General features: G+C 43.6%; 1 protein-coding gene across 2 annotated transcripts; it reads right to left on the bottom strand.

The window, feature by feature from the left end:
* Nucleotides 1-27710: 27710 nt before the first annotated feature.
* NFYC (nuclear transcription factor Y subunit gamma) lies at nucleotides 27711-107251 on the bottom strand. Of its 2 annotated transcripts, none has more exons than XM_088462743.1 (10): nucleotides 107092-107251; nucleotides 85550-85659; nucleotides 63213-63284; nucleotides 56748-56861; nucleotides 54789-54884; nucleotides 48989-49162; nucleotides 48563-48721; nucleotides 41713-41817; nucleotides 28744-28803; nucleotides 27711-28655 (listed from the first exon to the last, which is right to left on the bottom strand). In XM_088462743.1, exons 2-10 carry the CDS (start codon nucleotides 85649-85651, stop codon nucleotides 28536-28538), a joined length of 1002 nt encoding a protein of 333 aa, XP_088318869.1. In that variant the 5' UTR covers nucleotides 85652-85659; nucleotides 107092-107251; the 3' UTR covers nucleotides 27711-28535. The 2 variants fall into 2 exon arrangements, with proteins under 2 accessions (XP_088318869.1, XP_088318879.1); XM_088462753.1 differs by lacking the exon at nucleotides 107092-107251 and adding an exon at nucleotides 96002-96196.
* Between the last annotated feature and the right edge of the window lie 36928 nt (nucleotides 107252-144179).

Genomic DNA, 144179 nt, shown 5'->3' with positions numbered 1-144179 from the left:
CCGGAGACCTTCTTCAGGAAATAGCAGCAGAACAACATGCAAACCAAGCAAAGAAGATAATGAGTACCATCACCAGGAGCTGACTTATATACCCCCATCAATAAACCCAGGGTCTGCCCAGAGCAATAAAGCATTATGGGCCAGAAACGAACCAGAAAATAATAGTCCACAATAAAACAAAGATATATGTAAAGTGAAGCCACAACATATTTAATGCAGGAACTACTACATATTGCAAGTAGAGCAAAAACTGCTGGCACAAAATCATTACTGTTGCCAAACCCCAGCCACAGACATCTTTGCGAAAGAGTCAAAGGGTGCCCACGAGTGTTGTGTGTGTGCCTGATATTTCTAACATTGTAATCCTAGAGAAGCCTCCTTTCACCATTTCTGAACACTCTACAAATGTGAGGATGAGTAGTAGTAAAATTAATGATGATGACATATAAATTGAGGATGCTACTGAAAGTGCAAAAGGAAGAGGGAAATCATGTAAAACAAAAACAAGCAGTCCAGCATCAGTTACCAGCAGCATGGATAGATCCCATTAGATGCAATTACCACCTCCAACACCTTCTTCATCAACCCCCTCATTAATGATTGGGGTTAGTCTTGCACCCAATTTGCAAAGGCAAACTGTGGCCTGAACATTTTTGGCATTCAGCAACCACATGTAAAAGATTGCAGTGGCTGCAACAACAGTATAATTTGCCATGCCACCAACTGAGGTAGAATTCCACCCTTTATATGCTTCAGCGACTGGAGGAACAACAAGTCATTTGGTACATATCAAGCCATGAAATAGGGGGAGTGGGCATGTGACCTTAGTCCAGCACAGTGGAGAATACTCTCAATTTTATGTAAGCTACTGAAACCATTTGAAATTGTAACGAATGAAGTGAGTTTAGACACTGCCAGGTCATACCCTTATTTAAACTAGAAAAGCAGTTAGAGAAGCTGTAGGAGGAGATGAAACAAAGCAATTTAGCTAAATATGTTGGACATGTTGATCAAGTTCTTTATTATCTTCACCAGGACCAAAGGGTTTGCAACATATGCAATTGGATCCATACATTTTATTATCCATGCTTGATCTTAGGTTTAAGTTGTATTGTAATGTATTTCCTTCCAGCTGACACAGAACTTAAGAGATGTAAGTAGCTCCTTGCGAGCAAGTTGGCAGCTCAAGTGGCACATGACATGACTTCTCTTGCTTTAGTTTCTCCTGCAAAGGTTGCTGCCAGGAAAAACCTGACCTTTTTCAAGAGACCCACTGGTGGTGATGAGGAGTCAACTTAGTGCACCAGAGTGAAACATTATAACATCAGGTCAGAATTAAAAGGATTCCCACATATATTGTCATCTCTACTGTGACTCAAGCTGATACAATAGGCATCAATGGAATGGTGAAGGATTATTTGAATGATTATGTACAAACTAGCATGTCACGCAGTCCCTTTGAATATTGGGAGGAAAAAAAGCAATTTTTGTGCTAAACAAATACGAAGAGGTTTCAGAGTCAGCAATGTACCCACCATCGACTGCAATAATCCATTTTTTTGCAGCCAATGGTGTAGTGTGCTTAATGAATGCTCCCTTGATCTTATATTATTGGTGGTTGAAGAGGTGGGCCTTGAATTGAAAAAGACTTGAATTGATGACTTGTAATGATATAGCACAATTAATGACAAATCTGATAATTGGTTTGAAAAACTAAGTGGGTAAGTTGACAATTATAAAAAAAAAAAAGAATTGGTTGTCTTTAAGAGAAAACAGTTGGCCATTGTGAATAGTGACTACAGGAACCACATGGTTTTATAGATTGCTAACGGTAAATTCTAACACAAGTAGAGCACGGAAGCCATGTAAACCCCCACGACATAGACCAACCTTTTCCACTGATACTGTCACATCTGTATCGACTTCTGATTTGGATTATACTGAATCAGAGGTGAATTGGGAACTGAAAGTGGCCTTCTGTAGGCTGGGTCCAACAAAAAATGAAGATGGAGTAATATATCCATTAGACCTATCCACAAACAATACAGAGATCATCAATAGGACTGCCATACAGTACAGGGATCGTCCCAGTGACTGTTATACAGTATATTGAGCATCACAGTGGCTGTTGCCTACAATCAAGTTTGTAATCTCTTTAGGAAGTATATAACAGACACTTGCCTTATTTAAGATTCAATGTTCAAGCATGATTGATCAAGTTAATATATTGTGGTTTTCTTGCTCTCAGACCAATTGCTACTGTGAGTATCTATTACCTAACTCCGAGACTGCAGTAGTGTTGAATGAATTATGTGCAAGTAGTGTATTTTAAATAGACCCAGTTATCACTCTGGTTGCATTATGATTGCAGTCACCAATCTTTAGTCATTCATTGGTACGCTAGCACAGTACCACACTGAGCACCTATATGGCCATTACAGGATGTCATAGTGCACTTATTCTCAGGCACACTAGTTAGTGCTGTTCCACTATAGGATGTTAGCTATGGGCTGTTATGGATATTAATTTGTCCCTGTATTGTGACCATGGATGATATGACAATGAGCGGTGAGAAGCTGGCAATTCAATTAGTGATATGCGGGGGTCTGGGTTAAATAGCTATCCATCCCCTTTTCGCTACTAAACAGCTCTAGACAGGGCTATATTCTGGAAAAATAGGTTCAGGAACTGTGGGTGGAGCTATAGAAAAACAATATATATATGTAGTATTTAGAAAATAAGGCATTCAAAAGGGACTTTAAAATAAAATTGATACATTTTGGCCCAGGACATTATGTCATAATTCATGAGAAGTTCAGGAGCAAAGTTCCTGCTGATAAATAGCACTGGCTCTGGATGATGCAAATGGATGCTGATGTGTGACTCAATAAATCTGGATGGCCCCAAGTTCGCACCGTCTCCCTGCACAGCCAATTTAAAAAAACAAACAAATGAAGGGATAAAAAAAAATCCACACCAGGTCATCCGTCCACTGGGAAAACTCCTGGTGAGGCCTATGGCCAATCTGTGCTTGCCCTCAAACCCCCTACTGAGCTCTGCCTGCAACCCCCTCGATAAACTCTGTCCAAGGTATAATTCCATCCTCACTCATAAATACTCTGCTAGTTGCCTCTGTGTTCTGCTAATTTATGGGTTTTCTTTTTTCATAGCCTCCTCCCATGCATGGTTGCAGAACTTCTTCCATACATCTCTATATGGTACTCATTTAACCCGCCCTATTAACCTTTAAAATCTGAAATTTTCCCCGTGGACTCGTTTCTGTGAAGAAATCTATCCTTCCGCTTCTCAATCGCTGTTCTTCCATTAATTGTCTTACAGAAGCCATTTACACTTTCCCCACCAGCAGCTACAATTGTTATTTATTAAGTGTTTTCCCACATTTGTGATTGTAAGCTCGATTACCTTCTGTCCCATGTAATTATATGGATTTTATTTCTAGGACAATTTACAGCACTCTTTAATAGGTTATTGCTTTGTAAAGAGGCAATAAAAATGCTTCTAAAATTCGTATTTATTTAATATGATTGTAGTTGCTGTTATCCTAAATTCATATGTAACATGAGTATGCCTGAATAACTTGCAACATTTTGGGGGAATTCAATTAACCATGAGGTTAAACAATGCACTAATTACCAGAGGCAGGATTTGGCCTCGTAGCCTCAGGAGCTGTGAGGAAAAATCCATGTTAAAATGCAGCTTCTCACGGGGAAACCCATTGATTCCACATTTTACTCGGAATCCATGGGTTAGCGCGCTTTAACTCAGGGCCTGATTCAGCTTGGATCGCAGTTGCTAATATGCACTCTATCGGCCTGATTGTTGCGTACTGCGCATGTGTATGCATCGCAGTACACATGCACAAACTGGCATGTGTACTGCAGAGTGATTGACAGGAAGTGCCATTTGTGGGTGGTGATAGGGGGGTGGGCGGGCGTGCAGTTTCAGGGGCATACATAAATTATCCACTGCGATGCCCTATGCAGCCTGAGGTCTCATAGCATGCGAGGACGTTAGTAATTTCTGAGTGAGGTTAGAGCTTGTGCAAGTGTGCGTGAGGCTGCGATGGTACTCGATTGTACCAATGTTTTCACAGTCTTGCTAAGCAATACATATGAATGCTGAGTAAAGTGGGAGTCCCTGTACTGCGAGGGCATTGTGATGGCAATGTATTAGCAGTGGATTAGCATACTATCGCAGCTGAACTGCGTGCGTAATCGCAGTTGCGAACAGTAGTGAATCAGGCCCTCAGTGTTTACTGCATGGGGAAAAGACTAATTAGTTGAACAACTTTTCCCCACGCAGCGCGATCATTTAGCTGTGAGATTTATACCGCAACTAATCGACTTCCCCCTTTAATGTGCTTGCAGAAAGTTTTTTCTCAAAATACAACAAAACACAGGTTTTAGGGCAGTATAAGATTGTTACTTTAAACACAAACACTTAAACCAATAGACAGCATGTTGCCCTTGGTTAATAAAACAATGAGCAATTACATGTGTTAACGTAAAGCCAGGGGTGTATCTATAATGGGTGCAGGGTGTGCTGTACACACAGGCCCCTGGGTCCAGGGCGGCCAACATCGCACACCCTGCATTCATGAATTAAATACTTACCTCTGCGGAGTCCCGACAGTAGCATCTCTGCACAAATTGCCTGTAAAATGACCGTAGCACCCATTTTACCGGTGTTTTGCGCAGGCGCAGTAGAGAAATAAAAAACCTAAAGAGTGGGCGCTAGATTAGTAGCTACAGATATTAATATCTTACAGTATACAACTGTAGATGCTGCACCCACAATATGGAACTGGAATTCCACCCACAAAATAGAATCAACCAATATAAAAAAATACAGCTGCTGGTTTGAAAATTATTTCAATATTTATTATCATAAAACAATTGATCACAAATATTTTAAAAACATTCAAGCATTACCATGGTAAGCAGATGGAAATATTGACCTAGTAGCAATAAACTACTATATAATATGCATATAAACAAATATACATTTACTCAGAAATAAATGAAGCCATTAGGAAGTGTTAGTAGAAAACAGCAGCAGCATAGCATAAGTTCCAAATATCAGTCACAGTCGGTATTAGTGCACAAATTTGCAATTAAGGCAAGTTAGTAAGCCACAGCAAAAGGAAGTTGGTTTGGAGAATTAATAGTGCTTGAGCATTTTAAAGCCGTTTCCAACAGTGTATCCGTTTTGTGTCCTTTAATATACGGCAATCCTTACCTCTACCCAATCCTGGGGAGGATGGGCCGAGTGCCTGGTCCCTGTATTATGAGCACTCTATATGTCACTGTCTCCACACTAGGTTTCAACAGTCCATTGTAGTTACCTTACAGTCCGGGAATAAGTGTAAGTTCTGCGGCAGAGTAACCTCCGCTACTGTGCGCTAACACTCCTGGCTGTTGGTAGTGTGATGATGGCATGTGGAACGCTGTCCACACGTGGTCCGCTGTATCCGGTTTCAATATTTCGGCTTCCGGTTCTGCGTTCTGCCTGCATCTCACGGGTCAAATTGACGCGTTTCTCCCCTCAATGACGTGCCGGTTTCTTCAGAGAATGACTCACAGACCACTGGAGCCTCATTATATCCCTTGGAGTAAATGCTGATTAGCTATTTGACAACACTACGAAATAGGTAGCTCATTCTACATCTAAGATATTTCTGTCAATTCTCAGATATTATTAAGTTCTATGGTCTCATTTATACCATGTGGTTCTAAGGTAATCAGCCTAAATATCCAATAGTATTCTCTCTTACACAATAAATTGAATCTATATCCTCCTCCGTGATCTTGATTTGTTCAATCATCTTCACTTTTATCTTACTGATATCACCATGTATACATGTCGAAGTATGTCTAGAAACACTATGCATCAAGCTCTTCTTCAAAATATTCCTCCTATGTGTGCTTATGGTACGTCATATGTACTGGTGTCCACACCCACACTCAATAACATAAACTACATATTGGGAATTACAATTCAGAAAATCATCTATAGGAAATTATTCTTTTGAAACCTTTGATTGGAACCCTGCGATTTTAGATAAAACATTTTTGCATGTCATACATTTGTCTCTACTGCATCTGAAAAAGCCTTTTGGCTTTGTAGGTAACCAATTAAAATATCTTCCCTCTGTCTCTATTTGGACCTTTTCTTTGTTTTTATCAAGATCCATACTTCCAATCTTTTTATTTTATTTTTGTACATGCTTGGTGCCAATCTTTGTTTCAGATTTTCTGATTTCCTATAAATAACATTCACTTTATCCCCAAAAAGTGATCCTTGTACAGAATCGACCTTAAGAACAGATGATTATCTTTTTAATAGGGTGGGCATGGGTATTGTAGTGGGTAATAAATGAACAATCTCCCTCCCATCCGTCTCCATATATGTTGGAAGTTCTATTTGATATTTTACTATCCAACAACTCCTTTCTTGGTTTTTTATTTGTATCTACCAGTGCTTTGTCTAAGATATGTATGGGCTAACCCTGTTCAACAAAGTCTTCTATGTACCTGCCATAGAGTACCAGGTTCGCTCCGTAGCTGCCACCCCATATAAGTTCATCCTCAAGAGAGCCCTATTTACGTAGGACGTACCATACGCACACTCAATATGCGTTTTCTTGAACATCGGAGGAATAGTTTGAAGAAGAGATTGATGTAGTGTTTCTAGACATACATCGACATGTATACATGGTGATATCAGTAAGATAAAAGTGAAGGTGATTGAACAGATCAAGGAGGGCTAGATAGATTCAATTTATTGTGTAAGAGAGAATTCTATTGGATAATTAGGCTGATGACCTTAGAACCACATGGTCTAAATGAGACCATAGAACTTAATAATATCTGAGAATTGACAAATATCTTAGATGTAGAATCAGCTATCTATTTCGTAGTGTTTATAATGGCCATTCCGCCCATCCACTTTTCCCTATATCTATGTCTACATTATACTCTCTCTCTCCCCTTTATATATTTTCTTTCTCTCCTCTAAATATTAAGATCAGCTTTTAGCGAGGTCTCTATACATCTGTTGTAATTATGCCTATTTTTTAGAATGTCCAGGATTATTTAGAAAGTGGGAGGACAAGAAAGAGTGGGTCATATTTGTACACATAGATGTATTTGATATTAATTAGGTAGTGATCTCTTCTATTTTTTATCATGTGATAATTGGATTATTGGTTTATACACACAGTTATACTTTTATAGATATGTGGAAAATGTATGTGTATATATATATATATATATGGTTGTGGCAAGATACAATAAAGGAAGTCAGCATTATATCTCCTCAACATCTAGCTATAGTGGGTACTTTTATCTAAATCAATTATGCGATGATGTAATTAAACATTCTCTTTTTAAATAAAGAGACTAAATATGAACATTATCTATATCTCGATCGTTTATCTGTTTTTCTGATTTTTTATGGTCTTAAGTTTAATTTAATTTTGTATAAATGTTTAATATATCATATACGTTTTTGGTTCTGTTAAGGCACTACAGGGTATATTAATATTGTAGTTACAAAAATTTTAATGAGAAAAAATAAATTGATGAATTACAATCTATTCCAAAGGTTTGATTGGAAGATTTGTATATACAGGATTAAATTGAAGTCATATTTTTGATTGAGCATCTGTAGATAGAGTGAAGGAGTTAAAAGTCTGTGTAATTACTCAAATAGCCAATGAGCATTTACTCCAAGGGATATATTAAGAGTTCCAGTGGTCTGTGAGTCATCCTCTGAAGAAACCACCACGTCATTGGGCGGAGAAACGAGTCAGTTGACCCGTGAGACGCAGGTGGAACGCAGGTCCGGAAGCACAGATACAGCGGACATGTGTGGACAGCGTTCCACATGCCATCATCACACTACCAACAGCCAGGAGTGTCAGCGCACAGGAGCGGAGGTTACTCTGCCGCAGAACTTACACTTATTCCCGGACTGTACGGTAACTACAGCGGACTGTTGAAACCTAGTGTGCAGACAGTGACATATAGAGTGCTCATAATACAGGGACCAGGTACTCGGTCCATCCTCCCCAGGATTGGGTAGAGGTAAGGATTGCCGTATATTAAAGGACACAAAACGGATACACTGTTGGAAACTGCTTTAAATTGCTCAAGCACTATTCATTATCCAAACCAACTTCCTTTTGCTACGGCTTACTAACTTGCCAAATTTCTGCACTAATATCGACTATGACTGATATTTGGAACTTATGCTATGCTGCTGCTGTTTTCTACTAACACTTCCTAATGGCTTCATTTATTTCTGGGTAAATGTATATTTGTTTATATGCATATTATGTAGTAGTTTATTGCTACTACATCAATATTCCATCTGCTTACCATGGTAATGCTTAAATGTTTTTAAAATATTTGATCAATTGTTTTATGATAATAAATATTGAAATTATTTTCAAACCAGCATCTGTATGTTTAGTGCTCCCATTTTTTTATCGCAGTAGAGAAATGCCTGCCGTGCCATTTCCCCGGTGACCTGTGCATGCAAAGTAGACTCGTGTGTCCAGAGTCTGCTGCTCTCAGTGCGATGCCGGCTGCCGGATAGAGACGCACGTGCTTATAGCACACAATTATACAAAAATACACTTTACAAATGAAAAGCTTTATTGGATTAAAAAAAACAAAACAAAAAAAAAAACAATGAGCAACATGTACCATGATAGTCTAGAAAACAAAGTTTATTAGCATTAAAATCATAATGACATCTTAAAATGAAATATTCTTTTATTCTTTGTAAAGTACTGCAGAATGTGTGTGCTCTTAAATCACTTCATAAATAATACATTTGGGAAAGCCAGTCTGTTTTGTCATTGTAAGTAATTTGTTTTTCAAACCAGCAGCAAAATGCCTTAAAAATAAAGGGCTTTGTAATAGGTTGTTACTTAGGTGACACCCGGTGCGGCTGGTTTGAGTTTTCTTGCGCGCCGGAGGCGCGTCCATGCTCCGTGAAGCCATGCCCCCTTGAGTGCCAATCTTGGGGGCGTGGCCACATGCCCCGCCCCCCATTCTCGGCACACACAGCCTTTCCCCTACCTACCATGTGGCTGTTCGGTGACACCATCCGACGGGGCGACACCAAAATAACAAAGCAGCTCTGCTATTTTGGTGTCACCCCTTCGGATGGCGTTACCCGGTGTGGCCCGCACCCCCCTAGTGACGCCAGTGTGTGTTGCATTATACATAAAAGTTAACAATATTATTGATATCTTCCAATTACAAATCATATAAGCATTACATGTAGGGACAATGTACTTGGTGCCTTCAATTCTAGGTAGAGAAAACAAGAAGCTAGTAAAAGTAATCTGCAATTGCACCCAACTATTGCACTGCACCAATGCTTATAGTGAGGTTTATACTGAGGTTACTTGGGATGTTACAGCTTTTTAATTTTGTTTGACATTGCATTTCAGTTATGTCATAAAGCATATCCAGGGGGGTTAAAATTGTAAACCCACCAGCATACAATGGAAATGCACCATAACAATACCTTGTGAATGCAGACTATTGTCCAAATTTGTTACCTAATAATCAAAAGATTTTCTGATTATTAATTTTCCTTATCCAGATTTCTCACTTGCATAAATGTAATAAAAGTATAAATGAAAAAGATCTACTACAGGCTCAAATTAGAACTAAAGCATTTGGCTACTTGGCAACTGAGCTACATCATGAAGTAAACTACCATTATTTCTGTCATATACAATTTCCACATTAAGCATGAACAAATTACACACAAAGACATGGGTTGCCCTCTTGTGGTCACCTTTGGAAAGAGAGAACAGGCAATAAAGGACACACATCTTACCTGGTTTTAGACCGTTTGAGCCAGAGCTGCTGTCTTGTGCACCCTAAAAAGGACAGATCAAATTACACAAAGAATTGGGTGTATTCAGGAATGGGAGCAAAGCAAAAAAAAAAAAAAATGGAGCAACTTTGAACCTGAACAAACTTTGTCAAAATGCAAGGAGTGGGAAGACATAATGGCCGATTCCAACGGATCAGAACGACAAAACGTTCAAATCATCAAGTGTGTATGCATTGTGCGCACTCCCGAGGCATCGTCTGTTGCATCTCCAGGTTGCTCCTACATGCAGTTCAATCTGGCAATCGCGTTACCAATTCTCTGAAAATCGTGCTGTGCGTACACAATACCGATGACCAGGCGATATGTTAACATTAACGATCTAACCACCAATCGATGCAAGATATATTGTTCAGTCGTTTGGAAGATTGCACTGTGTACGCACAGGGAGTTAAAGGGAAATCTGGACGACCATCGCATCTTTTGCTGATTGTCTAATATGTACCCAGCTTTAGAGGTTTATTTACGATATGTCCGTTTGTAAAAACCCGACACTTATGTTCGTGTTTATGCCCTATATTTAAAAGGGCAATGCTTTTACTAGCCGAGTCTTTGTAAATCAGGGGTGGGGAACCTTTTTTCTGCCGAGAACCATTTTGATATATATAACATTATTGCGGGCCCGGTGCAGGCCACGACCCCTCCGTGTGACATAACGCTGCGGCGGGGCCACAATCGCCGGTGATCCTGAAGATGCTCCGGAGAGCTGTAAGGGCATCAGTGTAACCGTCTGAAGCATCCTAAGGACGCTCCTGGCGGCACTGCTGCATAGATTCTGGCTGTAGGGTGCCATTCTAGGCAACCTGCTAGCCAGATGAGGCTAGCAGAAAATAGCTCTGACGGCCAGACCAAATGATTCCAGGGGCCTTATATGGACCCCAGGCAGAAGGTTCCCCATCCCTGTTGTAAATAAACCCCTAAATCTCTCTGCACATTTGAAATCTGCTCCAACTGTAGTGCAACATGGTTTTCCCAAGGTGCAAATTTGCTCCTGGTCTTACTTTGCTGACAACTGTGAATCAGCCTCAATTTGTGTAATATGCACTAGCTTGATGTAGACACACAGTTGCAACCAACATTGATAATAAATATAAAGCATAATTTTCCTTATTGAATATACTATCTACAAAGGCTGCCACTACCATTTGGCAAAACTCTATTGTTGCCTAGGGCACCTAAATCACTAAAGAAATCAAATGAAACTCATCCAAAGCTTTTACTCTCCCCACTGCACCACCACGCCAAACATCAGCCGATGATATGATAGAGAAGCGGCCTACAGCTTCTTACATCTGACACTGCTGACCCATGCTTCTTCATGTCAGGTATGTCACAGTCAAGCATCGCACTTCAGTTCGAGAAGGAGAGAATGATACCCACACCTAAGTTAAACAGCGGAGGAGGGGTGCATCACTACAAGGGGAATCATTGCAATGCAGTTCACATTTTATTTATTTTTAAAGTATTTTAAGCAAGTACAATTGTGTTGCTGATGTTCAGATGAAATATAGGCAACCATGCAATAATTGCATATATATTATGTGTATAAAAAAACATGTTGTGCTCACAGTGACACGATTCAAACAAATAGAAGCAGGTAATGCACAATATGGGGCCAATCCTATCTCATTCGAAGGCAATGGCACCGCACCTCACACCCTTCGTGGCCCACTCTGAGCCTGAATTCACTTAATGTTGCTCGGAGCCCTATGGGGCTGTGAGCACTTTTATGCAAATTCGGTCCGCTGTCAAGTACGGCCGTAGTCGCGATGACTCGCATCCGCGAGTACATAGCGTACAATTTTATCGACCCCTCTGTATATTATGTGTATATTGTGTGTAAAACAAAAAGGAAAACAAAACATCTGTATGCTTATTATAGAAAAAGAAAAGCAAAAACATGTATGTTCAATAGGACAATTTATTTTAAATACATTCAGCGTGCATCTCTTACGGAAAAATAAATTAACTGCAACAAGTAAATTTATCCCTTCACTCTTTTTTCCAAGAAAAAAATCTTTTTTTGGATAATGCAATTATCCAAAAGGGGGGGGGTGCCTAACCATAACCTCCTCCTCTAGTGCCTAAACCTAACCCCCCCTTTCCCTAGCCAAACCCTAACCTTCCCCGGGGGGGTGCCTAACCCCAAGTCCCCCCCAGGGATCTCTAAACCTAACCCCCCATCCACCGGGCTTAGTGTTCTACTTGCCCGTCGCGGACAATCGGAATGGCGGGGGTCGGTGTTCCGGCGTTGGGATTAACATGGCATACCCTGCCATCATTTAACGCCACACCAAACAAAGGTAAAACATCATCAGTGTCACTTCTTTTCATGTAACAATGTTTTATTCTTTCCTTTTTGCTGGATCCATCTACTTTCAAGGCAGGTTTTAGATAACTCATGGGAGAAGTCATACTGAGTCGCCCACTACATAATGCATGTCATTTCACATACTGCCGACAGCCACATTGCTAAGCTCCTAATATATAAACCCAACTACTGCACAGCGCTCAGTTTGCTATTGTGTATGCCTATTATATACGTAGATTACAGCCTAATTGGTATATTTAGGAAAATAACATATTAAAAGGGTTACAATAGATAATATAGTTTCCAGCAAAATACTAGTGTGTATAAACAAGATTGGCTAATTTTTTTGGCTAGAAAGAACAATATTTTGGTCGCTCAAACTTCATTGTATAAATCCATCTGGGAAATATAGAGGTCACAAGCAATACTTTCCATAACACTGGTTTGAAAGGGCCTCTGTCTAAATTTGCAGCCACTGGAACTAGCCAGATAAATGACTTAACATATACAGGCTTGATAAGGACCCTATAGGAATAATGTATATCAGTATTTCTCCAATCCAGAGCTCAGGACATGTTTGTCAGGTCACCTTACAGAAATAAAAACCCATGGACTGGATTTCACCCCAAGAAACCAATATAAAGTAATCACGGTTCAAATGCATATGTGTGGAAATACATACTATGTTTACTGTAATTAATTAAATATCTGTGCTACGTGACAGAACAGCGTTATAATTGTCAAACCTATTACTTCAACTGCTCTTGGTCAAATGGCTGTAAAACTGCTACATAAGATATACCAGCACTCTTCTTGCTGTAAATCCAGAGCTGGATGAGGATGTGCAAGAAATAACGGTCTGCTTTCTAGCCTTCCTCCAGGGGGCAGGTTACCTGAAAAAAGCACACGTATTTTGTTTCTGTATTTTATTTAAAGCAACTTGTTTTGCTTATATATTTATGTAAATGTTACTACCAATTTTATTCAATATACATTGTGCAGTTTTGTCATATTAAATTGCATTTAAAATTATCTCATGAATTCACATGAGACGGCTACAATTAGCCAGAACATTGCTTTACAGTAAATTAGATTAAATAAGCTTGTGATTACCATTTTTAGTTAAGTCAGAAGGAATTGTCAGGGAGAATTCCTAAGAGAGTACTTCAACTAAATCTTAATGATAACGGGAATTTGTGGGTGTGAGAAATGTTTGTGCAATTTGTGTAATTTTAGACCGATAAGGTGAATCTAATTTTTACAAGAGGGAATACAGCTAAGGGGGGAATTCAGTCAGCCAAGGGATATGCCCCACAGCTAATGGATCTTGCTGTGCTGGGAAATGCTATTCAATTAAATAGCATTTTCCCAGCGCAGTAAACTAGGGATTCAACACAATGGGTTAACACTAACACATTGATTGTACATGAAGTGCGGAATCAATGTGTTTTCCATGCGCATTAAACCAGAGGGTGCCTTTTCTCACAGATTTTTCCTATCAGCTCCTGCAAGGAAAAATCCTCCCCTGTGGTTTAACGCAGGGGTAAACCATGCAGAGTTCCCCCCTAAGGGCCTGATAAAGAGGTGGTTGCTGCCCCATCCGCTCTAGCATGTTGCCGGAGTCGTGTTTGCAATAAAATGCAAATACTAGTATCAGCCTTCCCCTGGTATAGTAGCCCGTGTCTGATACCCATTTCAGACATACCGAGAATCCCGTGTTATTGCCAGGGCTCATGTATGTCTGAAAGGCACCCTCCCATAACACGCCCATGAAATGGACTCATTTTGCGTTCACTTCAGGCCACCTGCCAGTCACCACCCAGGAACGTCAATCACTTGCCTCCCCATTGCTTATACAAAAAAGCTGTTGCGTTCAGGAAAGACTGTATGTACATGTTTATGTAACGCATGCCTCATGGGGCTCACAACTATTTGCGCATCCGCAGATACAAATAATCACTCAACGACGTGAACATCAGCATTGCGTTTTAATTGCATGCATCCCTGCATCAGGCCCTAATTCACAAAAGCCATATCAATTCTTAATGTTTTGAGGCAGACAGTATAAACAGTTTCTCTCTCCTTTATGTACCTTTTATTTTGCACAAGGTGTGAAACGTTGGCAGCTTATGCATATAGTAACAAATAAAGGATGTGCTTACAGCACAATGCAAGGACAAAGGGTTTCCCATCCCTGGCAAGCTGTAACATCAGTTGATATAAGCTCTCTTGCAGGACAGCCACAGACAAGACAGATGTGTAGAGTGTGGTGTTCCGTGTTCCTGTGCCTGACTTCTTATGTATTTGGATTTGTATCGATCTAGTTCTGCCTCTGATACCTAGTCCCTTCCTAGTCAATTGAGAAATATTGTGCACAAAGCGATACAGGGGCCTATTCATCATGGGAGGGGGGGCATATGGCCCTTCCCATGATGAAATATCCACCTCGCTGCAGGGGAAACTTAACACCCGGGGCAAGTCATCATTGCGACGGTGCGGGGATAGCTGCTCTGAAAAGAATGAATTTTGAGTAATTTGTAGATTTATTGTCATAATGGGTCCAGCTTTGTAAGACTGCCATATATGTCCTGTTACAGTGTTTTAACATCAACCCTCGTGCACATTTGCAAAAGTTCAGCATCCTATGGTTCAGTGCTGCAGACACTTACCCTGGACTGGTAGGTCAATAATGCACTATTTTCCAACAGTAGATTGAAGGTTTAGAAAATCACCAGTTTAGAGGGTCTAAAAAAAAAACTTGAAGATCCAGGAATAGCTTTTAAAGCTGCACATAGCAGATGTGAAAGAATGAGTGACTGATCAACAATCTGCATCATCTGAGGAAACAACCAGACTGGCTGCAGGAAAACCTGTAGTCATTGCGGGTGACAATCTACTTTGGGATTACAAGACCTATCATTTTTTTTGGAAGAATATTTCTCTGAAACGTGTTGCAGGACACCATTGCTGTGACTATGGTCCTATTGTACCTAAACGGGACTGCAAGTAGCAAGGGTAACAGACAATATTCCTAAGATGTTTTGCTAGGTACATATTTAGGTAGAATGCTTGCCCTACATGCCTAAAATCATAGTGTTATTAACTTCTGTTTTAGAAACAATTTTTCTCTAGAATTAGCCGGTCACACACCCAAAGATAATCTTTGCAACCAACTATTTGGTTGGTTGGAATGAAAATCTGGTAATGTATGGTAGCAAATTAAAATGGACAAAAATGGTCATACAGACAAGTTGACTATATGTGTTTGATTGTACCAATTTTGACTGAACATTTTCTGTCCATTTTCCGGAATTTTGGTGTAAAACAATTGTTTGCAATTTGCTCTCATCCATAGTTAGCTGGTTGAAAATAAATCTTTAAGTGTTCAGCTAGCTTTGGGGGAACAATTTGGATGGGAGGGAGCATGGAAAGTGTGTATTCATCTGCACTTGAACCAGCATTGTCCACAACTGTAGCAGAAGGGCTAGGCTCCACAGTATTGATTCAAGAGGAAGAGAGTTGGGTGTGCTGGGTGTCCTGTCACATAGAACCCCAGGTAGAGACTCCGTGATAGAGGTGAGGATCATACGTGTGCAGATACTAACTGCCTCAGACTACCTACTTCATGTGGGGCCTAACCCATAAACCCAGTCCATATTTTAGGCGATATGCTTACCCCACTGTACATCAACAGGGCCACATCCATTTACCTGAAACACCAAGGTACGCCCGCTAGTCCAACTCTTCAACAAGAAGAAAGCTGGATGGTGACTCAGGCGATGAAAAGAATACAGCCCCTTCCATAAAGGCAGATATTGAAAAAGATCTAAAAAGCGATAGCAGAACTGCAGTGTTGGGCTTCTAAATCTGACATGCCAGATATAGGGGTCTATTTACTAAGCAGTGTTAGGAGATCAAGTGAATGGTGATAAGGTACCAGTCAATCAGCTCCTAACTGCCATGTCACAGGCTGTTTCAAAAATGGCATTTAGGAGCTGATTGGCTGGTACCTTATCACCGTTCACTTTATCGCCTAAAACAGCTTAGTAAATAGACCCCATGGGCACTGATGTGGATGTTCTAAAAAGTTAGCCTTTAATATCAGTACATGTTCAAAATTAATAAACAAAGACTTTGACAAAGATGATCAATTACCTCACATCATAATATGCCAACATTCCAGACAGACCAGAGCAGTAGGTACTCTGGCCCTTACAGCTCTATATGCTGCTACTCTTCTCTAATCCCCTTCCAACACAAGATTCCACCTTACCTATTTAATTTATATAAAATGACATTCTTGTTACCCCTAGTTTGAGGACATATGAAGGGCCTACCTAAATTTGGTCACATCTCTGTACCCGATGGTCCTTTATTTTCCCAGCAGTGCCTGAGAGAGCTTTCCTATGATGTACTGTTCAGCCTCATTGTCTACCATGTCCTCAAATCAGATTGTAACTATTCCCACACAATGTGCCACTTTTCTTATGGTTCACACAAGCTGCACAATCCATGCCCCAAATACAAAGCAATCTTCTGTCCTGTGTCAGTACCACCTGAGAACTTCCTCCTCTCTGTATAGCTACAGATGTGTGCCGATACAATGTTGCTGCTGTCACACCAAACAGCCTCTTGGTGTGCCAGGTCCCGTGCAACTCAGCAAGTGCTGAGCTTTTTTTTTTTGCCTGAAAATGCATCTTATTCGCAATGCGAAGCGACTAGGATGCACCAGGAGACTGCACTGATAAATTTGATATGTGACACTTGTATATCCGAGGGCAACAGTCTCAATCAGTATACGTAGTGCTACGATACAGAGGCTGCTGCTGCTTCTTTCCTCTCAAAGTTCCACTTCATTTACTAACAATCGCACAGATATGTAAGTGACAAATATAAAACTAGTCTGTTTCCTGGTGCGTTCTAGTCACATCATATTGAATTTTCACTGAAGATGCTCAGCGCAAGCAGTCTCACATGGGGCTCACTCACACTCCACATGGCGTGAGTGAGGCTCTGTACATTGATCTTTTATCCTTCTGTGTGGCACTTACAGTACTGCATACAAAGTACTTGAAGCAAGTAAACAAAAATCCCACATTATGAGCCCCATCAGTCATATGAGTCATATGAGCCCCATCAGTCATATGCAGTCATGTTTCACGATCCCTTTGTGGACTATGAAACATGAATCTGTATCGAAGGCCCTACCTGTTTCAGGTATCTGCAAGAATATGTACTGCAACCAAAAGTTAAATCTCATTACGCCCTTCAAGTGATGCCATTACTCTGGTACGTGCTTTGTGATGAGACACTTGTAGATAATTAGTCTAACACAGTGGTTCCCCAACTTTCTTGAATCACACTGGCATAGTGTATCAGCATTTTTTCATGGCACCCCTAGGCCAAATATTTCTTCATTTAATAATTTTTCCAGAATTTCTTGGTTTTACGGTGGCGGACAGTATTGCACTTCAATATGTCCACTTAGTTTTGATTGGCAGCCGCCAGCACTGGTTTTACTTATCACACGGACCACAATTTGATTTGATCCTGGACCACCAACCCGTAAGTGCCCCACGGCACCCAGTTGGGGAATCACTTGTCTAAATAATTAAGTACTTAATAGAAGTCTGGTTCACATATAACACGTGTTTAATGTATAAGGATATAAAATCCTATAAACATGGCATCACAACATCAATATATCACAACAGTCAACCACAGTATTACCATTTAAATGAACAGGGTGCAAGGTTAAAAACCCTTTAGATATCAGTGCTTGGTAAAAAAATAATACAAATAAATAAAAAATGAGAAAAAAAACAAAAACAATGTTCATAAAAACTCCACAGACGTGGATTATAGCAGCTGGATAACATACAATTGAAAACAATGCATCAGTTTCTCCAGCTCATGACTTTAAGTGTTGCAAATAATAACCGTCACTAAAAAGTTGCAGATGATAGTAACTTAGTCAATAAAGGTTTATTAGTTACTGCCCGTGTAGTAGTTGGCAAGCTGCTTGCCGTGCACAAACTAAGCAGCGTATATTCGTATTAGCAGCACTTTCAGGGCCGTCGTGACCTCTAATAGTTATGTATGGTCACAAATAGAACTCCTCCAAATGCGGCATGTGTTAAACAAATCTGTGCGGGGTAATGGAATAGAGCGTGCCGGGTCCGTAATGGTCTCCCGTGGGGTGACACTGGATTCAAATTAATCATCTTCCCCAGAACCAAATTAGAAATGCCAAGTTCAAAAGTGAAAGAAAGGAATCACAGAACCCATCTAGATTTCCCTACAAGTATCACCCTCCTAATATACCTCAAGAAACACACACAGCCCCAGACTTATGTTTTACTTATAGAATTTTATAAGGTTTAAAAGAAAATTAAGAGATGAATTCCTGTCAGTTGTGAGAAAAATGGTGTGTATATATGTAGAGCTTGTCTGATGCATGTACAGTAGTGACAGGTCATTATAAAATTGCCCAATTTCTCAAATATGAATGGAGCAGAGGTTCCCAAACGCGGTCCTCAAGGCTCACCAACAGTTCAGGTTTTACACATATCCATGGTTGAGCACAGGTGACTTAATTAGTACGTCAGTCAATTTGATTTAACCACCTGTGCTCTACTATGAATCTCTCTAAAACCTGAACTGTTTGGGAACCTCTGGACTAGAGGATGGAAAGCCTATTGCCTTGCATATATAATATAGGGGATAAGTGAGCGCTGAAAAGTAATTGGTAAGGAAAGAAAATATTCTCATCACCCTGTCACCATGTTTAAAAAAATCCCATTTTATATATAAAAACAGCAAGTTTCATCACTCAGAATTAGATTGTATTCTCTGATTAACTGCATTTACTCCATGAAAGCTGCCAGCGATTGTGGAGTATATAGTTACCCTTTGCCCTAGCAAGTTATGCTCCTCCTGTTCTGCATTCCCACAATGAAATGAGACCTGAAATTTACTTTTTGTATGTGCATCCTATCTTCCTCAATGTGTGTTTTCCTTGACAATTTGTGCAATTTTTTTTAAAAGCTCCACATTTCTTTTTTTTTTTTTTTTTGAGAAATATTTTTATTGAATCGTTTTTTATATTCCATTCCATTTAAAATAGTAACATTACCATAATTGACACAGAAAATAAAATAACATAATCACAGAAAAAACTCTGTGAACTACAATAACATTAGAATTAAGAAAAATATATCACAAAATATATCACAAAAAAAGGAATACATTATATATAGATACAGAAACATATATATAAACATTGAATACAAATATGCAAAAGAATAGGTTATACAGAATAGTAAAAATTAGGAAAAAGAGAAGGGAAGAGGGTGGGGGGGGGGGGGTACCAGTCAATTAGAGAGCAAAATCGCTGAGACAAATTATGTCCAAATAAGACAGAGCTAAATCGTTGTCAGGGGTGGTTCAGCTGAAAAATGTGCGGTCCATGGGGACCATGTTTTAACAAAGTGATCTGGAGTGTCATGTAGGACAGTTGTAATTCGTTCCATTTTATAGGTGTGCCATATGGCGTTAATAGTAGCTAAAACAGAAGGGGGAGTGGATGACTTCCAAAGGGAGGCAATCGTACATTTAGCTGCATTCAATATATGTTTGATTAATTTCAGTTCGGCTCGTGTGGTATTTGGAATAGGCCGAGAAAGGAAGGTATATAAAGGAGTATTTGGGACTTGAATATCAACTACATCCTTAATCAATTTATGTATATCCACCCAATACCTCTGAATACTAGGACAGGACCACCAGGTATGCAGCATGGATCCCACCTGGCCACAGAGCCTCCAGCACAAATTAGGGGAAGAGGGGTAAATAGCATGAAGTCGAGTGGGGACCAGGTACCATCTATAGTAAACTTTGCAGGAGTTTTCCTGTATGCGGACTGAAATAGAGCTCTTTGCAATCTCATTCCTTATATCTGACCATTCCTCAGGTGTTAATATCTCGCCCGCCTCTCTCTCCCAGGCCTCCTCATGGGCTTCTTTTACGGGTTGATTATGTTGGATTAATGATTGATAAATTGTGGAAATAAGACCCTTAGTTGAGTGAGGATGTAGACAGAGTGATTCAAGTGTAGTTTTATCAGCTATTATAGAGGTTTGCGTCTGGGAATGAAAAAAATGGCGTAATTGGAGGTACTGAAAAAAAACGTTATTGGGTAGGGAGAATTGAGATTGCAATTCAACAAATTCCGGGAAAGTCTGCAAGGGAGCTAAATCAAATAAAAATAAGATATCAGATTTAGTCCATTGGCGAAAGGATTTATATTGTGTACCTGGGACAAATTCAGGATTGTTCCATAGAGGGACCATTAAGGGATGAGATGAGCGAATATTATAGAGACGGGAGCATTGGTTCCAAATCGAAATCGTAAATCGAACAGTGGAAAGTATGTTTAGCTTAGGTGATCGTGAGAGGGCAGGGCACCAAAGGAAAGAATAGGGAGAATAAACAGATAATGCTCCGGCTTCGATAGATGTCCAAACTCTCTGGCTAGGCGGAGCGTGCCAGAGAACACACGAGACTAAGTGGGTTGCCCGATAATATTTGATTAGATCAGGAATACCCAGCCCTCCATCACTACGAGGTCTTTGTAACAAGCGCATCTTTACTCTGGGTCGTCTCCCAGCCCATATATAATGTGAGATCTCTACTTGAATATTTTTCAGGATTGTGATTGGAATATGTATCGGGAGAGTCTGCCACATATATAGCAGCCGAGGAAGAATGTTCATTTTAATTGAAGCCATACGTCCTATCCAAGAGATTATATATCTATTCCATGTATGAAGGTCGGACTTAATGGAGGCCAATAGTCTAGGAAAATTGGCTGCGTATAAGGAGGAATACGTCTTAGTTAAATAAACCCCTAAGTATTTTATCTTATCCGTTTGCCAGCGGACAGGGAATGCAGCTTGAAGAATGCGAAGGTCAGCAGGGGGGGTCTGTAAGTCTAAGATCTCCGTCTTATCTGTATTAATTTTAAAATTAGAGAGTGTGCTATATTTATCTATCTCGAAAAAAAGATTTGGGAGGGATGAATGGGGGTCAGTTAAAGTTAGAATCACATCATCAGCGTATAAAGCGATCTTGTGGTCAGTATTGCCAACTCGAATACCAGAGATATTCAAACTCGATCTAATCTTTGAGGCTAGGGGTTCCATCACCAACGCAAATATAAGAGGGGAAAGGGGGCAACCCTGACGGGTGCCGTTATAGATGGAAAAAGGGTCGGAAGAAAGGCCATTAGCTAAAACGGAAGCTGATGGATTATGATATAATGAGAATAATCCATTAAAAAACGCACCGAGAACCCCATGTTAAGCAAAGTTTGCTGAATAAAGGGCCAAGCCACACGGTCGAAGGCTTTCTCAGCATCGAGAGCCACCACCAGGGTCGGGTCTGATCTGCCCTGAGCAATTTGTATTAGATCAATCAGACGTCTCGTATTGTCTGAGGCCTGTCTATTGGAGATAAAGCCCACCTGGTCCGAATGAACTAGGTGGGGTAAAATTGGGGCTAACCGAATGGCTAGGATCTTAGCCAATAACTTCAGGTCTACATTCAGAAGTGAGATTGGTCTATAATTTTTCAACTCCAGGGGGTCTCGATCAGGCTTAGGAATGACAACTATATTGGCCCTGGTGGTGGCCGCATCAAACGATTTACCCTCCAACAAAGAATTAAATAGTAGCTTAAGCATAGGAAGTAGGGTTATAGTAAATTTTCTATAATAGAGAGCGGAAAATCCATCAGGACCAGGGGCAGCTGACCTACGTAGATGCTTTATAGCTGCTATAATCTCCTCATCAGTGATAGGGGCATTAAGTAAGGCAATATGTGATTCAGAGAGTTTAGGTAATTGACAAGATTCCAAATATTGGCGTATTCCATTAAGAGTGTGGGGGGTATTTATATCTACAGGTGGGAGGTTATATAAAGATGAATAGTATTCCCGAAATTGATTAGCCATAGCCTTGGGGTCATGAGTTAGTGAGCCGTTCGAGTCTCTTAAGGAGATAATCCTGTTACGAGTACGTTTGGCTCTTAGTTGGCGGGCCAATAATGTGTCTGCCTTGTTAGATTTCTCATAAAATCTCTGGCGTGTCCACGATAAGGCATTCGCCGCTTTTTTAGAGAGAATCTGAGATAGCTGACCCTTTACAGATAAAATTTTTAGATACGTGCGTTTTTTGGGAAAACGTTGATGGAGCTGCGTGAGGGAGGATAATAAAGATTCCAGTTCATTTATACGCGTGAGTTCCGCCTTTCTCTGAGCAGAAGATAGGCTGATGAAAAAACCTCGCAGTGTGGACTTATGGGCTTCCCAAAGTATTGAGGGGGAGATATCCGGAGTGAGATTAGTGGCGTAAAAATCTTTTAAAGCAGATGTAATTTGTGCTATATGAGCCTGTTTCATTAATAAAGACTCATTTAAGCGCCAACAACGGGTCAAGGGCGTCGGGCTTGTAACCAAAAGCTCCATCTCGATAGCTAAATGATCTGACCAAGGGATAGGTAAGGTCTGTGCCCCCAAGAGCCTTTGGGTGGATGCCCGGTCAACTAAAAAATAATCGATTCGTGTATGAATATTATGTGGCGGGGAATAATGTGTATAACCTCTAGCTGAGGGATAAAGAGTTCTCCATGCGTCATAAAGATCGTTAAGTGACATGTGAGAATGCAGTCGTTTGGTGAGTTTAGCTTGAGTGGAATAGATTGAGACGGGACGAGATCTGTCTAGAATGTGATTTGAGATGGTGTTAAGATCCCCCCCAATTATAATGAGGCCCTGTGGGAGTTGGGATATATGATTGAAGAGGCTAGTAAATAGGGATGCCTGCTGCATTGCCGGGGCATATACCGATGCTAAAACAATCGGTGAGTTACTATACGTCCCTGATATGATGATATACCGGCCCTGATCATCAGATATCACTTTGTCTATATTGATAGGGAAGTCCCTATGTAGCATAATTGCCGTGCCTCTACGCTTAGCTGACATATTCGAATAGTAAACCTGTGAGTATATTTTGCTTGCTAGAGATGGATGAGGGGCTTTAAGATGCGTCTCCTGCAAGAAAACAACATCTGGTCTACGACGATGGAAAAACTGGATGGCCATGGCCCTTTTAGTGGGGGAATTTAACCCGTTGACATTTAACGTAAGAACCTTTAACTTCATGGTGGATATGTATCTAGATAATTCCGTAGTATATGAATTGGACATATTGACTGGTTAGAGATCCAGGGAAAAAAAAGAGGACAGATTAGGGGAGAAAGGAAAGAGATCAGGAACTACCAAGGTAGTAGAAAAGAAAAGACCTTGACCAACACAAAGGACAGGCCTAAATTTGAAAGAGAAGGCATTACAAATACCTTCCCTTTGGCGGGGGGCATGACAAAGAAAGAAAATAAAAAGTAGAAGAACTAAAGATGTATAGTACATGTGTACTAGGACAGTATAGAAGCTGTGACCATTTGTCCAGAGAAAGTGTTAGAGGTAACAGACATAAGGAGAATACTGTAGACATCGTGAGCGAAGAATAACAATAAAAAACATAATAAATGTAGAATCACTGTAGATACGATAGAAGGGTACTCATTAACGTTCCAACTTAGGAAAGGATGGTTCTACTTGAGAACCCGAACCATCCTAAAATTTAGCTAACATAACAGATGAACTATGACATCTTATTAACAACAATAAACATACAGACATTATACTTTCAGAAGAATGAATAACCCGGGATGATACCAATTTAACTAACAGTGACTTCTCCTAAGAAGAAAGCATTTAGAAAACACAAAAATAGGATATTGACACGATGCCAATTTGAAATAAACAACATCAGTTAGGCCTGAGACCATTTGGGGGATGGTACTGAAGGGCTTTGCTGTGGTGAGGCAATTTGTTTACGGATGGATTCAGGAAGATCATCGATAAGACCGAAAGTTTTTAGAAGCTCGTAGCCTTGTGTAGGGGTTTTAACAATATATGTGCCTCCATTCCTTGTGATTTGGAGTTGAAAAGGAAAACCCCATTTATATCGAATAGAATGATTTCGCAATGTTTTGGTTATATTGATAAGGTCCCGGCGTTTCTTAAGAGTAGACGGAGCTAGGTCTTGGAACACTTGAAGTTGATACTCTGAATAGGAGATTGTAGATAAGCCACGGACAGAATGCATGAACCGGTCTTTTGTTTTATAATAATGAAATCTTAAGATAACATCCCTCGGGGGTTGATTCAGAGGGGGTTTCGGCCGCAATGCCCTATGCGCCCTATCCAAGTGGAGCATATCTTTTGATATATCTGGTAGCAAGTGAAAAAAAAGTCCTTCCAAGAAACCAGGAAGAGTATCTGCCGTTATGTCTTCAGGAATGTTGCGGATTCGGATATTGTTCCGTCGGTTCCGGTTCTCTAAGTCCTCCAGGTGATCTTTATACGTATCAAATTCCGAGTGCAGATCAGCAAGCTCTTGCTCCACTACGCTTTGGTACTGACAGACTTCGTCCATCTTCTGTTCCAGAACATCTGTGCGGGAACCAAGATCTGCTAATTCAGTTTTAAATTCTGTGAGCACCGACCTCATTTCTGACTGGATAGTTTTAGTAACAATAGCTATAATGTCTTTAGTTGTCAGAACGGCATCCGCAGAGGTATCTTCCTCAACGTCGGAAACAATGTCTGCAATCGGCGTTTGTCGAGTCAGAGAACCAGATTTTTCCCATGCTCTGAGTATGCTAGGCTTAGGAGCGGCAGAGTTTTTGCGACTTTTTTGTGACATATTGGAATGACAAAAACGGATTATTCAATCAACAAGTGTGCCGAGATTTCCAAAGATGAGGGAGGGGAACATTGGCGAATGCTAGCCGAACAGTGCAATGAATTCTCTGGAGCAATCGCAGGTCACAGCATGATTTATAGAAGAAAAAACATCTGGAGAGTCATGACTAGATAAAAAGAAGAAAGTCGGCTAATGGTATATCCATCTATAAGGCAATATATGAAAGCAGCATTAGATGGCGCTGTAATTCCACCTTGTAGGAGATGAAAATGAGATTCTCCAATAGATTATAATCAGTTAACACTCACTAGATTATAGTAAGTAAAAAAAAAATAAAAATAAAAAAAATAATGAGTGTTATAGATGATTGTAGATTATTGCAGTTATATATATAGATGGATCTATAATTGCAGCTGCATCCGGCTTGTACCATCAGAAACTTAATTAGAAAATGGCTCCCTGCTGAGGGCTGGTAAGTTATGTTCCTTAATTACTTCACAGTCCAGGCAGCTAGTGGGCCGTGGAGCGGAGTATGATGGCAAGAAGAGTAATCTGGGTCAGAAAGGGCAGATTAACATCCTCAGTCAGGCAGATTATAAGAGTGTGTGGATATATACAGCTCTTACCACACACCTCCGGGCGGTGAGTCCCAACGGCGCCGACAGCCGGACAGCAGGCGGCAACAACCTCTCTCCCTCCAGCAGGACAGTCAGGGAGAGTGACAGCAGAGAAGGCAGGGGGGACCACGCTCCCGTATACAGGCGATCAAGCGCCGAAATCTAGCCGCGGCCACACCTCCGGACTTCAGGCCATAAATCGAGGCCCCGGCTTCTGTGAAAGGACCAGGCCGCAATCCGCGGGAGCGTCCAGCGACTCCCCGATTCCGCGACCACGGCACCGGACACGCAGAATAGTCTGAGGGGGTTATTATAGGCAGTGGTGCATCATTTATGGCCCCCTAGAGTGTCACCAGCAGCCGGACAGCAGTATATTCCTCGGGAGCTGCAGGGAAGCCCAGCTTTCTCAAATGGCTGCCAAGCCACGCCCCCCTAAGCTCCACATTTCTAAGACCCTGTTTAGTAAGGAATTAATTTGCTTTTCACATTATGGGCCTCATTTAGAGTCGCAGGTAAATCCAGCTAGAAGGTGCAATTAACAAATCATAGGCAAGAACTTTATATGGAATATCCCACAGCCCAAATAAGCTCGATGTCTTTGCCACCCTCCCCTCACCCTTCTACCTTGCCCAAACCTTCTAGGAGCCTGTACAAAATAAACTCAATGGGACAGAACTGCACCCACCAAAGAGCAGTCACACGATGGCAGGTCAGTGAATTGGAGTCATATAAAGTGCCTATCCACTGTGCCAGGAACTGTAGTAATGTAAAAGCTGCTGGTTATAGACCCATGACTGTCCCAGCGGAATTGGTATGGAATCCCGGCTGCCGCAAGGCCGGCAGTTCGATTCCCGGCAGCGGCAGACCGACAGATCAGCAGGGCCCGGCAGCAGAAGCCCGACCGCTGGAAAACCTGATCGTCCCTAAGGTAAGTATAAACTAACCCAACCCTCCTTAGGGGTGCCTAACCTCCCCCGCTGCCTAAACCTAAGTCCCCAGGGGTGAGGTGCCTAACCCTAACCCCCCCTCCCTTAGCCTCCCGGGGAAGTGCCTAACCCTAAGTCCCCCCCAGGTGCCCTAAACCTAACCCCCCCCCCCGTGGCTGTCCACTCGCGGCGCCCGTCATCCCCTCGATCGGGAGGCCGGGCGACGGTCTTCCGGCGTCGGGTAAATGACAGGCATCTAGATATAGACGCCGGTCATTTATCCCACGCCGGGATAAAGCAGTCGGCTTCCCGACTGCATACGGTCCCAGCTAGTCCATGCAATCTGCCTCTTGGCTAGCCGTGCATTCAGCCACAGCATATGATTGTTTATTAACAATTATGAGTATGGCAGAGTACAACATAGCATCATTTATATTCACTTCCCTGAGCCTTTTCTTTGCTTTCACAAAGGTCTTCCGTTTCTGTAGGTCAAGAGATAAATATAAATATATAAGAATGAAGTGGTTGTCTCACGTAGGCATAAGGTTCACCTTGATTATTGTGCTATGGGAAATAGGCATTTTATTCTATATAAAATATAGCTTCTTTTCTCGAGTGAAAATGCTAAGTGTTGGTATCTTGCTACCCCTGATTTTCTCTTTTTTTTCAATACTCAAAACTTGTTTGGGGGATAACTTAATTTCTGAATATATGTCAGCTGCTTAATACATTTATGATAATATCTTATTTTTTAATTGACAAGAGCAGATAAAATGTAACTCATGTGCTTATATTTCACAGAATTCAGACTCTTGATGATTTGAATAATTAGAACAGGTTCTTGTAAGTGTTCAGGTCAATGGGCAAAAAACAAAACAAAAACACTTTGATTAGGTAAACATTATTTCACATGGGTGTTCCATATTATGTGTAAAAAAAACAAAACACTGTGGCACATACATACATCTACTTGAATAAACGGTTTCACATGCAAGTGTGCATGTTTCTAGATAAAAAAAAAAAAAGTCTATTAGTTCAGCAAATGTGTGACCAAGAGTAAAACCAGCAAAAGAAAACCATAATAGAATTTGTATCTAAAAAGAAACTTTATTGCTGTCTGTGCCGATATTTCACATGCATTTAATGCAGACAAGCACAATACTTTAAGCAAAAAAAAAAACTATAAACAGTTTTCTCTCTTGTTCATATTTATTAATATGGATCTTGGACAAATTGAACAAGAGACATTATTATACTTTGGGAAGCCAAAAGGGTGAAATAATGACTATTCCTTCAACAAAGTATTCAGAGAAAAAAAAACCAATAGGTGGGATCGTGGAAATTAAACAAAATGGGGTTAGGGATGGGGCAAGATTTGAATGCAAAAAAGAGAAGCACAACATTTTAAGTCACAAATATATTTTGTAGAGAAGACAAACTGGTAACTGAACACTTTAGCCCTTGCAGACCCCCAATGACATTTAGAAAGCATTGCACAAATGTGTTTGTTGATTCTACTCTGCTCAGACTCAAGTCTACGTTTAACATTAGTTAAAAATATACCATGAAACCAGTGCAATCGGCCTTTGAAGTGGTTTGGTGCCTGGAAATTATATAAAGACCAAGCACAGGCAATAAAACTAAATGCTGTTCTAGCTGAAAACAAAAAAGAATGGAGGTTCCTCTTCAGGGTACACCTTTTCAGTTTTGATGTGCAGTGTCCATAATCTAAAACCATTGGAGAGTGTTCCAAAGATCCTGTAGGGAGAATTGAGCTTCAACCTCATACTATTTTGAACTAATCATAAATGGTTGTCCCTTTAATACACTGGAGCTGAAAAAAGCACCAGTGCGTGCATATGTTTGAGTGCTCGCGATCTCCCATTGCCCCTTTTATCACATGATCATCTCATCAGTCTCCAGTGACCTGTGTTGCTTGCCCATCAGCTGCTTGACCGCTGGACTGGATGAACAAGGGCTGAGTGAGGTCTTGTCCTGCTGGCATGGTAACTTGCTGGATCTGATATAGTTGCTGGAAAGAGAAGGATTTTTAAGGAAATATTTTTTTCTTTCATTATAAGAGAAAGAGTAGCTGTTAACTGTCCCTGTTAAAATGTTACCTGCCCATCAGTGAACTGACTGAATTGCTGCTGTCCTTGCTGAACATCTGCCTGTGTAATCTGAAAAGAAAAAAAAATAGTACAATTGCAAAACAAAATAATAAGGTCCAGAAATAAAATGTATAAATAATGACTCAGATAAAGCCAGTCCCGGCAAAAGGTGCCTTGACCACAAAGCGAGATGGGGCCACTCTACACCACGTCTCTAGTGGAGGCTCTTTAGCACTACTCTAATGGAGCGTACACACGGTCAGATTTGTCAGATGAACGACTGAACGATTTGAACGATTTTTGACTGCATTAAAATGAATGGAATCGTCCAAGTCTGACTGCAAACCCATCAGATGTCAGATATAGTTATCTGACAAACGGGAACGCGCATCGTTGATCGTCCATCGTTCAGGCATGTCAGATATGAACGATTTTCCTTCAGATATGAACGACTGAACGATTTTTAAATCGTTATCGTTCATATCTGAAGGAAAAATCTGATCGTGTGTATGCACCATAAAAAGGTACATGTACTACTTTTATCTAATATGTACCCAGCTTCTGTATTAATTCAGTTTTGCCTTGCTGAAGGTTTACAAACTGATACAGCTAGCAGCAAATACTTACATAACAGGTTCTCTCATGTGCCATACACTGCTATACGCACATGGCAGAAAGCAGAGGTCACAGCACCTAAGATACTAGTATCTTATTTCCTACTGCATACAAGTAAAACCTTTGTATCAGTGCCTATTTACCTAAGAAAAGCATTTTTGCATCCTATTTAAAGTATTTGAACGTTTAATTTATATGCAGTAAGGCAAAGTGCTATTTTAATTGTGTGCCAATAGCCATTTCTTTAGTTTGCCCTTTGTCGTTCTAATGTTTTTTTTTCTACGTTAATCTTTCTGAAAATACTTCCCACATGTCCATTTAAGTGAACTATACAATGTTTTCATGTGGTTCACACCTTGTATTTTTAAATGTTGTTTGTTTACACTTGTTGTTGTTTTAACTATTGCCTATTATAAATAGAACAATAAAAGTTACATTTATAATACCTAGTGCTCCACTCAGTTCTTGGCCTTCTCCTTTTTAATACTATGGGGGAAATTTAATTATGTGCAATTTGAATCCTGCAAACCACTCTCACAGTGAACAGACACCGCAAATTCCAGTTGCAATCCAATTGCAAACTCCCCTGAACAGGTGAAATGGCAGGAAAAATCTCTCTTAAAAAGGAAAAAAAAAAAGTGTCGGAAAACACAGTGCATAACCTCTAGTACCGTTCCCAATCAATATACATGCACTTGGAGTGGTTTAAATACTATAATTTGGCCAATAAAACATGTCAGTTTTCAGGTGAATATCTCTTTAAAAAGAAAAAAAAACCCTCAATGGGTAAATTATGTGGGACAGGTATGTGGAGGGTGTTTTTATGAATTGCAGAGGGTTAAGCTAAAAGCATTTATTCCGGCATCAACATCTCTATTTTCTGAGCAGAAATAAAATGTAGCAAAGTACAGTAAAACGATCTAGAGTAAAAAAATAAATAAAAAAAAAACGCACTAAAATGCTCCATCTACAAAACTGCACTAAGGTCCATCCATATCACATACGGTTTAGCATTTTTTTTTTTTCTATATACCTGCATAAACAGTTTTAGTTTTTTCATTTTTTTGTATTTGTCAGATGAACTTAAAATCATGAGGTTTATTTTCAAGTTAGTAAAGTGCTTAATAAAATGGAAAAGAAAATACAATAACATATGTTTATGTAATTAAGTGAATACAAAATGTATTATCGTAAAATTCTTGCACATCTTAAATCACGTTTACAGCAAAAACCGGTCCTTCTCAGATAAGAAAACTAGCACTAGGATTCATAGGAACACTAATGTAAAGTGTATTAGAATGAATAAAAAAAATATATGTCTTTACAAAGCAAGACAGAATTATACAGAAGAGAAGTCAGGAGCCAAATTTTGCTTTACAAATGGATTGGATCGCCTATATTACACAAGAACCCAATAGCTGAATAAAGCACAAGTGTGTGTCATCACTTCTGTATTATACAAACCTACTGCAATTTACAGATATTAAAAATCACTTCAGATTTGTGTCACCTGTATGAATGCAGTCCGCCTACAGCTGCAAGCTTCTACATGGCAACAGAAGGTCCTGTGTGACTTCTAGGGGGCGATTCAATTATTTCCCTAGCGGCTCTGACTAATGGGCGCACGATGAAGCAATTCAATTGTTGCGCCATTTGGGTGCGAATAGCCGCCAACAGAATTTCTGCTCGCACCCTCCTGAGATGGACAGCAGAAATGTGAGGTAAGTTGGCACTTTGGGTGCCCAAAGCAATACTGGTTTAGCCATTTTGCGCGTCTAAACCTGGAGCTTTAGATCACGCAGACGTGACACTCGCGCCCACATAACAATTGATTAAATTATTCCCCCCTCGGAGGCATATTCAATTAGCCGCGATAAGCCATTTTCGGCGAAAAAGTTTTTGCCGGTGACGTCATTTCGCCAAGCGATGTGGAAAGTCAATGCATTGGAATAGGCGAAAAAGATTTGCCCATGAAACTAGGCAGAAAAAAATGCAGAAATGGGGTTTTGGGGGTGCAAACTTGCAGAAACCACCCTGCACCCTTGGGACAATGTAAACCAAATGTAAACTGTCAAAAAAAAAAAAAGTTTTAAAAAAAAACTGAACACCCCAAAAAAGTTTTCATTTTTGGGGCAAATAAAACCCCAAAAGTTAGGGACAAACTACAAATCTAGCAAAATAGACTCCAGGGGAGTCCCCACGTATGCCCCAGGTGTTTTTAAGATTGCAGGTACTTGCAGCAGGTGGAAGTTTTTTAAAACTTCACTTTAGCAAGTTTAAAATATGCTAGTACCCATTTTCATGTGCCCAAAATTTGCTGGGACTACTTATTTTCTGCAAAAAACCTGCTAAATGCTATTCTTCACCACTTCTGCAAAGACGCTATTGTTTGTTAGCTGGCCATCCCTTCTTATGGAATCCATATAAGATGAAGAGTGTGTCAGATTTCCTGATGGCACTAGTACGGTCCAAGTAGATCTTCAGAGCACGGACCACATCTGATCACCAGCCGAGAGGTCTGGTGATTGAGAGTCCGAGACCACGATTTCCTCATAAAAGTGGAAACGAGAAACCACCATGGGAAGGAAGCCTGGGCGCGTTCTAAGAACTGCCCTGTCCTGATGAAAGATTAAAAAGGGGGAACAACATGAAAGCACCCCTAAATCTGAAACACTACGGGCAGATGCTATAGCCAGATGAAACAGTCTTCACAGTGAGCAATTTGACATCCACTGATTCCAGGGGTTCGAATGGAGGTACCTGAAGTGCGTGGAGAACCACTGACTAATCCCACGGAGCCACAGGAGGGACAAAGGGAGGTTGTATATGTAGAACACCCTATGGTGTGAACATCCAGTAGAGGAGCAATTCTGCGCTGGAACCAAATGGACAGACCGGAGACGTGCACTTTCAGAGATGCCAAGCGAAGTACAAGATCCAAACCAGCCTGAAAAAAGGCAAAGTATTCTCGAAACCTTAAAAACATGAGGGTCATAGTTTCTAGCAGCACACCACTGGAAATATGTATGCCATATTCGGTGATAAATTCTGTCTGAGGCCGGTTTACGTGCTCTGAGCATGGTCTGGACCACAGAGCTAGAAAATCCCTTAGCCCTTAGTAAGGATATCTCAAGAGCCAAGCCGTTACGAGACAGGCGGGCCAGGTCCAGATATAGACAGGGACCCTGATCCAACAGGTATGGTCGAAGAAGTTGAAGAGGAGCGTCTATGGGGAGACTTTGAAGATCGGAGTACCAATGGCGTCTGGGCCAAGAAGGAGCTACCAACAGGACTGTGCCCCCTTCCTGTTTAAACTTTCTAAGAACCTGAGGAAAAAGGGATATTGGAGGGAAGAGGTAAGCTGGAGGGAAGAGGTACGCCAAATGGAAGGTCCACCTCGCAGATAATGTCCATGAAGGTTCCGTTGGGATCTCTTGTCCTGGCTCCATACACTGGAAGTTTGTGGTTGTGTCTTCAGGCCATGAGGTCCACATCTGGTAGACCCCATTTCTCCACCATGAGTTGAAAGACTTCTGGATGTAGAGACCACTCTCCTGCCTGCACATTGTGACGGCTGAGGAAATCCGCTTCCTAATTGAGAATTCCTGGGATGAACACTGCGGAAATAGCTGGGAGAGGGCATTCGGCCCATGTGAGAATGCGAAACACTTCTGCCATTGCTGTTCGACTTCGAGTGCCTCCTTGGTGATTGAGGTAGGCCACTGCCGTGGTGTTGTCGGACTGTACTTGTACTGGCCTGCCCTGAAGAATATCCTGAGCCAGAGTGAGAGCTCTGTAGAAGGCTTGGAGTTCCAGGACGTTGATTGGTAAGACCTCCTCGGCTGGAGCACAGTGGCCTTGGTAGGAGTGCTGGCCAGTCACTGCGCCCCACCTGCGGAGGCTTGCGTCCATGGTGAGGAGTTCCCAGTCTGAGATCCAAAAGGGGCGTCCCTTGTCCAAGTGGGATGTCTGTAGCCACCAGGCTAGGGACAGGCAAACCTCCGGGGAGAGGCCAATTGTCTGGGATCTGAGCAGATGGGGCAGCCCCTTCCACCTGGAGAGGATCAGGTGTTGTTGGGGCCTGGAGTGAAACTGAGCGAACTTTACCATGTCAAAGGTGGATACCATGGGTCACAGGGTCTGCATTGCAGAGTGAATCAACACTCGGTGACCATGTAGTAGTCTGCGGTTAGGAAGATTCTCTGAACCAGAGTACCCAGGAGGGCTCCAAGATGTACCATTCTTTGAGGTGGTGTCTAGGAAGACTTTTTCCAGTTTATCAGCCAACCGTGCGTTTGTAGAAAGACAATGGTTACCTGTAGATGGCGGTGAAGAATTTCTAGGGAGCTGGCCAACAGCAAGAGATCGTCTAAGTCTGGGAGCAGTCTGATCCCTTGATGACGAAGATAGGCTGCCATAACTGCCATGATCTTTGTAAAGACCCGAGTCGTCGTTGAAAGGCCAAAAGGCGCAGGCTGAGAAACCAGAGATATTGTTGCTGAGAAGGTGCTATAGGTACATTTAGGCAAGCGTCCTGAAGGTCCAGAGACACCATAAAGTCCCCAGGCTCCACAGCAAGGATAACAGAGCGGGTGGTTTCCATTTGAAAGAGTCTTGAGGTTGAGGATAGGCAGATGAGACCAGTTGGGCTTCTGAACCAAGAAAAGGGTAGAATAATAGCCCTTCCCTCAATGTGAGGAGGGGACCAGAATTATTACTCCTGAGAGCAGCAAGGACTGAATGGCCTTTTGGTGCAGCAGGGCCTTGCTTGGGTCTGATGGAGGACCTGTGCAAAAGAACTGCTGTTTGTTCCTAAGCTTGGAGTCCTTAGTTGATGCCTTGGAAAGGACTGACCGTTAGCTTTTCCATGAAGACGAAAGGACCGAAAGGATGAAAGGACCGAAAGGATGACATCCGTGGCTTTATATGCAGAGGGCAGGAATGCAGTCTTGGAAGCTGCCATGGTAGTCACAATTTTGTCTAATTGTGGGCCAAACAGGATATCCCCAGAATAAGGCAGGTACTCTAATCCCTTTTTAGAGTCTGAATCTGCCTTCCATGAGTGGAGCCAAACAATACTGCAGGTTACTACAGAAGTAGCAGATGCCTTGGAAGCTAGGAGAGCTGTACCCATAGCTACCAAATAGGAGGCTGCATCTCTAATGCGAGATATGTAGGACAGCTGTTCCTTTGAAGCATCAGAGGGAAATGTCTTCTAGGGCCTCTGCTCAACTCTCAATGGCTTTTGCCACCCAGAACGTAGCCCTAGCAGGACGAGTAATAGCTCCTGTAACAGTATATAGATTTTAGACAAGCATCCATCCTTCTATCCGTAGTCTCCTTCAAGGAGGTTGCAGTATGGATAGGTAAGCTAGCATTCTGGACCAGACGTGTCACGTGGGAAACCACTGCTGGCGGAACTTCCCATTTAGTGCAATCAGTAGCGGGAAGAGGGTAAAAGGAACTTAAACGTTTAGGAAGCTGAAATCTTTTACTGGGCATATTCCATGCTCCACTCATATGATCAGATAGCTGATCAGAGTGAGGAAACTTTGGTAAAACTATCCTTTGTCGCTTAAATACTGGCTCTTTTGCTTTAGGAGCAGGTTCTGTCTCTTCTATTTGAAGAATAGATTTTACAGCTCTCACTCAAAAGGTATATTAAATTTAGAGGAGGGTTCCTTGTCAGAGTGAGATAGGTCTGCGTCTTCTGCCTCCCCAGATGATAATTCAGAATCTGATAGCTGGGTGGACTGGGAAGATAACACAGCATGCTTAGTAGGTTTACTAGGTAAGGGTCTCTCGTTTTGCAGCATTTGTTGAAAGGCTGTAGAGGTATCAACCAGACTCTGCACCGGGGTAGAAAGTACGTCTACCCATGGGGGAGGCAAAGGAGTTGCAGGGGGTACCTGGTGTGGCCATCCCATAGGGGGAGCTACCACAGGGACTGTTAGGTGGTCCGCAATTTTTGCCAGCTCCTGTGAAAAACTAGCCCAGGGTGGATCCTGAGGAGTGGACACCGGGGCTGATGGGCACGGGGCAGTATAACAAGATGCACAAAGACCATCCTGAATGAGATCCTCTGAAGCTAAGCCTGCTGAGCAGGACTTACAAGACACCAGAGTGGGAGCAGCAGGTTGCTTGTTACTCTTGCCTCTGCCAGACAAAGCTGCAAGAATATTTTAACACAATCGGACACAGTGCAGTGAGCAACACAGATGTACGTGCGATATGGTACAGTGTAGTGCGCAACAGCAATATATAGTATGTGATAGCCCACACAAATATAGTGAAATGTGAGGTACAATGAACCCCCTATCCCTTAGTATGCCAGGGTTATAGTAGAACAAAGGGAAAGGTATAAACTGACAGTAATAGAAAAAAAAAAAACATAGCAGCGCTAGCACAAGTCACATACAAATGCAGAATATACAATATAATTGCAGTGGGCACTAAAATCAACTACACAGACCGGAGTGGCTGGTAGGATATAGTGCTGTATAAACCTGGCCCTTGGGAGAGGTATACAGGGAGACTGGACCCAGCGTTCCTGGAGACCTGACTGCAGAAAATTGCTGCCGTGAATCTCTGAGGGGGTGGAGTGTGAGGGAGGAACAGCTCAGGGAGCAGCAAGACCGCAGTGGAATGGCACCCTGAGCTGGGGGAGGGGCTGCATGGAGAGCACCTTCTCCCCTATGCTGACGTCAACTACCGGCGTCCCCTGGCCTTAAATTGTGTCCTGCGCCAGTGTTTGTATTGCCCTGGTTGTCTAGTGGAATCCAGGATGAACTGGTGTCAACATCAGAGCCTCCGGTCTGTCTCCCTAGACCAGAGGCAAGACTGCGCATTAAACGTGGGTCCCCGCAAGTGGAATCCAAGCCTGCCTTAAGGAAAGCCAACACTCTCGATATTCTAAACTCGTGAGGATCGTACGCTTTAGGGCGACACCACTCAAAAAAGGTATGCCACACCCTGTGGTAAATTGTAGCTGAAGCCGGCTTACGAGCATGTAACATGGTATTGTCCACTGCTCTAGAGAAACCCTTGGACCTCAAGAGGGAAGTCTCAAGAGCCACGCCGTCAAAGATAGCCGACTTAGGTCCGGGTAGAGACGGACCCTGAGACAATAGGTCCGGCCTCTGAGGTAACAGCCAAGGAGTGTTGATGGATAGACACTGGAGATCCGAGTACCAACTCCTTCTGGGCCACCAGCAGGATCTTGCCTCCTTCCTGCCTGAACTTTCGAATTACTCGAGGCAGCAGGGAGAATGGAGGAAACAGGTACGCGAATTGTAAGTTCCATCGTGCCGACAGAGCGTCCACCAGGAGAGCTCCTGCGTCTCTTGTTCGGGATCCGTACGCCCACAGCTTGCGGTTGTGTCTGGAGGCCATGAGGTCTATTTCGGGAAGACCCCACTTGTCCACCAGGAGTTGGAACACCTCCTGGTGAAGAGACCATTCCCCCAGGTGTACATCGTGGCGGCTGAGAAAGTCCGCCTCCCAGTTGAGCACACCCGGAATGAAGACGGACGAAATGGCCGGAAGATTGCCTTCTGCCCAAGTCAGAATGCGGGACTCCTCCCTTAGAGCCGCTTGGCTTCGAGTTCCTCCCTGACGATTTAGGTAAGCCACCGTGGTGGAGTTGTCTGACTGAACCTGCACAGGTTTCCCTAGCAGGAACGGTCTTGCATGCTGCAGCGCCCTAAACACTGCTCGAATTTCCAATATATTAATTGGCAGGTTCGATTCCTCCGATGTCCACCGGCCCTGGAAGACGTGTGGGCCTGTCACAGCGCCCCAGCCCCGAAGGCAGGCATCCGTTGTTAGAAGGACCCAATCCGAAATCCAAAACGGACGTCCCCTGCTGAGACTTTTGTAACCACCACGTCAAAGACAGGCGCACTTCCGGAGTGAGCCTGATCATCTGCGTCTTTATTCGACGGGGATTTCTGTCCCATCTGCACAGGATCAACATTTGTAGAGGCCTGGAATGGAACTGGGCATACTCCACCATGTTGAACGTTGACACCATGGAATCCAGTAACTTCATCGCTGAGAGAAGAGACACTCGGCGACTGCTTAGAACATTGCGTATCTTGGACTGCAACAGGGCTATCTTTTCCTCCGTCAAGAAGATCCTCTGTTGCTGAGAGTCCAACAATGCCCCGAGATGGACCATTCTCTGAGAAGGAATTAGAGAGGACTTCTTCCAATTCACTATCCAGCCGTGAGCCTGCAATACAGATATTGTCAGTTGTAGATGGCTGCAAAGGACTTGTGGCGACCCTGCCAACAACAGAAGGTCGTCCAAGTAAGGTAACAGGCGAACTCCCTGCAACCGTAGGTGTGCCGCCATGACCGCCATTACTTTTGTGAACACCCGAGGAGCCGTGGAAAGGCCGAACGGTAGAGCCTGAAACTGGTAATGGAGGTCCGACACTGTAAATCTGAGGTAACGCTGATGAACCCTGGCAATGGGGATATGCAAGTAAGCATCCGGAATTTCCAGGGACACCATAAAATCCCCAGGCTGCATAGCTAAAACAATAGAACGCAGAGTCTCCATTCGGAACCGAGGGACCCTTAAAAACTTGTTCAGGGACTTGAGTATAGGTCGGTATGATCCATTTGGTTTTTGAACCAGAAAAAGGTTGGAGTAATATCCGGTCCCTCTCAGGGATAACGGAACAGGTTCTATTACTCCCATCTGAAGCATAGAACGCACCGACTCTTGGATCGCTAGAGCCTTCGTTGGATCTGAAGGACGAGCTGTTACAAAGAACTGATGAGGAGGCCTTCTGCGGAAGGAGAGGGCATATCCCTGAGATACCACCTCCCTTACCCAAGTGTCTGTGGTGGTTTTGAACCAACACTGGGCGTATTGCAGAAGTCGGCCTCCCACCTTGGGATCCCCCAAGGGGAGGCCCAACCAGTCAGGCTGAGGGTTTGTCGTCCGGCTTAGCAGCTGGACGTCTGGTACTCCAAACTTGCTTCTTGGTCTTAGCGGTCTTTTTGGGACCTGAAAGTCTCAGAAAAGACTGAACCCTAGGTTTTCCCGGAGGGCGATAGGGCCAAAAGGACGGATTTTTAGACCCAGACGGAGTCGGGGTTGAGGGTAGACATGCAGATCTGGCAGCCGCCAACGTGTCCACTATTTTGTCCAAAGCTGGTCCAAACAGGACCTGCCCATTGTAGGGTAAGCATTCCAAGCCTTTCTTGGATTCAGCGTCCGCCCTCCATGAACGTAACCACAAGGAGCGTCGATCGGCCACAGCCGCCGCAGAAATCCTAGAAGTAAGCAGGCTCAAATCCAAAGCTGCTTCGTTAATGTACGTAGCGGAATCCCGAAGGTTACCCACTAACACAACCTGTTCGCTGGTACCCTCAGAAGCAAATGGTGCTTCCAAAGCGTCCGCCCACCTTTCCATAGCCTGGGCCACCCAGCAGACAGCCATAGCTGGTCTAGATGCTCCTCCAGCAAGGGAATAGATAGACTTTAGGCACACCTCCACTTTACGGTCTGTAGTATCCGTCAGAGAAGACATAGACGGCATAGGCAAAGTTGTGCTCTTTACTAAGCGCGTCACGTGAGAATCCACCTGAGGAGGAGACTCCCATTTAGTGAAGTAATCTTCCGCAAAGGGATATGTACGAGCCAGACGCTTGTGAGGTTGAAATCTTTTTCCTGGAGATTTCCAGGCCTCCTCCATGTGATCAACTAGCTGACCAGATAGAGGGAATACTGCTGCAGCTCCTTTAACCTCTTTAAAATAAGCATGAGTAGGAGCTGCAGGTAAGTTGTCGTCAGTAATTACCATGGCCGCACGGACTGCCCATATGAGGCCTGGAATGTAAATACTAGACTTAGCCTCTGCCCCTACTTGAGGAGTGTCAGTGTCCGAATAATCTACAATTTCACCCTCATCAGACGAGTCGTCATCTTCATCATCCTGAGCGGATGGATATGACAATAACTGTCTCTTAGCAGGTCTAGATTGATCCTGCTGAGAGCCCCGCACCCCAGAATCAGACAAACCTGGGTCAGCCTGATTAAGGACATGTTGCGGGGGGCACTGCATTACTATCGGTCCCGGAACTCCCAGAACAGGAGGCGGGACTACAAACCCCAATTATGGAAACGTAGGAGGGGCTGCAAGCCTTTTTACAAGAACAGTCAGGGCTTATGCAAAACAAGTCCAAGGTGGTTCCTGAGAGGTGCTGGGTACAGCAGAGGTACCAGGGATGGCCAAACATGCAGCACATAACCCATCCTGAAGTACCGCCCCCTCCCCCACACCTGCTTTACATCTGGAGCAGGAAAATAGGAGAGGTGCTCCTCTAACAGAGTCCTCACTGGACATAATGGTATGTGACACTCCTCCCACAAAAATAAATCTTAAACTGTGAGGTAAAATTCCTACCCTGACAGTACTGGCACTGAGAGGGCTGGTCAGGAGGAAGAAATAGGGATAGTAAAATGGCTGACAGGAAAAAAGATCAGACACACAGCGCTAGCATAAAGTCACATACAATGCAGAAAACCCTGCACTAAATGCACTATCACATACACAGACTTACAGCCTGGCAGTGATAGCTACATACGCTGACCTTTACTGGAGGAGAGGTATGTAAGGGGGCACCCCAGGCTCCTCACCCTGTCACCACAGCGTCTGTCACCTAAAATGGCCGCCGGAGGATGAAGGGAGGCGGGCCCGAGGAGGGTCACTGCCTCAGCCCGCCAAAACCCTAATGTAAGGCGCCGACAGCAGTGATGGGGAGAAGCCTCCTGTGCGCTACAGGGAAGGCACCCTCCCCTGGCAGGCCCATTAACCCCCCGGGATGGTGGAGCGTGTTCCGCAATGCTCCAGCCCCGTATCCCTGGTGGTCTAGTGGAGAGCGCATGCATCTGCCTGGCTCCACTATACTGCCGTCCCCAGAGAGCCCCCTGCCCTGGGGACGCCGGACTGTGATTCAGCGGGCGCCTACCACAGATGCACGCTGCTTACCTTAAGCAGCCCCCCGTACATCCGGCCACAGTCCAAGGCCCCCGGGGGTACCGCTAGCTGGAACCCCCAAGAGCCCACCGAGCTCCCCGGATCGCTACCGGTGGTCGGCGCCGGTGTCGGAGCGGTAGCATGGACATCCGCTGGACAGTCCTATGCTACCGCTCTTGAAGATCTTCAGGGGCTGTTATACACAGCCCCCCTCTGCGATGACCAGCTCCCGGCCGGGCACCTACTGAAACTGTGGTGCCTTGGCCTGGGGGGCAGGGTATGGGAGGGGGCCCGGTGCATCCTGGGAGGACATCTTTAACTCTGTGGTGCCCATGGCTGGAGCCAAGCCCTATACCCCCAAGGTATCCCTGTGGATCCCTAAGGACCCTGAGGTAGAAAAAAAAATCATACAAATAAGCTTGGCTGCTTAATAGCAGCCCCACTGTTAAAACGGTGAACCAGCTACTGCCGGACACCAACGAAACGGAGTTGCCCTCAGGCTGTGGGAATGGTATAGGGTGAAGGACCGGAGCATCCTGGGATTGAAAAGCTTTGCTGTTGGTGTCCAGTCCTCCAAGTCCCACCTACACCCCACTGTCTCCCCTGTGGAGCCCTATGGACCCTGAAGAAATTTTAATTTTTAATGAAAATATTCCCACTATGTACAAAGTGAAACTCGCAGTAACAGTAGTAGCGATAAGAGCTCTCCCTGTCCTTTAATTCCGTGTCATTTTGGAGGAGTCTTTTGTAAAAGACTCGTCCATGAAAATATGACACTGCGCATCCTAGCTCTTGCTGCACAGGTTAACACAACTGATTATAATACGCCATTTATATGTTAAAAGGAAACCTCATTGACTATAAGAACATTCATGTGAACTAGTAAATATTTGAATAGCGCATGTGGCAAACCAAACTGATCAGTGGATTAGTCATTTTCACATGTGCATCTATGTTGCTAGAACAGGACAAAACCAAGCTTAGTGAGGGTTTTACTAAGGTCAAACAATCCTCAAACTCAGTAGACCCAAATTTATCACCATCCAGTCCTACTTGGTTTAAAAGAAAAAGGAGAAAAAAATAAAAGAAAGATTAACCTGCGTCACAGTTGACTTAACAGGATGGTGGAGGACTTGTAATGTTAAGTCAGTCCGTCTGTTCTGACTCTCGCTCATTTAAAATGCACCATTTAGCTGAAAGCAAGTCTTGCTTTCATCAACCCAGCACTTATTTTGACCTGTTAATGTGGAGATGGTTACAGTAATAATATATATATATATATATATATATATATATATATATATATATATATATATATATTATATATATATATATATATATATATATATATAAAAAAAAAAAAACATACCTGTTGTGCATTGGCTAAGGTCTGGATCTGTCCTTGCACAACCTGAGTTCCGGACACAGGCTGAGCAAGACGTATGTACTGCAGCTGTCCTGTATTTAGTTGCACCTAAAAGCCAAAAAAATTATACAGTCAGAACCGAAGACTAACCATGGTAACAGAATTCTTCAGCAGGTTGACATGTGTAGGTGAATATATGGGAACCAATGCCCTATTAACCTTTTGACTAGTAAAGATTCCTTTGGCATATCAAACAGCCTCTAGCTCCGGCCTGCAGTTAAAATATTCTTCCAATTCATGATTAGTGGTTTCCTTATTCTCGCCGCTCTCATTAAATATACAGTTTAAGTACTTATAATGATTTAAAAGGTCTAAAATGTTTATTCTGTTTACAAACATTAGGTTAATCTTCTTTGGTGTAATAGTCTATTAGTAATGGAACAATCATGACAAAAGATTCATTACTTTTTGCCAACTGTCCTTAGTAATATTTTATTTGTATTACTATTAAGAAACAATACTATCAATATGATTAGATCATTAATATACTATTATTATTATTACTAAATTTTGCATAGGAGTTAACGCGTCTTTTTTATCGGGACCCCCTGAGAAGGTCAAAAGTTGGGAAAAAATACCTACTTAAAAGGGTAAAAATGTCGAGGCTTGGGTCAGAACCACTGGGACACCCTCCCTAATGATTAATTAGGCACTTAGATGTACTTAATTAGCTTAATTTGTCAAATAATGATGTCATTTTTGGGGGGAAATTCTGCAGTGCAGAATAATAGGTTAAAAGCTGTGGGACAGAAATATGGCGGGTGGGTGCTGTATTGATGGGACAGGTGTTTATTAATATTGCAAGTGGCAGTTACATGTGTTTAACACTTTAAACAGTGATTAAAATTGCCCAAAAATAAATGACAAGTATTTTTAAGCACCCCTTATTCTACTACAGCATTTAGATTGCTGAAAGACTTGCTTTCTATGATTTGTAACTGTTATTTAAAAATGCTTATAACAGACATTTGACAAACTTTAAGAACCAACTAGTTTGCTTTGGGCCACTAACAGACTTCTATACTGTTAGCCTATATTACTTTGCATTTTTTGTGGGGTACAGGCTGATTTCCCCATTTTCACCTATATTCAACGTGTGTAACACTTGCAAGAATTATAGCCCGAATGCTGGAAGACTACTTTTCAAATTGACTTGGGCGTAAAAATGGGAGTGCACACACAGGCGATAAGTGACATTAACAAGCGATAGGTGTGTTAAGTTAACTTAATATTTTATCGCAGCTAATTGAATTACCCCCTTATTATGAAAGCCCAATCCATTACACACTAAGGGGGGGAATTCAATTAGGGCCGTTAACTTAACGGGGGTGAAAAATGTAGGTAGCCTCGGGCTTATCGCCTGAGGCTATTCAATTAGACTCTGAGACCCTTTTTAACAGACATTATCTCAGAGTCTGTGATAAGTTCATGGACCTATGCATTAACTGGGTCTTTACATCAGTTAACTGCAGAGTTATCAGAGATTTCTTTTCAGGTCTCAGATGACATGAGAAGAAAATTTGAAGTGGGGCTAACTGAATACGAGCCGGTGATCAATTAGCACCCGTTCAGTTAACAAGTCTAATTGAATTCCGCTCCAAATATAGAATTAAACTGGATGTTAAAAAAAAAACATATATATGAAAAAACAAGAAAAACAAACAAACACTCAGCTTAAGCAACATAAAACAATAAATTTACTCATCTTGCTATATAAATCACTGTCAGTCATGATTGGGAATTATACTTTATACATTGAAAATTATTTGCTCAATAATCAATACCTAACAGTAAAAACTTCGTACAGTGGTTCAAAACATGGCAACTCCAAACTATATTCTCATACACAAATGTGTCCATATACATCTTAGCTGAAGTCGCACTAAAAAGCCCCTTTCAGCGACTCTGCTAGAGCGGGGCATATTTTGTCACTGAAAATGCATCTAAGTCGCAATGCGATGCGACTAGGATGCACCAGCATACTGTGCCGATTAATTTGAAAGTCAACACTTGTATTACTGTGTGCGATAGTCTCTGAATCTGTATACAAAGTGCTACAGCTTTTTAATTTTAAGTTCCATTGTGGTTTATATACTAACTCAGGTACGCACAATTATACATGCGTCACATATCAAATCAATCAGCAGTCTGCTGTTGCATCCTGGTCGCATTGCAACTTAAGACGCATTTTCTGCAAAAAGACGCCTGCAGCTAGCAGAGCAGCACGGGACCTGGCTGCTCACTCACACCAGGCAAATCGCGCTTGTGTGGCGTACTGAGGATGAAGCCACATCTGTAGAAAAGGAATCAACAAAGAATGAACACATCAAAACAAACTTTACTTAATTGGCATTTTATATACATTTTTTCAACCCAAAATTATTGTTGCACTTCACGCCTAAAATGGTGACACAAATAGGATCTGAGGCCGTAAAATAAAAATCCCAGCATTGGACTTCATGCAAAAGCAAATGTGCATGTCAATGTTGATGGTGTCCCTATTTCCAAGCTACAGAGGACATAAATTTAATTGCTTTTCACAGTCTTCTGTACATAAACCTGTGTTATATTAGGAATACTACTGCTACACAGCGTCACAAAGAACCTGTCGGTAGGAAATGTTATGTCATATGCTGGGACTAGCTTTTATTTTCCTACTGCTATGCTTTAAGAAAAGCTTTAGGCATTGATTCCTTTTTTGTGTACTTCTGTATTACAAATATAAAACATTTGTAGAATGGACTTTGATGCAACTAATACCCCTTTTCCACTGGCCAAAATACCCAGGTTATTGCCCTGTCAACCCAGGTAGTAGCTCAATGGAAAAGGCATCTAGAAAAAAATCCCAGGTATCGAGCAGGGTTTTTAGAGGGTAAAACCCTACTCAGGCTCAGTGGAAACGGGTAACCTGGGTCTTCCGACCAGGGACCCGTTTAGCGCATGGTGATTGGCTGTTATTCGGAAGCGGTCTGTGACAGCTGTCACCGGGGAGTGAGAGATTACAGCCTCCCCGTATAGTCTGGACTGTTCTGGTTTTTACCCCATCCCCGCTTCTCACGGGGAGGCTTTAATCTCTCCCTGCCCGTGTCCCTGGTGTCAGCTGTGACATCACAGCCTTCCGAAAGGACCCCCCCACCCCTCCTGGGAAGGACCCCATCCCCTGGTTGCTGGTCCGCTCCGGTCTGGCGTCCAGGGAAGAGTTGGAGTTTCCGGAGCTTGGTGATGACATCATCTCCAAGCGCCGGCACTACACCCGGATGCAGTGTGAATGGCGTCGACCCGGGAATATCCCGGGTCGGCGCCGCAGTGTAAGTGGGGTAAATCCTGGGTCTGACCCGGCTTGGAACAGTGTTCCAAATCCCATGTCAGTCCCGGGATTTTGGTGGAAAAGGGGTAAAAAGTGAAGTGCCATGACTTTTCATCATTGTGTAAAACTGAGGAAGCAAAGGTTTTGCCTATTGTCTAACTTGGATTAAATTTACATTTAAATACTTTGCATATGTAATTTAGATGTACTACACATTAAAATTTGCAAAGACTGCGTAAAACTGAATAACTTCACAATTCCTACTATTCATCTTTACTTGTATATACTGAATTAAAAAAAATCCCACCATGAACTGAAACAGCAGTCCGTGAATTATCATTAAACCAAACACGCTTATTGCTCATTTACTTACTAGCCATGCTAAGGAGACATGTGTACACTTAACCCCGGGTACACACTGGAGCGATGTCGGCGCGATGTGTCGTTTCCGGCCAAGGCCCTTATTCAATTTGGAGCGAAAAGTCGTTTTCAGGAAAACTTTTACGCCAATTACTTCATTTTCGCCGATTCCACTTATCCCCGTATTCAATCTGTCTGACTTTTCACCGGTGCAAAAAGTTTGCGTCTTGTAACCAGTGGAAACGTTTCGCCAATGAATACTCGGCGAAAAAAAGTGCAGAATTGGGGCTTTGGGGGTGCAAATTTGCGCCAACCACCCTGCACCCTTTTTACACCACCCTTGACACTAACTGCGTCAAAAAACATTAAAAAAAACCCCCACAAAGAACACCTCAAAAAAGCACTTTGAAAAAGTTCAGTGGGGGTACAATTTCTTTTGGGGGTGTCGGGCTGACTTTCCCATTTTTGAGAGGACTTTCCACCTGTTCAAGTTTTGGCGGTTGCCGTTTTCGCGTCCTTTGGAATTGAATACGGCAAAAGCGGCCGCACGCACTGAAAGTGTTTTCTCCAAAGACATGTGATGTAGGCAGAAAGTCCGGCAGCAAGTAGCCCCGTTTGCAGGTAATGAGGGACGGAATGAGGCATCGCTCAGTCGTTCGTTACCTCAGTCTGATGTGTACACAGGATCCCATATGTCGGCCTGTCAGCGTAACACACACTGTATAAGTACGCATATTGGCAAGCAAAATGCAGAGTTCTGCCAGTAAATCAACTATACTGATACCCCTGGCCTTTTATGACACTGTTAAACACTTGAGTTGAAGACCATAATCCAGCTCATTAATTTATGCATTCTATAAGTACAATGTTTTCTTTGAACAAAAAAGAAAAGAAAATGAAGGCTCTTTTTGTGGGGCACTCTTATGTCAAATTGTATATATTAAAATATTACTTTTATTATCGACCTTTAAAACTTAGTTCCTCAAAGGTAAATTGAAGGGTAAGCCCAGTATAAGTGGGGCTACTATCGATCATACGAACATATGACAATAACATATATATATATATTTTATATAGAAGAAATTGTCGAAAATATTTTACAGTGCGGGTTGAGAACAGGAAGTTCTCATGCAGGGTTCACCTCCTTATGTATGTAAGTAAACTTAGTACATACGACTTTATATATGCATGTATCTCGTCACCTCCAATGTGCTATCCAAAATACAACAGTAGTAGGGGTGTTGTGTCTGCTGCATAAAACTCAGAGGTATATATAAAAGAAAACATCCGTATGAATAAACATCAGTAGTGGAGTATTACGCTAGACACAAGCCACACATGCATACAAACATAGCCGTAGTGGTGAAGGTAAGTATCTTGCACTGTAATTTATACACCCTAGTAATATTAATTTAACATATGCTACGAAAGTACCAATGGAAACATATATCCTGACCAATCCAATTATCTGGTAGTGTAGTAATGTTCAGGATAACAAGATAACAATAACAATGTCCACCTATGGTAATTGGTTGGCAGTACTTAGGAGAACATGTCAATCAGTATATATAGTACAGTACTATCCACATTGAGGTAAATTAATTAGATGCTCCTAATATAACAGCCATTTGTCAATCACAGTTTAAATACCTTGTACTGTATAATTAAACATGAGGTGTGATACAGAGTCTATGAACACATGGAATCCCACGCGGGGAAGATACGTTTTACCCTTAGTAGATATGTGAGGAGGTAGTGGAGGTCAGCATATGCACCCGCCGATAGCAATCCATCAATCACCGCTGCAGTGCCATACATTCGGGACTCGCGTTTCGCCTGTTGGGCTTGGTCACCAGCACATGTGATCTAATTAATTTACCGCAATGTGGATAGTACTGTAACAATATATACTGATTGTCATGTTCTTTTAAGTGCTGCCAATGCTATACTTGTAGGTGGACATTGTTATTGTTATCCTGAACATTACTACACTACCAGACAATTGGATTGGTCAGAATATATGTTTCCATTGGTACTTTCGTAGCATATGTTAAATTAATATTACTAGGGTGTATAAATTACAGTGCAAGATACTTACCTTCACCACTATGGCTATATTTGTATGCATATGTGGCTTGTGTCTAGCGTAATACTCCACTACTGATGTTTATTCATACATGTTTTCTTTTATATATACCTCTGAGTTGTACGCAGCTTACACAATACCCCTACTACTGTTGTACTTTGGATAACATATTGGAGGTGCCGAGATACATGCATATATAAAGTTGTATGTACTAAGTTTACTTACATACACAAGGAGGTGAACCCTGCATGAGAACTTCCTGTTCTCAACCCACACGGAAAAATATTTTCACCAATTTCTTCTATATATATATATATTTATCTATCTCTAAGTGTATATATATATATATATATATATATATATATATATACATATATGTGTGTGTTTTGTGTATGTTATTGTCATATGTTCGTATGATCGATAGTAGTCCCACTTATACTGGGCTTACCCTTCAATTTACCTTTGAGGAACTATGTTTTAAAGGTCGATAATAAAAGCTATATTTTAATATATACAGTTTGACATAAGAGTGCCACACAAAAAGAGCCTTCATTTTCTTTTCTTTTTTGTTCAAATTAAACTCTGGCCCTAGGGAGCACCGCCAACTGTGTTATTACGTGTGAGATATTATATCTTGGATTATCACTCATATTTTGGCTTAACTACATGATATTTCAATATCTATTTTTTTTTTTTTTTTTCCTGTGTGGAGTCAAAAACCCCTTCCTCCCTCATACAATGTTTTCTTGTAAACTGTATGTACTGCAATTAAATTAGCCATTCACTCCTCATCCACATTTCCTACTTTTGATTCCGTCGCATTCTATTTTGGAAGCTTGCACTGAAATTGCATTTTTAAATATATATTTTAGCTTTATCTAGGAGTAGAATTTCTGTAAGATTTTAATTTTTTTTTCTTATATAACAGTATTTCAGCCCTTTTAAGAAGTAGTGAAATATGATAGCTTTGTCATGCTTCAAATCACAAGGCAAGTTTACCTATGACAACAATGCAGTCAGTTAGGCTTTGTGGTACGCACCGGAATCTGCTGGATCTCTCCTGTGTTAGTTATTATTTGCTGCATAACCTGCATGGTTTGTCCTGTTCCGCTTTGCCCTTGGTGGTTCTGACCTTGGGGCTGGGCCTGGACAATTTGAACCTGCTGCCCTTCTCCCACTTGCATTGTTACTGGGGCACTCTGCAAAAGAAATACATAAATTGGAGGGTTCGTTTCTTCAACCTGAACAAGTTAAGTTGCTGCTGGGGGCAAGTGAGGCAATACAAGGTCACTGAACAGTCTACATCTTCCATTCATCCGACGTTTACCTCCTTGATGAGCAGCAGTATCAATACCAAGAGTGAACCCAGATTTAGGGATGGAAGTGAATTTAAGCTAAAAAATATTAAAACAAAAACCATATTATCGAAGAATAGTGTAATTGATATAGATCTATATTTGACTGACCTGGCCTTGTTGTGGTTGTGCAATTATAATCTGACCAGGCTGGAGGGTAGTTGTAGAGGATGCGGTCTGCTGACCGGTTGTCTGGCCCTGTACTTGCACAGCTGTAGGTTGCTGAGCCAGTGTAAAGTAGTACTGGACAGGTTCTGCTGGAGTCACTGCTTGCCGGACCTCTTCCTGAAAAGTGTGCAAGTGTAAAAGATGGTTAAAAACAAAGAGGTGGATATCAACACAAAACCCAACAAATCACCAATCTACTTCAGAACTATTAAAAATGAACTAAATTTAATAACTAAGTGGAGTTATATGTAAACATTTCACTTCATTTAACAATGGGCCTGATTCTGAATTGGATGCTGCAGCGCCATGTCTGTTTATTTGGCAGTATTTCTTCTGCCTACTTTAAGCACATACCACTACAAATCCTTCCCTGGTGTACATCCATACATGTCAATGTGCAAGGACTGAGAACTCCACCTTGAACGTCTTTAGATGCTCAAATACAGATGGTGTAACCGACGGTTGCATCTAAATACACACATCGAAAATTGCACCAGCCCCATGCGAGGTGCAGATTGTCTGGAGTATGGCCTAAAATGTCAGTGTTTATGCATCAAAGTTTGTAATCATTGCAGTGAAATGCCCGCGAAGCTCCCACAACACACTCTTAGCCACCTCCCAGGAACACCCAACACATTTTCTAGACATTACCGAGACCGTGTGTCTCAATTGGTACTGCCATGCTGTGTCACACATCAACACTGCATCTGATTCAGGCCCAGTGTGTCATACCCTAGTACACATATTACTTCAACACTCTCCGACAAGTACAACACAATATTATAGTTCAATCTATAACAAGGGGTGATTCAGAGGTGGACACTATGCAGTAGCAATAGAGAGATACACTGCGCTTAGTAAATGCCTATAAATACTGGAATAGATCAAGTGCACTGTAAGGCATGATATACTCATTGTTTACTGAGCATAAATGGACATGATATAAAACATGAGTATAATACAATAATAATCACAATTGTTTCAATATAAAAGATCTGCAGACGCAATAGAACTAAAAAAAGTAACTAAATAAAAATGTGTCTCTCTTAGATGGAAACAAGTATCGGTTTTTACAATCAACAGATTGTCATTTAAAAGACTTGCTCTTATCCAGAGAAAAAAAACAGATAATTCAGAAAAAAGCAACCAGTATTCCGAAATTTGCCTCTGTAAACTGAGTGAGCAATCTGTGCTGGCATCCCAGCACTGATTTAGAGTAGCCTGTAAAACTGTAATTAATTAAAGGAGATGGCTGTGTACACCCTCCAAGGACCGGGTGTTTTTGCACATACAAAGTCAGCCCCATGGAGGTCCATTCTATGAATTACTAGCCCCTAATTTCAGATGCTATTCATGACACGTATGTGGCTGCCAGCTTAGATTGCAGTATGCCTATCAGAGATTTTCAGACACACAAGGGGGTAGATTTCAAAAAGTGCAATAGTAATTAAGGCGAAATAAACACTTGTTTAGCATTAATTACTATTGCCCTTTGAAATCCATCGGCGACTTTGAAAAACTGCGGCTTAGTAAATCTACTCCAGGAATCCAGTTTTCAAGAAAGTTATTGACTCATGAATCATCAATAGCAGACAAATGAAACATTCCTCAGACCACTGCTTATTTGAAAACAGACTAAACACAATTATTGAATGGCAAAAGTAGCTTCCAGACACAGGACTAGAAAAGTTGAAAGTCAAATATGAACTACGAGCTGGCACTAAAGTAAAGCGATTCCTTTTTTTTTTTGTAGATAAGGGCTTGTTGGCAAAGGGTCTCACCAGTGTTTTTCTTTTTTTAAAGTCACTATTAAAAAAAGACCCCCAAATCAACCCTGACAACTTTTATGGTGTAACAAGTGATTGGATATGCACTCTGTAAGTACAATAAACATTTAAAATACATATAGAGCAAACATTTTGCAGTCACCTTGTAAAAGTCTTGAAAAGCAAATTTTTAACCACACGAAAAACATGTTACTTACTGGTAAATTCATCTAACATTGTATAACTAAGGAAAACCTCAAATAATTTAGACTGCTGTTTATACATGTTTGGAGGACAAATGTCAAATCCAGACTAGCCAAGTATTATAACACAATGGGGGGAGGGGAATTCATTTCCTCAACATTAACGCAATGTGTCATTCCAGAACTGCACATTGTGTCTGTTGAGATCACAAGTGCTCCTTTGTATTTGCGATGTACAGGCTACGGTAATTGGCACATGTGCAGCCACGGCATATTTCCAGGGAGTGAATTCTCCCAATGTAACATAGTAATTTTCATTTTTACCGGTTACTTGCTGCTAAACATTTTAAAAATAGGTAAGGTCTAATCTAATGTTAAAAGATAATCTAGCTCACATTGCAGATCTTGGAGTAGCCTGAGGGGGTAAAAAGGCAGGTTCAACGTTGGAATCGGAAATCCATGCTAAGGCAGGTGTTCTCTCACTAGTCTGGGGGTTATTCCATGGCAGAAGGAGTAAACACCCTTCTCCCAGCCATCTCATATTCACAGCTGAGAGTGTAGGATGTTTACAAACCCTGCATCATAGACAAATGAAGTAGTAACCAGTAGCTTTCCAGTCCCTAGCAATTTTGAGAACATACAAAGATTTTAAACTTCCTTTACCTATCAGCCATGGATCCGCACAGCTGGCAGACACCCAATTCTCTAACAATGGTTCCCAGTGTGCCTTTTCTTGCTAATCAGAAATAAGGGAAAAGGTGTAAAGAAAGCTTTGTACTGCTGATTATTACAATCTCACTAAAGCACATTCAAAGCTGCACAAAACATAGCTAGTACTGATCAGTATGAACTGTAAGCTATAAGGATTACAATGGAGACCCTTTTAGAAGCATATATCTAATTGGTGTATAAAAGGTACTTATTCTATTCTTGAGCTACCCTTGTCTTTCCAGTCTCCTGTTCAGGGCTACCCTGGGGAATGTTGTAGTGTTATCCTGCTGACCTTTATCTTGGTTTCCTGCACAGTCCTCTCCTGCCTGGTCATGTTCAGTGATATCCTCTGGACTTTTATATGGTTGCTGATACTTTCCTGTTACGGTTCCTTCCTTCTGTGGCTGTATCTTCTGCCTGTATCTTCTGCAGGCACCATGGAACGACTTATTCAAGGCATTACCAACTTCGGAAAGGAGGGTGGTAGCAGGGGTGGGGATACTGCATGCCAAATTGTCTTACAGGTCAAGATGGGATGTACAGTAGTTGTTAGACCGATGCGCGCGCCCCCCCGCAAAAAAAAACAACAACGAAAATTTGACTAGTTTTGCCGTCAGTTAAGTGGTTAACTAGAACCTCAGTCATTATAATTTAACATCTGTGTTTGTTATTTGGCAATTTCATTTTAAATTTGGTCAGGATACTTTTGTTTATTACCTATATGAGTCTGTTAGTTGCCCCTTTATGGTATTCAGGCATGCCATAGTTGGGGGTTTGGCATACGGTGGGTGTATATTTTTCCTTAGATTAATGCATTGATCCCTTGCGAAGCTGAGTCCCTATTTGTCTTAATGATACCTACTACTGTCCAGGATTCGTTTTGCGTGAGCATGAATGGTGCCTTCAGGTACCCGGCTTCACTATTAATATGCATGGCGGGCTTTTAGTTTCTGCAAGTTTTCTGTATTGAGAGATTACTTAGCTGCCTCTATTTGCAAAGCTGTTACCACGGCCTCCTTTTTCTGTAATGTTTCCACTGCTATACACTAGATGCGGAGTCTCTTATACACCTGAGCTGCTGTGGTTTTTTTACTGTGTTTACTCCGTTGTGTTGCTCATCATTTATGAACTCTGTTTAATCTCCTTCGTTGGATCTCATATTACTCCTTTTAACCATACAGAGAGTAATATATAATGATCCAGTGCATGTTAGTTACACCTTGTACGGTTTTGCAATTGTCATGACTCCTGTTTATTTTGTTTATTACCATTCTATGGGTATAAATATTTAAAATTCATAAAACAATTTTAAAAAAATAATAAAATAACTAAATTTGGGATAATAAATTGTGTTTGTACAGCAACATCCCTACGAAATTTACCAATATCTTTTATAATCTTGGCTTCTTTAACAAATATTGTTTATGCACTGTGCACCGTGAAAGTCAAGCAGTTTTCCAAAATATATATGTGAAAAACTATCCTTCATCTATATCCTTGCAACCATGTCCTCAATAAGCCTGTAACTCACTGCAGCAAGAGAAGATCCAGCGCCACGCTGCTCATCATCGGAACGATCGCATGTTACTACAGATGGGACAACATATACAACTTGTCACAACATAGAAGACAAAACAAAAGCTAACTATGGCAAGAGTGTATTTACCATTAAAGCAATAGACTACTTTACAGAGGATAAGTTTTATATAGATAGGTTAGGATACCCTGCTGAGCTAAATAATTTTGATCATGTCCTTCACTCAGCTGCATGTATCCTCATGGGGAATTTCCCCCACTCTATAGAATGAAGCCGCTGACAGAATTAAATGGCAACATGCTGTATGTTCAACTGGGTGTTACCATGATGTGCGGGTCTTGATCCGTACATATAAGGCAGGTGTCCCAGATCATAAATATTCAGGTATGCGATGTGAAAGCATTACAAAACATGACATCCATGGAAATGGACATTTACCCAGCAGGTAAAAAGGGTCCTCTTTTCACTTAACCCATGAAACTGAACCTTCAGATGATAGTAGCAGCCAACAGCTGTAAACATCCGACTGAAAGCTCTTTCCATAATATCACAGCTTCCAGTCAAGGATGTTTACAGCAGCTGAAACTGCCTGCAGATAAAAGCATTTGATAATCAATGTAAAAAAACATATATTGCTCACTGTACATCACAAAACAGATGTAATCTACTGGGCAGAAAGTGTGTTAAAGACTGTCTGATTTGTTCTACTTCGAATACTACTAATGTCATGTTCGGACTTAAACTTTTTTTCAATTCCCTTTCTAAATAAAGGGCAAAAGGCATAGTAAACCAGTTATGGCAACTTACCTCTTCAATTATCAAGAAAAACAGATTTACAGGCAATACAATGAAACATTTTAAGTAAAACAAGATAGATCTTTGAAAGCAAAACCAACGGGATTGATTCAATTAGGGGCGATGTGCTGTACATCGCGTTGTGGAACAGCACATCGTGGGACTCCTACACTGAAGGAATACAAGAATATTGGTTATGTATGGTTACCATAATGGACAAACGTGCGCAGCAATGTACGGCAGCATATGTATTTTATTTACAGAATTGATTTTACCAGAAAATTCGTGGAAATTTGCACACAGAAACTACTAGGCATCAGCATTGTGCCACTGTGGACATCTATAGAATACCATCACTCTGAATCCTGAGTCAGATATACCCACTGTGCATAACAAAACGGTGTGAGCCTCTCTTTCAAGCAGAGTAAGACTATCCTTGATACATCCACATAGAGTTCCATATCAGAGCCCCCCATGAGGCCATGGTTTGCAGCCCAAACCTACAGGCCAGAATGAGGGTGACAAAAAAAAAAAAAAAAGGCGGCGTAGGGCCAGGAAACCTTTAGTGTAAAACTATAAGAGCTTTTAGAAATAATTGGTAATTGTAGGGGATATCCACTTTCCACATACAAAACAGGCCAAGAGCTACCTTATGCTGTATTGTGCTCGCCCCCTCTCCCCTGCACACAAACTTCTCATATCACTCACTACAGTACCTCTAGAAAGCTTACCTGGCGTTTTGGAGGTTTTAACTCATCCCGGGGAACAATGTCAATGAGAAAATCAAACTGGTCAAACTTTGTAATAGCCATAGCGATGTCATTCCTCTAAAGATATAAAGAGAATGAAGTTAGAACTTATGTAGTTTTGTAACCCCTATAAGCTTCTGAAAACTATTTAAAAAAAAAAATAAGAAAAGGCGCATGGTTATAAGCCATTAATTAGCTGTGCAGCATATGCCGTCAGACAGATAGCAACTATACCTGCAACAAAGATTACCAGATGCCTGCACTAGTTTCTTAAATGTACAACAGACTACGTGAGCAGCTTGCTGCATCACAGAGGGGTGAAAGGCTGTACTGCTTCCTCTGTGCTCTTTCACAATAGCAAAAAAAAAGAAATTACACACACACACACACACACACACACACACACACACACACACACACACACATATAGGAGCAATAATTAAAATAGATAAATGTGATGTTTCGGTTCGGGTTTCTTTAATTTTCTAATTTAATAAGGCACTACAATTTTATTAATTTAAACCGGGGAGCACTACTATACACTCAGTGACCACTTTGTATTAATGAGCGGGCATAATCATCAACTATCTACATCAGCCAATCATTTGATTAAATCAGCCAATCATTAATCCATACATTATAGAATGTAGACCTGGTCGAGAGGGTCAGCTGTTCTCCAAATCAAACTCCAGAAAAGAGAAGAAACGTGATTTAAGTGACTGACTATGGAATGATTGCTGGTGCCGGACATCCTGTATCTATGGATCCATTCTGTACTGTGGTGGTGGAGTAGGGAACATTTACATGGCACACATTGGGCCCCTTAATTCCAAAAGAGCATTATTTAAATGCCACAGCCTGTCTGAGTATTGTTGCTGATTATATGAATCCCTTTATGGACACAGAATACCCAGCAGGATAACAGACCATGTCACAATGCACACGTCATTTCAAGTTCGTTACACAAACATTATAATGAGATCAGTGTACTCCAATGGCCTCCATAGTGATGTATCTCAATCCAAGAGATCAGCTTTGGGATGTGGTGGAACGGAAGATTCACATCATGATTGTGCAGCTGACAAATCTACAACTGTGTGATGCTATCATGTCAGCAGGGACCAGAATATCTAAGGAATGTTTCCAGAACTTTGTTGAAACCATGCCAAAAATAATTCAAGCTGTTCAGGGGCAAAAAGGGATCCTACCCTGTATTAGAGAGGTATCTAATATCTAATAAAGTGGTCACTGAGTGTATTTTTGTAATATACTGGGTGTCATTAAAATATCTCTCTAATATTCTGGGGACACAAATAAATTAGTAGTTCCATCAATATAATAGTAATATATAATAGTGCTCCCAGTATATTAGAAACATATAGTAGACAGCAGAACTACTTAATATTGTATTAATAATGGGGACACTAATAATTATTTCATTACTAATGAAGAAACATATCGCTAATTACCATGTATAACCACTGAGGGAGCATCTCAGTATTGAGCAGAGCCTACGCAGCATAACTTTTTTTGTCCTCAAACCTCAGCCTCTAGAAGACCGGGAATAATGCCAAGTAACACTGGACTTTATGTAAACATACCAGTTATCACTTGTACGAACCACTTTTTTTTTTTTATACTAAAAATGTAACTTAATAAATTGGATGTTTAGTATACCCAAATTGCATGACTGTTTAAAACAATGCACCCCTGGCCCTTTAGTAAATCACTGTTTACAAACACAGCTGGCTGGGGTACACTGACCAGAGTGTTTGCATCCAACTAATAATTTACCACAATGCCAGATGCACAGCACTAACTGCAGTCTGAAGCCAGTGCACTTACATACTACATGGAGATGGTTCTCCACAATACTATTATTTGCTATTATACAGAGTTTAAATGGTCTCCTGAGAAAAGCTGGGTAATAGGTAATATTACCTGCAATGTTCTTCTTTTGTTATCCTCCGTGTGAATCCAGGCACGTAGGGTCAACTCTGTTATAAAAATCTGAGCCGCTTTGGCAAAGAGAACTGGAGCTTCAGCACTGATCATCTACATTGGAGTAAAGATGGTTTTAAAGATGGACAGTTTTTCAGACTATAAAAACTTATTTAACTAAAGTCTCCATTTAATGAAATGGTTTAAACGATTCATGTCCAAGGGGATGTGCCTAGCCACGTTTAGTAACTGAAGCAGCGCAAACTTCTACAGAAAAATATGGGCATCATTACATCTACCAAAACAGAAGTAGAATTTCTACTTTTGCGTAAAAAAGACTTCCATTTTAAAAGAATAGCACTCACTTTGTTATAACACAAGAATAACTCTACATTAAAGAATCATATTGGGAACATCTATACTAATATTATATCTATCCCCCTGCAACCATACAGAGAAAGGGATTTTACACCTTTGCAATAGCAAGATAACAGCAGCATTTTCGGACCAGCATTGCCCCTACAGACGTCAGGGAGAGAAGAGCTGGGTAAATATACCGAGACTGTATACCACTAAATCTTCACCCTCTTTGAAATAGCTACCTTGAATCACCTATTGGTTGGCTGCAGAGAGTGTTGATTGGCAAACTTCAGGGAGTGGACATTTAACAGCTGAAACTTGCTTTGGAAATCTCATTACCCCCCCTAATAAGGAGTACAATTATTGACGGGACGTGAGTGCAATATTGCTCTATTTGGACATAATTACAACCTTAAAGGAGATCAATATACTTATTTATACAGGTGGACATTTGATTGTTCACACATGCTATTATTGATCCATTATGATGAACATGTGAGAATGGCCATTTAGATGCTGATGTATAAATGTTTTTTATATGTTAATACTGTGTAATTTTAATAAAATATTTTATTGTATTACATGTATCCTTATGTCTATGTGAGGGCACCCTGAGGTGAATAATTTCAGATACCACCTCTTATTAATTTATATGAATGTTATGTCTGTCTGTTCGTTCCAAGTTGGTGCAAAAACTACTGAACAGATTTTCATGACAACTGCATCAATTTCTAGTGGAATTCCTACATATAACTGGTAACTGGACTTTGTGTCATCTCGATCCATTAAGTTAAAGCTGAGCAATAACAAACAAAATTTATTAACATCATCAATGTAATAGATAGGTGTGGCACCATGCGCGGCCGGTAAGGGGTGGAGCCGCATTCACTTAGGATAGGATAGGCTACATAGCAGTCTGTGCACAGGGCACACAGTGACATTGGTGTGTGTGGTGGCTGAAGGCGCTGCTACCACCAGTCTCTATAGCGCTGCTGGTCACATGTGCCACTCCCGCGACAGGGCCCTGACGCTAAAAAAAAAAAAAATGAATCTTTTTCTCTGAATCAGGCTGGGGGACACTGGACCATGGGGTTGTATATGGGACTGCAGGAGCTGGCATTTAAACTAAACCTGGAACTTTATCCCTAAGCTCCTCCCCTTTGCAACCCCATGACTTTAGTGCAACTTTGAAAGTGCCTTGTAAGGAGAAGCAGTACCCCAGTGAAACAGTTATAGTCAATATAAAAACAGAACCACAGGTACCAACCGGTCACAAAAACACAACGCAACATGACTGACCGTGAGGGAGGGAACGCAGTGTCCCCCAGCCTGATTCAGAGAAAATAATTCAATGGTAAGTAACCAAAAATCCCCTTTTCTACTTCATCAAGGCTGGGGGACACTGGACCACGAGACATTCAAAGATCGCTCCCAGGGGAGGGAACGCTCAGGCTGCCTGACCGGAGAACTGTACGCCCAAAGTGGGCATCGCCGGAGGCAAAAACATGAAAGAAAAAGAAATTACAAAAAAAACAAAGAAATAACTACAATGGGTTGCCAAGCAGCCCTTACCAGTGCCGAACTCCGCAGGAACTTAAATCACACTGAAGTCATGGGGTTGCAGAGGGAAGGAGCTTAGAGCTAAGTTACAGGTTTAGTTTAAGTGCCAGCTACTGCAGTCCCATCTACAACAGTTACCCATGGTTCAGTGTCCCCCAGCCTTGACTTGATGAAGGAGAAAATCTTGGCTGAAGCGTTTGCTTTGTGGGTGAAGCCAGGGGCAACAGCTAGTAGAAAATATAGGAATGTGTGTAATATTCGAATCAAAGCTCTGCCAGAATAAGTTCGTCCACATTTGCTTGTTCTCATGATAGTCATCAATGACTCCAATAAACACCCCTCTGCTAAAATTGTTAGGAGTCTGTTGCATCTCAAAAGTGAGATGGTCCTGATCCAGTGGAAGCCATAGAAATATAATATCCACCTTCATCACTTTATTGAAGACAAATAAAGCAAACAGCTAAATCATGAGATACATAGTCAAAATACAAGCTATATCAAAGAAACCAGCCTCATTTCCCTCCTCCCAAACCAAAAGTCCCACACAAGAGAGACCCCACATATCTGAAATACTAATCAAAACGGTGTCAAAAACAAAGGAGAAGCAAACAGTGCAATGTTAGAGAAGTCACAACTCCTTCCAACTAGCATCTGTATTAGAAATTAATAATCCTTTTTTTAACAATCTCTGATGCTATTGATGTGGGGAGAGGACCTGGTGCAGTACTGGCTGTGGCGATTAATCCTGTACTGTGGGAGGCTCTGGCATAGAACCCCTACAATCTCCGCTGAGAGAAGTTTTATCTAAACCTACATTTTCCCAGAGCAGAGCTGAATCTCTCATACATATAGTATAATACCAGCTACCAGGAAGCGTTTGTGCACATTGAACCATAGCTGCCTGTTACAGACAGGACTCACAATCCCAAGACCACAAGTTCACAGTCACAAGGAGCTTAGCTGGTCTCACACTACCGCCGATGACCGGCCTCTCACTGGACCTAGTAGGTTTCTGTCACTATTGTCACCACAGTGACCTACCAACAGTTGTGTTTGGGGTGTTGTAAGTTCACAGGCACAAGGAGAACAGCTGGCCCTATAACAGCAATTTTGAGAAGCCCAATTAGTTGGCATCTGACAGGGTGCCATCTAAGTTGCAAGTTCCATCATGCATAGGGTACATGTTGGCTTCATAACACTCAGGTATTGTGAACAAGTACAAACAATACAATTTTATATGTTCCGTGAAATTTGCCTAATAAGTTTGACAAAGTAATTAATTCTGGTTGGCCATTTACCTTCTAGACTTGTGTGAACTTTGATTGGCAGGTTTATTTTTTATTTTTTTTTATTTGGCCGCACTGACAATATAAAACCAGTATTTAAAGTCCTATGGTGAATATCATCATGAGCTAATTTATATATGAATACATATTTTTTTCACATACATATATGTACACACACATATATATATATATATATATATATATATATATAAAGGATGAGAAGCGTTTGGTGGCCATTATAAAGTGAAAAAATAATAAAATCCGTATTGTTCAAAACATGAATACAAAATAACACAATACCGGCAGCCTCTTCAAAAAACACCTGTTCAAATAGAAGGGCGCCATAGTGCATAAAACGTGGTTGATCGTCCAAAAACAACTAGTATAAATGCGTACCACAAAGTGAATTTGAGTGCTCATCAAATAATCATTCCATGGCATCCATCTTACATTTTGTTTATTCCAAAATCTTTGAAGTGTATTAAGGTGCCCAGCCAGTACTGGTTTCTATAGGCTTAGTTCTTTAACAGGGCAAATTCCCACACACTGACAACATTTTAAAAGCTTTCCAATGTACCTCAAGAACACATTCAAAAATGGATACCACATGAGGAAGTCCTGATTAGAACATAATGTGTTTTGGCCTGTTCGGATGACATTGCTTCCCTTATTTAGACTGTTGACTTATTATTTGATGGTTGGTTCCTCTATGGACAAGAATTCCTTTACCATTAACAGATAAGCCTTTCTAATTCTGCTTTTATGTACTGGAATTTTATTACTTGTTTTGAATAAAATCTTTGATCTATAAAATACTACGCTATGGTATTTTCATATAATTTTTTCTGAAAAATATTTGAAAGCTCTTAAAATTTAATCAGTGTGTAGGAACCTGCTCTCTTAATTATATACACCTAGAGAAACCAGAACTGGCTGAGCACCTTAATACACTACAAATATTTTGGAAAGTGAGATGAACACCGTGGAATGATGTTTTGATGAGCACTCAAAATATTTACTTTGTGGTATGCAGATATACAAGAAGTTGGAGACTTTGTGCCGAATTCAATTAGACGCGATAAGACCCGTTTTCGCAATAAATTATCACTTTTGCGATAATTTCAAAATCACGCAATTCAATTATCGCATGTGATAACTGCATAGACAGAAGTCGGCAAGAAGTTTTCAACATCTCAAAGCAGGTGAAAAAAATGAAAATTCCATATTATTGGCTAAAAATTTGTGGATTTGTTTCAGAACCCTTTGGACACCACCCATCATGATAAATTAGCCAAAAAGTTTTTTAAATTAGCTTAATTTGGTCAAAATGACATGTCAATTTTGGGTCGAAAGTACTGGAAAATGGGTTTAAAAGTAGTGGGCCTGGTATTTTGGGGGGCTGTATAGATGGGACAGGTGTTTAAAAATTGCAGGTGGCTGCAGCAGGTGTATTTTAAAAACATTTCAAAAGTGCACTTTATAGACACAAAAATATACTTCCGTCCAGCAGTTATTTTCTGAAAAAAATATTTATTTTTTTTCAGTTAGGCTTCTTTTGGGGTACAGACTGATTTCCCAATATGTGGAGACATTTTCGCAGGTTTCGCCATGAAAAATTATCGTATGTATGAGTTTTGCCTGTTTTGCAATAGGACTTGGTGAAAAACGGGAGCGCGCATTGCCGTAATAGGCAAAAACAGCGATAAGTGCTATGAGTTCCCCGCCGATAATTTATTGCGTCTAATTGAATCCGGCCCATATATTTGATGTATTTTACGTATTGCATATTATGTATTGAACATGTGATTGAATATTTTTATTGTGGAAAATAAATCTGTTGTCACACAGCAGCACTCATTCCATTGATTCTCTTTTTTGGGGTCGGTTCCCCGTCCCAGAAAGCCAGTGTGTCCCCTATATTGTAGCATTGGATACACATGGTTTTGCGTTTGTTTTGTCTATGTTCTATACCGAGCAAGAAAAATAAAATTTAACAGGCTGAGATACCATTTCTAATATGGGAATACACCTACCATAAACATGAAGTTTATAATATATAGCATATCCTAATGCATTTGACTGTAGACAAGGCCTGTTTGCTTGTGAATTTATATTTTGAAAACAATTAAAGAACCCGTATAAAAACCCTAAATTAGACTGTGGGCAGTATCTGAGATAGAAGAAAAAATGCCCGAGGTTCTGGAGGGGGGTGGGGGGGGGGGAGGGCGGGGGTTGGGCGACTTAGGGTTAGGCACCCCCCCGGGAGGTTAGGGTTAGGCACCCCTAAAGAAGGGTTAGAGGGGGGGGGGGGGGGAGAATTAGGTTAGCTATACTTACCTTAATGGACGATCGGGATTTCCACATCTGCCGGGCTGCCGCTGTCGGGATTAGAACCGCTAGCCGTGCGGCCGGTGGCAAATCATACTGATCCCATTAAATCTGCCTAGCATCAGTTAAGTCTCCACAAACTCCTCCCCTAACAATCCTATAGGACAGGAGAAGACCACAGCTAACATTCTCAATCCTAAAGGGTAAACAACTCCAACACATGAGAGGCAATACAAAGAGAAACACCTCATGGTTTAATTTCCTTCATGTTCATTTCTAAAACCTTCAGTCCTACAGGTATGAGTGGAAGACTTATACCCCTTTCACACTGCCAACCTGGGTCGCACCCAGGAATTTGTACACGGGTCCATCACCGCCATCACTTGCTTAGCCGGCGCTCGAAGATGAGATCATCTCCAAGCGCCGGCTCCTCCTATGCTGTGAACAGGACCCAGGCCACCTGTTCACACTGCACCGCGAGCCGGATTGAACCAGTGTTCAACCCTGCTCGTTACCCGGGTTGAAACGCAGAGTCGCTTGACTCAAGTTATTTCAACTGGGGCCTTTCACAAAGCACAATAACCCGGGTTGCTGCACATTTATGTGCAATAACCCAGGTTATTGCTGGCAGTATGAAAGGGGTATTAGTCTGGTTCTCTTTTGATGATACAAAATATTGTAATAACTGGATTGTTAATGTTAGAAAGCATTAAAACATGGTTGATCAAGGATTCTAATACATAGAAATGTTTCACAGTATTAATATAATAAGCAGGATTAATTTTTCTTTCATTGAAACATTGATGCAAAAAAAAAAAAAAAAAACCTGGTTTAGGAGAGAAAAACATTTTTATTTATTTTTTTATTTCCCCAAGCATGATAAATAGTAAATACATTTAAACAGTTCAGGTAAAAAAAGTGAAAGGCTCACCTTCACATCTTCATCAAGTTTCATAATTTTTTTTATGCGAGCCAGTGGAAGCTCCTGGACCCTGAAGTCTTTCTGTGTGGAGGACATACATAAAAGCTGTTAAAACGTGAAAACACAGATTTGCAATCAAGTGCAGCTTCAGAAAACAGTTCAGTTAACCACAAGTCATCTCGTGGAGTGACTAAGGGCCCTATTTACTACAATCTGCATTTCACATGTGCTTGTAGTATGATATTTACGCCTAAATAGGAAATATCACAGGAATTAATTACAAATCCCTTGCAAGGACAGAGCTTGCGATAAAGCTCTGTCCCTGCAATTCCCCTCCACAGTCTTCTCACTGTATTTTTCGGAAAAAATACAGTGAGAAGGTGTCCGCTCCAAATGTTGCACTCTTCTTCAAGTAGGAAAGCACAGTGTTCATAATAGCCATTCATTGCCATGGCGACAGGTTGAAGTGACAATAGATCCCTCCTTCCCCTCTCAAGAGGACATTAAGCGCTGAAAACATTGCAGGCATCAATGTTGGTATGTGTAATAAATTATACAAATATAGCTAGCATGAAATCATATAGGGGGCACTCAATATTATGGAACACAATACATTAAAATAAAGTATTGCATAAAAAATATGAGATATGGTAAGAACTTACCCTTGTTATCTCTATTTCTACGAAGTCCATAGGGTTCCACAGGATACCTTGGGGTATAGGTGTGACGTCAGTCGCAGGGCACCAAAGAGTTAAGCTTTCAGCCTCCCAGGATGCACTAGGTCCCCCTCCTATACCCCGCCCCCGGGCCAAGGCACCTCAGTTAGTTACCAAGCCATAGGCCGGAGGAGGAGAAGGAAGAGAGAGAACAAAGATCTGGACACATACAAGAATCACATTCTCACCAGAGGGAGACGGAAAACCGGTGACCAGAGCAAAGCCCATCTGCAGCACAGGTGCGACAGGGCGGGAGTCCTGTGGAACCCTATGGACTTCGTAGAAATAGAGATAACAAGGGTAAGTTCTTACCATATCTCATATTTTCTACTTCAGGGTCCATAGGGTATCCACAGGATACCTTGGGGATGTCCCAAAGCAGTATCCTTTAAGGGTGGGGACGCTCCTGTGCAGAAAGGAGAATCCGCTGCCCGAAGGAAGCATCCTGAGAGGCGAAGGTGTCAAACCTGTAATACCTCACGAAGGTATGGACAGAAGACCACGTAGCAGCCTTGCAGATCTGAACTGCCGAGGCACCACGTCGAGCTGCCCACGAAGGACCCACAGACCTAGTGGAATGAGCCTTCAGAGAAGGAGGGACCGGTAGGCCTTCATGAAGATAAGCTTCAGAAATAGCCATACGGATCCAGGCTGCCAAAGTTTGCTTTGAAGCAGGCCAACCCTTTTTACGGAAGCCATAGAGGACAAACAAAGCGTCCGACTTCCTAAACGAAGAAGTGCGGTCAACATAAGTCCTTAAGGCCCGCACAACATCCAAAGAGGCCTCACCCACGGAAAGACCCGGTGAGTTAAAGGCCGGAACAACTATTTCCTCATTAACATGAAACTGGGAAACAACTTTGGGAAGAAACTCGGGCCGAGTGCGGAGCACTGCCCTGTTCCCATGAAAAACCAAGAAAGGGGGTCTACAAGAAAGAGCCCCTAACTCAGAAACACGTCTGGCCGAAGCAACGGCCAGAAGGAAAACAGTCTTAGCTGTTAGCCATTTAATATCCACTGAGCCCAGTGGTTCAAACGGCGGTCCTTGGAGAGCCCTCAGGACCACAGCCAAATCCCAAGGCGCCATAGGTGGAACAAAGGGCGGCTGAATACGGAGAACACCTTGCATAAAGGTGCGCACATCCGGGATTGTAGCAATCCTACGGTGAAACCAGACAGATAGGGCCGAAACCTGTACCTTCAAAGAAGCAAGGCGAAGCCCATGATCTAGTCCCGCTTGCAGGAAGGCGAGAATCCGAGACAGACGAAACTCCCGCGGTGCATAACCTATCGGTCGACACCACTGGAAGAACGTATGCCACACGCGATGGTATATCCTCGCGGAAGACGGTTTCCGAGCTCGTAACATGGTACGCACCACAGAGCTGGAAAACCCCCGGGACCTCAGCATGGCCGTCTCAACAGCCACGCCGCCAAAGACAGCCGAGTCAGGTCCGGGTGAAGACAAGGACCCTGAGACAGAATGTCCGGTCGTAGCGGCAACCGCAGAGGACTGTCCACGGACAGACCCTGAAGGTCTGAGAACCAGTGCCGTCTGGGCCACGCGGGAGCTATCAACAGGAGCATCCCTCCTTCCTGTTTGAATTTCCGGATTACCCGTGGAAGAAGGGAGACCGGAGGGAACAGGTATGCGAACCTGAACGTCCACCGGATGGACAGAGCATCCACCAGAGACGCCCCTTCGTCTCCTGTGCGAGACCCGTACACCGGCAACTTGTTGTTGTGCCGGGACGCCATGAGGTCGATTTCTGGAAGACCCCACCTGTCCACCAGTAGTTGAAAAACGTCCGGGTGCAGGGACCATTCCCCTGGATGAACGTCCTGGCGACTTAGAAAGTCCGCCTGCCAATTTAGCACTCCCGGGATGAAGACCGCTGATATGGCCGGAAGATTGCGCTCCGCCCAAACCAGGATCCGAGAGACCTCTACGAGAGCCGCCCGACTGCGAGTTCCTCCTTGCCTGTTTATGTAGGCCACGGTGGTAGCATTGTCCGACTGGACCTGCACCGGGTGACCCTGGAGAAACCGCTGTGCCTGCAGGAGAGCATTGAAGACCGCACGGAGTTCCAAGATATTTATTGGAAGCTCCGCTTCTGTCGGCGTCCACCTGCCCTGGAACAAGTGTGGACCCGAAACTGCTCCCCAGCCCCGAAGACTGGCGTCCGTTGTCAACAGGACCCAATTTGGAACCCAGAACGGACGTCCCATGTTGAGGTGGGTCGTCTTTAACCACCACGCAAGGGACAGGCGAACCTCCGGGGTGAGCACAATCGTCTGGAACTTCAGAGACTGAGGCAGCCCGTTCCACTTGGACAGGATCAGGTGCTGCAGAGGTCTGGAGTGAAACAGGGCGTATTCCACCATGTCGAACACCGACACCATGGAGCCCAGTAACCTCATCGCCGAGTGTAAGGACACCCGGCGGCTGTGCAGACAACTGCGCACCCTTGACTGTAAAGCAGAGATCTTGTCCTCCGTCACGAAGATCCTTTGCTGTCCCGAGTCCAATAAGGCTCCAAGATGCAGAATCCTCCGAGACGGGATTAGAGTGGACTTCTGCCAGTTGATTAGCCAGCCGTGCCGTTGCAGCAGTGCAATGGTCAGGTCCAAGTGGTGTAACAGGAGCTCTGGAGATCCTGCCACCAATAACAGGTCGTCCAAGTACGGCAACATGCGGACTCCTTGCAGCCGCAGAGAAGCCGCCATGACCGTCATCACCTTGGTGAAAACACGTGGTGCTGTCGCCAGACCAAAAGGTAACGCCCGAAACTGGAAATGGTCGCTGCGGATTGCAAACCGAAGGAACTCTTGATGGCGCAAAAGAATAGGGACATGCAGGTAAGCGTCCTGTATGTCCAATGACACCATGTAGTCCCCAGGTTCCAGCGCCAGAATGATGGACCGTAGGGTCTCCATCCGAAACTTCGGGACCCGCAAAGACTTGTTGAGTGCTTTGAGGTTGAGAATCGGACGATATGACCCATTGGGTTTCTGTACCAAAAAAAAAAATTTGAATAGAAACCCTGGCCCTTCTGGGAGAATGGAACAGGCACTATAACTCCAGCCTGGAGCATAGTGTGCAATACCTTCCGCAGCTCCGTAGCCTTGTTCCGGTCTGATGGTAGACCCGTGGTGAAGAATCGAGCCGGGGGTCTGTGCCGGAAGGAGAGGGCGTACCCGTGGGAGACCACCTCCAGAACCCAAGTGTCTGTCTTAGTGAACGACCAACACCGGGAGAACTGCAGCAGGCGGCCTCCCACCCTGGGATCCCCCAAGGGGAGACCCGGACCGTCAGGCCGCAGGCTTGTCATCTGGCTTGGGGGCCGGACGTCTGGTACTCCATGCCTGTTTCCGGGGCTTGACCGATTTCTTAGGGCCAGCCTGTCGAGGAAACGACTGTGGTTTGGGCCTGCCCTGGGCCCTAGATGACCGAAAGGACGATGGTCCAGAACCAGAAGGAGCAGCGGCCGACGGGAGACAAGCAGATTTGGCTGCCGCCAGCGTGGCCACAATCTTATCCAGATCCGGACCGAAGAGAACTTCTCCGGTAAACGGCAACGCTTCCAGACCTTTCTTGGAATCTGCGTCCGCCTTCCAGGATCGCAGCCACAAGGTGCGACGAGCAGCTACCGCTGCTGAAGAAATTCTAGACACCAGAGTACTAATGTCTAGAGCCGCCTCGTTGATGTAGGTGGCCGAATCACGGAGATTGCCAATCAACTCCGCCTGTTCGGCCGGACAGTCGGATTCAAAAGAAGCCTCTAATGAATCCGCCCAGCGCTCCATCGCTCTGGCAACCCAGCAAATGGCCATAGCCGGCCGTGCTGCCCCCCCTGCAAGGGAATAAGCGGACTTCAGGCAGATTTCTACCTTGCGGTCCGTAGCATCCTTAAGGGAGGACATGGATGGCATCGGCAATGTGGCACTACGGACAAGACGGGTCACGTGAGAATCCACCTGTGGAGGGGATTCCCACTTAGCAAAATAATTATCCGCGAACGGATAAGCCACCGCCAGGCGTCTCTGCGGCTGGTATCTTTTGCCAGGTTGTTTCCACGCCTCCTCTAAATGGTCCACCAACTGACCCGAAAGAGGAAAGACTGTGGCATCGCCCTTCACATCTTTGAAAAAGGCATACTTAGATTTAGCCGCTGGGGGAACTTCGTCCTCAATCACCAAGGCTGTGCGGACCGCCCGAATAAGTCCAGGAATATATACTCTGGACTTAGCATCAGCGTCCTTAGTATGGAGAGGTTCCTGATCGTAAGGATCCAGAATCTCCCCATCATCAGACGTCCCTTCGTCATCCTCATAAGGAGCGGACAGAGACGCCACCGGCCTTTTATGAGGCCGCATCACAGACTCCCCTTGCAACACATCCGACAAGTGCTGTACAGAACTCGTCAGGGAGTTAACCCACGCTGGCTCCTGAGAACCCGGGAGCGGGGAAATAGGGAGACTGTGGGGTACCACCAATTGTCGTGGGAACCCCTGCATGGGTGACGACACCACAGACTGCTGGGACAAACCCATCGGAGTAAACGCGGGCTGCGGAGCTAACTGGCCCATTAAAGCTGTTAACGCCTGAGCGAAACAAGCCCAGGGCAGCTCCTGTACCGGTGCTGTAACCGTAATAGGCCGCGCCATGGACAAACACTGCCGGCAAAGGCCCTCCGCGCTACCCTCCCCCTCCGCTAACGGTACTTTGCACGTGGTACACTGTAGCCGGAGGGGAAAATCACTTTCAGACATGATGGCACCACGTATGTGACCTCTCTCACCAATTAAGTATTAAATAGGTGAGAGACCACCCTGCAGCACCGCACCGCAAGGGCTTTAGCAGAAAGAACAGGGACAGTAATAAAGCTGACAGTTTAGAGAAGAAAAGTTACAGGCAGCGCTAGCACAGTCACATACAATGCAGAGAAATAACAATTCCTGCACTAACAGCGCTGATCACTCAACTACACAGACACAGGGCCTGGTAGGACACAGCGCAGCATACACAGACCTGAGCCACAGCGGAGGAGAGGTATGCGGGGGAACCCAGACCACGATGCTTCCTTCCAGACTTCCATCAGCGTTCACCATGCGTTGCAGAGAAGATGGCCGCCGAGGAGCAGAGAGAAGCTGGCCTGGGGGAGGAGCGCTGCCACAGGACCAGTCGGCAGCATGCAGAGAGGGCTGTGTGCAGCGGGGGAGGCGCCGGCTGTGAGACAGGGAAGGCGCGCTCCCCTGGCATGCATTTAACCCCTGGGACGCCGCAGCGCTACCGCTCTGCTGCGGTCCGCTGTCCCAGGGGGTAGTGGAAGCGCAGGTTGGTCGCCTGGCTCCACGCTGCAGCCAGTCCCCAGGGAGCCCCCTGCCTGGGGACTTAGGACCATGTGATCAGCGGGGACCCACCGCGGGACCCCGCTGCTTACCTCTGTCCCCCTTGAATCCGGCCATGGTCCGGAGCATCTGGGGTCACCGCTAGCTGTGACCCCAGATGCCCACCAGCATCCCCGGATCAGTACCGGCGTTCTGGTACCGGCGGGGTGTAGGGAAGACAGCATGGACGTCAGGACTGACTGTCCATGCTGTTCATCCAGATGTGCAGCCACAGCTGCATGAAGAAAAAGCTTCAGGGGCTCTTCTAGCCCCCACTCCAACAGGTGCACCCGACTCCGGCCGGGCACCAAACTAAACTGAGGTGCCTTGGCCCGGGGGCGGGGTATAGGAGGGGGACCTAGTGCATCCTGGGAGGCTGAAAGCTTAACTCTTTGGTGCCCTGCGACTGACGTCACACCTATACCCCAAGGTATCCTGTGGATACCCTATGGACCCTGAAGTAGAAATATATAGGTAATTAAACCATAAAAGACAGTAGCTGTTACAATCCAACATCAAAAAATATACCTCATACACCTTATAAATAAAGATGAGCTTGTTTCATTGCAACTGCTTCCAAACTAGAGCACTACTTACCTTCTGATGAAACAGTCAGAGCACCTGGACGGTGAAACGCGTTAAGAGACTTAAACTTACCCAAAAGCCGCAGCTCTGTGTAAACCGGAACAGCAGATACCCTAAAAAGATGGAGTGCCGGGAATAAGCTGGGTAATTATACCGAGACATTTGTTGCTCTTGACCATGCTGAAGGCTAGACATTTATAACCAGACTGGATAATTTGTTCGAAAGTTCTTGCAGACTACATCCGGATTGGGGTTTATTATATTTTCAATTTAAACAACTCTAGTTTCTGCAAACAACTCTAGTTTGAGAGCATTTGCAATGAAACAAGCCAGTCTCTATTTATAAAGTGGATGAGGTATATTTTTTGTGATGTTGGATTGTAACAGCTACTGACTTATGGTTTAATTACCTATATATTTTTATGTAATAAATACTTGATTTTACTCCATAATATGCTATGAGCGCCACCTATAATATGATTTCATGCTAACTGTGTTTGGTTCTTCTTGGTAATTCAGTTTTACCTACTGGGTGGCTGCTATAATTAGATTATATACATTCGATAGTTTTTTACACTTTATTACGCCTAGTTCTAATTATATAAATTATACAAATAACCTTAAGAAAAAGTAACCAAAATACAGAAAAATTAAACAAAAACCTTTTTCAAATTTAACATAGAATTAAGACTTTTTAAATGTGCAGGCCTTTATTAAATTTTATTCATATATTCATAGTATAATATACTCAATATGTAGTAGTTAGCCAAGGCTGTTGATGAACAATTACAATAAGAATCACGAATATAATGAAACCACCACTTATTATCGCTGTAACGCACAATGGACTCAATACTTTTCTTTGCCCAAGCAGCACATTCTGGCAATTTGCTATTCTCCAGTCACTGCAATACTAAAAGTCCCTGCATGTGGAGTATAATGCAACTCTTAAGCCACGTATCCACTTGCTAAGTAAAATGAGCGATTGAACGATAACGTTATCTTTCAATCGCTCATTAATCGGGCATGAAAAGGTCGAAAACAACCAGCGATGCGCACTCATTGTTTTCAACATCAATCACCTGAAAATGCTGGTCAATCTGCCCGTAACGACAGATTGGCTATGTTCAGTGATGAGGTAGGGTGCCTACACTGAACAACATATCGTTCAGTGTAGGCACTTGCAGGGGAAGAGGAACGACTAAGATTACAATGTTCTAATTATACTTTCGATCCACTATCTGCTAGTGGATACGCACCTTTAGATCCACAAGAACAGAACAGGAGAGTCACATCTTCTATATACAGATGTGTCCTTACACATCTTTGCTGCGGTCGCGCCAGGTCCCATGAGACTCTGCTAGCACCTTTTTTTGCGAAAATGCATCTAAGTAGTTTGATATGCAACACTTGTATATCTGTGTGCGACTGTCTCCAAGTTCCTTGTGCTTCATATATAGATACAGGTGCACAAAGATGTACAAAAGATATACAAGTGTCGCACATCAAATTAATCAGTGTGTCACGAATTAGATGCATCTTTGCCATGCGCCATCTATTTACAGTGAGGGGAGAGTTTGGGGCAGCCCAGCATGTTGGTAAGTCTAGTAAACTTCTAATCGTGCCCTGTACTGGCCAGTATGAGAACGCTGGTTACCGTTATAGCGGGCGATCCCATACTGCTAGCTCCCCTACTATAGCAATAATCAGTTTAAGACAGTAACAGCATAGCACCCACTTTAAAATTTCTATAATGAATCACAGGAGGTGACCACCTCCTCACTATAATAATAGGGAAAAAAATATTGCCTATAATTTAACAACTCCAGAAAATGTGAAGATTATGGGGAGGCACATGCAGATTGGCTGGTAAATTGTGGGGTCTGTGCAACAAGGTGGGCGTTGATATATGCTGGAGTATGTGCAATGTATCTGGACAACAAAGAGGCTGGTAGCTCGGTGTGTGGGGGTTTCTGTACAACAAGGTGGCGGCAGTTGGTTTTCTCAAAATGCAATAAGAGGTATCCCTCTGCAATATATGGCCGACGAGATGGTATATAAAGGTCCCAGGTTGGTGAAGTGCAAGGGACTCAGGATCCTTATTTTCAATAAAGGTTACATTAGTTTATTGTGGATTTACCAAACACACACACTAAAATGTGTCCTCATACACTGTTGCTGAATTCGCATGCCAGGTCCTGTGCGACTGCTTGCACCAAGCATCTTTTCTGTCCGAAATTCCAATGCAATGCGACTCGGACGCATCAGGAGACTGCATTGATTAGTTTGTTATGCAACACTTGTATACCTGTGTGCAACAGAGTCTGAATCTGTATATGAAGTGCTACGATGCATCTGCTTTTTTCAACACCAAGTTCTGTTGTGCTTAATTTACAGACTCTGTCGCACACAGATATAAAAGTGTTGCATATGAAACTAATCAGTGCAGTCTCCTGGTGCACCCTTATTGCAGTGCGACCAAGATGCATTTTCGTTAGAAAAAGATGCAAAAGACACGCTTGGCACAAGCAGAATCGCATGGGACCTGACCGCTCACTCACTCCTGGCGTCTCGTGTTGCATAGCGTAGAGGCTAGGTGTATGAGGACACATCCCTATATAGAATGAAAATCCCATGTCACAAAAGTCTCTGCATCCCTTTTTAAGGGGTATTCATAATTGGAAAATACGTACCAGAACAATGCAACCTAGTTTGAATAGTAACATTATAAGCTGGTTTCTATAAGATGCATTCTTCATGGATTTGTTATAGCAATGCGGCAGGAAAAATCTTATTCAGGTTTCCCAACTCTTTAGGTGGAGTTCCCGTTGAGTGTTTGGCTCCTTCTGTCATGATCTATTGCAAAAACTAGTCACACTGAATACAGTGCATGATACCAAAACAGCCAGCCTGATTTCTCGCCTTGACACTGGATTAGCAGTCTGTCTGTGGCAGCTGAAGCAGTTCAGTGGCTGTAACAGCTGCCATCTTATAAATGGGGGAATGGTGATAAAAGGCTCTTAGATCTTGGTTGTCACTAAGCCAGGAGCAATCATACATTCTTTTATCAGATGGGAAAGGTCTATGTACGAGGGTGGTTCAATAAGTAAGGTAAACAAGTCCTCTCACGTGTGTAATGTTCCTCATTTCATTCTATTTTCGTGCCAAGCCAAAAGAAGGTAGACCACTGCTTCCCCTCATGGAAACGGGTTTGGTGTACTGCCTTTGATAACGACAGGGCAGATGTTCAAGATGAACAGCTATCCGGCAGGCCAAGCACGTCCGCCACAGATAACTTATGCCGCATTGACGGTCTGATTCAGGAGGACAGACACATTCGAGTAAGTTATATTGCCGATGATCTGAACAGCTCAGTGGGTGCTGTGTAAATCGTTCACGAGCAACTGGGGTACAGGAAAAAAAAAAAAAGTTCACGCTGAGTACCAAAGCCACTCACAGGAGTTCACAAAACCTATAGGATGGGACTGTCTCTCATGCACTTGACATGGTACCATATAAGTAGGGACTGCAGTACCTGCAGCATATTGTTACAGGCGATGAAACGTGGGTGCATCATGTGACAGTGGAGACAAAGCAAGCATCCATGACATGGAAATACGCACTGTCCCCACCTTCAAAGACATTCAAAACTACTTAAACAGCAATGACGGTCATGACAACCGTGTTTTGGGACCACACGGGTGTGCTTCTTGTCAATTTCCTCACCAAGTGAGATACTGTAAATGCTGTCCGCAATTGTTACACATTGAGCTGGTTGAGGAGGACAATTTGTCGATTACCTGGGTTGCTGCGAACAGGTGTTGTATTGCTGCTAGATAACGCCAGGCCATACTCAGCCAGCCATGCGAGTTGTTCCAGCGCTACCATTAGGAGGCACTGGACCATGGCCCTCATTCAGAACCACTCGCAAGCAGCTGTCCGCTCGCAAGTGGGTCGATGGTCTGCACTGCGCATGCGCACGACGGAGGGAGCTCCGTCGTGCGCATGCGCGAGATGCGACGAGCGAAGGACTTTCCTTTCCTCGGAGTGTCTCATCAAAGGGAGCGTGCTGTCGATGTTGACTGACAGCACGCCCCCTTTGGTGGGCGTGCCTGCCAGATGGAGGCGTTCCCAAGGGAACGACTACCGTCTGAAGCCGGCCCCACTGACATCACTAGTGATGTCAGTGGGAGTGATTTTGGCTCTGATAAAAAAATCACTCCTGGCCTTGCGGTTGAAAAACTCAACCGCAGGCTTCTGCTCGCAGTTTCGATGGTCGCGATGGTCAAGAGTGGTGGGTGGTGACCGCAGCTATACGAGCGTCCAGGAGGACGCTCCATATTAATGGAGGTGGCCCCTGATTCAGAGCGAGCGCTCTGGTCAGAGCGTCCGGCTCTGAATCAGGGCCCATACTCCCTAGAGCCCTGACTTGGCACAGAGTGACTTCCATCGCCTTGGACCATTGAAGCATCTGAGTGGAAGGCAATTCGAAACAGACTGAAAAGTTGTCATGTCCTGGTTTCAGGAGCTTGACACTGATTTCTTCTATGCTGTGAAAGATTCCTTAGCGTATGATTGGAACAAATATTTAGACAAGTATGAGGACTATGTGGAAACATAACCTGTACCAAGGCCATGCTATTGATCATTTATATGAATTGAATACATTTACGCAGAGGTCTTGTTACTTTATTTATTGAACCACCCACTTTATTTATTGAACCACGCTCGTACATGCTAGTGTTATGTCAATTAGCATTAGATCACTATTACAACTGAACTGTCAAACAAGCAAATCAATGAAATCAGAATCTTCAAATCAAGAACCAAACAGTTCTCCCCAGAACTTAGCACAGTATTAAACGGTTGTAAATTAACTCAGAAACTGTTTGCGATAAGGAGAGTTATGGTAAAACTTACCTTGGCTAACTCTCTTTCTTCGAAGTCCATAGGGTCTACAGGGAGACATTGGGGTGTAGGTGGGACATGGAGGCCCGGACACCAACAGCAATGTTTTTCAATCCCAGGATGCTCCGTGTGACGTGTGAATCCATCTGGCCAGAGTCTGTTTGGTAGGTGGCCGTCCCTTCTTGTGGTATTCAAATAGGACAAAGAGGGAGTCAGATTTCCGGTTGGAAGCAGTACGGTCCACGTAGATCTTTAGAGCAAGGACCACATCCAAAGAGGCCTCACCTGCCGGGAGGTCTGGTGAATTAAAGACCAGAACCACAATTTCCTCATGCAGGTCAAAGCGAGAAACCACCTTGGGAAGGAAGCCTGGGCGTGTTAGAAGAACAGCCCTGTCCTGATGAAATATCAAAAAGGGGGAGCGACGTGAAAGCGTCCCTAAATCGAATACCCTACGGGCTGATGCTATAGCCAGAAGAAACAGTCTTCGCAGTCAGCCATGACAACAACAGATTCCAGGGGTTCGAAGTGTTCCTGAAATGCTTGGAGCACAACTGACAAAACCCAGGGAGCCACACGAGGGACAAAGGGAGGTTGTATTCATAGAACACCCTGCATGAAGGTGTGAACATCCGGTATAGGAACAATTCTGCGATGTAACCAGATTGAAAGTGCAGGTCTCTGCGTTGTCGAAGATGCTAGGCAGAGGCCTAGATCCAATCCAGCTTGAAGAAAGGCAAGAATTCTAGAAACCTTAAAGACCTGAGCGTCATAGTTTTTTGGAGCATACCATTGGAAATCGACATGCCATATTCTGTGGTAATTCCTGGCTGAGGCTGGTTTACGTGCTTTTAGCATGGTCTGGACCACAGAGCTGGAAAAACCCTTAGAAGGTAGGAGGGATGTCTCAAGAGCCAAGCCGTTAAAGACAGACGGGCTAATTCCAGATGTAGACATGGACCCTGAGACAACAGGTCTACTCGTAGAGGAAGCTGAAGACTAACGTCTAAGGAGAGTCTTTGCAGATCAGAGTACCAATGACAAGGAAGAAGGAATATTGGAGGGAAGAGATATGCTAAATGGAAGTTCCATTTCACCGACAATGTGTCTATGAAGGCTGTGTCGGGGTCCTTTGTTCTGGCTCCATAAATTGGAAGTTTGTTGTGACTGGAGGCCATGAGATCCACCTTCGGAAGACTCCATTTGTCCACTAGAAGCTGAAAGACTTCTGGATATAGAGACCAGTCTCCTGCATGCACGTCGTGACGGCTGAGGAAATCCGCCTCCCAATTGAGAATCCTTGGGATGAACACTGCAGAGATGGCTGGGAGATTGCGTTTGGCCCAGGTGAGAATGTGGGGCACTTCTGTCATTGCTGACTGACTTAGAGTGCCCCCTTGGTGATTGAGGTAGGCCACAGCCGTGGCCTTGTCGGACTGTACTTGTACTGGCCTGTTATTCAGAATATTCTGAGCCAGAGTGAGAGCTCTGTAGATGGCTCGAAGTTCCAGGATGTTGATTGCCAACACAGCCTTGACTGGGGACCATTGGCTCCGGAAGGAGTGCTGGCCGGTTACTGCGTCCCACCCTCGGAGGCTTGCGTCCGTGGTGAGGAGAGCAGAGTCCGGGATCCAAAAGGGATGACCCTGGTTCAAGTGGGAAGTCTGTAGCCACCAGGCTAGGGACAGGCATACCTCTGGGGAGAGACTCATTGTCACGGATGAGCAAAATGGGGAAGCTCGTTCCACCTGGAGAGGATCAGGTGTTTGAGGGGCCTGGAGTGAAACTGGGCGAACTCCACCATGTCGAAGGTGGACACCATTGATCCTAAGATCTGCATTGCAGAGTGAATCGACACACTGCGATTGTGAAGCAGTCTGCGTAGTCTGTGCTGTAGTGCTGAAATCTTGTCCGCCGTTAGGCAGATTCTCTGAACTCGAGTCCAGGAGGGCTCCCAAATGTACCATCCTTTGAGAGGGTGTCAGGGATGACATTTGTACAAAAGCAATGGTTACCTGCAGATGGCTTTGAAGAGTCTCTGGGGAGCTTGCCAACAGCAAGAGATCGTCTATGTACAGGAGCAGTATGATACCTTGACGAAGAGAGGCCGCCATAACTGCCATGATCTTGGTAAAGACCAGAGGGGCCGTTGAGAGGCCAAACGGCAGAGCCTGGAATTGGTAATGTTGCTGCAGTGTAGCAAACCGGAGATATTGTTGATGAGAAGGCGCTATAGGTACATGTACGTTTCGCCTGTCAGCCTGTGGCTCCCTGCTGAGAAAGCTGACAGGCGGAACGTACGTCCAGGACGCATGTATATATATATATATATATATATATATATATATATATGTTTTTTGCGAGTATGTTTTGTAAGTGGCTTTGCAATATATTAATAAAAGTTAAGTTTTAATATTTCTATGAAAAAGAGTGCCCCCACAAAGAAGTCTTCTTTATTATTCTGCTGCACAGGGTAATTAAAAGGTGAACGTATTTGAGCATTTCTTACTCCTGGGGTGCACCACCAAATTCATTTATAGTAAGGTCATTTACCCATTAATTGTGTTTATTTTTGGTTTTTCTCATATATCTTATAATTATTTTCCTGTGCGGAATTTCCTTTTTTTCCTATATGGTTTCCATATGAAACCTGGGCACCCTGATAAGCTTGTTCAGAGACTTGAGGTTGAGGATAGGCCGATGAGACCCATTGGGCTTCTGAACTAAGAAAAGGGTAGAATAGCAGCACTTGCCCTGTTGTGAGTAGGGGACTGAAATTATTACTCCTGAATTCAGTAAGGACTGAATGGCTTTTTGGAGCAGCAAGGCCTTGGTTGAATCCAATTGAGGTCCTGTGCACAAAAACTGTTGGGGGGGGGGGGGGGGGGGTCACCACAGGAAGGAGAGGTCACATCTGTGGGAGACCACTTCTCTTACCCAGGCATCTGAAGTGGTTTGATGCCAAACTTGGGTGAATTTAAGAAGTTGGCCTCCCTCCCTGGGAGCCCCCAGGGAGAGTCCTGCCCAGTCAGACTGCAGGCTTGTCCTCAGACTTGGCAGGTGAACTTCTAGTAGCCCACGCTCGTTTGGCCCTAGGCTTGGCGGCCTTGACTGATGTCTGTTGCCGTGGAAAGGACTGACCCTTGGCTTTGCCTTGAGGGCGAAAGGACCGAAAGGAGGACGTCCGCGGCTTTGTATTATATGTAGAGGACAGGAACACTGTCTTGTTAGTCACCATAGTCACAATTGTATCCAATTCTGGACCAAATAGGATGTCTCCTGCATAAGGCAGAGAGACTCTACAGCCCGTTTTGATTCGGAATCTGCTTTCCAGGAAGGTAGCCAAAGAATACGGCAGGCCACTACCGGAGTGGCAGATATCCTGGAGTCCAGGAGAGCCGTATCCATAGCTGCTTCACCTAAGTAGGCTGCATCTCTAATGTGAGATATGTAGGACAGCCGTTCCCTCGAAGCATCAGGGGGAAAAGTCTTTTCTAGGGCCTCTGCCCAACTCTCAATGGCTGTTGACATCCAGGCCGTAGCCATAGCAGGACGAGTAACAGCTCCTGTAAGAGAGTATATAGATTTATGACAAGCTTCTACATGTCTATCTGTGGTCTCCTTGAAGGAGGTTGCAGTATGAATGGGCAAGGTGGCATTTTTAACCAGACGTATTACAGAGAAGCCACAGTTGGGGGAACTTCACATTTAGTACAATCAGTAGCTGGAAGAGGGCAAAAGGAGCTGAACCGTTTTGGAATTTGAAACCTTTTAACGGGCATATTCCAAGCTTCACTCATGTGATCAGATAGCTGGTCAGAGTGAGGAAACTCTGGTAAAACAACTTTTTGTCGCTTAAAAGGTGCGTGTTTTTTCCTCTTCTATTTGTAGTCTAGTTTTAAACAGCACTCATAAGAGCAGGTATATTTAGTTTAGAGGGTGGCTCCTCTTTTCCTGAGACGGAGTTAAAGTGAGTGTGAGAGAGATCTGTGTCTTCTGCCTCCCCAGATATCTCAGGATAACTCTGTGGATTGGGAAGATATCATAGTACGCTTAGTAGTTAAAGGTTGATCTTTTTGCAGCATTTGCTGAAAAACTCTGTACTGAGGTAGACAGTAAATCTATCCATAGGGGATAGAAAGGATTTTCAGGGGGTACCTGCTGTGGCCAGCCCATAGGGGGAGCTACCATGGGGACTGCTACTTGGTCCACAAGTTTTGCCAGCATTTGTGAAAGGGCAGCCCAGGGTGGGTCCTGAGGGAGACACCAAGGCTGATGGACCTGGGGCTGTGTAGCAATACAGAGATCATCCTGAATGAGGTCCTCTGTGGCTAAGCCCGCAGAGCAGGACTTACAAAATATCACAGTAGGAGGAGCAGCATCAATCTGCTTGTTATTCTTTCCTCTGCCAGACAGTCACAAGTATAGAATACACCGCATGACAAAAGTGCAATGAACACCTTGCAGTATGTATAATTTGGCACAATGTAGTGTGCAACAGCACTATATATGGCACAGTGTAGTGTGCAACCGCTCTATATAGTATGTGATAGTCCATAGCAGATGTGAGGTACAATGAACCCCCAATACCTTAGTATGTCAGGGTATAGTAGAAAAAAGGGACAGGTATAAACTGACAATATAGAAAATAGAGATTAGCGCTAGCACAAGTCACATACAAACGCAGAAAAAAACATTACTTGTCTGCAATGGACAATAAAATCAACTACACAGACCACAGTGGCTGGTAGGATATAGCGCTGTATAACCTGGCCCGTGGGAAAGGTATACAGGGAGACTGGACCCAGCGTTTCTAGGAGACCTGCTTGCCTAAAATGGCTGCCGCGTGTCTCTGTTGGGGCGGAGGGTGAGGGAGGAGCAGCTCAGGTAACACCAAGACTGCAGTGGAAAGGCGCCCCTGAGCTGGGGGTGGGGGAGAGGGCTGCAGGGAGAGCGCCTTATTTCCTGGCTGTTAACCACTGGGTCCCCTGGTCTTTATAATATGCCTCTGCGCCAGTATCGTTATGCCGCGATCGTCTAGTGGAGTAGTGGGCGAGCCAGTGTCCACATCAGCGCCTCTGGTCTGTCTCCTGAGACCAGAGGCAAGACTGCACTAAGGGTTCCGCATTACCTGTCCCCTGGATTCCGGGCTGCAGTCTGGGGTCCGGAAAGCCTGCTAGCTAGTCTCCCGCGGAGCCCCGACGGAAGTACCTAGCACAGGCTTGGTGTTACGGCGCCGCGGAGGGGTGATGGGGCGGCAGCACAGATGGCCGGAGAACAGTCTGGTGCTGCTCGTTCGTTTGGTAAAAAATAAAAAGTAAATGAAATCATTAGGCCATTAGGGGGAGACGACACACTGGAGAAACCATAGGGTATCGCTGGTGCTGGATGAGTATGGACACTAAAAAGTTTGACACAACTCAGGCCCCTCCTCCACTATACCACACCCCCTGCCCAGGGCAAGCAGTTTAGTAGCAAAAGCCCAAAAAACAGAGGAGATGGAAACGAGCACACCAAACACACACCAAAAAGTGTGTACCTGGAGTGCCACAACCCAAAAAAACCCCAAATTTAGCTGGGAGTATATGGGAGGGTGTCCAGTGTCCCCCATGGCCTCAGAGAGAAAAAAAAAAAAGATTTCAGGTAAGAACCAAAACCTTGTCTTCTCTTACAACTAGCATACTTGGAGGCGAAGGCATCAAAGCGATAGAATCTTATGAATGTCTGCATGGAGGATCAGGTGGCAGCTCTGCAAAGCTGCTCTGATGAAGCACCAGGCTGAGCTGCCTAGGAAAAACGCAAGTTTATCAGTAAGCCTGACAAATGACCTCCCTGGCGCTATGGTCTGTTGGGATGCAGGTCAACCAATGTTTGGCAAACAAATAAAAGCACAAACAAAAGAGTCCATGTGAAGAATATCCTAAATGCTGTCTAAGTAAATGCATAGAGCCTGTACAACATCCAAAAACCGCAAGGACAACTGAGGGTCTACTTCAGCCTCCAAAATCTGCAGATCGATATTAAAACAAGAAGCAACATTTGGGAGAAAAGTCAGAGTAGTCTGCAGGACCACCCAGTACTGGAGAAATATCAGGAAGAGAAATCTGTAAGACAATGCACTTAACTCTTGGAGCCATCAGGCCGAGTATTTGTCAGAAGGAAAACAAACAGTCTTCCACATGAGCCATTTAAGGTTCTCCGAATTCAAAGGCTCAAAGAGGGGCTTGGTGAAGAGCCCTTAGGAACATGACCAAATTCCAGGGAGCAACTGGTGAAACAAAAGGGCTGGATGTGAAGCACCCCTGTAGAAAAATCTGGACAGCCGGAGGAGCACTATAAATCTCTGAAAATACAGAGGAGGAATGAAATCTGAACCTTCAGAGAAGGCAGACTGAGGCCCATGTCTAACCCTGCATGAAGAAAATAAATAAATAAATCTTGGAGAGAGACTAAACACTTCCAGCTTGAGTTTCTGAAGAGCACACCAGGCGAAGTAGGCCTTCCACACCCTCTGGTACATCTTGGCCTAAACCGGCTTCCTCGCACAGAGCATTGTCTGCAGCATCCAAGAAACCTTGTCCCTTCAAAAAGCTTGTCTCAAAATCCACCCCGTCAAAGCCAGATGAGGAAGATCCTGGTGGTGATGCAAAGAGATGATTGTCCAGATAAGGCATTATTCGCATGCCCCGAAGCCGCAGGACAGCCGTAATGGCTGACATTACTTTGGGTTGTTGGAACTTGAGTCTTCACCAATCAGCAAGGCCCGAAATTGAAAGAATTCCAAGAGGACCCTGAACCGCTAATGTCCCTTCCAAATCAGCAAGGCCCGAAATTGAAAGAATTCCAAGAGGAGCGGGAACCGCTAATGTCCCTTCCAAATCAGAATGTGTAAGCAAGTTACCTTTATGGACTAGTGAAACGAGAAAATTCCCAGGTTGCAGAGCGTACATAATGGTCCTGAGGGACTATCTTGAATTTAGGGACCACAGAGATTAATTTTCAGTGATCTTAAATTCAGGATCGGACGGAAGGAGCCATCGTTCTTTCCCAAAAAGAGGAGATTGTAATAAAAACTGGTTCCTCTTTTAGGTAGAAGTACATGGGAAATCATTCCCGAATCCCGAAGAGACTTGACACAACCAGTGGTGTCACAAGGGAGGTGCGGTGCCCTCCTCAGTGACAGGTGCTGCACTGTAACATCACGTGCAGCACTCGGCTCCTGACACAGTGAGGGAGCCAGTATTGCAAACAGACTGGTCCCCGGGTGCAGTCGGCATATCCCAGACCCCCTGAGCGAATAAAATAGGGGGTTCGTGCTGCCCTACCCCGCAAGACCACGCCACCTTTTATGGGACAACTTTAGAGGAGTTATGCTTAGCTGATATGGTACTTTAAATTTAAACGTGAAAATTATAAGCCACTGAGGACACCAAAGGGGGAGTGGGAGGTGTACTGGCTGTGCAATGTAGAAGGGCAGTGCAAATCAATAGCAATCAGCACACATTGGAAAAAAAAAAAAAAAAAGAAGTCGATCTAACTGAACTGTTTAAAGTGTCATGGTAACGACCACAATAAAAACTCTAATACAGTAGGATATGCAATTCAACTAAACAACATTACCCTAAATAAAGACAGTACAGAAACACACACATCTGAATGGCTAATTAAAAAAAACAATAGGCAGTTAGTATGGGGGGATATCAGGCAATAACACACAGGGGGGGTATATGTCATAGGCTGAGGACTTCATGCATTGCACAGTCCTGTGCAAGACTGCTCGATGTTTTAAAGCAGCAATCATTTAAAAGGCTAAACCAGGTTATTTCCTTTTCACCATGGTGGTGGTGTTGGGGTCCTTCTATTCACCAGTTATTCCTACCAGCTTATACCCTCTGAACCATCCCTTCCATTCCCCACATTTGAGGTTCATGCTATACGCCTCTTCCAACCAGTACACCTCAGAGTAGCTATCATTTACCGTCCCCCTGGCTCTCCCTCCAAATTCCTTGACAACTTCGCTTCCTGGCTCCCTCACTTTCTCTCCTCAGATCTTCCCTCCATTATCCTAGGTGATTTTAATATTGCTATTGACATTCCCACAGAATCCTCTGCAGCTAAACTCCTTACCCTGACCTCTTCATTTGGTCTCGCCCAATGGACCTCAATACCCTCCCATGTGAGTGGGCACTCACTTGAACTGATCTTTACTCACCGTTGTGATATTTCTGATTACTCCAATTCCCCATTCCCCCTCTCTGGCCATCACCTTCTCTCTTTAAAACTATCCCTCTCTCCTTCCCTTCCTTTACCTTCTAAGGCTACCATTACTAAGCGTAATATTGAGGCTATTGACAATGTTGCTTTTTCCTCCCTGCTGGACTCTCTTCTCTCCCCTATCCTTTCTCTCTCCTGCCCTGAACAATTCCTCCCTTACATCTGCTCTTGACTCTGTTGCTCCGGCAATAACTACTCACCCTCGCAGATCCATACCACAACCCTGGCATTCCAAATGCACCAGATACCTGCAAAAGTGTTCAAGAATTGCCGAGCGTCAGTGGAGAAAATCGCGCTCTAAGGCTGACTTCCTCCATTTCAAATGTATTCTCTCTTCCTACAGTGCTGCCCTGTCTCTCTACAAACAAACCTATTTCAAGAACCTCATCTCCTCCCAGTCCTCAAACCCCCGGCGTCTCTTTGCCACTTTCAACTTCCTCCTCTGCCCTTCCCCTACTCGCTCTCTGCCCTTGACTTTGCCACCTACTTTACATCTAAACTTGACTCCATACGTGAGGACATCATATCCCACCAGACCCTCAGCACCCCTCCCCTTCTGTCTCACCAACTCTGACTACCTTCTCCCCTGCTGCTGGAGAGGAAGTCATGGCCCTCATCCGGTCCTCCCCTCCTTCCACCTCCCCTATTGACCCTATCCCTTCCTGTCTCCTCTCCTACCTGTCTCCTTCTGCCTGTCCCCATCTGGCTCACCTCCTTAATCTCTCCCTATCATCTGGCACTGTCCCTTCTGCATTCAAACATGCCCTTGTCTCCCCCATTCTTAAAAAACCTACCCTTCCCACCCTCTTCCACTACATCACTTCCCACAATTTCATTATCCATTGATGGCACAACTATCTCCTCTAGCCCCAAAGTGCGCTGTCTTGGAGTTATCCTAGACTCCTCCCTCTCCTTTAAACCACACATTCAGCAACTCTCGCAGTCCTGCCGTTTCTACCTAAAAAATATCTCCAGGATGCCACTAAAACCCTCATCCACTCACTGGTCATCTCCAGATTGGACTACTGTAACCTTCTCCTAGCTGGCCTCCCAGTCTCTCACCTATCTCCACTACAATCGGTTCTCAATGCTGCTGCTCGGCTCATCTTCCTCTCCAGACGTTCTACATCGGCTTCCACTCTCCTTCAAGCCCTACACTGGCTCCCCTTCAGATGCTAATTCAAGGTTCTTACACTTGCCTACAAAGCCCTCACCAAATCCTCTCCCGCATACATTTCTGACCTTCTCTCCCTTCACACTCCCACCCACTTCGCTCAACAAATGCATGCCGCCTCTCTTGCCAACTAATTACTTCCTCTCACTCCCGCATGCAAGATTTTGCCCGTGCTGCTCCCTGCCTTTGGAATGCTCTCCCTCTCCCCCCATCAGACTCTCCACCTCTCTTCAAACGGGCTCTCAAGACCCACTACTTCATCAAGGCCTTTCAGCACTCATCCTAACCCGCCTCATGCCCTTTCCTTCCCATCTTCCACTTCTGTGTCACGCCTGTCTGTCTGCTCCTCCCCTTAGAATGTAAGCTCTCATGAACAGGGACCTCTTCCCTCATGTGCTTCTCTTTCCATTTTCTACTACTCTTTACTCCCCATAAGGACAACTAACACGTGACTGCCATTTCCTGGCAGCTTATTGTGAGTGCTTTAATCGCTATTGCAGCAATGTATATAAATCGTGTCCTTGTCCTGCACTGTAATGTACTGTAAGTTACTTGTTTCTTGTTCACCTATTAGTTCTATGTACTATGTAAGGCGCTGTGGAACACTTGTGGCGCCATATAAATAAAGGATAATAATAATAAATGACTGCTACTTTAAAACATCAGGCAGCCTCGCAGAGGATTAGGCAACGCCTGTAGTCCGCAGCCTATTACATTTACCCCCCATGTGTTATTGCCCGATATCCCCAGTTACCCCATACTAACTTCTGCCTAGCCTCCATGTAAAGAAAGAACCTGAGACTTCTCATGTGTTGGGTATTCAATCTTCTGGTGATATGTGCAGCATATGATATGTTGGCAAACACTGTCCAAATGATGCCAAATTCACCATACCATACCCGATTTGAAGGCAGTAGGGAAGTATGTTTTTTGAGGGGTAAGCAGCATAGTGTTTCAGATGTGCTGTTTCAGAAGTGTACCCTTGCCTCAGTGTAACAGTTCAGAGTATGAACATACTGTACATGTACCCAACAGTTTGTAGTATCTGCGTTCCAAATTTTTCCCTCTGTGAGTGGGGGAACTGTTTTTGCAAAAAAAAAAAAAAGTATCAAAATCAATCCAACTTAATCTGGGGAAAGAAAGCTCTCCCTAAAATGTGCAAATTTAAGAATGAATAAATGTGATCCAATGTGATAGATTACAACAGATATTTGTTATATTCTTTAAAAAGCAACACATACTTGTAGAATATTGCTCTTTTATTTTGTTTAGATTGTTTATTTCTTGCCAACTCTTACCACAGTTAAATTACGGATATCTTCCATGACCCTTGGCCAGAATGACTGCAAGCTCTGCTGAGCATCACTGTTTCCGGTGCCAAAGCCCCCATCTGTAGACATGTTTAAACCTAAAAGACAAAACACAACATTCTTATCAGAAAGAGATAGTAAATAAGAGGAAAAAAAATGAAGCTAAAAACCTTGTAACCCTACTGTGGCTAAAAACGGATACCAACTGCCATTGTATTGCAGATTACCACAAAATAAAGTGTTACGGTGCATACACACAATTTTTTGAACGATTATTGATAACGATATCGTTCAATCGTTGTAAAAATCGTTCACTTTCTGGGCGGAATTCAATTCTTTCCAGCCCCTATCGCGCCCAACGGAGCTATTCAATTATTGCTCCTGTCAGGCACGATGAGCTGCCAGCGCTACATTTCTGCTTGCAGCCCCTGGGGGGTGAGAGCTGAAATGTGCGAAAAGTGACATGTTTGGGCGCCCAAACATCACTTTTTGCGATCGCGCCCAGCACTTTGGTCGGGTTTAGCTGCTTTACGCGGCTAAACCTGACCTCTATGGGCGCGATCAGCACGAAAATCTTGGACAATTGCATAGCGGCCCGCTCTCCTGTCACTTTAGACGGGAGATGCGGGCCGCGAAAACAATTGAATTCCGCCCTCTGAGTTAAAACGATGAACGTTTATCGTTCATGCACGGTCACGTTTGTAGTTCAGTCAGAGTGACCAACTCAATGACTTTCAGTAAGGGAATATGCAAAAATCGTTTGTAGTTCAAAAAAATCATTCATTACATTTCGTAAATGAACGATTTTAGTAAACGATTTTCGTTAATTTTTCCCTTGAAAAAATGAACGAAAATCGTTCACTAAATTTGTTCATTTACTAAATAGTTGTGTGTGTATGCAGCTATAATATTCACTAGAAATGCTTTGGTTTTACCACCTCAAACTGACAGGCCTGCAGTGCACAGTTCTGCAGTCTCATGCATATCTGCAATGCACTATGGAAAGCCTAACAAAGGGCTCATGAGCTCCCACTGCATGACTGAAAGAAGTGGATACAAGGAACCTCAGATAAACATGTGTGCAAGTACAAGCACATAAGGGCTGGTGACAATTACTTAGCCCACCCTGTTCCTTCTGATGTCATTTATACGTTTAGCACAGGTGAGGGCAAATATATAAATGAAAATACAGTGAAAGTTATGACAAACATGTAAATGCTTTAGGGTCACACTTCAAAATATACTGTAAATTGCATTGCATTTGTGATATCACAAACATGTTACAAAGTCATGGTTTATTACACTTATTTTATACACTGCATATCATTTATGATGTAACATGCCCTGCATGCAAACACTTTTAATGTAAAAATAATTAGAACTTTTTATAGCCAGCTTTTTATACTGCAATGTTTCCAACAGTGAATAATGACAGCCATAGCGGAGAAGCACCTTCCATCATCCAGCCTATTTGTGCAGCCACAAAACGTGGTTAGGATCTAAAAATATCTTGTGTGTTCTCTTTCAAGTATTAACAAAACCTTTAAACAGCTCCTGACATATGCCAAGTGTACTTGCTGTTATGAATCATAGATGGAGTGGAGCTAAATTTGGCTCAACACTGCAAGTTTTAGATTCTGTGATCTTAAAATTGCAATGTGTAAAATCAAGACCCTAAATATTCATTTGAGTGACTCAATAAAATAGTTGTTCTGCCTACTACTGATCAAACACAATGTTGTAGTGCCAACTGGGGAAACAGCCTTTTTGATTGAAAAATTCTAGAAATATAGAGGAACTTAACTGCTACCGGCATCAAAATCAGTAAGGTCGTACATTAGTTTGCCTGCATACCACATTCAGCACTTCATAAAAAGTATTTACATTTAACAGCTAGTGATACTGTGTATGGAGCCAAGTGCACAAAATATACATTTGTAACAAAGGATTTACAGTCACCGTCAGCAAATTTTCCAGCAAGATGCCTGCGACATCCATGTAATCTCTAATAAACGACAGTATTCGGGGGCTCTAGAGCTGACTAACAGCAGCTAATAGCATGTTATACTTGCCACAGGCTACTGCTACCTGGCAGAGCGTACTGTGGCTGCGGATTAATAACTAGAAAGCAAAAAGTTCGGAGTGGTCTACTCTCCGTTAAAACAGTCAAGACTAGCTCAAAATCCATACTAGGGTTCATAAGAACACTATAGATTCAACTAAAAAGATATGAAAATGTTGCACTTTGGTGAGGGGAGTGCAATCATAGTAGTTGTGAATGTCAGAATACAACTATTGCTATAAAAAATGGATTTTGTATAATATGCAGTACATTGGAGAATGTAAAAAAGTCAGCAAAGAAAAGAATAGTATAGACATTGAAGGACACAAGTGGAAGCAGATCTAAAGACTATAGGTGCATCAAGCAACTCTGTTAAAGGAGATGTCTGCTCACAGTAAACAATGTTAAAGGGACAGTTTCAGAGGTGGACGCTGAGAAGTAGCAGCAGCGATTTTAATCACAGACACGACTGCGAAATTATGCTATGGCTGCAGCTGATGGGCTATCTATTGAGACACCCACCGGCTGCTGCACCAATCCGCTGTGCTGCGCACAAAGGCACATCATCAAACAGACATCAGTTGCACCATTGGGTTGGTCAGAATGTACAACTATTTGGCTGCTGGTATAAGTGGAACTGCATCCCTGATATGCCACAGACTTGAGCCCCCCCCCCAGTCACCACACAGGTACGTCTATTAGAACGACATGGCTCTCCATGCCATCCCGACCTGCGTTTGCCGGAGTTACCCATCTGGGTGCATGCGCAGAGGAAAAACATTACCCGTGTCTCTCCTCCACCCATCTCTGAATCAGGCCCAAACTCCTCCCCAAATAGCAGAAATTCAATTACACTGGTGGCAAAATATTACAGTCAACAGCCTGCCTGAAACCCCCCCCCCCCTTTCCTCTAAAATTTACTAATATTTTCAAATGACAAAAGGGGCATATTTACCAATATTCGTGAATTGGTCCCAATAGATATAATTTATTATCGTTGCATATTGTGGCAATAATTATGTATGTTAAAAAGAAAAAGAAAAACACATGCAGTGATACGAGATATCTGCTGCGGTAACCGCTTCTTATACCCTGGAGGATACTTCATTCTGGCAGATATGCTCCCAAAAGGTTGTTGCCATCGCTTTCCACACTGGAAAACCAGCCTGCTCATACTGGGTCAATTAGAGCTGCTTCCACACTATTACAGTCCCATTCCCCATCAAGAACAGCATTAGCCAGAGCAATGCACAGTTTCACTAAAATGCAGCACTGGCTGCAGTAAACGGCCACAGTACCATTATGCAATTTCTGGGAGCTGGTTATAATAGTTTACACAACTTTGACCTTCAATAAGATTCATATGAAAGTAAATTCTGCTGCTACAGTAGATTAGTTATACATTTTGGAATTAAGTCACAGTAAGAAACCAGTGTATTAGGGATAATGAAGGTGGTTCAGCACTAAATATGACACTAAGTTTTGTTATGCTAATTTTTCAATGAAAAAAGAAGGGGCAAGACCAGAGGACTATACATTTAGATACAATTTCAGAACTAAAATGGTAAAATGTATTGAGAGCACAAAGAAAAATGGGGGTACTCAAGTCAATACATGCCTCTTCCACAGCACTAAATAAAGGTACACTTGTCTACTTTTGCAAAAAGCATTTCAGGGAGATTGTGAGAGCAGCACGTATGAGCGCGTGTTACAGTGGGCGTGTACTGATAAATCTGAGAGGCGTGTCCTAAACCTGACTTACATCCAAATGTAAACCAGCCCAAAAGCAGTCAGTAAGATCTGTTTGTTGCTGAAAACACACTAATACTTTTCAGAAATTCATAGAGATCATTGTGCCTTATAATAACCAATGCAAGGAAATGACACTAATGATCCCATTTGAATGCATATATCTGTTTTTTAATATAACAGCTTCATAATAGGGGTAAGGATGAAATGAGGGAGATTGCTAGACTGCAGGGAGACAGCTACTATTTCAGGGAGTCTCCCTGACAATGAGGGAGAGTTGGCAAGTATGAATAAAGGTTATTCAACTCCGCTCTACAATAACCCTTTTACACCAAAATCCTGGGTCTGATCTGGGATTTGAAACACACGGCCCGATTCAGACCCGGTCGGTAAGCTGCGTACGCACACTATGGGCAATTATCGCACGTTTGCACATGCAGCAATATGCGCAAGTCACTCATTGCGGTCGGGAATTGAGCGCTCGTAGGACACAGACTGGATGCTACTTTGAGTCACAGATAGCGCCGTTTGTGGGTGGTAACAGAGGAAGGTGCTTGTGAACAGGGGAGTGTATGTGCGAACGCAGGCATGTCTGGACGTCTAAACGGCATTTTAGGGATGTGCATAATTAGCAAAGATGGGTCTTTGTACACGTCACTTGGTTATATTTCAGCCTGCAGTGATCGCAGTGCTTGCGGTGGGGTAGGGTCTACCTCAAGCACTGCGTGCAGCTCCGATGGCTCTCGATGTTACTGATTAATCACACACTTCCTGGAGATGACGTGTGCTAAGAAAGAAAGAGAGCGTCCTCGCACCACAGTTCGATCGCGGCATTTGCATATCTGGCCCCTTTTAAGCTGCGTGAGAGCGCAGCTTAGTGTTCGGGTCTGAATGAGCTCCACTGTTCCAATACGGGACAGACCCCTTTCACTCTGCGGCTAGAACACAGGTTAATCCTGGGTAAGGCCAGTTTACACTGCACACGGGTGCAGAGTTAAGTTTTCTGGCGATGCTCGAAGATTACATCATCTGCAAGAGTCAGTGAGCCGGATGTTCCTATGCTGTGAACTGGACCCAGGTCGGATGACCCGTGTCACCCATTTATACTGCCCAGTAACAAGGTCCAACCCTGCTCGCTACACTGGTTGGATTGCCGGGTCACTAGACCAGGGTTATTTTTCGGGGGAACCATTTACACAAAGATGCGACCCGGATTGACACGGCAAGACCCACGGGTTATTTGGACAGTGTAAAACAGGTATTAGAGGCATGTGCAGCACCATTCCTGCACTACAAGCTCACCTCAAGATATTGGTCCCAGTTTTAAGTACTGGGGTAAGTTAGAAAAATGGTGGGAGGAGAGGTTGTAAAGACTGAACTTCCCGTGTACATATTATGGGTGACTTGAGAAGTACATTCTTTGTAACATATGGATGTAAAACTTTCCAGCAGCACAAGGAAGAACAGATGTTAATATTTCAGTGTGTGTTTAATAACCACTTAAGTGACTTATTCTTTTTAAAAAAGAGAAATAATGAAAAAAAAAAAGTTGGTGTCATCTGTTTAAAAGCTAAACATTTGGGGGGGATTCAGTTGATTTTGCACTCCCTGGATTACTTGCGTAACCAGAGGAAATCAATTGTTTGTTGACGGGCGCATGATTTCTGCTCGCACCCTCCTGAGGTGGCAAGCACAATAATCGGCAAAAAGTCCCTGTTTGGGCGCACTAGGCAGGACTTTAGACGGGTTTAGCCTCTTTACGCAGTTAAACCCAGTCTATTTGTGCGCGACAAACCTGGTACAATTGAATATCGCCCGTCAATTTAGATGGGTGATCGGGTGGGCAAAGACAAATATATGCCTAGGGGTTTAGTACTCTCCTAGTGTCTATATGGCCAATTATAACCATAGGTTTCTATGGAAGCTCCTCCATGCACTCCCCGAATGGAAATAAACTTCTATATCGATAAAGTACTTTAACCCCCGTGTCAATAAATCTCATTGGGGCATTAACTCACTACCCCCCTGTGGCTATAGATGAACTTTAGTTCCCCTCTTGGCACTGGAACTAAACTTCTCTCTCTTACATATGTGATCTAGAATGCTTTTTACATGGCATGTTGTTGGTGGTCAGAGACAGCTACATCACTGCTGTAGGGCCAGAACAGCAGCATTTAAACGGAATGGGTATGGTCCCGACGCCGGAAGCCCAAAGGCTGAAGATGCCAACAGGGGAGGTAAGTACCCAAACCCTACCCCTCTTCCCCCCTCCTTTAGTGCCTAACCCTAACCTCCCTCCCCAGGGGATGTCTAACCCTAATCTCCTCCTGGGGCCCCTAAAACTAACCCTCCTCCCACGGCTAACCTCCTACATGGCCCTGTTTACCTTCGTTCAGGATGCCGGCTGTCAGGATTTTGTTGTCGGGCTAAATATAGGCATCGGGATTTTGACACCTACCTTTAGTCCGGGGGTCGGGATTCTGACGGCCGGCATCCCGGCTGCCGGTAAATTAACTACATCCCATTTAAACTGTTGGGGCGCACAGGAGGAGGGCACAGTTGCATGGGATGCAATCATTTCGGAGAAAGCCCTGTATGCAGTCACTGGGGGCGATTCAATTCAGTGCTGTGTGGTCGGAGAATGCCGGTTACCGAGGTCATCGCGCCTTGCTAAGACGCAGTAACAGTCATTCTCTGACCAAAGCGCCGGGCGCGCGGCTGTTAGCATCGCGGTATGCAGAACAACAGCCGTGCACCCAGCACTTTGGTCAGATTTCTCTTCGCATCCCCAGGGTGGTGCGAGAAGAAAACCTTTGGGTGCCCAAACAGCGCAGTGTATTGAATGGCTTCGGGAGTCCCTCCCGTCGCTATTCAATAGCGCATTGAATTGAATTCCCCCCACTGCTACCAAATGCATAAAATCAAACATACAACCATGCAATCTCCATAGTCTACCATTTCAGTAGACTGGGTCATACCAAAGCATTCAGTAACTTTTAACTGGAACAGTCATAAGATGTCTCCCATTCCAACAAGTTAGTTTGGCAATATTCTGCCTTGCTAAAGCTGACCTTAATCAACTTTACGTGCTATTATGGTGCAATGGAGACATCTAGGAGATACAACATATCAGCTGTGAAGAGATGAGCCACACAAGCACACACGGTTAAAGAGTGGTAGAGCGTAAAAATGGTCTACCCTCAGTTGCAACAAACACTACTGAGTTCCAAATTGCCTTTCATAGCAACATCCGCACAGGAACGGTTCATGAGGAGCTAAAGGATCAGGTTTCCATGGCCAAGCAGCCCCACACAAACCTCAGTTTATCATGTGCAACGTGAAACATCAGCTAGAGTGGTGTAATGCAAATCACTATTGGGCACTGAAGCAGCAGAGATGACCAATTATACTTCGCTGTCTGGCAGTTAAATCTAGTTTGGCGGTTACCAAGTGAAAGCACACTGGCCACATCCATATAGCCAGCCCAACTGTAATATTTTATTAATTATGCTCTGAGGTTGTTTTTTTATGTTTTGGCTTAGGGCCCTTTGGTTCCAGAGAAGGGAAGTCCTAATGCTGTAGTATACAATCACAATCTAGAGACTGCTGTGGTACCAACTTTGGTCTCCATCCACAAAGCAAGGTCTTTCAAAAAAGTGGTCTGGTGTGGAAAGACTTGATTGGCCTGCACAAAGCCCTGACCTCAATCATATTGAACACTTTTAGGATGAACCTGAACACAGATCAGGCCTTATCACCTAGCATCATCGAACTGCAACTCTGACCAAGGGATGCAATATGCTAAACAAGCCTATTTTAGCATTTATTCCTATTGTCGTTTTAAATTAGTCAAAGTCACATTTTATTTTATGATAGTAAACTGGCACCAAGCTACCAAACCCATAACAAGGAGGACGTGAAGGGCAAATACAAGGTGACCATCCTGTCCTGAACAAGGGCAGACATCTAGATAATCAAAAAATAGAAATACTATATTTTCCACCTCCCTACACACAAATGACAAAGACACTTGGGCATAAGTTTTCATGCATGTCGCACCCAAATGCACCGGGTTTAGAGGCATAAAGTTGCAAAATCCATCTAAACTATAAGACGCACAGCTGAAAATTCAGTTTGTGCGCACAATACTTCTAACATTTCTGCTCACCATTACAGGAGGGTGCGAGCAGAAATAATGGGTGCACATGGCAGTCGCGTCCGAACGGCACAACAATTGAATAGCTTTGTTGGGCACCAAAAAAGTAGTGAATTAAACAAGATAACGCTACGGAATGCTTCATGATTCTTAGGTGTGCAAACTTATGTCTCGGAGATAGATTAAGAAATGCCTCCGTTTCAGGGTACACGCTGGTATCTAAAAAGTGTCTTAATCTAAATATTGAGCTCATCTTACCCAGTTAGCAGCGATTTTCCTCCATAACATGTATTACTCATGTGCTATTACTCTGATATACATTATACAATCGCAGCATTTCTTAAGTCACCAGCGTAATTAGAGATGACTTATTATTAATTACACCTTTTATGAAGTAGATTTATTGGTGTTCTTATTGCCAATTTTTGGTCCGTAGTTTATGGTTAAAAGTAATGAGCTTGTGTAACCCTGTTATTTGCCTGGATTTAAAAAGGTTTATTAGTATTATTTCAATTTGTGCAAAAGTACTCTTTATTATTCATTTAAAGTCACCATAGTGCGCTGCAATTTGCAATTAAAGTAATCCAAGTAATTTGCCTTATGTTGGAGGAGAAGCAAGAGGTGCAGCCTCTAATGCCATCTATGGTAGAGTCAGTATTTCATTGATCATGAGCTGATGACCAGTATCTGAAAGGGAAGTTCCTGAAAATGGTACAGATCTTCACCTGGTACGCATAGCTCTTACACTCTAAAAAGGGGGATTTCAATTGTTTTTGCACACCCTAACGCCCTATTAAACTTATAGGACTATATTCAATTTTAGCAGATTTTTGCATACTGCAACCAAATAGACCGGTTTAGCTGTGTAAAGCGGCTAAACCTGTCTCAAGTCCTGCTTAGCGCACCCAAAGAGCAGTTTGGGGGCCCAAAACAGAGACTTTTCACAGATCTATGGTCACCACCTTAGGAGGGTGTAAGCAGAAATCATGCATTTGCGCCCATCCACAGAAACAACTGAACAGCTCAGACGGGTGCGCAAACAAAAATTATTCTATTCCCTTCTAAGGCCTTGACATGGGCAGCCATTTCAGACATGTCCATTTATATCAGAAATGCTCCAATTCCCATTGCATTTAGACTAAAAAGTTACCTAGTTAGTGCTTACAAATACTCCAATACAAACACTGGAATACAAGTCATGAACGACAGCCCCTGGTGCAACTTCCTCTTGTCTCTATCTATCTGTTGATGCACATTTTAGGCAAAATCTGAAATTCTACTTTTTCTTCTATCATATTAGTCTGCACTAAGTGGTCTATAGCCTTCATTTCCTCAACTTCAAAGCAGTAGCATCTCAAGGTCATCATAACTAAAAGAGGCCTATCCTCAATAACATTAAGTTAAGCAATAAATTGCAGATTACTATGAAATAAAATGATTCCTAAAAATGGCACCGCTGTCCCTGCACAACATTACATAGGCCTCCAAAAAAATAAAACACAAACAAAACAACTTGCTGACTAGAGTATTTTCCTTTGGCCTGCAGAGTTCCTAGCGTCTGGCCTGGAATGTGTTCCTGCACATCAAACATTCCAATGACCTTCATACCTTATCTGAGAGCATAACTTGTATAAAGTATACCTCTGTCAGCAGCTAGGAAGCACACTTGTACAGTTACCAAGCTTGCATTGCCATAACCCCTCTGCAAGAATGTGCATAGTCTAATGACCCTGCTATGTACACAGGATATACAAACACACTGGCTTACCTGCAAGGCACAAGGACAAGAGAGAAAAGCAAACCCACAATACACAAAGTATCCTTCAACACAGAGTAAACAAAACAATTTAAATGATTTCTCCTGTCAGAATAGGCAGACCATTTCTTCTACTGTAAACATAAATGAAGGCAAGACCATTACAAATTAAACTGATGTGGCAATCGGAATATAAGCAAAAGTAACAGCTGTTCTGAATACTAGTAATCACTTAACACCTAACCATTTCTTCACTGTTCCAGGATAATGCCAACAACATCTGGGACATAAGAGGTGAACAGAAAGCAGAAGATTTAGAGAATTATAGTATATAAATGATAAATAGATATGTTATATACACACACTGATCCTCTGCACTCTAATTATATATAGTACACACACACACACACACAAAACATTTGTGGACCACACACAATGTTAGCTGAGCATTCCCTTGTAATTCTTAGTTGCACTTTGTACAGGTCTTTATCACTACATACCACAAGAGAAAAAGAAAAATCCACACAACTGTGCAAGAGGTGCAGCAGAAGGTATGCCTGGAATGCAAGGGGCCATTTTCTTAGACAGTACAAACTTGGATTTCTCAATGAAGGGGAGAGAAAAAACAAAAACACACGGATACACAGAAAGAAAAAAAAAAAAAAAAGTGTATAATATATATAAAAAAACAATACAAAAAAAAAAAAAAAAACTTACCAGTGTCAGAGCTAAATTTCAGGAAATTTCCATTTCATGAGTGTTCGGCTAAGCTGAAGCACTTATATTTTTACCCTTCAGCTCCACTCTCACTAACCCTCCCCCCTCTCAGGAAAGAGGGGGAGAAAAAAAAAAAGAGAAAGAAGAAAGGACAAAGGCATGAGGACATGCAAGGACGATACAGTGCAATATCCATTCCTGAAGCCAGACAGACAGGGTCTGCTCTCCTTCCAAACTCCTCGCCATTTCTCTTTGTCTTTCAGCTGACCCCTGTCTAAGGGAAAAACTCCCAAGTCTCCAATGAAAAATCCTGCAGCCTCCTTCCACTTTAACAGTCAAAGGCATTCAATCTAGCCTGCTACATGACACTAGCACCCGCCTCTCCTCCAACCCTATTGGCTGCCCCTTCATATTGGAGAGCATTGCTCTGCTACTATTGGTTGATTAGGTCATCAGTCTCCTCCACTGTAACACTTCCTGTTTAAAGTTACCTTGAGACAAACAGGGGTCAGACCAAGTGACTTTAAAGAACAGAGTACATTGGATTAATATGTAATACATGCTCAATGCAGCACGGTTTTCAACCATTTAATCAAAAACATTTCTGTTAACGGTTAACAGCACACAGAGTTTGTATGTTCACTAGTTTTCGATACAACATCATGTAAAGGTGGGAGATTTGCTTTGCACAGTGTTACCATTGCTACTAGCCCCCCCTCCTCAATTAAATATAATGTACTGCACACATCTGCTAGGAGGAGTGAAGGAAAGGTGCTGGCTGAATATAACAAAAGACACACGTGTAGCAGACAGATAACAATATGAGGTTGCTCCAGCCAGCCAATTCCAGTGCATGAATATAACAAACTCACACATTAAACAGAGCTCTCACACCAAGGTCAAAACAGAAGCTTTAAAGGCTACATAATCAGGTTACATTTACAACAAAAACCACAAAACTCTTAAGGTTGTGTTATGTACGGATACCCTCTAAATTGCACAGGACGGAAACAGCTAAATAGTCCAACCCATTAATACTTTCGGTACACCTCCTAAATTCCACAACATTGGAAGTTTTTCCCCTCTTATAATGCTGTTTATCATATGTCTTAAATGAATCAGAATGTTAGAGTATCTTGGACTCATTAGTGTCATCATTTATTTGGAAGCTTTTACCACTGATTAACTACAATACTCTAATATGGGATTAAAAGAAATAAACCTCAAAAGGCTTTTCCTAAATGCAAAAGTGTCAAATATTAAAATGATATAAGTAATCACCCACTTGTACTTGGTAGAAGCACATTTAGCTGAAATTACAGTGGTGAGCATCTGATTAAGTGGGTGATTCAACTGTTTTATCGCTCTTAATCTACCGTATACAGTGACAGGAGATCGGGGGCAATATTAAATGGTTTCAAGGCGCACATATATTTTCACACTTGTCGCGCCCAAATAAACAGAATTTAGCCACGTAAAGCATCTAAACCAGTCTAAAGTCCTGCTTAGTACTCTCAAAACAAGGACTTTTCCCGCGATTTCTGCTTGCCACCTCAGGAGGGTGCGAGTGGCGAGCAGAAAGCTGTGTGCTGCAGCATTCACGCCCAGTCGGAGCAACAAATAGTTGGGCCCATTACCAGCAGCCGCAAACAATGAATCCCCCCTTAAGTGTCTACCAGTTTTGCACATTTGGGCACTGCAACACTGTTGAAAAAGCTATTTGCTAATTATTCCATCAGGATCAATGTTTCTGTGAAAACCCCTCAGGATAATACTACTACTACTAATTTTATTTATACAATGCTTTTCTTCAGTAGGACTCAAAGTCGCTTTACAGACATCAGAAAACATGGTACTTTGTACAAGGATTTGGTTTTGCAGAAAATAGAAAACCACACAGATAATTAAAAACAACCGAAACCTAGAGAGCACAATAAGCATATTGCAGTGATGTGCATACTTTACGTGATGCAGTGTACGCCACTCTCTGGCCCTCACGTTCTATTCAATTGCAAAACGTGTTTCTCAAGTTAAAGTTATGTCACATGTATAGTACATGAGTGGGAGTACTTGAAGGTCTAAACAGATCTCAAACATCAGAGTTAACTTCTATAGCAAATTGTCATAAGAAACCTTACAGCCTGTCAGAGGTCTGTGTTGGGTCTTTGTCTTGACATCTGTTCAGTGTTCTCCCCAATGCTTTATTTCTGGGGCAGCTCACCCAACAAAATTCCTCTGCCACCCGGCACAGTGAGGAGGCCGAAAGTCGCGCTGCATTGATGTTTCATATAGAGAAGTCAGAGCAGAGCAACTTACTGGCAACGTCACAGTGCCAGGCGGCATCAGACTGGAGGGCAGAGAAGATTCCTCTCCAAGTCTAAAAGGAAGGGTGCAGTTGAACAGTGAAAAGGGTGAAATGCCTGTGTCCACTCTCTACGTTTCAGCTACTCCGTGTTGTTTCTTCTTCTGGGCCTTCTGTATAGCAGCAGGTGGTGTAGTATCTGGGCTAGCTATCAGCCCAGACAGCAAGTGGGGACAGTATCTGGGTAACACTGCCATCTGTGTCAAGCCAGCAAGTGGGACTGGTTGTGTCCAAAGAGCGGTGGGGCTGTATCTGGGTGTTGTTAAAAATAATGTGTGTGTCCATCCAGCATGTGGGGCAGGCTATGCCCAAAAAGTTATTGGGCACTAACTGGACTGCTGTTAAAAATGTAAGTTCGAACACAACAACAGGGCCAGAGTTTTCCAACAAGAACATGGCAGATGAGGCTGGTCCATGTTATGAATCACAGTCTGTTTCGCATGAAAAATGTTTCTCTAAACATCGCATATCAGGACTAAACAGAGACTGGCTTAAAATATTTCAGTGGTTGTTGGTAAAAGATAATGGGGGATATATGGGAGACTCAACCTGTACTACATATTACACTGTATGGAAGTTTGCTTGAGCATTGCAAGGCTATGGATTATACATTCTTAAAGCATCTTGATATTGGAAAGAATGCAAATTACAGTACAGATAGAATAATGCAAAAATTGCTTTACATCTTATGCTGGCCATACACGCTACAATTATCGGGACGATCCGCCTGATATCGGCGGATCGCCGCGATAATTGTAGCGTGTGGGGGGGCGACCGAGGGTTAAATATTGCTCGGTCGGGCATGCTGGATTGTCCAGCATGCCCATCCGATGCAATATTTCCCGTTAAACTGTCGGCCGCATCGGGCAGTGTATGCCCAGCGCAGCCGACAGACAGACATTTCCTGTGTTCCTTCCTACGGAAGGAACAGGGAAATGTCTCCTCCCCCGGGGGCGGAGCGCGGATGTCTGCCGAATACACTGTGAGAGTAATCTCACAGTGTATGCCGGCGACTTCTGCGGCTGGCAGCCGGCCAGATAAAATGTCTGTCGGTCTAACAGACATTTTATCTGGTAGTGTATGCCCAGCATTAGTTTCACAAATAAGATGTAAAATTCTTAAACATTTGCATTCGGCACATGTGTGATGAAACGACAAACATCTCAATTTTGTAGCAGCTTATTACCTACAATAATTATGTTTGTAACCTTAGAAAAAAAAAAAAAATACTGTTAGTTATCAACATGTAGTATCATTGGGGGCAATTCAATTCAGCGCGCAGTTAATAACCACGGGAAGGAGCTCCCAGAGCTACTCAGCTCGCTGTTAGGGAGACTAACAAGCAGAAATCCAACTTAAGTGCCAGCCGCGAGGATGTTTGCCAGCTTAGTGCGTCGCTAACAGCCTCGTGGCCAGCAGTTTAGTCGGAGAACACTGGTTCTCGTGACTAAACACCCAGGTTAAGTTGCGAGAACTGCCATTCTCAGACTTAAGTTGTTATAGTCGGCTTAAACAGTAAGTTGAACTGAACAGCTCCGGAACCAACTTCCCGGCGCTATTCACCTCATGCTTAATTGAATCGCCCTCATTGATTGCAAAGGGGCCCATGCATCAGCGCCGCGATTCCCCGTTTCCCCATTCTGCCAATATGAAAATCCACGGATCTTTGGTCATCGATCGGCAATCAGTCAGCAGATCTGGAAAATTTACATGTAATAGAAGCCAACTCGCCAAATCCGACCATTATCAGTTTGGGATGAGGGAATCTAGATTTTTCAACATGTTGAGTATACCCAATTCTCTGACCTCGCTGTCGGCAGAACAAGGAATTGTCGTAATAGCAGCTAGATGTATGGACTCTCTAGAAAATGATTGAAAAATGGCCAAAATAGGGTTGAAAACATTTTTTAGTTTGTGGGCCTATGCTTTGATGGAACAGCTGTTATGATTGTGAAGCACAAAGGGGTATCAAAAATATTACAAGATGAAACAGGCGGAGCCATGGTCAACTGTCATTGTATTAAACACCACCTGGCTAGCTGCTGAGGTGCCTTATTTATTACAATTTTATGATATAACAAAACTGTTCTTTTCAACATTACCAGTTAGTATGGCTGTTTTAAATGAAATCCAAAATATACTGAACAGTCCTCAGATTAAACTTAAAATGGCTGGTGACACTAGGGGGTCAATCCAATTGCCAGTAGCAAGTTTGTTTCCTGAAACTCGCAGACTTCACATCGAAGAGCTCTTCAGAGAAATCTCCAACCCAATTAAAAATGCCTATTCGCACTACTCTCAACGGAGGGGTGCAAATTGACTGACAAATGAGATTTGAGAGAAGTGTATGAAAAAGTGGGGAGACCATCCTGGACCCCCCAAAATGGATAATTTCGTTAGCAGGATGGTATAGAAGGCTGTTTGTGGGCATTAGGAAGGTACTTTAGGCTTTTGAAGTGGTGTCAAATAGCTGATGTGTTTTTTTTTCTTTTTTTTAAAAATGCAAGAAAATGATTAAAAAAAAAACTTTTTTCGTTTAATCGCAAACTAAACTAAAAATGCAAGAAAAAAAAAAAAAATAGTAAAAAAGGTGACTTTGAGAGCATCTTAAAAAATGTAAGAAAAAGAAACAATTATTTTTCAATTAAAATATTATTGTAATTAATTTGGGGGTACCTAAACTAACAGAAAAAAAAGTTGATTTTGGGACAATTTGAGGACAATTTTTTTACCCAAAAAAATGACATGTAATTATTGAACTAATGTTAATTGGAAACTTCCAAATGCCTAGTCATTAGGGGGGTGTCAAAGGGGTTCAGCACAGTGTCCCGACATTTTAACCTTAAAATAAAGATTTTCCTTCCCATCTCTCACCCTCATGGAGGTGCGAATGGAAAGATGCAAAATTCAGTCTGATTCAGTGAGAGCACATAATTGGACTGCAAAATTAATTTGCTATGTAAATTCGAAAAGAAAATATCAACTCGCAATTCGCACCTAACTGGATTGACCCCTATGTGACTGTATGTTGACTTTGCTATACAATCTTTGGGGGGGAAATTCAATTGTTTTTGGGCACCCAAAGTCCAGTCTAAAAGGTGCCCATCTACTAGACGATTAAATTGAGCGATTGAACAATGTCGTTATCGTTCTAAATAGTTTGCAAATCGATAAGAAAAATTTCTAAAATGACCAGCGATGCGCGCACCCGCTGGTCATTTAGACATCTATCATCGGGAAAACAGCATGTTTGCAGATGATTGATGTGCCTACACTGAACGACTGCTCGTTCAGTGTAGGCACATCACAGACTGACAAGCGACTGCATGATTAAAATGTCGTAATCGTGCCTTTAAGTGGATGGGCAATATTCAATTGTTTTGCCTCTGGCACCCATTATTTCTGCTTGCACCTTCCTGAGGTGGCGAGCAGAAATACAGTCAAATCGAGCACCCAAAATGCAGCTCGTCCATTAGTTTGCATGGGTTTAGATGCTTTACGCACTTGGGTGTGACCTGGCAATAAGTAATGGGCACCCGCAGCACTCGCACCCAACGGCAAATCAATTAAATATCGCCTGTCACTTTAGGAGAATCCATGGCAAGTGTCATTACAGCACTGGAAAGAGGCCACTTAATGAAACTACATCACAGCTGAAGGTTTAAGCAAATATAAGAACATACAAGTTTGCAGCTTCACTTTCAGATGTGTTGTCTCATTTGTCTAAAGTTTGACAAAGGAAGGTTAATTTAACAGAAATAAACCTTATCTTAGAAGCTACAAAACTATGCATTACAAAATTTGAACACTTCTTAAAATCTCCATCTTGCTGGTGAATAGTCTGATGCTAATGCTACTGCTTTTAAGACAAATATCTATGGTAAATAAGTAGACAGTTAACCAACCACCTAGAACAGTGATTCCCAACCTCGGTCCTCAAGGCACACTAACAGTCCTGGTTTTAGTGATATCCATGCTTAAGCACAGATGGTTAAATCAAAATAACTAAGGTACTAATTAAGTCACCAGTGCTCAACTATGGCTATCCTTAAAACCTGGACTGTTAGCGTGCCTTGAGGACCGTGGTTGGGAACCCCTGACCTAGAAGCAAGTGTTCCAGATATGCCAACTTCATCCTGCTTTTCAATAGTTTTTAATGGGATGTAGTCAGGAAGCTGACAGTCGAAATGCCGACCACCGGCTTCTCGACTGTCAAATCCCGGCAGGGGACTAATGATAGGCGTTGAAACCCCGATGCCTATCATTATCCCTACGACGGGATCCCGACGCCCGGCATACCGAACGTAGGTAAGCCAGACGGCGGGAGTGGACAGCCGCGGGGGTGGGGGTTAGGTTTGGGGCTAGGCACCCCCCTGGGAGGGTTAGGGTCAGACTAGGGGAAGGGGGGTTAGGCACCCCCGAGGGAAGGTTAGAGTTAGCCATCACTTGGGAGGGTTGGGTTTAGGGTGCGGGGAAGGGGGGGGGGGGTTAGGTTTAGGCACTTACGGGGGGAGGTTAGACACTGGGGGTTGAGGTTAGGGTTAGGCACCCCTAAAGGAGGGTTAGGGTTATATATAGTAAAAAATACTTACCTGTCGGGATCTTGTGATGCCGGTCTTCCGGCGTCGTGTCAGACATACAGTTTCCGTATTTAATACAGAAAACCATGATCAAAATGAGGCTTTAGATTCTTTTTGAGAATTATTCAAAAAATGGAAGTCCAGCAGGCAGTTGAATCAAAATTGTTTAAACTAAAGTCCAACAAAAATCTAGATTAAAAACAAATAATGCATACATTTTTAACAATAACTGGGCACAATGGGGGGTATTCAATTGGGCACAAAATCTGTGGGTGCCCAATACTTACCATGTCCAAATGTACCAGGTTTAGCTGCGTAAAGAAACTAAACCAGTCTGAAGTCCTGGTTAGAACACTCAAACAGCTGTTTGTGTGCCTAAAATATGGACTTTTCACAGATTTCTGCTCGCCACCTCAAGAGGGTGCTAGCAGAATTTTGGGTGCCCGTGGCACTCACCTGTTTGAAGCAACAATTGAATGGCTCTGTCAGGCGCCCAAAGAATTGAATTCCCCCCAAAGAATCTTTTCCAAATTTAACAAAACTAGCTGCTATTGGACTGACAACACCTGTAACCACAGCTGAATGTGAAAGGATATTCTACTCTAAAACAATTTAAAACCTCTTTAATACGTCTTTCACACCAAGTGGAGAACCCGGGTTATTGCCGGGTTCTCCACTGGTGTGAAACGGTAGACCCAGTCATACCTAAAAGACTGCGGATTGGCTGGCTCAGGAGTGCTTGAAGATGACATCATCTCCAAGCATTCTGTGTGAACAGCGACGACCCGGGAATAACCCGGGTCCAGTGGGTTGAGTCATTTGAAGCCCCAGCTTCAACCTGTGTTCAGTATCCCGGTTCGGGGCTTCAGTATGTAAGGAGTTAATGCAATCTCATGAAGCAGAGCACACTAAATAAACTGATGCTGATATCACTACAGGAAATAGATCCTACAGACTTTGATTATAAAAAAGCTGCAGACAACTGGGCCTCAAAGAAGAAAAAAATGTATATATAAAATGTTAATCTCGAGTTTAAGTCAATATAAAAGGTTAGGATTATAACATTTCATTATTATGAAGGGGATGTAGTCGGCATCCCGGCGTGCGGTACACCGACGGTCCTAATACAGGCGTCGAAATCCTGACACCAGCATCCCGACCGTCGGCATCCCTAAGGTAAGTTTCGTGGTGCACGGGGAGGGTAGCGTTACCTAGCGGGATTAGGCACTAGGGGGAGGGTTAGGGCTAAGCAATTGAGAGGGAGGGTTGGGATAGGATTAGTCACCAGGTGGGGGGGGGGGGGCGCGTTAGGTTTAAGCACCGGGAAGGGGGTGTTAGGTTTAGGGTGCGGGGAAGGGGGGTTAGGCTTAGGCACAGAGAAGGGTGGGTTAAGGTAGGGTAAATACTTACTATTCACTACAATGCGTGTCGGGATTCTGCCTGTCGGGATGCCGTTGTCGATATTCTGAGTAACGGCATCCCGACAGCCAGGGATATCATACCCAACCCTTGTGAAGGCCCCCACCTGGCTACTTATTGATGCCACCCAGCTGGCAAAGTTTTCTGGGATAACACAGGCTTAATTAAAATTGAATTGGAACCTACGCTTGTACAACATTACGCCTGTTGGCATTTTCCGTAAATGCAATTGGATTGCAGAGAGATTGCTTAAAACACCACAAATCATGCCAGTTTTGACATGAAACCATCACATGTAAAGCATGCAGCTATTTTTACTTATAAGAAAAAAAAAAACAGTAGAATTTCAATAGTATACATCACTCAATCAATAAGCAGAGTACCAACACCTAAAATTTATTTGCAACCATTCAAATTCAACACACTGCGTTTGGACACCTAAAAGCCCAACTATTTACAGATTTCTACTCACCACCTCAGGAGGGTGCAAGCAGAAATAATGGGCATTCTTCAGTAGAAACAGTTTAATAGCTCCCATCAGGTGCTCCCCCCCCCCCACCCCACCCCCCAAAAAACTACTGAATTATACCCCCCCTCCCCAAAAAACACATCTTATTCTTATATTGTAAAAGGAGAATGACTGGAAAAATAATCTCTATGCCCTGTATTTTACTCCCAAAAAATATTTTAACCTTTTTACTTGTGAGGTGATTACTTTGTTTTGAACTTTTCAGTCTAAAAATTAATCATTTAGAAAAAAGATCAGCACCTTTAATCAAAAATAGGCGAATTATACATATTTTTATCTGGGATACTTCTCAAATTGATTCACTTCTTAATATACTAGTGGTATATTTGCACAGAAGAATATCACACAAGATGAAAACACAATATGCTCTCCTAATCCTCCCCCAACACAATTCTCAATGGGATTAAAGCAACTCTGGATAACATACAAAATATCTGTCATTGACGTGCTAGTCAGGGTCAGATTATAGGAGGGGTGAAAGGGGCGGTCGCCAAGGGCCCCCAAACTGCCGCAAATACCGACCAGAACCTGGCCATTCTGGACTGTCCCTGGCAGTATAAAACGCAGCACAGTGAGCACACACTCGCTGACACTAACGGACCTGACTGGAAGCCCCACCCCCTTGCTGTCATAATGCCGCGATTCGCGGGTGCACGGATAGGGGGCAGGACCTAATGCTGTGGAGTGCCCGCCCCCATCCATCAGAAAGCTGATGCTGCAGCTGAAATAGAATGTGTGCGCTCTCTCTCCCCTATCCCTTGTCTCACTCCCTGCAGCACCGATAATGACAGTGGAGGGCCCAGAGACAAGGTAAGGGGCATAGTTGCTGCATGACGCTGTGGTAATTTTATTGATGGGGCCCCCACAAGTCTTAATCCAGCCCTGCTGCTAGTATATAGTTCTAGGTAGCTGATGTATCAAGCAGTGAAAAGAGTGAAGTGGACCAGTGTAATTGCCAATAGCAACTAATCAGCTTCATGGTAGCAATTATCAAGCACATTCTATAAAAGATGCTGACTGGTTGCCATGGGCAACTCTTCTACTCTTTTCACTGCTTGTTCCATCTACCTCTAGGTTTCTTGTAGAGATAGCAGCAGGTTTACTACAGCATTTCTCTTCCTATGGGGCCCATTTATCATTGAATATTTGAGGTAAAATCCCCCAAAACACCCGTTTTCCGGGGCTTACCTCAAAATATTAAGGTTCCCCCGGATATATCAAGGAGGGACCAGCCGCATCCCCCATAGGTTTCTATGGGGGATGCGATACTGCCAGAATTACCAATATCCAGAATGCGATGCATTCCCGATATCGGCCCACGCAGCTAACATCATCTGAAGATGGTGTTAGCCGCTGTAGCCTATGGGCTACCACCGCATAATTAGTCGGCAGAGGGTTCCCCCAGAATCCTCCCCCGGCAATGGCCACCAGTCACTGCGCTCCTTTTGGAGCCCCTGTCCCTGCATGTCCCAGACTGTACATCCGGCCGTTATGATTGCATTTTGCAATGCAACCATGGGCAGTACTGACATGCCCTGATCGCATTGCAAATGCGGTCTTTAATAAATGGGGGCCAAAGTCTCCACTGGCAGTAGACACTAATTCTGCCGAATCCTACCCCCTACACTAATTGCATCTTATTCTTTGATAGGAATTCCAGCCTTTGAACCACAGCATACCAATAGCATTATGATTCTGCTCCACGTTTCACAGTAAGGGCAGTACTATTGGAATCACTGTCTATTGCCAAGAAAAGAAAAAAGCGAATATATATATATGCTCTCTTTGGTAATTGTGGTCGGCAGCCCGGGAGCAGCTCCACGTGATTAAAATGGCCGCAGCAGCAGAACTTGAAGACTTGATTCCCTGGTAAGATGTAAACATGTACTGCTGATATGGTGTAACGCACAGCGCAGCTGCAGCCGGTAAGTGCCAGAGCTCTGTCCCATATGCGCTGGGACCAGGGCACTTTTCAAGGTATATTTTCATGAATGAAATGCGCCATTACTGACAAGTATAAGTCTCCGCAGTGTGTTACAAATGCATGGGAAAAAAAGGTTTAATGTAACACATGTATATATTTAATATACAGAAGAATCCCCCGGATGTACGGCGCAGGGATGCAGCTTGTGTTTAAGCCTTGTGCTGGGTGCCGGGTACTATGTAAAGATGTGTTATGTTAAACACAATAATGTGTTACCTTCAATCCCTGGTGGTACAGCGGGGATGTGGAACCCTCCAAGCCAACGCTTTATTTCTCTCGGGCGCTACGCCCGGCACAATTCCCCTGTCGCCCGACGCTGAGAATGATTCGCTGCGGCCGCAAGTCGCGCAGCGCTGACGTAACGTCAGCGCAGCGCGACTTATTATTGGCGGCGTCAGACTGAAGGGCAGAGAGTGCGTGTCCCTCCCCCGGCAGAAGAGGGAGGGAGGGGGCGGGAATAGTTGCCGGTACTTACTGCTTGTATACCGTGGCCTGTACCACCACCCACCCTGTGCGTTTCAGCGGCGGCGTGCTGTTTATACGGAGCCTTCTGTGTAGCCAGCAAGTGGGGCAGGATCTGGGCCGCTGATAGAAAATATAGTTGTGTCCAAATAGCAATTGTGCAGTTTCTGGGCTAGTGATGGACGTCGGAAGCCTGTCCATCAAATGGTTGGATATTGGGATGGGACATCAAAAGAAAACATTAGTAGTACCAAGATTTTTAACATTGGATTCAAAACATTGTTTAGTCCTAAACATTGGTTCTAGATCATCGATGTTAACCGATGTTTTTATTTTAAGTAAACTACCTACTTAAACATATAATACACTAATCAACTTCTGAAATCATACTTATGTTTATTTGATGGAGGCTTACAGTACATACATTTAAGCGGTTCAAAAAAACAGCGGCACTCAGAGGATTTAAAAAATGTGAAAGTACATTATAAGACCTGTAAAAACCTGTATTTCGTAGGCAGCATATTACAAGCAGTCCCCCTGAAACATTGGCAATAAATGGGGTATTTGTGCTGCTGGGACACAGGCATCTAGCACCACGGCCGTGTCAGTGGCTGCCAGGTGACAGCGCGCTTGCCACAGCTGGTGTTGCTAGGGGACTGACATAATTTTTGAGCGCCTTGCTGTCTGAGCCTCATGGTCCCGGCGGTAACTCACTGGGTTGGGATAAGTAGCATTTATTTGTGGCTGCATATATATATATATATATATATATATACATTGTGTGATCTGTCTATATATATATATATATATATATATACACATACAATACATACATATACTGTACATGTAGTGAGTGACTGAGGGCCTGATTCAGAGCTGAACGCTCTGACCAGAATCAGGGCCCTCCTCCATGAAAATGGAGCGGCCTCCTGGCCGCTCGCATAGCTGTGGGCGACCACCCACAGCATATACGAGCGGTCAAAAAGATGGTCGCGATGGTCTTGACCATCGGACTTGCGACGGAGACCCTGCGGTAGGGTCTCCCTGCCACAAGCCCAGGAGTGATGTCAGTGGGGCCGGCTTCAGACGGTAGGCGTTCTCATGGGAACGCCTCTGTCTGGCAGGCACGCCTACCAAAGGGGGCGTGCTGTCAATCAACATCGACAGCACGCCCCCTTTGGTGCGAGACCCGGAGCGATGAAAAGCCCGTCGCTCCCCGGGTCTCGCGCATGCGCAGTGGGAAACATCGACCCGCTTGCAAGCGTACTGCCGCTCGCGAGCAGGTCTGAATGACCCCCTGACTCCCACTAATAACCAATAGCTGCTAGTTGACTGACATGAGTGTCTTTCACTGTCAGCCACTGCCCCCAGCAGCACACATGCAGCCAGTCCAGCCCTGCAGCCAGTGACTCACTGAGAGCAAGACCAGTGGCAGTGAGCCAGGGATGGGGCTGTTCTATGTGCTGTTTATTGGCTGTCCAGAGTGTCTTTCACTATGTCAGCCACCACCCCCAGCAGCATGCACGAACACAGCACTGTGTGTAAACTGTGTATTGGAATGTCAGTATCACACACACACACAGTAACTGCAGCTGCTAACAGCCACAAAAAGTAAAAAAAAAATGGAAACAGGAGAGAAATGTAGCGATGGTGAGGAAACATTGGATCCTCACCATTACAGGGTTAAACATCGAACATTGGAACCATCTGACTGATGTTTCCGATGAAACATCAAATGATTCCCATCCCTAGACTGGGATGGGCTTCCGCCATCATATGTTGTGATGCAGTGGTAACTAACAGTAGCATCAAAAGTATTCAAAGGAAATGCCATTGCATTGGTTCACGTATGCGCAGTTGTCCGGAGTCTCACATGCGCAATGCCCCCACAGCGTAGCCCAAGTGATTGTAGTCAATCAGTCTTTGTGTCACTAGTGGGAGAAGGTGGAGCAGGATGTCAAAAGTAACGACAGCAGCTGAGCAGCCAGGGCAATAACACACGTGACACAACACATTAACACAGTGGGTGACTGACGATAACAAAGTATCGGGCGATCACTAACCTGCAGCAGCGCCACTCACTGCAGTGGTCTGTCACACAAGCACCCTCACAGAGTGACCCTCCTGGTGTATACTGACCGCTCCGTGTACACGTTTAATTGTGTCTAAAAGTAATTTGGCAGTATCTGGGCCGCTGTTAAAAAAAAAATATTTGTGTCCAAAGAGCAATTGAGCAGTATATGGGTTGCTGTTTAAAATTATGTCTGTGTTCAGCCAGCTGTTTCTCATGATGATTAAGAATTTACATTGGAAAACAACAATCTTCAAGTTTCTTTAAGAAAAATTAAATTACGAACACAAAGCCAAAGATTTCCAACAAGGACATTTATTTATTTTATTTATTATTTAATACCAGTTATGTATATAGCGCACACATATTCCGCAGACAAGGATGGTCCATGTTATGAATCACAATCTGTTCCACATGAAAAATGTTTCTCTAAATATCGCATATCAGTGACTGGTTTAAAACATTTCAGAAGTTGTTGGTAAAAGATAATGGAATGATGTGTTCCACGTGTATAAAATATGGAAAGAGACTGGCCACAAACAAGGAAGTGACTTGGTTGACTAATCTGTAAAAAACACTTTGAAAAGAAAGTAAGTTACAAACTGGCTTGTGTTAAAATATACTTAAAACATGTTTTTGAAGAAACTGGGTTAAAAGAAATTGTACGATCAATTTCAGTTTTGTTCGGGCCCGAGAGCCGTTGGTGCCGATATTGTGTGTCGTAGACACCTGTGACCAGCACTAATGTGCGAAAAGTCCATGAACCAGGATTCTAAATGGGTTTAGCCGCTTTCTGCAGCTAAACCCAGTACTATTGGATGTGACAAGAGCAATAATTAATGGGATCCAAAACAAATGAATTGCTCCTTCAGGTGCAATTAATTGAATGCCATCACCCTTCCCCCAGCAGAGATGCTTTTTGGGTGCTTTAAGGGTCTGATTCAGATTTGGCAATAGAGGGCATCATTCAGCTTGGTTCGTAAGTCTACGGACGCACGCAACCGGTCGATGTTTGCGTTCTGCGTATGCAGAGCCATCGCAGAGTGATTGACAGGAAGCACCATTTGGGGATGGAGAGAGGGGGGCCAGAGGAACGCAGGTGTGCCTGTGCGTTTGAATGCCGTTACAAGCTGTAGCACACGCAGGGGGGGTTTCCGAGCACACAGAAACCCCCCAGACGAATCAATTTATTTTTAAAGACGGAGACAACCTTGACTCTGCAGAGTCAGCGGGCCACCCGCGGCCGCGATTGGAGCTGCCGCACATGTGCAGCAGCTCCTTAGGCAGAGAGCTCTGATCGGAAGAGCTCTCTGCACTGGCTACAGAAGATACGGATGGCCGAGGGAGCTGAGCCGCATGTGCAGCATACTATCTGCTATGGTAGCCGCGGTGGTTAGCTCCTCAGCCCTGGGTTTATGTAAGTACTATATGCTGTATGTGTGTGTGTGTATGCTGTGTGTATGTATGCTGTGTGTATGTTTGTTGAGTGTGTGTGTGTATGTATGCTATGTGTGAATGCATGCAAGCTTGTGTGTACAGTACAGTATGTATACTGTGTGTGTGTGTATATATATATATATATATATAACTGACAAGGGTATGCATAATTTAAGCCTCTACAAAGGCATACGCAACTAGAGGTCTAGGTGGTGACAGGAAGTTTCGCAGTTTGTGAGTCAGGGTTAGCTCAACCACAACTGTTCGTATGAGTCTGATGTTAGTCGATGTTACCGATGTTTTCGCTGACTTGCGAATGCATGTAATGTAGGTCCGCAGACTTGTGAACCTAGCTGAATGATGCCCAGAGTAAGAAAGAGCAAGTAACTGTGCATCTTGGTAAAACCATGTTACACTGCAGGTGGGGCAGATATAAAATGTGCGGAGAGAGTTAGATTTGGGAGTCGTGTGTCCAAACTGAAATCTAAATTGCAGTGTAAAAATTAAGCTGTCCAGCATTTGTGGACTACGGGCCTGATTCAGACCCGCTCGCGAGCGCTTGCAAGCGAGTTGATGTTGGCCCAGTGCGCATGCATACGACGGAGGCGGCTCCATCATGCGCATGCGCGAGACTCGGATAGCGACTGCCAAGCCGTCGCTCCGGGTCTCACTACAAAGGGGGCGTGCTGTCGATGTTGAGTGACAACAAGCCCCCTTTGGTGGGCTTGCCGGGGGCGTGGCTGCCCAGACGGAGGCGTTCCTATGGGAACGCCTACCGCCTAGGGCCGGCCCCACTGACATCACAAGTGATCAGTGGGTGGACTTCTTGCTCTGTAAGAGCAAGAAGTCCACTGGGACTTGCGGCAACGAGACCCTACCACAAGGGTCTCGTCGCAAGTCCGATGGTCGCGATGGTCTTGACCATTGCGACCATCATCCTGGCCGCTCGCACTAGTTGTGGGTCGGCCGCTCTAAAAATACAATAGACGGGCACTGATTCAGAGCGAGCGCTCTGAAAGAGCATCCGGCTCTGAATCAGGCCCTACATCCAAAGCTGCCAGTATTTACCCTGTATGCAATTTTTTTTTAAATGTATTTGCACCCCTTGCATGGCAACATGGGGCCTGACTCAGAGACGGACACAAAGGCGATTACGCACGCAATTGAGCGATTGTTTACCATTGCACATGCGCATAAGCTGCACTGTGCGTGCGCCGCGATTGCACTGCAATTACGGATGCACATGGGTGATCTGTGCAAACTTTAGCATATTTTCGCAGCTGCATTGCATACGATATAGCAGCTGTGATTGCATTAGTGTCTGTCTCTGAATCAGGCCCATGGTTTGTCCAGGTACTCAGCACCTGATTCAGACCCGTTGTCTAGGATGTGTACGCTTGTAGCTGAACGTTTTTTGTATTCTGCGCATGCCTACGCACAGTGGCCCTGATTCAGAGTCGGACGCTCTGAATCAGGCCCGCCCCCCCTCCTTTTTGGAGCGGCCTCCTGGCCGCTCGCATAGCTGTGGGTTACCACCCACAGCTATAACGAGCGGCCAAAATGATGGTCGCGATGGTCAAGACCATCACGACCATCGGGCTTGCGACGAGACTCTTGCGGTAGGGTCTCGCTGCCGCAAGCCCTGGAGTGCTTTTGGCTCTATCAGAGCTAAAAGCACTCCCACTGACATCACTAGTGATGTCAGTGGGGCTGGCCCCAGACGGTAGGCGTTCCCATGGGAACGCCTCCGTCTGGGCAGCCACGCCCCCGGCACGCCTACCAAAGGGGGCGTGCTGTCATTCACCATCGACAGCACGCCCCCTTTGGTGCGAGACCCATAACGACGGCTTGGCCGTCGTTATTCGGGTCTCGCGCAAGCGCACGATGGAGCCGCCTCCATCGTGCGCATGCGCACTTGGGCAAGATCGACCTGCTTGCGAGTGCCCAGTGTGCGAATGAGAGATCGGGAAGTGTTCGCTCGCTGTGCATAGACTGCCCAGCAGAGTGAGTGACAGGAGAAGCCGTATGTGGGTGGTGACAGGGGCTGCCCATTAAAAACGGGGGAGTGGAGGAACGAACGCAGGCGTGGCTGAGCGTCTCAACGCTGTTTCAGAAGCGCGCATAATTAAGAGGCAGCGTCATAGTACACATCACCTGGCTGGTTTTTACACTGAAGTGCTCGCAGCGCTTGCGGTAGGGTATGGTCAACCACAAGCGCTGCGATCGCATCCGATGTACCGATGGTTGCATATACTTCCTGGAGATGACGTGCGCAGGTGGGCGTCTTAAGACAGGCTGGTGGGCGTCTGCATACACAAAGCGATCGCACAAAATAATTGTCCAAATTGCCAATATAGGGTTAAAAAAATCTAACTTGGTGGGCTTAGGATCATATGGAGCAGCTGTTATTATTGTGAAGCACAAAGGAGTAGCACAACTATTAAAAGATGAAACAGGAGGAGTCATGGTCAACTGTCATTATATAAACCACCGCCGGGCTCTTGCTAGTTCCCAAGCAGCTGCTGAGGTGCCTTATTTAGTAAAATGTAAAAATATCTTAAGAAAACTGTTCTTTTTTCAAAAATGGTTGGTTTAACTGAAATCGAAAATTGACTGAACAGTCCTCAGATTAAATTTAAAATTGTTAATGATGCTAGGTGGCTATATGTTGACTTGCTGTACAGTCTTTACTGTAAGAGAATCCTTAGTGAGTGTCATTGCTGCACTGGAAAGGTAGACCACTGAACAAAATGACATTTGAAGGTTTTAGCAAGTATCTTCACTTATGATGCTTTCAGATGTGCTGCCTCATTTGTCTAAAATTTGGCAAATGCAAGATATTAATTTATCAGAAATAGAAGCTACAATAATATGTGTTATGGAATTGAAACAAACACCTCTTGCTGGTGAATGGTTAGACCTTTGAATATTATTTTTCTGCTAATGCTAATGGATCAGTGCGAGCGGCCGCACAAGCACGAGGGCGTGAGGAGGGAAGGAGCTGAGGGGGAACATGGGACGGCGCCGGGTGCCGAGTAACGTGGCACCGGCCCTGCTACTGGTTTTAAAGCAAATATCTATGTTAAATACTTAGACACAGTTATTAACCACATACTGTAGAACATACCTGGCCAAAATGTCGATCACGATCTACTGGTAAGCCACTGGGCAACCGCAGGTAGATTGTGACCTATGTAACAAAAATAAACCTGTGATGGCTTCTGAAGGCACAGAAGCCCAGCTCACAGTAGTCCAGCTTGTGGGTGATGTCATGACCTCACCCATGTGCTGTAAGGAGCCCAAAAACCGTGCTGGAGATTGTGTAGCTGCGGAGAGCAGGCCATGGCCCTTCTTCCACCGGCCATGAGACACGCTGCTACATACTGTGAACGATCATGCTGCTGGCTCAACGCTGCTACTGGAGAGCACTGCCAGGAGTTGGAATCTAGCGCATCAGTAGCAGCAGTCATGGTTACCATTGCCTCCAACACTCAGCAGGCTGCTGATTGCTGGACTTCTCAATTAGAATATTTAACAGAACCAAGCTGGGCTCAGGCTAGAGATGACTAAACACCTGTCTCAGGTGTTGTGTTACCTTTAACCTCCAGCACCTATGACTCATGCAGGGAATCCACTATAAAATCTGCTCAGTGCACCAACACCTCCATATACCCTATTACACGCTGTTGAAACAGTGCCAACACTTCCTTGCATCTTATTGCACGTGACATGCTGTCAAAACAGTGCCAACACATCCGTGTACCTTGTTGCATGCTTCACACTGTACAAGCAATGCCAATACATCCATGTGCCTTGGGGCTCACTACCTCCAGATACTACAGAGGATAAGGGCCTGATTCATGCACTGCTCGCAGGTTCCTGATTATATAGAATCTGCACGTGCACATGACCCATTCTGCAAGGGTGCAGAATGGGTCCTGCGTAGTCGCACGCAGCCCCTTCGATGCCACCACCATCGCGACCATCAACCACTGATGGTCGCGATGATGATCCCAGGCTACGACCTATGTCGCAGTGCTGGAATCGCAAATGCAGCAGGGGGTGTCATACACCTCCTGCTGCATTTGCATATTGGCAAGGTCGGAATTGCAAAGCTGCCTGCGTGCATCTTTGCAATTGTGATCCTTGCTGAATGACACACCCACAAGACCTCAGTATATAAACTGTAAAGGCAAGGTAGGGACAATATTCATGTACACATGTTTTTAAAGGTGGGAATTCATCAAACATATTCATAAAAGGAGCTATAAACATTATAAGGATCTGGCTGTAAACATGAGGTGTGACCAGGTCTATATAAGGTTTTCTGGAATGCATTTGTATTTACAATTAGTTGCAACTTGTGTCCATGGGCCTGATTCAGCAAGGATCGCGATTGCAAAGCTGCACGCAGGCTATAGATATGATGTATGCACGCAGGCAGCTTTGCAATTGCGATCCTTGCAGATATGGTAATGAACAAGAGGCATCACGCCTCCTGCTGCATTACTTATCCGAGCTGCGTTGTCCAACGCAGCATCGGGTACTCTGCGGGAACATCGGCTGGCTAAGGTGGCCCATGGGGTCACGCAAGTCGGCTGCCGCAGAGGAGAATAAGAGGCCAGGAAATTTCCGTCAGCCGACGAATATCCTGGTCTCTTCCCTCCCCCTCTACAGTGGCGACACGCCTCCGTTTCGGAAAACGGAGGTCACCGCCACCTACAAACAGCAGCAGGCTGTCAATCACTAGCATGCACTGCTGAATAAGGTTCCATATTCACAGCTGCACGGATCTCTCTGCTCTGTACAGCAGTATTCTTTTAAAAAATAAGAAATGAGTGCCCTCCACCTTTCTAAAAGTACAACCATGGAATACAGTTGCCGTGTCTAATGCCAGCAATCCCGTACGCAACTGTGACCACCATCATACAATTAGGTTCACGCGTGTGCAGTAAGGGTTTTCTGGAGTTTTCAAGCATGCACATTATCAAAATCGCTCAACTGTGTAAACATTGACTCTGGTAGAGCACAGCTAAGCAATTAAACAAAAACTAGATCCCAGGTCACAAAGGTCGACCATCCCTGACCTAGAAGCAGGGCCGGCCTGGCCATCGGGCACTTCTGGCAAATGCCAGAAGGGCCGATGGCCAAATGGGCCGCTTTGGCTAAGCACAGGCTTACCCGGCAGTACAGCCTCCCGGGCGGCGCCTTGCTTAGCAAGCAGGTTTCCCGGGCGGCGCCTTGCTTAGCAAGCAGGCGCGGCCACGTCATTGCATAATGACGTCATGACGCAGTCGCGTCATGACATGGCCGCCCATATGGCTGCTGAGCAAGGTGCCGCCCGGGGGGCTGTACTGCGACCAAGCCCCATGGCAATTGGAAGGAATCTGGGGCGGGGGAGCGCTATGCAGACTGACTGCTGCCCGGGAGGCGGACACGCCATTCAGAGGAGCCTGTATATGGTGACACTAGGTAAAACCTCTGCACACTCCAAAACTACTGTACATGTGGTATCTCTCTCTGCCATCTCAGCCATTAATTTCCTTCTGTCTCTCTCCCATCTCACCTTATTCCTCCTCCTTACTCTCTTTTCTATCTCCCCTGATTTATTCTCTTTTTTCTGTTTCCCCCTATTCCCCTCTCATCTCCCCCTATTCCTAAACTCTGCTGCCTGCCCTTGTTCCTCCTGTCTCCATTCTCCCCCTATTCCTACCCTCTATCTCCCATTTCCCCCTCTTTCTCCTATGGGCTTGACTCAATTCAACGCGAATTGAATAGCACTGGGAATGAGCTCCCAGAGCTATACAATTCTGCGCGTTGTTAGGTCGGAGAATGCCCTCCCGCCCCTTGCGCCTTAAACAAGGTGTTTATTCGCGAGAACAGGCATTCTCTGACTAAACTTCCCAGCACGATGCTGTTTGCGCCGCGCTAAGGGCAGAAAACAGCATTGCGCCTGGACTTTGGTTGGATTTTTGCTTGCATCCCGGGAGGGATGCGAGAAGAAATCCTTGGTCAGGCTTAGCAGCGCGCTGATTTGAATAGCTCCGGAAGCTCATTTCCGGCGCTATTGAATTTACGTTGAATTGAATCGAGCCCATTGTTTCTTTCAGCTTCCCCTCTTTCTCCTATTTCTCTCCTGGCTTCCCCTATTCCTTCTCTCTATCTCTCTCTCCTAGCTTCCCCTATTCCTTCTCTCTCTCCCGTCTCTCCCTATTCCTTCTCTCTCTTTCCCAGGTTCCCCTATTTCTCCTATATCTCTCCCGGCTTCCCCCATTCTCTCTCTCTCTCCCCTCTGTCCTATGTCTCTCCCGTATCCCCCTATTCCTTTTCTCTCTCCCAGCTTCCCCTTTATCTCCTATGTCTCTCCCGTCTCCCCCTATTCCTCTTCTCTCTCCCAGCTTCCCCTCTTTCTCCTCGCTCTCTCGTCTTTCCCTATTCCTTCCTACCCTCTCCCAGCTCCCTTCTCCTATGTCTTTCCCGGCCTCCCCAATTCCTTCTCCCCCAGCTTCCCCTATTCCTTCTCTCTCTCTCTCCCAGCTCACCCTATTTCTCCTATGTCTCTCTAGCTTCCCCAGTTCCTCCTCCCTTTCTCTTGGCTCAACCTGTTCCTTCACTCTCTCGTGGCTCTCCCTTTTTCTGCTCTCTCCCGATTCAACCTATACCTTCTCTTTCTCTCCTGGCTTTCCCTATTTCTTTTCTCTCTCTCCCCACTCCCCATATTTCTCCTATGTCTCTCCTGGCTCCCCATATTCTCTCTCTCTCTACCCCAGTTCCTCCTATTCCTCCTCTCTCTCTCTCTCCTGGCTTTCCCTAATTCTCCTATGTTGGGTCCCCTCTTTCCTTCTCTCTCCCCAGCTACCCAATTTCCTCCTCTTTTTCTCCTGGCTCCCACCTTTCCTCCTCTCTATTTCCTGTTTCCCTCTATTTCTTTTAGTATGTTGCTATTACTGTGTGGCGTAATGTGAAAAAGAAACACTACTGTGTGTCATAACATGAAAAAGGGACACTACTGTCGGACGAAAGGTGAAAAAGGGCACTACTGTGTGATGTAACATGAATAAGGGACTCTACTGTGCAGTGTAGTGTGACTAAGGGACACTACTGTGTTTTGTAGTGTGACTATGGGGTACTACCGTGTGACGTAATGTGAAAAAGGGACACTACTGTGTGACGTAATGTGAAAAAGAGACACTACTGTGTGACGTAACGTGAAATATTAGGTGGCTACGTCCCTTCCCAGCGAAAACCACACCTGAATTTTTTTGCGCTCTCTGCTTCACCTACATATGGCGGCACAAACACTCTCTTTAAAATGTGTAGTTACAGCTCTGCTTTGGTGTGCACAGATGTGTCCTCTGCGTTCAGCACCCCTGTCCTAAAAAAGTCCTATAGTGACCACTATCTAATCTTCTACAATTGCTAAACTAGAGCTTGGGAAAATGCCAGCTTTACCTATAGATATCTGTCCAATCTGTCTGGTGGGAAAGAAAATCTGGTCCATTTTCCAGCAGTTGTGAGCATATTGTTATTGCTACTTGCTCTCATACATTCCCAGATTTTCTGTCCCACCACAAGAATTGGACAGATATATCTATAGGTGTCTACACAACTTAACAGAACTAACACAATACCAAATGTTTGACTCCCAGCAGGATGTGCTCTGTTGTATGTATTTTAGGGGTGAGCGGGTTCGGATTTCTGAAATCCGAACCCCCCCGAGCCCCCCCGATCCGAGTCAGGCTCGACTTTTCCCGCCTGACTCGGATCTGAAATCGAGGCAAAATGTCATCATCCCGCCTTCCGGGTCTCGCGGGTTTTGGATCCTATATAAGGTACCCGCGTCGGCGCCATTTTCTCACTCGGCTGTGGACAGTGAAGAGGGAGGGTGGGAGTTAGGGCTGGCAGGGCTGTGTAGTGTAGTGTAGTGCAGAGTAGTGTTGTGCTGTGCTGCGCTGTGCTGCTGTTGTCCATAGGGGCTGTGTCCACTACTTCAAAGTCCATAGGGGCTGGCTGTGTTGTGCTGTGATGGTGTTGTTAATAGGGGCTGTGTCCACTACTTCAAAGTCCATAGGGGATTGCTGGACTGTGTTGTGCAGTCAGTTGTCCATAGGGGCTGTGTCCACTCCAAAGTCCTGTGCAGTGTCCCAGTCCTAAAGGGGTGCTGTAGTGTTGTCCAGGGGATACTCTGTCCGTCAGGGGTGCTCCCCCCAAGTGCTAAAAAAAATAATATTTTTTCTGTGTGAATTGTGTGCGCAGTAGCCGCACGTGCATCAACAAAGTAGTGCCAAGCGTGCGCCTGTGTCATAAGTAAAGGGCCGGCTGGCTTGACCGTTAAAGGGTGCTGTAACCCCCAAAGTACACTCCAAACCAAGTAAAAAAATATTTTCTGTGTTTGTGAATTGTGTGCGCAGTAGCCGCACGTGCATCAACACAGTAGTGCCAAGCGTGCGCCTGTGTCATAAGTAAAGGGCCGGCTGGCTTGACCGTTAAAGGGTGCTGTAACCCCCAAAGTACACTCCAAACCAAATAAAAAAATATTTTCTGTGTTTGTGAATTGTGTGCGCAGTAGCCGCACGTGCATCAACAAAGTAGTGTCAAGCGTGCGCCTGTGTCATAAGTAAAGGGCGCCGGCTGGCTTGACCGTTAAAGGGTGCTGTAACCCCCAAAGTACACTCCAAACCAAATAAAAAAATATTTTCTGTGTTTGTGAATTGTGTGCGCAGTAGCCGCACGTGCATCAACAAAGTAGTGCCAAGCGTGCGCCTGTGTCATAAGTAAAGGGCCGGCTGGCTTGACCGTTAAAGGGTGCTGTAACCCCCAAAGTACACTCCAAACCAAATAAAAAAATATTTTCTGTGTTTGTGAATTGTGTGGACTGTGGCTGCACGTGCATCAACAAAGGAGCAGCGCCAAGCGTGCGCCTGTGTCCCATAAGTAAAGAGCCGGCTGGCTCATTTCTTAAAGGGTGGTGTAACCCACAAAGTGCACTACTCTCCAGCAAAAATAAAAAAATATTTTCTGTGTTTGTGTGCCCCTTAGCCGCACGTATATATCAATATAACATAAATGGAGGACCAAACTTTCTCCGATAAAAATAAAATAGGGAAAGATCAAGAACCACTTCCTCCTAGTGCTGTTGCTGCTGCTGGGAGTTGTTCATCATCCCAGAGAGGAAGTAGGAACACCACTACTTTTACTAAACAATTGACCCTCCAACAGTCCCTAGCGATGAGGATGAAGTACGACAGCAGTCATCCTGAAGCAAAACGTATAACTGAGGCCTTGACTGCTATGTTGGTGTTAGACGTGCGTCCGGTATCCGCCATTAGTGCAGTGGGATTTAGACAATTGATGGAGGTAGTGTGTCCCCGGTTCCAAATCCCGTCTAGATTCCACCTGCATCCTCAAAGCAGCAGCGACAAGCGTGCGTCTGTCTGTTAAAGGGTGGTGTAACCCTCAAAGTGCGCTCCACAAACAATAAAAAAAAATTTTTTTCTTTCTGTCTTTGTGAATTGTGTGGGCTGTAGCCGCACTTGCATCCTCAAAGCAGCAGCGACAAGCGTGCGTATGTCTGTTAAAGGATTACATCGGTGACAGCATCCAAGTAGGCATGTCAGACAGTCCGTACCTGTACTGGCAGGAAAAAGAAGCAATTTGGAGGTCCCTGTACAAACTGGCTCTATTTTACCTGAGTTGCCCCCCTCCAGTGTGTACTCCGAAAGAGTGTTTAGTGCAGCCAGGAACCTTGTCAGCGAAAGGCGTAGGAGGTTGCTTCCACAAAATGTGGAGAAGATGATGTTCATAAAATGAATTATCAACTCTTCCAGGGAGACCAGCCTCCAGAACGTACAGAGGGACCTGTGGTTGTGGATTCCAGCGGGGACGAATTAATACTCTGTGAGGATGAGGATGTACACAACACTGAAGAGGGTGAGGAATTGGTGGATGAGGACGACATCTTGCCTCCGTAGAGCCAGTTTGTGCAGGGACAGATTAATTGCCAGCTTGTTTTGTGGGGGCCCAAACGAACCAATCATTTCAGCCACAGTCGTGTGGCAGACCCTGGCGCTGAAATGTTTGGTTTGTTAAAGTGTGCATGTCCTGTTTATACAACATAAGGGTGGGTGGGAATGCCCAAGGACAATTCCATCTTGCACCTCTTTTTTTTCTTTGAATTATGTACTGTTTGGGGCCTAGTTTTTCAAACTGCCATCCTGTCTGCCACTGCAGTGTCACTCCTAGATGGACCACGTGTTTGTGCCGCCCACTCGTATCTCTTAGCATAGTCATCCAGCTACCTTGGTGCAACCTTTTGGATATAAAAACACTATTGTGAGGTGTTCAGAATAGACTGGAAATGAGTGGAAATTAAGGTTATTGAGGTTAATAATAGCATAGGAGCAGAAAAACCCACAAATTCTGTGATTTTAGCTGTTTTTATGCTTTTTTAAAAAAAAATACAGATCCAAAACACAAAACCCAGAACCCAAAACACGGAAGGGTGGTTTTGGCAAAACCAATCCAGATCCAAAACACGAAGAAAGATCCAGATCCAAAACCAAAACACAAAAAGTGGCCGGTGCACACCCCTAATGTATTTTAATAGAGAATGATGTGTACTTGTCTGTTGTTCTAATATTAATTATATTTGTAAGAGCATAAACTAAGAAGTTGGAGGGGTCAGGAATAGTTAGGGGCGGAGTCTATGCCAGGAGCCAGATGCTGACGCAAGGTGGGCCTGTGTGTTCTTTAAATGCCAGGGCCTATTTTTAGTCCCAGTCCGGCCCTGCCTAGAAGGAAGATTTCCAGTTATGCCAATCATATCCTGTTTTTCTAGAGTTTTCAATAGAGAGAGCCATGATCAAAATTAGTCTTTTTGAGCATTATTCGAAAAATGAAAGTCCTTCAATCTTAAACTATGAAAATAGCAAACTAGAATAGGCAGTTGCATCAAAATTATTTGAGTCCTACAAAAATTTAGATTTAATACAAACAATGCATACATTTTCAACTACAGGTTGAATCTCCCATATCCAAAATCCTTGGGACCAGGGGTATTTTGGATATCGGAATATTCCGTATTTTGGAATAATTGCATACCATAATGAAATATCTTGGGAATGGGACCCAAATCTAAACACAGAGTGCATTTATGTATTATATGCACCGTATACACACAGCCTGAAGATAATTTTATACAATATTTTCAATAATTTTGTGGCTCAAACAAAGTTTGTGTACATACATGAAATTAATTTATGTTTTATGTACACCGTATACACACAGCCTGAAGGTAATTTTATACAGTATTTTTAATAATTTTTTGCGTTAAACAAAGTTTGTGTAATATACATGAAATTCATTTATGTTTCATATACACCTTATGTACAAAGCCTGAAGGTAATTTTATACAATATTTCTAATAAAGTTTGTGTATATTGAACCATCAAGAAGCAAAGGCTTCACTATCTCAATCATGCTTAAAAAAAGTCCATATTTCGGAATATTTGGATATGGGAGACTCAACCTGTACTAAGGGCCGGATTCAGCAAGGATCGCAGTTGCTAATACACATGCAGTCGGCCGATTGTTGCATTCTGCGCATGCGCGCACATTGCAGTTAGTGTGCGCAAACCAGCCACCGTGATCGACTATGCAGACACATCGCAGAGTGATTGACAAGAAGTGCCGTTTGTGGGTGGTGACGGGGGGGTCGGATGAACGCAGGCGCGCCAGTGCGTTTCAACGCCGTTGCAGGGGCGTGAATAAATTATCCACTGCAATACCATACGCAGCCTAAGGCCTCATAGCGTGCTCTGAAGTTAGCAGTTCCTGACTGAGGTCAGACCCTGCCTTGTTACTCGATTGTATCGATGTTTTCGATATGTTGCCAAAGTATACGGATGTGTGTAAGGGGAAGTGGGCGTCATTATGTTATGCTGCGATTGCAATGCGAATGCAAACATTTGAATATCACCGCTGATATTAGCAACTACAGAACAGCGATCCTTACTGAATCAGGCCCTAAGCTCAAAGAATATTTTCAAATTTTGCAAAACTAGCTGCTATTGGACTGACGATACCTGTAAGCGCAGATGGATTTCACTAGAGGGACTAGATCCTGCAGACTTTGATTATGAAAAAGCAGCAGACAACTGGGTCTCTAAGAAGAAGAGAAGAATTAACATATAAAATGTTACTCTCGAGTTTAAATCAATATAAGGTCAGGATTTAAACATTTCTGTATCGCTAAGGCCCCTACCTGACTTTTTCTTGATGCTACCCAGCTAGCGTCCTTTGAATGACCTATAAAATCTATGCTAACTATTTATAGTTTGCACAATTAATACATTAATACTTAAATTTAATATTGTTAGCATTGTTAGAAAGTAATTTGTGGCAAAAATTGAAATGTCATTGGAAAGATCATACAGAGGAACTAGGACAGAATAAAACTAAACACTAATCATACCAGGAGTAATTGGTAATACACAAATAAAAATAGATGTACCTGTATTTGAATTTAATATCTAATTTCCGGTATGCTTCAGTCTGATTTTTGTTATTAACTAAACTTTATGGATATTTATACTAACAAGTTTGAGTAAGGGAAGTGTCACAAATACACTATTCATTCCATGTTTTAAGAGCAACATCAAACCTAACTGAAAAAATTTGTAAAATAGTTAAGAGACCACAGGCGCTTCATCTAAATGAAATACATTCAGATTGAGCAGAGATGGTCATATACAGCACGTCAAGGCTTAAACACGCGCCTTCTTCCTGCTGCAATAACATTTTTTGGCATGGGCACTTCTGAAGCTGGAAAAGCACCGACATGAAAAATGTTCATGTGATACCACATTCAATTTTACAGGTAATGTCAAACTTATAATAATTACATGTGATCTGCCATTAGCAATTGATTTTCCCATAACATTGATATAATCTTCATGAGGCCAGTTAGACTGTCGTCTCATGCAAAAAGTTAAAGCAGCAAACACCAATTGTCCCTTTCTGATGGCTATGCCCATCCCAGCTACGGTTGGAGCTTGTGGGAAAGAACTGCAAGCTATAAAGAGCATTTGAAATATTTATTCACTAGGCCAGTTGCAATTGCATTATGCTTTGAAAGTTGGCCAGACATGAAAGAGTGTTGAAAAACTGACTCTTATTTTAGCTTCAGGATTAAAGATGCTCTGACCACTTTGTTACTATTGTTATATACACACTGAGAACATGTGCCCTCTTCAGATGTGCTTTAAGTTAAAGAAACTTTTGTTAATCAGGAAGCCTAAACACAATATAACTTTATAAAAAAAGCAAAACTGAACATCTGTAAGAAAATCTGTTTTGTCAGAAAGGTCACAATGTCGGCATGTAGCTGTCAACATTGGCAGAATGTCTGTGTTTTTCCAGGAGGGTTAGGGCTGCTGTCAGGGTTAGAGAATTAGAAGAAAACTACCATGTCAGCATTCTAACAATGTCCACATAACATCCATGTCAACATGCTGAATGTTGACATTACGACTATGTTCTCACGCTCCAGCTTTTAAAAACCATTTAGCACAGAGGTCTGCTCACGCTGCACATCGCTCCTGGCTGGTGCTGAGGTCTGTCTGTGCTGCTCCTGCCTTGTCTGCTCAGTGGCCCTGATTCAGACCCGGACGCTCTGACAGAGCGCTCGCTCTGAATCAGGGCCGGACTTTTTTTTTTTTTTTAGAACGGCCTCCTGGCCGCTCGCATAGCTGTGGGTGACCACCCACAGCTACAGCGAGCGGCCATGATGATGGTCGCGATGGTCAAGACTATCGCGACCATTGGGCTTGCGACGAGACCCTTGTGGTAGGGTCTCGTGGCCGCAAGCCCCAGAGAGCTTTCGGCTCTAACAGAGCTGGAAGCTCTCCGCTGACATCACTTGATCATGTTTTTTAATTCATCAACATTGGTCTTAAACCGATTACGTTCAATTCATCAATATAAGTCTCAACCTGATCAAGATCTCAATCCACCATCATTGGTCCCAATCTGATTCTGCCCATCTCTTCAGTATTATATATCCAGTTCCTATTCCAACCTGCTGTTCAATAAAGACATTTGCTTTACTGCCCTCGCCTTCATCCTCTACAGTTCATATAACTCACATTATACATGAGGAACTCCTGGCTCAAGCCACCCAGTTTCATCCACACTTCCCAAGTACCCGCTTCAGCCTCCCACGTCTGTTCCGACCAATTCCTAACCTTAGGCGTGACAGATGTCAACAATTTCATGTCAACATTGTGTCCGTCGAACAAATATACAACACCCTTCAGGTGACCTAAGATATTTTAGACAAAAGAAAAACATGTCAGGGTGAGAAACATGACTGTGCGCTAGATTTAGAAGGGTATCATATTAAGGAAAGACAGAAACGGAGGTGTTTATATTTAAAATCTAGTTTGAAAGTACCATTAAACCCCCAAATTGAAATGATCACACATACACATATCCATCAGTGCAAATCTGAAATTTCACTGCACCTCTGTAAAAAAAAACTAAGTAAATCCTTTCCACTCCATGACACACAGCTGAAATCCTCTTACTTATTTAGGGCATGTACTGTTGGTATCTCATAAAGGTCAGAGAGCTGAGACTGAGATGCTTTCCATAAGTAGCCATGCCTTCATATATGAAGCAACCGATACACTAATTTCTCCAAAGCAATTCTGCCTAGCTGTCAGTGTAGGCCGCTTGTCCATAGAAGCGCCTACCTTCCAATAAGGTAACCTGCTGTAGTATACAAAAAGTCCATTATCAATGCAAATGGAAAAAAGGCAGCAGAGCATATTGCGCTCTAACTTTGGAGAACGTAATTCAAATTTAAAAAAGGATACTGAATTTAGTTATTCTGGTAAAGGAAACAGATTTCCATCACTATTAAAGAGAACAACTACCTTTTCCTGGTTGGGGGAATTAAAAGATGTGTGGGTTGGGTTATATTCGGTTCTTATCACCAAATTAACACAAGTTTGGATTAGTTCAGATTTATCTCATTTGCTATCCAAAACACGGACAGCCGGGTAGCCAATATGATGCAGTTTTTAAGAACCAAACATATCCAAGTAAAACCGAACCACAAATCTCTAATTAGAAATGGTATATTATTGGACTTTGTATTGTATTAAATAACAGTAATTATCTCTTTAATTTACAGATAAGGGTGTATTTGGCCAATGGTAACCATCATATGACATGTTGACCAATGTTTAAAGATTATATTTTATTAGGCTACAAAAACAAGACAAGAAAAAAAAAATTCTGAAAGGATACAGTTTATAGAAGCATTATAGCTCATAGACTTCGATAGTTTCCCGGCACAGATGTATATTGTAATATATATATATATATATATATATATTTCAAAAATGACAGCCAGCTCACGCTGTATTTTCAAGATTCAGGCTTTGCCTGGGGTGGTTACCTCAATGGTGATACACGATCATCATATCCATACTAGAACAAAGCAGAGTTCACTCACCAGGGCTTCTCTTCAAAGTGTAAAAACACCTATTTAATAGTCACAACATTGGTGCGGTAAAAGAGTCAACGTTTCAACTGCAAAAACGCGGTCTTTTTCAAGACACCTTCAGTGCAGACAGACAGGACACACAGCTCCTTCACTCCACAGATACCACTATTAATCAATTATAAACCAACCCCTCCCCCAATCAAAGTTTGAAAGCCGGAGGTCCGGAAACTGGAAGTCCATATATGGACATCAACAATAACATTGGCACAAAAACACTATCTAGCGAAAATAGCCCATGGTCAACCTACTGAGACCCCACATATAGCCCACACTGCGCTCATGCGCCTTGTACTTACAGCATAGCACAACACTTTAGATCGCTCTGCACCATACTTCCGGCTTGCGTTCCATAAAACCAGCAGTCGCGTGATCTATGCTACCATAATAGCGGGGACTCAAAAGCACAGATGGGTTGGACCACACTTCCGGCTTGCGTGTCAAGCAACCGGAAGTCACCAGGTATGTGTTCCAACTGTGGTGTGCAGCAAATAATCACCACATCCGAGCTATTTAGTTCCAAATAAGAGCCAATCTTAGGTTATATAAGCCTGTCCTGGGAGCTGTTAAGCTAAAAATAGACATAGTGACATCCATCACCAGAATATAAAACACAAAAACACTTAATTAAAATAAATGAGCCTCTGAAGAACACACACATAAAAAATATGTATATGTATGTATAAGGGATAAAAAAAACAATAAACAATAGTGATAATATAGAAAAAATCATACAAAAAATATTATTAACAAAATTTCATCCGGACAGCCATTATAGGTGTATAGGAAAGCATCTTAATTTCCAATCTTCAATGCAAAAAATGGTGCAAATGGTTATACTCATTCAGACCTCGCGGGGCCACAGTGTCCAAAAAATGTATCCATTTGGACTCTTTCTTCAGTAACAGGAGATCCCTGTCCCCACCTCTCTTAAGGGGAGGAATCCAGTCAATAATCATATATTTCAGAGTCACAAGCTGATGTCCCATAGATAAGAAATGAGCTGCCACCGGCTTATAAGTGTTGCCTTTTTCATAGGCAAGCCTGATATCTGACCAGTGTTGTGCCATTCGTTCTCGAAATGTCCTAGTCGTCTTGCCGACGTACATCAGCCCGCAAGGACAAAGGAGAATATAAATGATCCATTTGGCAAGACAGCCAATATTTCAGCTGAATCCATCTCCCACTATGCGGGTGGGGAAATGAGCTGCCAGTCAATAACACCCTACAGGTGGTGCATCCAAGACACCGGAAACACCCTTTCTTTGAGGATAACCAATTTGTTGAACCAATCTTTCCAGCCGGCATGTTGGTTCTATAAAGTAGGTCTTTCAAATTGGCACCTCTTCTAATGCTTAAGAGGGATGGTTTGTTTCCAATCCTATTTAGGGATGCATCAGTGTTAAAAAGTGGCCAGTATTTCTTGACTGATTTCTGCACAGTTCGTAGACCTGTGTCACCTTGGACACTCAATATAAATCTATCCTGTTGGAGAGATTCTGCTCTTGCATCTCTAGCACCACTGAATAGTTTTCGAGCCCTGGTGAGGCTTTTAGCAATAACCACTTTATTATAACCTCTTAGCTTAAACCTCTGCGCAACTTCTTAAAGCTGAATCTCAGCTAAGTCATTCTCAGAATTATTTCTGAGAACCCTCATGAACTGTGACACTGGTAAATTGTTCTTTAGGGCATCAGGATGATGACTGGTTGCCAACAGGGTTGTGTTTCTGTCCGTAGGTTTACAGTAAAGGAATCGGAATTAATTACCGCTGACCCCTGGCCGGCGGTTCAAATCCTGACAGCGGCTGGCCGACAGAGGAGGAAATCCCGATCGTCCCTAGGTAAGTATAAACTAATCTATTTTTCCCCCTAACCCTCCTTTAGGGTGCCTAACCCTAACCTCCCCCCTGTACTGAACCCTAATCCCCCCTCTAAGTGCCTAAACCTAACCCCCCCTTTCCCGCCGCCTAAACCTAAGTCCCCCGGGGGATGCCTAACCCTAACCTCCCCCTGAGGGTGCCTAACCCTAACCCTCCCTCCCCCTAGCTTAACCCTAACCTCCCGGGGGGGTGCCTAACCCTAAGTCCCCCCCGGGAGCCCTAAACCTAACCCTCCCCCCCCGCAGCTGTCCGCTGCGGCGCCCGGCATCCACTCGACCGGGATGCCGGGCGCCGGTCTCCCGGCGTCGGTAAAATGACAGGCGTCTAGATTTAGACACCTGTCATTCGTCCCTCATCGGGATTAAATTGTCTGGAAGCCGACGGTCGGCATTCCGTCTGCCGGCTTCCTAAACGTATACCACGGTAAAGCGTATATGCCAAGCTATTCTCCTTTTTGAAGATTAAAACATCTAAAAAGCTCATCTGTTGGCTATCAATTGAAGTGGTAAAACGTACTGGACTGTCAATGCTATTTAAATAGCCACACATCGACTGAAACGACTCCATGTCACCCCGCCACAGCAGAAAGATATCATCGATAAATCTTTGGTAGTAGTATACTCCTTAATTTTCAAAAGGATATGATTTTGTTTGTATATATCCAAATATAAGTTGGCGTAAGCCTTTGGCTGAATTCATTCATTACTTCCTTCAGGAATGTGTTAAGAACTGTGGCCCCGCGGGGTCTGAATGAGTATAACCATTTGCACCATTTTTTGCATTGAAGATTGGAAATTAAGATGCTTTCCTATACATCTATAGTGGATGTGCCCGGATGAAATTTTGTTAATAATAATTTTTGTATGATTTTTTTCTATATTCTAACAATTGTTTATTGTTTTTTTTTATCCCTTATACATACATATACATATTTTTTATGTGTGTGTTCTTCAGAGGCTCATTTATTTTAATTAAGTGTTTTTATGTTTTATATTCTGGTGATGGTTGTCACTATGTCTATTTTTAGCTTAACAGCTCCCAGGGCAGGCTTATATAACCTAAGATTGGCTCTTATTTGGAACTAAATAGCTCGGATGTGGTGATTATTTACTGCACACCACAGTTGGAACACATACCTGGTGACTTCCGGTTGCTTGACACGCAAGCCGGGAGCGTGGTCCAACCCATCAGTGCTTTTGAGTCCCCGCTATTAGGGTAGCATAGATCACACGACTTCCGGTTTTATGGAACGCAAGCCGGAAGTATGGTGCAGCGCGATCTAAAGTGTTGTGCTATGCTGTAAGTACAAGGCGCATGAGCGCAGTGTGGGCTATATGTGGGGTCTCAGTAGGTTGATCATGAGCTATTTTTGCTAGATAGTGTTGTTGTGCCAATGTTATTGTTGATGTCCATATATGGAGTTCCGACTTCCGGACCACCGGCTTTCAAACTTTGATTGAGGGAGGGGTTGGTTTATGATTGATTAATAGTGGTATATAAGGGGTCCTGTGGAGCGAAGGAGCTGTGCGTCCTGTCTGTCTGTACTGGAGGTGTCTTGAAAAAGACTGTGTTTTTGCGGTCGAAACGTTGACTCTTTTACTGCACCAATGTTGTGACTATTAAAGTAGGTGATTTTACACTTTGAAGAGAAGCCCTGGTGAGTGAGCTCTGCTTTGTTCTAAAATATATATATATAGATAGATATATATATATATGACAGGCTTAATCCACGGTACTCAACCATCTGGGGTGCCCTTCGTATGTGACCACACCATCTATAGAAATTTTTATATATATATATATATATATATATATATTATCATACACACTCAGCACTCAATTGCTTTTCAAACTGCAACTTCCTTGAATACAGGGAATGTTGGTTCCAATATATATATATAACTGACAGTTCTACCTGCCCATGTCAAATTTCAGCTTGGCACCTCCTATAGCTTTTGAGGCGTAGCCCCTTAAACACCCTGCCCCTCCCCCCCACTTCTTTATGGAGATTTCTGTTTTTTTTCCGATTCAGCCTTAATATACTGTGCCCTTATTTTATATATATATATATATATATATATATATATATATATGTGTATATATATATATCTACAATTGCAGGTATTTTAGAACAAAAAAGCTCTAGGAATAAGAATATCTTGGGCGTGTCAAATAGCCGGTTCTTTTCCTCACACTTCTTTGCTCCAGTAACACTATATTGAGGAAAAGAACCGGCTATTGGACGTAGCCACCTCTACATATAATTGTGCAGATTTTTAGCATGTTATAGTGTATAGTACACCTGAATATGTATGCTGTTTATGTTTTTTTATTAATTAGATTATTTAATATAAATATATTTAAAACTATTCTGGCATCTTGATTTTATTTGGTTCTGCCATATTTGGTAATAGTATTGAATAGCATTATTATTATCAAATTAGCGCAAAACCCGTTAATTTTCTAGTGAATAACTACTAAGAGGCACATTGATTCAAATGAGAGTTCCTCTGAGTTTATTGAAGTCTGGAGGGGTATATATTCCACCATTCCTGAATTTCATAATCACTTCTGGTGCGCAGGAATGTTTCTTGGATCACACATGACCAACACAGAAAAAAATCAGCTGTCACATAATTTGAAAGAGGCGAATCGGCTTTTTCACACAACGTTAAGACTGAGTCTACTGTTTCTATAATGGGGGGAAGAGGTAAAGCACTTTTACTGCTCGCCCTCCTCCATTATATGGCTTTTGAAAAATTTCTCTACTCTTATTAATGGAAGAGGTGTTGCTTCATGACACCTTTGAATTGTGGTATATTTCACTAATATTTTAAAGAGGATAGAATTGGGGAAATCTGAGATCAGAAATATTTAGGAATTCTAGTATCAGTCGTTGTCAGGCAGCTGCTACCGAGGCTAACAACAATATGAAACTGTATAATGCTGGGTACATACCTTGATGACAGAATTGGTCAGCGGACTCAGTGAGCACCCAGGTCGTGGTCCAGTGTAGTTGGTTCCCACTGTGATAGTAACAGTACTTAGTTGGTATGAGGACTGCCTGGAAACACCACTGATGGAAATGCGGGTATGGATGTGCTGCTGTCGAGGAGACTGAACATCGAGGTTGAAACAACACTGGAAGCAAACAATATGGGAAAGTAGATTTCTGGAGCAGGAGCATGAAGACACAACTGATACTAAAGCCCTGTAAAAATTCACTGAGCATGTTTATGTAGTGACTGGCTGATGGGTGATTCCCTGCATGGGTCATCAGAGCTAGTGATTATTGATAACACCTGAGAGAGGTGTTATGTCATCTCTAGCCTGAGTCTTAACCTATGTAGGTTTTGTTAAGGAATCAGAAAAAAACAGGTGTCGGTCCTAGAACTTCAACCCAAGAACTCTAGAAGGGTGCACTCTAATAGCCAAAATCACATTGAATAAAACATAACTTTTAATACTAAAATAATTTGAGTATAAAAAGACTAACATAGATACCACATGTATCTGACAAACATTTGTATGGTTGTATTAACCCAAATGTGGTAGTCGAAATATAAAAGAAACATATTAACAATACAACATTAAACATGTATAACAATGATAAGAAACACCAGGTCAAGAGATGTTAGAAAATTGCATCTAATAAGACAATGCCACACAATAAGTTTGTATTGTGCCTTGTTGAGATCGTGGTAGAGAGATGAAACAGAAAAGTAGGGGTATAACATCAATACTAGGCTCTGCTGCTCCTTTCACACTAAATAGTGGAGGAAGCGGAGTGAGAGATCTGCTAGTCTGGTAACCTCTAAGGAAATTATATAGTCAACCGTGGTTCTCTCTTCAACCTCAATTACTGCTGTTGGTTGTCTTACCCATTGGCATTGGGCAACAAATGAGTGAATCTTTAGGTTGGTATGTGTCAGGGTTCAGCCTAGGATTGGCCTCTCTCACCTCCTTGCCGGCTTCCCCTGACTTCCTTGCGGTCGGACGTCTGGTGCAGTGATGGATGTGGGGCTGAGTATTCTGCCTTAGGTGCTTTTGCGAGCTTCCATGGTTGGCTGTGTGTGCTGGGGATCGGAGTTCCCATCATGGGCGCCGCCGTGACAGTTCCTCTCATGTGACAGTACTCCTAGCCTTATGGTAGCATGATTTCAGTCAGCTGATGCTGTGCTCCAGTAATCTGCTACCCCTGGGTATAAATCCACCTCCAGAACTCCAGGAAGTTGCTGTTCAACTTCGTTATTCCAAGCGCCTGTGTTACTCCCACTGTTGCTCTGTGCTAAATCCTTCAGCGTGTTGCTTCAGCCTGCTCAGTTTCCCAGTTTCCTGTATTAGCTTCCATGCTAAACCTTACTCTGAGACTTTAGCTTTCTCACAGTACTTCAGTGTTTCATGTCCCTTCCCTGTGTGTCTTTGTATATGTGCTGCTAATTCTATTGCAGCTTTCCTGTGGCTATTACCCTGTATCACTGAAGTGTCAGATTACCTGCTGGTATTAATTAGCTCACAGCTGGACCCCCAGCACATGTCTGTGTCAATCTGCTCTGTGTCTTGTCAGTGCAAATCTGCACTTGCAGTTAGCACTCTCCCAGTGTATGCCTATCTTCTCTATATGTCTTGTCTGTGCAATCTGCACCTGCATATATGATTATTTCCAGTATTTTGCCTTTGCCCAGTACCAGCATTTCTAGCTCTCCCAGTATTTGGCCTTTGTCCAGTACCACATTTCTAGCATTCCCAATATATTCCTTGAGTCCACTCTACTCTTGTATGTGCAATCCCCAGTATATGTTTGTGCTTTCCTGCATATTTAGCAAACTCCAGTACCTGCCTGTGTCCACATCTCCCTGAGCTGCTGAGCTAGTCAGCTCCTGGATTTCTTAGTGATTCTCAGTACATTCTCAATAATCTCATGCAAGCCGGTGATCAGGATTTCTAATTGTGTTCCAGTGTATCTCCAGTGTTCTAGCAATAACTTAACGTAATATAGTTTCTGGTCTTCTGCCATTCCCAGGTACCTGTCCAGAGGGCCGCGACCTGCTCACTTGGTGCAGCAGAAAACCAAATCCCAATTGGAGGGGTCACTGGAGAAAACCACCAAGTGAGTTAGACTCCGCGCCTCTGGGCAGGTCTAGCCAAACCTGGGTTCGGCCGCAAATAGGAGACCTAGCCACAGTCACTCCGATAGTCACCTGAACCCCCCGGCTCACCGTCCTCCACAGAGGATCACTTTCACCGGATTGTGACAGTTTGAACAGCCTACTATGCAAGCCACCGGGTTCCAGGTTGAAGCAGGTTTTCAGGATTTACTCTTTCGTGTGTCTGCACAGGAGACAGCTTTGCAATCCGTCAGACAGTAGCTGCAAGAACTCTCTAGTCAAATGATGGTTATTCATTCATAGCTGCTTTGTCCCCAGACACACCACAAGTTCTGCCAGTGAATTCTCCACAGTTTCATTCCGAAGTTTCAATTACCCCTACAGATGAAAAATTTTCTGTGCAAGCTAGTGAACCTCTCAAGTGTCCTCTGGTTCCCCAATTTCCTGATATTCGTGACCCTGAACCTTTCAAGAGTTTCTACTGGCTTCTAGAACAACTACAAAATCTCCGTCCCAAAATTTTTCAAGTTATTTCCAAGCTTTCTAGTGCCACTCCTGACTTGACTAACAGATTTTCCAAGCAAACTAAAGTAAAGCATCAAAGTTACCTGCACCCTAAACTTACTGAGGTTGAACGTCAGCGACGCCGGGAACTGCATCTGTGTTTATATTGCGGTTATGACGATCACTTTCTTAAGGACTGTACTCTGCGCCCACTGAGAAGTGGTGACAAGTGTGGGACTCCAGTCAGTAGCCCCAGGAGGGGTCTCAACTTCCTTACCCCAGCAGGGGGTCCCAAGTCTCACACCCCAGGAGGGGGTCCCAAGTCTCGCACCCCAAGAAAGGGTCTCAAGTTCCACGCCCCAGAATGGGGCCTTCGTTTCAAGTTTCATGCCCCAGGAGGGGGTTTCAAATCTCTCACCCCAGAAGGGGGTTACAAGTGTTGTACCCCAAGAGGGGGCTTTCATTTCAAGTTTCACGCTCCGGGGAGGGGTCTTCGTTTCGAGTTTGATGCCCCAGGAGGAGGCCTTCATTTCGAGTTTCACGCCCCAGGAGGAGGCCTTCGTTTCGAGTGTTATACCCCAAGAGCGGACCGTAATTTCAAGTGTTACCCTCCAAGAAAGGGTCTTAAGTTCCATACCTCAAGGGGGGGTTCTGAGCCACTCACCCCAGGAGGAAATCTCTGTTCTTGCATCCCAAAAGGGGGTTTCATATTGCGTACCCCGAAAGGAAAAGCCAAGTCAGCTTCCCCAGAAGGGGGTTTTAGGTCCCATACTCCAACAGGGAGTGTCAAGTTCTGTACTCCAGGAGGGGACCTTGAGTCTCTCATCCCAAAGAAGGTTTCAAATCTTGTTTCCCAGGAAGGGGCCTCAAATGCTATCCCCCAGGAGGGTGTTTCTGGTGTTATACCCCAAGAAGGGATTTCAAGTGTCACGCCCCAAGAGGAAATCCTCATTTCAAGTTCTTTACCCCAGGATAGGGTTTCTAGTGTTATACCCCAGGAGGGGATTTCAAGTGGTACACCCCAAGAGGAAATCCTCGTTTCAAGTTCTTCACCCCAGGAGGGTGTTTCAAGCCTCTTACCCAGAGAGAGGGTTCCTAGTGTCCTTCCCCAGGTGGGGACTTCAAGTGTCTCACTCCAAGATGGGGTTCCCAGTGTCATTCCCCAGGAGGGGATTTCGAGTAGTATACTTCAAAGAACAACTTCCGCTAATTTGTCCATCCCAGTTATAAATTCTTCTGTTCCTATGTTCAGGGGATCTACAAGCCTCACGCTCTTTTGAATCGGAGTCCAGCGTTTTTGAACAGACTTCCCAGGAGATTGATAACCACTTGAAAAATTTGACTTTTGTGATCTCAGAGGTCCCTGGGCTTCTGGGGAAAAAAGAACTCAAGTCTCTAGTTGAGGCAGTTGGAGGTAGAGTTGTGGAAAGTCTTAGTAAAGAAACCAATTACCTCATCATGAGCCCCAACGGTGATAAATCTAAACGGAAAGTGGCAGAAAATCTTGGTATCAAGGTCATCACCGAGGACCAATTGTTTGAATTAATGTATTCTTCGTCCAATGACGTAGTAGGTACTGACCATATAATCCCTGAGAATAACACATTTTTTAATTCTGGTGCAGATAAAAAACATCAATTAATGCCAATTACATCTCCTGTTTATCAATCGATGGATCTCCAGTATTATTCCATATCCACTCCTAACTGTGTTTTGTCCATTCCAGTATGCTCAATTAAAGTGTCTGAGGTATCTTCAATTCCAAAAGGGAAAAGCCCTAAATCAAAGACCAAAGAAATTTCATGCTCACAACCAGTTCTCCTACCTTCCTCTGTGGATAAAACCAGTTCTTCAACTAAAGACCTTATCTCTGAGCAAAATTTTTTGGGAACAGATAATTGCCTGAAGGACTTGTCTTTTGTGATCTCAGGAGTCTTAGAATCTGTTGAGAATAATGAAGCCAAATCTTTAATAGAAAATTATGGAGGCAAAGTTTTTGAGAAACTCAGCAGTAAAATCAATTATCTTATTTTGGGCCGTGATGGTGGGAGATCCAGGCGAGCAAAAGCAAAAGATTTGGGGGTCAAAGTCATTAATGAGGATAAATTTTTTGAATTGGTGGACATTTATTTCAGCAAACAGTTACTTCTTGAACAAGCCTCCTTATGTAGTATTCCAGTACTTCCAGTCTCTAAAAATGGATACGAAAGTTGGGAGGATATCTGAAAAGTTATTTTTTCTAGTCTGCTGGAACCCAGTTCTTATTGTGTCTTCAAGCAAGATTTTTTTTTTGTTGTTGATGTTTTCAAGTCGGATTTTCGAGTTTCCTGTGTTTTTCAAGTATATTTTTTGTGTCTTTCTGAGGAGTTCCAGTTGAGCCTTTATGGGTGTTCGGTGCCCACCCTAAAAGGAGGGGGTACTGTCAGGGTTCAGCCTAGGATCGGCCTCTCTCACCTCCTTGCCGGCTTCCCCTGACTTCCTTACGGTCGGACGTCTGGTGCAGTGATGGTTGTGAGGCTGAGTATTCTGCCTTAGGTGCTTTTTGCAAGCTTCCATGGTCAGCTGTGTGTGCTGGGGATCGGAGTTCCCATCATGGGCGCCGCCGTGACAGTTCCTCTCATGTGACAGTACTCCTAGCCTATGGTAGCATGATTTCAGTCAGCTGATGCTGTGCTCCAGTAATCTGCTACCCCTGGGTATAAATCCACCTCCAGAACTCCAGGAAGTTGCTTTTCAACTTCGTTATTCCAAGCGCCTGTGTTACTCCCACTGTTGCTCTGTGCTAAATCCTTCAGCGTGTTGCTTCAGCCTGCTCACAGTTTCCCAGTTTCCTGTATTAGCTTCCATGCTAAACCTTACTCTGAGACTTTAGCTTTTTCACAGTACTTCAGTGTTTCATGTCCCTTCCCAGTGTGTCTTTGTATATGTGCTGCTAATTCTATTGCAGCTTTCCTGTGGCTATTACCCTGTATTACTGAAGTGTCAGATTACCTGCTGGTATTAATTAGCTCACAGCTGGACCCCCCAGCACATGTCTGTGTCAATCTGCTCTGTGTCTTGTCAGTGCAAATCTTCACTTGCAGTTAGCACTCTCCCAGTGTATGCCTATCTTCTCTATATGTCTTGTCTGTGCAATCTGCACCTGCATATATGATTATTCCCAGTATTTTGCCTTTGCCCAGTACCAGCATTTCTAGCTCTCCCAGTATTTGGCCTTTGTCCAGTACCACATTTCTAGCATTCCCAATATATTCCTTGAGTCCACTCTACTCTTGTATGTGCAATCCCCAGTATATGTTTGTGCTTTCCTGCATATTTAGCAAACTCCAGTACCTGCCTGTGTCCACATCTCCCTGACCTAGTCAGCTCCTGGATTTCTTAGTGATTCTCAGTACATTCTCAGTAATCTCATGCAAGCCGGTGATCAGGATTTCTAATTGTGTTCCAGTGTATCTCCAGTGTACTAGCAATAACTTAACGTAATATAGTTTCCGGTCTTCTGCCATTCCCAGGTACCTGTCCAGAGGGCCGCGACCTGCTCACTTGGTGCAGCGGAAAACCAAATCCCAATTGGAGGGGTCACTGGAGAAAACTACCAAGTGAGTTAGACTCCGCGCCTCTGGGCAGGTCTAGCCAAACCTGGGTTCGGCCGCAAATAGGAGACCTAGCCACAGTCACTCCGATAGTCACCTGAACCCCCCCCGGCTCACCGTCCTCCACAGAGGATCACTTTCACCGGATTGTGACAGTATGGGAACCACTGGTAAAATACAGGAAAGAAGTAAAGCGTAATGGCAGTTCAGGTAAGTATTTAAATCTCTCTGAAGTGAATCGTCCCAAGATATAATTGAACGCCAATATTGTGATTTACCTGAAAAGCAGATAGCGTATGTAGGGACTAAAGATTCCGCAACTAGGCTCTGCTGCTCGGTCTCATACACTTGTGTAGAGGAGAAGGAGTGAGAGATCTGCTAGTGAGGTAGTCCCATGAAAATATAGTTAAGAGCAGTTTTAGTATACAACCCCAATTTCTGCTGTTGGTTCTCATACCATACAGCCTTGGACAACCAATGAGAGAATCCTCAGGTTGATACAAAGCCACTGGAAATGTGGAAATAGATATTACTCAATGGTTGCTAATCAAAAATTACAATATCAATAATCATCATGTGGGACCACATATTTGAAATAGATATACTGTATCACAGAAACGCCATTAATAATGACACCATCTCTTGTAATTCAGATGGTATTGATACCTCATACTCATCCATAGGTAGAGTGTCCTACATGCACTCTTAACTCAAACGGTATAAGAAAAAATTGATGGTGTCATGTGCAACCAAACATAAAAGAAAATGCTAATTCTGTGGCATAGAGATCAACAAATCAATTATAGTCATAAATATGATAGTATGCATAGGAATAGGAATGTATAGGAATTTTTTCTGATTCCTATACATTTACTCTGGGTAGCACCACCACCCTTATTATTATCGGTTCATTATAACTTTATGCCTTTTAGAGGTGGCCATAACCAACATTATAAATGTCTTTATTCTATACTAATAAAGCCAGAGGAATAGGATCATAAAAAGAAATCACAATTTATCGGAAGAAATTCTATTACTGGCGATGAGCTGTTACAGTACCCTAGACATTGCAAGTTTTCCTGAGCACCTCTATTGGGTGTGATGGAAAACCTGCAATGACGACAGACGTGTCCATCCTGCTGAAATGAATTGCCCCCATTGGCATCTCACAATTCTGCCTCACATTACAGAGAATTAGCAATCATTACATGACCCTAAATAAGACTTTCCCTCCCGCTGGATTCTCATCATGACTTCTCTGTGTAAAATAAAGATTACAGCAAGTTACTGGAAGTCAGATCTTGTGATCATCAGGTACTTCAAATGGGTTGGGTATGAAATCCCAGCTGTTGGGATGCCGCTGTTTAGAATACCGACAGCGGTATCCCGACAGCCAAAATCCCGACACCCAAAAGAACAGATTGTAAGTATTTTCCCAACCTCTACCCTAACAACTACCCTAACTCTCCCTCCCTGGTGCCTAACCCCCCCTAGTGCCTAAACCTAACCTCCCCCTCCCCGACCAAAAACTAAGACCCCTCCCCGGTGCCTAATCCTAACACCCCCTCTAGTGCTTTAACCTAACCTCCCCCTCCCCGCACCCTAATACTAGCACTGCCTACCCGGTGCCTAACCCTTCCCCCAATGCCTACCCCTATCTCCGCTACTTAACGCTAACCTCCCTCTAACACTCCGATACTTACCTTCGGGGTGCCAACGGTCGGGATACAGGTGCCGGGATCCGGACCTGTCGGGATTTTGGTGCCGGTATTAAGACTGTCGGCATCCCGCATGCCGGGAAGCCGACTACATCCCACTTCAAATGCCAAGCTATAGTAAACACTATGGCACATATAAGGTAGTTGAAAATTTGGAAAACGTTCCACATACATCTATCCCCTATGTGCTACAAGTCGCGTTATACATATCATGTGAGAGCCGTGTGACTTGCTAGCACCGAGCGTCTTTTCATGCAACTTTTTCCCTTCAAATGAGGCTCATTCGCACAGTGATGCGAATAGGACACACAGTTTCTGCTTATTAAAATGATATGCAGCATGCCTATATTCTGTGTTCAACTGCAACTGTATCTGCATGTGAAATGCTACATTCCTGTGTCAGCGGCTGTGACACTATAACGAGGCGTTTCACATGCAGATACACCCGCCGTTGCACACAGAACACAGGCATGCTGCATATCATTTTAATCAGCAGAAGCTGCTTGTGCGCCCTGTGCGAATGAGACTCATTTGAAGGGAAAAAGTCGCACAAAAAGACGATCAGTGCTACTGAGCCACAGCATGGCACAACTAGAAAGGCTGTTTAACGCGCAAGAAGGCTAGATGTTTTTGATCACATCTGTATATAGAACTTTTAATCGGGTAAAGGTACAGTTAGAAATATTATTTGAATATTCTAAATGAAAACAATTATAATGTTAAACAAAAACAGGAGGATGTCACATAATTATGATTAGTCCTTGCATATTTGGCCAAACGGATCCAAATCTCTGGTGGCTCTCCTGGTCACCCAGAAGAGTGGATAAATCTCCCAAAGGCCTTCCCCAGTGCAGTGGGGAGTCTACGCATCTGATAATGCGATTTGTGCTGAATCTCATTGTGGCCCCATCCCCTGCTTCACAATGCCGATAATCACAGTAATGTATACCAGGTTGGCAGGGCCTGGTTTGAGTAAGATAAAGGGACATGATTGGACCAAGGTTTCTAGAGATATGAGAACTGATCTCTTTACATATGGTCATTTGACCACACAAAGTCATGTCAGTTCCAGTATATACATCATGCACCTTGGAGTTAAATATAAACTGTTCAGCAATGGAGCCCCACAATGGCCATAAGTTGTGCAGGCATGATCAGTATAGCAGTGGGAAAGTATCGGCATTGGGAGATCAGTCAGTCACAGTATGGGTCTGGTATAATGCACTTGCACTTAGGCGTTGTGGTCTCCACGAGTCTTTAAACTGATGCAAATACTTATATTACAGTTACAGAGATCTCCACATAGCTAATATATAATAAACAGTCTTCTCCACATTGTGTGTAATACTGTATAGTATATATAAATAAAGCCACAATGCCCATCAAAAGGCATCTGCAAAATCCAAGAACCAGTGTGACTGTTATTTTGCTTTTGTTTACAGAACTAGAAAGAAAATTCCAACAAGTGAAAGATTCTTTGGGTGGATTAAGGTACGTGATTAAAACTTGTGTACATCAGTCTAGAGAATGTGAGGGAGTTTGTGCTATCTGGCTCTGGCACTCAATATTTATTAATGTTTGGTGATGGGGGTTTGTGTTAAATAATTGTTCACCTCTTAAGACAAATTAGTATTTGTAAATCACCATAAATAACCCAAAAGTAATTGCTGCAATATGCTCACAGCATAGAAACTGATAACCTGTCAACCCGCTTCACAGCAACAAGACATGCTCCTGGAAAATGCGCTCTCATAGATTATTATGCACATTCACTTAGAAGTTACAGCCTGACTGTCAGATTTGCCGTTGGTGACCTTGAGTTAGGGAAGAAGTCAGGGGGGAGAGGCCTGGATAACAGAACTCCTCGTCCACAGGACTTGGAAGTCGACGAGACCTAGTCAAAGGTGCGGAGTCTAACCTGCAGGGAGGTGTTCGCCAGTGACCCCTCCAAGTGGGATATGGGCTTAGCTGCGCCCTGCAGGCAGGTCGCGGTACTTTGACCAGGTATCCAAGCCTGTGGGAATAGAGACTCAAATATCAGTGGCCCTGGGGAAGTGCCTAGTAAAGGCACGACTACACAAGGAGTTTCACCTGAGGATGGTATTTGAGAGGTACTTGGAATTGGCACTTGAGAGGTACACTAGAATGGACACTTGTGAGGTACGCTAGAATCGGCACTAGAAAGAGACTCAGGAAATAGCGTGCTGGTGCACCTTTGCTCCACAGAGTGACACTCAAGGAAATCACAAGTAGTGGTGTGTGGACGCACTTTTGCACCACGGGGTGGCACTCGAGGGTTTCACAGGTAATGGTGTGCAGGCGCACTCTTGCACCACGGAGTGGCACTCGAGAGAATTACACTGAGTGGCGTGACTTAGACACAGGATAAACTTGTAGTTTCTAAACACAGGATCAGCATGCACAGTGGTGCAGATTAGAGGCACACAGGAGAAACTTGTAGTTTGTAACCACAGGAACAGCATGCACAGTGGTGCAGCTTTGAGACATACAGGATAAGCTTGTAATCACAGGAACAGCCTGCACAGTGGTGTAGTTGTGAGACACACAGGATAAGCTTGTAATCACAGGAACAGCATGCACATTGGTGCAGCTTTGGAGACACACAGGAAAACCTTGTAGCTTGTAAACACAGGATCAGCATGCACAGTGGTGCAGCTTTGAGACACGCAGGCAGGGATGTAATAGCACTGTCACTGGAAGTAAAGCACTCAGGCAAAGATGTAATTAGCACTGCTGCTTCTGGAGACACTGGTAATAATACACAGGCAGGGATGTAATAGCACTGTTGCTCAAAGGGAACACTGGAGACTCTGGAAACAAATGAGAGAACCAAGGGAACCTGGAACAAGACTCTACTAGCACACTAGGAGTGACGATTGTTGATCAGGCAACTTCCTGGAGTACTGGAGCTGGATATATACCCAGGGGTAGCAGATGATTGGAGCACAGCGTCAGCTGATCGAGACCTTGCTACCATTGGTTGGGATACTGTCACATGATAGGAACTGTCATGGCGGCGCCCATGCTAGGAACTCCGATCCCCAACACACACAGCCAACCATGGAAGTTCACAAGCACCTTAGGCAGAATGCTGAGCACCTCGCCCATCACTGCACCAGACGTCTGACTGAATGAGAAGTCAGGGGAAGCCGGCGCAGAGGTGAGAGACAGCCGATCCTAGGCTGAATCCTGACACTGACTCAGAGTTGTATGCTATTGCCACCACAGCTGCAATCCCATACACATATGCACACTGTGAACAAATACTCGCATGGTGCAACTACGGTAATGAAAGAAATCGCTTAATTTGCGTAACCATTAGCATTGCATACAACTCAGGCCCTTAATCCATAAATGAAATTAGGACGCATCTATCAGCTTTCCAAATAAAGTATATTAAAATCATTCTCCCACGCTCTCTCACTAGGGCATATTTATTAAACCAATTTTGCAGGAAATCACCTGAAAATGGAGATACAGTTTTTCCCCTGGATCCCTCCTCGGTAATTGCACGTGCCATCTTTTAGCTGTAGAATGAAATGTAATAAACCTATAATCTTTAATAACACGATTGTATTGTATCTATTCTCCACTTATAATGCACTGAATTTTCTTTTCAGTACCACAGAAATTTTGCTTCTCAAGAAAAAAAGGCACCCAATAAGTGACTTTCATAGCTGCATAAAGTGATTGTGTCTGTAACTCCTATGGCCACAGATGCACAGCTGTTAAACTAGACTAGAATATACTATAATATTGTCATGAATCAGTGTAATGTACATTCCACTGGGGCACTATGGGGCCTATTAATCAAAGTGATTGGGTCCATAATGTATGTGGACACAGTGGTTTCCTTGTATTTTTTACACATTTACTGTAAGTTACAGACCCATTCTGTGAAGTTGCAAAACAGGAGATATCGCGGGCAGAGCCATGACAAGACATTTTAGTGCCCTGTACGGGAGAGGGCATCAGCACCCCAGCCCCAATGATCACATTTGAAATACATCACATCCTGTAATAGGGAAACTATGGCTTGCCAGGAGATATGAAAGTACAAGTCCCAGTCTAACCTATGGCAAGGTGTACAGGGACCCACTGTAAGCTGGGGAGGTGCTGGCTGCTTTACTTAAGGCCAAGCATACATTGACTATGCCGTCATAGTAGAGATGAGCGGGTTTGGATCTCAGAGACCCGAACCCACCCGAACTTAGGGGAACCGGAGTCAGATCCGAGTTGGCGCGGGTTTTCCCGCCTGACTCGGATCTCAAAACGAGGCAAAACTACATCATCCTGCTTTCGGATTCTCATGGGTTTTGGACTGTATGAAGGTCCTGCAATCGCCGCCATTTTTCATCCCGGCTGTGGAGAGTGAAGAGGGAGGGAGCTGTGAGCTGTGCTGCACTGCTGTTGCATAATTGCGCTGGGAGCTGTGCTGCACTGCTGTTGTGCATAATAAATAATTGTGAGGTTGTCCTGTCCATAGGGGCTGGCTGGCTGTTGTCCATAGGGGCTGGCTGGCATTTGTCCAATCCATACCATATAGTCTGGCTGTTGTCCTGTCCATAGAGGCTGGCTGTAGTCCATAGGGGCTGGCTGGCTGTTGTCCATAGGGGCTGGCTGGCTGTTTTGTGGTTGTTTTGTACATAGGGGCTGGATGGCTGTTGTACATTTTAATCCATATAGGGGCTTGCTGGCTGTAGTCCATAGGGGCTCGCTGGCTGTTCTGCTGTGTTGTCCAGGGGGTGCTCTGTCCATCAGGGGTGCTCTTCTTCACCCCCAGTTTAAAAAAAACAAAAACATTTTTTTGTGTGTGCGTGTTAGCCACACTACCAGTTTAAAAATAAAAACTTTTTTTTGTGTGTGCGTGTTAGCCACACCACCAGTGAAAAAATAAAAACAATTTTTGTGTGTGTGCGTGTTAGCCTGCCACACCACCA

This window comes from Taudactylus pleione, unplaced genomic scaffold, assembly GCF_031769625.1.
Source record: "Taudactylus pleione unplaced genomic scaffold, aTauple2 ptg000007l, whole genome shotgun sequence".
Taxonomy (NCBI): Eukaryota; Metazoa; Chordata; class Amphibia; order Anura; family Myobatrachidae; genus Taudactylus; species Taudactylus pleione.
The sequence above is the reverse complement of the archived record's forward strand: the minus strand, read 5'-3'. Positions and strand labels throughout refer to the sequence as shown.

What these genes read in the sequence shown, in the direction of transcription:
- NFYC (XM_088462743.1), bottom strand. Translation starts at nt 85,651, where the DNA reads ATGTCTACAGATGGGGGCTTTGGCACCGGAAACAGTGATGCTCAGCAG. An exon ending in ACAAAAGAAGAACATTGCAG is followed by an intron (nt 54,885 to 56,747) that starts GTAATATTACCT and finishes TTATATCTTTAG; the next exon opens with AGGAATGACATCGCTATGGC. An exon ending in GTCAGTTCACTGATGGGCAG is followed by an intron (nt 28,656 to 28,743) that starts GTAACATTTTAA and finishes TTCTCTTTCCAG; the next exon opens with CAACTATATCAGATCCAGCA.